Below are 144,179 nucleotides of genomic sequence, written 5' to 3'. Positions count from 1 at the left end.
TAGGACAGACCGGCTGGACTTAGGTTTAACTTACGCGGCGGTCCTGACCCGCAGCAGCGTGGTGGGCTCACAGGCTGCCTTGCCCTCACCCTGTGTGAGTGTGCAGGCGTCCGCGACGCCCAGGACGGCGGTGGTTGCTACCCCCGCGTCTTGCGTACTTTGTGTGCACACGCCGAGGAGGTCTGGCATCCCCCTGCCGACACGCTCCGCGACGTCAACCGCGTCACCACGAGTGCGGAGCTCAAGTTCGGGAGGCGAAGGCAGCACGCTGCCGACGCCTGCCGCCGAACGCGTCGCTCCGGCCAGAGGCGCAGTGTCCGGCAAAGGCCGCGGCTTGCCGCTGCCCGCGCCGGCCATTGCACCCAGTGGCGTACGCTGGCCACGTCGTGCGGCTGCGGCAGGCACCTCCCGCCCGCCATCTGTCGGGAGCGTAGATACCGGCTGGGACTGCCGCCCGCATTCGCTACACCGCCAACAGGTGGCTCTGCGATGCGGGTGGACAGTGGCAGGCAGGCTGCCTCGCTCGCCGCGACCGTTGGTGTTGTCATTCACGGCGGAACCGCGCCGTTGGTTGACGCACCAAAGGCCGCGCGCTCGGCGGATGCACCGGACGGTGTGACGCTTGTGCGGTCGCAGACGTATACGCGCCACGTTTCCTCTGCCCTGCCGGCGGCTACGTCGCTTGGCGCCAGTCACTCCGTCTCCGCTCAGGCAGGGAGTGCTATTAATCAAAAAGCTCCTGTTTCAGACAATGAGTGGCACGTAGGCACCCCACGGAGGGACAGACGCCGTGCTGCAGGACGCAGACCACCGCCTCCGGACCGAAGGCGCATTATACCGCCCAGTCCGCGTAACAGCAGCCCGGCGCGAGCTACACCTCGTGCGGGCCACCTGTTGGCGGCGCGGCGAACACCAGCCGCGGTGCGCCCGACCCGAGCGCTAGGCCGGCGCAAGGTACAAAGGCCTCTGCTGCTACCGCTGCGCCACCTGTCAACGGCGCGGCGATCGAAAGCGGCACTGCGCGGCCCACGCCAGATGGCAGCACGGCACCACCACCGACGCAGACGACGGAGCAGCGCGACGTGAACGGAGGGACTGCAACTGCATCTCCGAGACGTGGCAGCAAGAAGAGGCGATGCCGACGCCGTAACAAGCGTCCCAGTCCTGACCTTCCGCCGCAAAACTCCCGTCCTACACCAAACTTGACCAACCCTCCGAACAGGGCGCAACCGAGGCAGCTCGGCCCCCCCCCCCTCCCCCGGCCAACGCTCGGCTAACGGAGAGGCAGCGGCGCTGGCTGGCGGCCCTGGAGAGCGTCCACAATCAGCCGTGGGATGCATTCGTCGCGGCCGTCGAGGACTTCATCTCCGAGATCGCCGAGACGAAGCCACAACGCCAGGCAGCCGGAGATCGACAGGATGGGCCACCAGCAGCAGCGCACCGCGGCCAGGGCCGCGCCGACGCTGCTGCCAATCCCGCTCCCCCTGCCCCTACACGCGGCCGCGGTGGGCAGCGCGGTGGACGTGGCGCACGGCATGCAGCGGCCGCCGAGCGTCGGTACAACGCGAGTGCAGCGTCTGAGATTCAGAAGCTGTACCACACGGACCGGCGCAAGGCGATGCAGCGCGTCCTTGGCGAGACGTCGCCGTACTGCCAAATCGATGGCAACGTGCTCACGGAGCACTTCAAGAAAATATATGCTAAATCTGACTTTTCTGTTTCAGATGCACCAGCTGCTGTCCGGACTTTGCCGCCACCACGCCTCCTGATGTCAGCGAGGAGGTCCTGCCGCCGATCACCCCTTCAGAGGTGCAACAGCGGCTCCAGAAGGCGAGCAATACTGCTCCTGGGGTAGACGGAGTCACCTACTCGGACTTGCGACGTGAGGATCCTGGCTGCCATGTGCTAGCTAGGATCTTCTCGCGCTGCTGGAATGAGCGGAAGACTCCGGTGCAGTGGAAAGTATCCACTACCGTCCTCATCCACAAGAAAGGGGACGTCTCGGACGTGACGAACTAGCGGCCTTTAGCATTGAGCTCCACCATCTCTAAGCTCTTTGCTGCAATTGTGGCGGATCGTACTACCCTCTGGGCAGAGCGTTTGAACCTGCTCTCCCCAGAACAGAAGGGTTTCCGCACTTTTGAAGGCTGCTATGAGCACAACTTCATTGTACAGACGGCGATTGATGATGCAAGGCGCAGGGGAGGCCAAGCATGCTTTGCTTGGCTTGATCTGGCGAATGCTTTCGGCTCAGTGCCTCACGCTCACCTCCTTGGAGTACTGAGCAGGATGGGACTGCCAGAGCAATTGCACCACCTAATTACCGACATGTACAATGGTTGCTGCACCCGGACTAACGGAGGAGATTGAGATCCAGGCGGGGGTCAAGCAGGGCTGTCCACTGTCGCCCATCGTCTTTAACCTCGCGCTCGAGCCGGTACTTTGCGCCGCAACCTCGCTCAGAAATGAGTGTGGTATTCCGCTTAGCGGCGTCAGTGTGAGTGCACTGGCGTATGCGGACGATATCGTGCTTCTGGCGCGGGATTCAGAGGCGATGCAGACGCTCCTCAATGTTGTGGGTGAAGCGGCGACGTGGGCCGGGCTTACCTTCAAGCGGTCGAAGTGTGCCACGCTTCACATCCACCGTCGGCAGACACTAGGTTCGGCATTCGCCCTGCAAGGGGGAGAACCAGCCGTGCTCGGTGCGGGTGACGCCTACCTCCGTCTTGGCGTTCCCACTGGGTACAAAGTTTCGCAGACGCCAACGGATGCGATCGCGGCAATTCGACGAGACTTGCAGCACCTGGACGCCTCCCTGCTGGCACCCTGGCCGAAGATTGACGCTGTGCGTGTCTTCCTCCTCCCTAGGCTTGACTGTCATGCGGGGCGGAGCGGTACGCAAGGGGCCGCTATCTGCACTCGACAAGGCAGTGAAAGCGGCTGTCAAATCTTGGCTGTTCCTCCCACAGCGTGCGTCCACTGAACAGCTGTACCTCGCGCTGGGAGAGGGAGGATGCGGCCTGACGCCGCTCGCGGACATCTCGACGATCGTCCACGGCTTCCGCATGCTGCACTGCGACGACGCCACCGTCCGTGACATCGCCTGGGCCACTCTATCCACGGCCGCGCGCCGCCGGCTGGGGAGGGAACCGAGTCGACCCGACTTGGCCACCTACCTTAGCGGCAGCACTGTGGGTGACCTCGCACGTGACGGAGGTGACATCAAGTCACTGTGGACGCGCGTCAGGAACGCCACAAGGCGCCTAGCGCCGCGGGGCGTCACCTGGCGCTGGAGTGAACCCCTTTCTGAGTTGCAGGTGGAGGTCGACGGCCGACCCGCCATCGCTGACGACGCGGAACACGGCGGCATCGGAGGGGTGACGCAGCCGGCCACGGAGGGGACGGCGCCTGGGACTACACGACACCTCGAAGATGGCGGCGATGGACCGCAGCACGAAGATGACAGCGTGGGACGCACCGCCAACACTGGCGTCGAGCATGTCCGGGTGGGAGGGGGCGCCAAACGTATTCTCTCGCGGACGCTCCGCGAGTGTCTGAGGCAGCGCCTGCGCAACATCTTACTCAGGAAACCGGACCAGGGGAAGGTGTTCGAGTGCACCAGGGAGTCCACAGCGTCCAACCACTTCATGGCGGGAGGAAAATACACGCACTTCGCAGACTGGCGCTTCATACATCGCGCCAGGCTTGGAGTTGTGCCTCTCAACGGCTGCCGCCGTTTTGATGGGCGGGCAAACAACAACAAAGTCTGCTGACGCTGTGGCCACAACAACGAGACGCTCCCACACGTGATTAACGCATGTATGGTGCACTAAGCAGCCCTGCAGTATCGGCACAACGAGGTCCTCAACCGCCTCACGACAGCAGTTGCTGGGCGGCCAAGGAGAGGAAACACTGCTGTTCCTGACATCAGGATCAACCAAGCCGTCATAGGGGACAGCAGTGGGCTGCGTCCGGACCTCGTAATAACCGACGAGGTCGCGAAGACTGTGACCATCGTCGATGTGACGATCCCCTTCGAGAATAGGCGGATTGCGCTCGACAACGCTCGGCAACTGAAGAGGATAAAGTCTGGCGTGAGGTCAGTCGTTTGACGGCGCGTTTCGGAGCGGGCCCGCCCGCTGCCGGCGCGCCGTAGGGCACGGAGGCTCGCACTGGGGCGTATCGCTTCTCAGTCGGGTGTGCCGCGGCAGTCCTCACAGGGGAAGTGAAGCGTCTCTCATAGCCTCTCCTTCCCAAGTGGCTCTTTCCGCCTTCCCGTGGTGCCAGATGTTAAGCTTGGCGTTCTGCCTTGCGACAAAAGGGAGAGCTGCGACCCAACCCGATGCGAAAGCGAAGGGTGCGTGGCACAGGGGGAGCTGTGTCGAGGGACCGAACACCAGTTCCTTTCTGTTCGCAGGGCACAGACCAGCTGGTGCTCTGCATGCCGGCGACCTCGTTTGTCGGCGTGGGATCGCGGCGCGAGTCGACAAGGGTGCTTCACCGCGCCCCTGGGTAACCGGGGCGTGTTCTGCCAAACCCAGGAGGTGGTGACATCGCCTGGGCTAGGTTAGATGGGCCCAGACCGCCGGGACCAACCCACCACCTGAGTAGGAGTGGGTCCTCGGCCTTCAGGTGGAAACTCGGGCTAGTAGGCGGCGAAGGGCGAGGGGTGCATCCGCCTCTCCGGAGTGCAGGGTGCACTTGCCGAGGAGTGTCGAGTGAAATCGTAGACGACGAGGCCTTCGACGGGGACCAGTGCTCTGGAGTGCCCTTGACCTAGGGGCGAGGTCGGTGGGCGAGCTGCGAGAATCCCCCCCCCCCCCCCCCATGCCATAGGAGCCGGTCCGGGGCAAGAGACGGGCTCCCACTTCTTTTTTATCACTCGTATACAATGGCGACACCAGAAACGAGTGATATTAGTGTGCCTTCGAGAGTTTCTGTTGTGCCTGATCCCTCTCAACAGGACGAGCTGGGACAGGCTAGGGATGATTACACAGTAATGAGGAGACACTCAAAAATTACGTTGCTCCTGGAGCAAAGTATTAAAAATGGAAAAATAAGCCAGGCAGCAATATTGCAGATAAAGAACGAACTGGCTGCATGGGCAATTGCTCATGCCAAATTGGAAGGAAGAGTGGAAGAGTTGGAGAAAGAAAACACCCGGCTAAGACAACAGCAACAACAACAACCAAGCAAGACCTGGGCGGCGGTGGCTGCACAAGCCCCCACCAGACAAAATAACACAAAAGAAGCAATTGACAGGGCAACTAAGAAACAGGAGACGGCGGTCTTCCTTAGGACCTTGCCTGGGAAAGACACGAGTGTTAAAAGGATTCAGGAACTCCTGACTACCACAATTGACCCTGTCAAAGACAAGATTAAGATAAAACGTGTCAAACCAAGCCGCAACTCAGTGATAGTAGAAATTGCGTCTGAAGAAGACAAAACCAAATTGCTCGAAAATCCCAAATTAAATGCTGTTGTTAAATGTGAACCCCCCAAGAAAAGGAATCCCTTGGTCATATTATATGATGTCCCTACTATAATGACAAACGAGGAACTGTCTGAAGCAATAAGGAAACAAAATTTCGAGGATATTGATGAAAACGAATTCCAAAGCAGCTTCAAACTAAGATTTAAAACGGGTCCTCGGGACCGGGATGCCGTACATCACGTTGCCGAGGTCTCCGCAACAATGTGGAGGAAAATAACAGCACTGGGCAGACTATACGTGGGTTTCCACGCAATTAATACTGAAGACTACATTGTGGTACCTCGTTGCCATAACTGCGGCGACTTGGACCACATCCTGAGGCACTGCACCAGGGGGTCGGCCTGCTCCAAATGCGGTGATAATGGACATACCAGAAAAGACTGTAAGGCCACAGGTGTCTGCAACCCGTGTAAGAATCGTGGCAAGAAGTCTTGTGGAGCCACAGGACGGAACTGCCCTACCTACAGGATGCTCGAACAAAGATTGATCTCACGTATAGACTATGGCTGAAAATGGCATACCATGCAGGATGCCAAAGCATAAATCCCCGAGCAAAAGGAGGAGGGATGCAATGAGAGCAAGTAGGTTCAGGAACTTCCTGAAGTCGCTCATCAGCGCAGACATTCAAGCAGTTGACAAATCCATACAGAGTCCCCCACCAGGGACATTGGTACTCAAACTGAGCTCCCCTCAGAGGTCAGAGCACCCTCCTCCCAATGCCGGGGCACGCTGCCGATTAAAAATCCACAACGGCAAGAGCATCCTGTGGTAGTGGCGGATAAAATCACAAAATCCATCCAAGATAGCATAATAACAAGCTCCACCGCCAACTCTGACACCAAAGACAGTCCGGTGGTCAGGTTGCCACCCGTGGACCCGGTGAGGGTGTACCCTAATCTAGAGTACACCATGCAACTAGCAAGACTGGAGCAGCCGACTACCCTGACCACTGCCTTACGTCATGTGGTCCGGGTTGGACATGAGTACGGACGAAGGGTAACCTTCTCGGTGATGGAGGCTGTGGACAGGATACAATTAAAGTCGGTGAACCTCCCCACTGACTTCGGAGCACTGTGGGACTTACTTAAAAAAGTCTTTGAAAGACAAGGAGAGAAATTCAACCTGGATGACATTTACAATCAATCAGTAATAGCAAACGGCCGACTGGCTTATGACTGGAACAAAACCTGGCCGCATGACCATATACATACTTATTTTGCATGACGACTAGAATAAAAATCGGACAACTTAACACTCATAACAGTCGACTAGTAATGCAGGAGCTCCGAAAGGAAGTGGTGGAAAAGAGACTGGATGTACTCTGTTTACAGGAGCCGTACTCTCTGGCTGGAAAAATTGCGTTCACTGCCGCAACATGGCAAACTGTCAGCAGTGGGGATATCCCCAGAGCGGCTATTCTAATAACAAACACGGCACTGCGTGCAACCCCCTTGTCACAGTTCTCCAACAGTCACTGCAACGTCGTGGAGATACAATTTCCGGCTGGAATTGTTATCATTATTAATATGTACTTCCAGTACGGAGAGAGAAATGAACAATATATAGACCATCTAGTGAGTGTGGCCACGGCGTTGTGGGGACGCAAAATCATTATAACTGCCGACATAAATGCTAAATCCCCCCTGTGGTACAGTGGCACTAGGGACGAAAATGGAGCCAAAGCTGAAGAAATGATAATGGCTCTCCAACTAGTGGTGGCAAACAGACCAGGTAATCCCCCCACCTACGTGGCTGGAGGAGGACAGAGTACCAACATTGACGTGACGTTGGTCACGCCAAACACACTGAATATACTCCGAGAGTGGAAAGTGGAAGACAATGCCACCACTAGCGATCATAATCTAATTACCTTAACGGTTGGAGATAGAGAGTGCCGCTGGGCCATGGGGTGGGAGGTGCAAAGGAACTTCAGGAAAACAGACTGGGAACGTCTAGCCAGAGAGTGCGACATCCCTCCATTACCGGAAGGAGACGAAGGACAAGACATGAATGTGGACGACAGAGCAGAAGGACTGGTACGCGCAGTAACAAGAGCGATTGAGGTAGCTGTACCAACCAGGAGAAGGGCCGTGGCGGCCACACCGGCACCATGGTCAGCCGAACTGCAAGAACTACGTCAGTCAGTCAGGAGACTGAGGAAGCACTACCAGCGCAGTGTCGTCTGGTGGGAAAAGCAAAGATGGCTGCAGTTATACCGGGAGGCAAAAGAGAACTTTCAAAAAGAATTACAAAAGACAAGAACAACTAGTTGGGAAAATTTTGTAACCAGTCAGCTGGCCCTCGATCCTTGGGGTGTGCCATATAGACTGGTAAGGGAGAAGATTCGTTCCCCAACAATGATATCAACGCTCAGGCGCGGGGACGGGATGACGGAATCCTGGCAGGAAACTGCCGAGGTCCTCCTCCAGTCGCTGTTGCCTGACGATGATAGAAATGAAGACACTGAAGAGCAGCGTCAATTACGCGAAGAAGACCTTCATAGGTATGAAAATGACGTGGCGGTCCTCCCCTTCTCTGAAGAGGAAGTTGCTGCTCTTATTAAGTCCCTAAACAAGGGAAAAGCCCCCGGGCCAGACGGCATTGTGGCGGAGGTAGTGCAGTTCTTAGCCCCACAGTTAGTTGCGCCACTCACACACACTTTCAATGCATGCCTTAGGCAAAGCAAATTCCCAAAAATATGGAAAACTGCAAACGTGGTGATCATTAAAAAGGGCCCCGAGAAGGACCCTGCAGAGGCGAAATCCTACAGGCCCATTTGCCTGCTGGACGGCTTCGGCAAACTACTTGATAAGCTACTAGCGGACAGATTGACTGCTCACCGCATGCTGCACGGGGTGAGCGACAGGCAATTCGGTTTTAGGCCAGGCCGATCGGCATCTGATGCAATCGCCCTGGCGGCCGAGGTCTGTGGCTCAGCCCCGTGTAAGTATGTTGTTGGCATCATGGTGGATATCAGTGGCGCCTTTGAAAACCTGTGGTGGCCTTCGCTCTTCTCCTGCTTACGGGAGAAGGAGTGCCCAGAGCTGCTATATGGGTGTCTGAGGAGCTATTGTGAAGACCGGGAGGTATGGCTATCATCCCCTAGCGGGAAAGTCCGGAAAACTATCACTAAAGGTTGCCCCCAGGGCTCCGTGTTAGGTCCCTTTTTTGGGACATCCACATGGAGCCTCTTCTGGAAAGCTTACAACAGAGCAATGATGTGCTAGAGGTGATAGCTTACGCCGACGACCTCCTCCTGCTGGTTGGCGGCCGAAGTCGCGAGGACATAGAGCCAAAAATACAGAGAGCAATAGACATACTGCAACTATGGTGCCACAGGACCAAAATGACTATTTCACCAACCAAGTCGACTTACTTATTACTCAAAGGACAATTAATAAGAAACCCGACTGTGAGAATTGACGGTATACCTGTTCTTAGGAGACGAGAGACACGATACTTAGGAATCATCATCGATGAAAGGTGGAATTTCGCAAAGCACATAGAAACCGTGACCCAGAAAGCACTACAATCACTAAATAATCTGATTACCATAGGACACAAGAGATTTCACCTTCCGCCTCAATTAAACTCTATCACAACAGTATACTGACGTCAATAGTGGGTTACGGTTCAGGAGTCTGGGCTCACAGGCTCACGAGGGTGGTGCCTGCTATGACGGTGAGGAGAGTACAAAGAAATATGATATTAAGGTCCGTGGGAGCTTACAGAACATCCCCAGGAGGAGCCCTGTTAATCATAATGGGACTCTGTCCCCTAGACAAAGATTAGGGAACAGGCAGCTTGGTACTGGGTAAAAAAGGGGGTTATCACCAAGGTAGAAGAAATTATAGGAGCACCAGTCAGGGACAAAGGTGAGATTAGGGATAGAGGGGTAAACCTATGGCAGGAAATATGGGAATCGGATGAAACTGGTAGAAGAACCTTTCAGTTCCTACCAGATGTAAGGGAAAGATTGAAAATGAAGTACTTTAAGCCAACTCGGGGATTGTTTCACTCTCTCACCGGTCAGGGCCCCTATCCGACATATCTTTGTCGGTTTGGGAAAAAGGCTACGCCTGCGTGTGACTGTGGCGCACTGGAGGGTACTCCTGACCATGTGGTTTATGAGTGCCCCCTTTTCGATGATGTAGCCGGGACATTGAGACAACAATTACCTAGCACAAACACCTATGACCTTTTAAGACAGGAGGAGACATTTCACAGACTAAATACATTGGTAAATGAGGTATCACAGAAAGTTCTGACAACTTTCTTGAGAGACCTTCATGACTAAGTAAATAGACAACACTGAATGTGACCACCGCCCCAATCCCATACCGCCGGTTCGTGGACAGGTCGACTTTATAGTTGGAATCCGCCACGACCAGGACCAGGGGGACTGGGGCAAATCCTGATCAAGACAACGCACCGATTATGACATAGATTAGAAAGTAGATGTAGTTAATTAGAATAGAATAGTAAGTTAGGAACCTGCAGCGATAATTTAACCCTTGCCTGCCCTGTGCCAGGGGCTCGCTTATAGGGATTAGCTCTATGAGCAGGGCATCAAGTAGGTTTATATCAGTAACTGGCACAATGTAACGCTGCAGGCAGTATTAACTAGTAGTAGTAACTAGAAATTATGCTAGATAGTAAACTAAGAAGTAGTCTGCCTAGTTGAAATTGTAGAACTGTCTGTAGTTAAGTAAAGAAAAATGTATAGCTGCTATTGTAGATTTAGGAATGTAGGACCCACTAATCATTAAGGTGGTGGGTCATTATTGTGTAACTATTGTGAAAGGAAATAAAGACTTTTAAAAAAAGTACGCCGACGTTGCGCGCGGATTAGCCGCTCGCGGCTATTCTGTCACTGTCGACGCCCTGGTTGTCGGCAGTCTGGGGGCGTGGGACCGCCAGAACGATGCAGTGCTTCGGCACCTAGGCATCGCTAGTCGCTACTGCCAACTGATGCGGCGGCTGATGGTGTCTGACACCATCAAGTGGTCCCGCAACATTTACGTGGAACACATCACTGGCCACCGCCAGTATGTGTCCCCTAGACTGTGGCATGCTCTGACTTCAGGCTGCGCGACCCTCGAGACTGCAGTCGTCGGAGAACTTCGAGGCCGGTGCCTTCGTGACGTCGGTGTCTAGATTCTCCTCCACGACGCGGGACCTGCGGCGCTACACCATCTTCGCGCCGCACTGCAGCAGTGCCGAGTCAGTAGCGGTGCGTGCGGTGCTGCCCGGTGCCCCTCCCTCCGTGGTGTCCGCCGAATATGGCCCCCACCTCGGTTGGCGCGGTGCTAGGCGGCGCCAAACGTGTGCCTACTGCCCGGCAGTCTCCAGCCAGCGTGGGAAGCAACGCCCTCCTGCCACGACACCCCGGTGACGTCTGCCGCAAGGCGGACAGAGGGGAGAAGTCCGGCTGTGTGTGACCCGCCTGCGTGCGTGGCACACCAGCCGCTGGCAGCCGTGCATGTGCAGTGAGCTGTCAGGGCATGGAGATGAATGGAATAAACAAAATAGATCCTAAAACTAGCTCCAAACCTTTCCCGGCCTGAAATAACTAAGGCCGCGCCTATCGCGGGATTAATCTTAAGGTGACATACTTAAGAATCCGCACCTAACGCGGCCTTCCAATATTTAAGTAGTGGGCTTAACCCACGAGTTAGAATAAGATTCAATTACTTAAGTGCGGTTAGAACCGTTTTTCTAAATTTTATTTTATCTAAACTTAATAAATTTGTAAAACTCGCATTGTATAGAGTCATGGTTATTTTTTCTTAAATTTATACTTCGTAAAACTGTAACTAAGAATTATCTCTGAAAATAAAAATCTGTTCTTATCAGCTTAATATGAGCTGATATGGGCTGATTACTGCACCGGGAAGCGGTCGCTTTTATTCTCCTGTTTCAGGTCCACGACCTGAACAATGGAGCTCGTGGTGACGCTGCCGGCGGAGGTCTTCCGCTGCCGGATCTGCTTGGTCACCAAGGCTGCCGGGAGACCAACTTTTGGCGAGTACAAGGACCACTCGGCCCTTCTCCGCCACTACAGGAGGCTGCACGACCCGGAAACGGTCCCCGTTTTCGAGTGCCAGTTTTGCGGCCGACGCGACCCGCGGCTGAAGACGCTGCGGCTCTGCAATGGAGAGTCCCCATCCCCCGGCGCTGCCAGTCGGGGGAGAGTGGGTATGGGACACGATGCTGTGTCTGGCACTCTGGGGCACCCAGAGAGGTCGGCCGGCGGGAGGTCACAGGCAAGGGCCCCCGAAGCTAGTAGGACAGGCCCTTCGTCCTTAGTTAGTGCTGGGCGAAAGCCACAGCCGAAAGCGGCCCGGGAAGCTAGTACCACAGGCCGCCTAGCCTTAGATAATAGAGAGGGGCTATGGCCACAGCCCAGTCCGGTCCCCGAAGCTAGTAGGACAGACCGGCTGGATGTGGCGCGCGGCGGCCGTCGAGCGTCGGTACGACGCGAGTGCAGCGTCTGAGATCCAGAAGCTGTACCGCGCGGACCGGCGCAAGGCGATGCAGCGCATCCTTGGCGAGACGTCGCCGTACTGCCAAATCGATGGCAACGTGCTCACGGAGCACTTCAAGAAAATATATGCTAAATCTGACTTTTCTGTTTCAGATGCACCAGCTGCTGTCCCGGACTTTGCCGCCACCACGCCTCCTGATGTCAGCGAGGAGGTCCTGCCGCCGATCACTCCTTCAGAGGTGCAACAGCGGCTCCAGAAGGCGAGCAATACTGCTCCTGGGGCAGACGGAGTCACCTACTCGGACTTGCGACGTGAGGATCCTGGCTGCCACGTGCTAGCTAAGATCTTCTCGCGCTGCTGGAATGAGCGGAAGACTCCGGTGCAGTGGAAAATATCCACTACCGTCCTCATCCACAAGAAAGGGGACGTCTCGGACGTGACGAACTGGCGGCCTTTAGCATTGAGCTCTACCATCTCTAAGCTCTTTGCTGCAATCGTTGCGGACCGCACTTCTCTCTGGGCAGAGCGTTTGAACCTGCTCTCCCCAGAACAGAAGGGCTTCCGCACGTTTGAAGGCTGCTACGAGCACAACTTCATTGTGCAGACGGCAATTGATGATGCAAGGCGCAGGGGAGGCCAAGCATGCTTTGCTTGGCTTGACCTGGCGAATGCTTTCGGTTCAGTGCTTCACGCTCACCTCCTTGGAGTACTGAGCAGGATGGGACTGCCAGAGCAATTGCACCACCTAATTACCGACATGTACAGTGGTTGCTCCACCCGCGTCCGTACATCTGACGGACTAACGGAGGAGATTGAGATCCAGGCGGAGGTCAAGCAGGGCTGTCCACTGTCGCCCATCGTCTTTAACCTCGCGCTCGAGCCGGTACTTTGCGCCGCAACCTCGCTCAGAAATGAGTGTAGTATTCCGCTTAGCGGCGTCAGTGTGAGTGCACTGGCGTATGCGGACGATATCGTGCTTCTGGCGCGGGATTCAGAGGCGATGCAGACACTTCTCAATGTTGTGGGTGAGGCGGCGACGTGAGCCGGGCTTACCTTCAAGCCGTCGAAGTGTGCCACGCTTCACATCCGCCGTCGGCAGACACTAGGCTCGGTATTCGCCCTGCAAGGGGGAGAACCAACTGTGCTCGGTGCGGGTGACGCCTACCTCCATCTTGGTGTTCCCACCGGGTACAAAGTCTCACAGACTAGAAACTCGATTTATAGATTCTAGAAGTGATGGCGCTCACTCTTTGCAGTGGAACAGGATCTTCACTACACATTGCACGCGTTTCCTGAATTATTTATTTTTTTACTATCGTGACAACTATGGTGGGCTATTATTAACAAATGTTTTATTTTATAAATATGAACATTATTGAAAAACTGAAGCAATGTCACATTTTTAAAAAGTATTATTATTTTTGCAACTTACTTCTAGTAATACAGTACCGAAAAATAGGTCGTGTACTGGAATACTTGTGTTCAGTGTGAAGGCGGTCTATTCCACAGTTATCTGTTCTCGACATCATGCCGTTCAGAATGCCCTTATATCATGGATTTCTGCCAGGAAACGCTTCCTACACTTGAAACAAAATATTTACACCTAGAATGTCTCTCAAACTGTTTCCTTTGAGGCCTCCTCTTATAGTATTTTCTGCCTGAGTATCTTCAAGCCCTATAATTGACGCTGTATCCTCAACAATGTATTCATCTATATCCCTAACATAATTATGAAAAATAATGCAGGCTTTAACAATTTCATTGGCAAAATGGGGTTGGACATTTAATGGTCGATGGAGTATTCTCCATTTGTTTGTAAGAATGCCGAAAGCACATTCTATTTACCTCCTTAATAGGCACAATCGACAGTTAAAGATTCGTTTATTGATTGTTAAATGTGTTTCAGAATAAAGCCTTAGCAGATGTTTATGTAGCCCAAATGCTGCATCACCAACAAATAAATGTGGCACTTTCGGACTTTGTGCCTGGTATGCACTTCTCATCAGGTAGAATTTTTGAACTGCTTTCGAGAGATTTCCACAGCTGAGTGTTTAAAAATCGATGAGTCACAATCTTTTCCATAGCTACCAATATGCACATAAACAATTCGGTACTTCGTATCTACAATGCCCATTAACACAACTGTGTAGTTGTCTTTACAATTAAAACACACAGATCCATTTTCTATTGGTCTCACAATGCGGACATGTTTTCCATCTACTGCCCCAATGCAATGATGAAAGTTTGCTGCATGATCAAATCCATTTGCTACTGACTGCCACATTTCATTTGTAAGAGGAGGTATGCACTCGCTTTGCATAACATTCCACAGTGCTCGACAAACTTCTCTAATTATCACTCTCGCGGTTGAGATTCCTACTCAGAAGGAATAATGAAGGTCGGTGAAAATACATCCACTTGCTAGATATCTCAAAAAAATTATTTAAAATGTGAAGAGTTAACGAATTATTATTGACAATTTTTTTGTAATGTAAAATTACTATTGTGTATTTTCTCGTAGCTAATGTAGGCGTTAACTATTTTCATTTTTAGGTAAGGAAGTGATGAAAAAAGTGCAAAAGAAAGCAAAACTAGAGGGTCATAAGCTAAAAAAAGGAAGTATGTATTTCATATTTCATGGCGAAATTCAATTTTTTAAAAAAGTATACGAAACAACGGAGACTACAGAAAGTTTCAGCGTAGAAGAAAAGAACAAGGATGAAACTGATGCCCCTTCGCAACCTCAGAACACAGAACATGAAGTAAACGGAACAATTGGAACAAAGGAAAAACCTCTATCCGCCACTCAACTTCGAAAGAACTACAAGAAAATGGACGAAATAGATCGGAAGTTTTTAAAGGCACTGGAAAAAATAGAACCTGAGAAACCAAACTCCCAAATGTCCATCTATCACAGTCTGTTACCACATACCGAGAAGTTTGATAACAATGAATGGCTACAGTTTCAAATGGATGTTCATAGAGTGATTTCCAATATTAAGAATCAGAAGGTTGCGCCTCATCACTATCAAAGTCACACCACACAATCTGTTTCCCACATCCAGCAACAGAGCCAATCAACGCCATACCATCTCCAACAGACCAATCCACTGCCACCTCAACAACGTTTCACTGCTATCACGTCACAGTACTCACAACCACCACATGTCCCACATTATGCCTCACCAACGATTCCCTCAGTTTCAACTCAATGCGGTAGCGTTCTCGCTTCCCACGCCCGGGTTCGATTCCCAGCGGGGTCAGGGATTTTCTCTGCCTCGTGATGGCTGGGTGTTGTGTGCTGTCCTTAGGTTAGTTAGGTTAAAGTAGTTCTAAGTTCTAGGGGACTGATGACCATAGATGTTAAGTCCCATAGTGCTCAGAGCCATTTTTTTTTTCAACTCAAAATGCAATATGTACTGCAGTATCCCAGGCAGGGCGAACGCATTCTGCATTCGGAACTCTGCCTTTGTATCCCTCACAAGTTCTACATCTCCCAAATTACGACCCACCATCGATTCCCTCGGTGTCTACCGTAGATGAACTACCTACTCCACCTTCCCAACCCACAAAGGAAACAAAATCTGCAGCCGAACATTATGAAAATTTTCCTATGAGTGTTGAAGGAGATTTTGAAAGTAGTTCTTCAGTAAATTCGAATTCGTCGACTACAATGGACATCAATTTCTAATACTATATTGTGTACTAATGTGTGCTTGTGTGTTTATTTAAAGTTTTGGTAATGTAGGTTATCTTGTATCTATCTTCGGAATATTATCAATTAATACCGTTACTTTAAAACTAGTTTGAAAATGATCATCCCAAACTTACTTTAGTGTTATTGCCAGCATTTCTACAGGCTGAATACAATTCCTCATTTTGGTATTTTTCCACTGAATAGTCTCTTTCAACCGCCCATGGAGCCTGAGCCTGTCGAAGGCAGACACCGACATTCTGAAATAATTGAAGAATTTCGTTTCATCCTGCCTCAACTCTTCAAACAACGTGTAGAAAGCTCCAGCCTCCCTTCTTTCATTAATCGGATGAACTCAAATTAATTGATAATAACAATAAACTTATAATTAGCAATTTATTCATTTCAGATGATATCGTGTACTTAAAAGCAACAAATACTTCGACTAAAGTAGTAAACTTGTGTGAACTGGTTTGATCATGAACAAGCACTGCCAGTAAAAAACTGCCCGACTCGTTTAGATGCCCAAGCACACCACAAAGCGACACAGTAAGCTGCTGACGACGGAGATTTTACCACCGCGTGTGTAAATGCTAGAGTTCTGCGAGCGGCGACGGTCAACTCACTGCGGCGGAAAAAATCCGCTGTGTGCGCAACCGGCCTAACGTCTCAGAGTCGTCGGACTGCGACTCCCTGGCTGACTACTTGGACGACAGCGACATCACGGAGGGCCTGGAGGAACATCTCATTGCCCTCCGTGACGCTGCGGCGGAGGACGACTTACAGTCTGATCCCGTTTTGGTGCCTCGGCGGTTTCTCTACCCGCACGCCGCTGCCGCCGATGACGCAGGGGACGCCATGCAGGTGGAGCTGGAGTCTGCGCAAGAGGAAGCCTGCTGCAGCCTCTTCCGACACCGAGGCTGCCTCCACCGCCGCCGCAGAGGGGTTCACCGTCCCCGGGATGACGGCACAACGCTGCCGCATCACCGCGCCACCAGTCATCGCAGTGCAAAATCAGTTTGCACCACTCGCACCCCAAGCCTCCCTCACCCCCTCCTCTTATGATCGAATATCGAGAACCCTACAAGACCCTCCTTGACCACCTCTCCCATGTAACCGCCTCAGACTTCCGTGTGAATCCGGTGGGTGAGAATCTGTAGCGTCTTTACCTCAACCCCCAATGACCTCATCATTAAGGTCCTCCACGTCCTTGGAACCCACGCCATAAGTTACTCCCCCTCCCCCCCCCCCCCCCCCCCCCCAGGTCGAAGCAGATCTTGGTTGTCGTTTGCGGCCTCACATTCGAGTATGAGGACAACTACCTCCGGGACACATTACTCGCCCTTAACATTACCCCCAACGTCATTTCCCGCGTCGCCTCCCCCCGTACCAAACTCCCCACCCCCTTTCTCTTTGTTTTTGTTTCTGCCGATGACACCCCAGCCAATCGAGTCCTTCCGACTCTGACCTCCACAGTCCGCTGTTCGGTCACAATGGAAAAACCCCGATCCAGACGCCTCATCCTCATTTGCTTCTGGTGCCAGGACCTGGTGCACTTCACGAGTGGTTGCACTTGAGCAGTGTGCTGCGTGCTGCATCAAGTGCGCCAGCAGCCATGAGTCTTGCACCTGCTCCAAACCTCGTGAGGTTCCCTCCACCTTTGCTCACTGTGGTGATGTCCACACGGCCAATTACCTTGGATACCCAAAAATTAAGGCATTCCCCACTAGTCAGCACCATTTCGCCACCCCTTCCACTGTGGAGCGTCGCGGGATTGGTTACGTGGGTGCCCTTGGGTGGACTGGTCTGCCTGGCCCATCTCCTCCCCCCCCCCCCCCCCCCCCCCCCCGACCTACCCATCTCCCACGAGCACCCGACCCCACCCCTCCCCCCTGCTCTCCACCACCATTCCCCCTCCAGACACTCTTCCCCCTCCCCCTACCCCAGCAAGTCACGTGCGCCCCAGCTCCCCCCAACCCCCTCCTCTCCTGCCACATGCACATCCTGGTTCTTCCCCCACCCCCCCCTCCCTTACCCAGTCTCCCAGGTCTTTGGTGACCTTGTCTACATCGTCACAGATGCCTTGACCTCCGCAATCACTGGGGCCCTTGATACCCTCCTCCACTCTATTCCCCACCAGATTGCTGCTGCCCTTTCCGATTCCCTCTCCCCATCACCGCCACCCTTCCCACCCCCGTAATGGCTACCAGAATCCATGGCGTCACTGTCATCTGGAATGCCAAAAGCATCCACTGCCAACAAGGAGAATTCCGGCAGTTCCTCCTTGACAAGGGGGGTTGATACCTGCCTCATTGCTGAAACCCACCTTAAGCCTGGAGTGAGGGTCCGAGTCCTCAATTTCTGCTACTACCGGACCGATCAGCCCACCGCGTTCGGTGGCACGGCAGTGTATGCTGGCGCCTCCCTCCACCACCATCCCATTACCCTTCCCCCCCCTTGCCACCCTCAAAGCCACTGGAGTCGTGGTGCACACTGTGCGAGGCCCCATCACTTTCGTGGCCCTCTACCGGCGCCCCCGCAGCATCCTCCGTGCCCCCGACATCGCTGAGGTCCTGTCCGTAGGCGACACCCCACATCACGTAAGAAACAGATTGCCCGATCGCTCGGTCTAGCAGGCAACCCTTGTCAGGGAGCGGCCACCAGGGAGCGACAGCGTCACACCCTTACTTGTGGCACCAACCACTAGATGACACGCCGTTCTGTGAAATATGTGGCAACCTCATCCAAACACAGGCAGCTTTCCACCACCTGGCGTCTGAAGTACAGCTGTTTGACATACCAGTGGCGTTGCCACTTCGCTCTGCTGAGCTGACTGAGGCATTGCGCCAGTTATCCAGTCCTCAGCGAGCCGTTGTAGACGTGCGGGTGAGTGATTTGAGTGACTTGTAGCTTCGCGTGTTTACGATGTCTGATGGAAGCAGTCGCAAGAGAGGGAGGCCGAGGCTGCACACTCCTCGGAAGCCTCCAAAAAGTGGCGGACATGGCGTCGTTATATGCAGTCAGGCGCGTGAATAAGTGTGTTCCTTAAGGCAGAGAGAGAAGGATGCAGGAGAGCCTCTCGTTCCTTTGGATAAGGTGGTGGAGAGAACTGCAGCTGCTCTGCAAGTTAGCGAACAATCAGTAATAAGAATCTGCGAGGAGCAATTCACGAAAGAAGGCTCAAGCGAATAATCTAAATTGGAGACACCTGGGAAAAAGAGGTGACTAGAGAAGAGGGTCACAAAACTTTACTCTTTTCAGGAAGATGCCATTCGTCGTCAAATATACGCATTTTATTCGAGGAAGGAGTATCCGACACTCAAAAATCTACGTGCTACCCTCACAGCGGCTGACCTGTTTCAGGGTAGTAAATCGTCTTTGTTACGAGTCGTGAAAACGTTAGAATTCCGCTATAACTCCATCTCTGGCAGAAAGTTACTAATGGAACGCCAAGATATTGCAGCCTGGCGATGCCGCTTTCTTAGAGAATTAGTGGGGACAAAATTTGATGATATCGTTTGGCTTGATGAAACGTGGGTGAATGCAGGACACAGTTTAAAAAAAAGGCTGGACAGACGATACCATCAGCGGTAGTATGGCAGCTCCGATCAGCAGAGGAAAAAGGATAATTGTAGCACATGCCGGAAATTCAAAAGGTTTCATTCCAAATTGTATGCTGCTATTCAGTTCAAATAAGACCTCCGACTACCACGAAGAGATGAACCACAATCCTTTTGTGAAATGGTTTGAAGACTGTGTGCTCCAGAACTTAACAAAAAACTATCATTGTTATGGATAACGCTCCTTATCACTGAGTAATACAAGATAAAGCACCCACAAAAACAACGAGGAAAAACGACATTGTAAGCTGGTTACAGAAACATAAGGTACAGTTCGACAGTAATTTGACAAGGGCAGAATTATTAGAACTTGTATCGCAACACAAGCCAAAGAACCCGATTTACATTGTGGATGAAGTAGCAAAAACATACGGGCATAAAGTGCTCAGATTGCCTCCTTACCATTGCCATTTCAACGCAACAGAGATGATTTGGGCTCTGGTTAAACGGCATATTGCTGCAGAAAATAAGAAATTCACATAAACCGAAGTGGAACACCTTTTGAAAGAGGCAGTTGAAACTGTGACATCGGAAGACTGGCAGAAGATAGTGCATCACGTGAAAGGAGTGATACAGGACGCATGGAACAATGAAGGTACCTTGCAACAAAGTGTCGAAGACTTGATTATAACTGTCAATACGAGCAGTGACACGGAAAGTTCCACTGACTCTGAATTAAGAAATGTTTTCGCATTGTCTAATTCGTGTGTAGTGTACTTACTGCCATTAAATATAGTGTTTGTGAATTTATTTCGATTAATTCTTTTCTTGTTGTGAGACTAAGAAATACTGTTTGGCCAGCTCTCATCATCTCCTTACGGTGAGTTAGACTGAATTTTAATTCTATTTCATTTTGTATATACACCAAGATGTTATTCAATGTGTGTAATAATTTTCGAGATTTGCAATCTAAAGAAGAAAATTTTTCCGGACGCGAAAATTTCTCACACTTCAATAGTTAATGTAACAACGGCCCAAATTAAAATTAAGAAAGGATATTTGATATGCTTATAGATACCACTGAGACCGACACATTACGGAAATTTCAAAATATTTACATAATATTTATAGGAGATAGATATTTTAAGGGTGGTAGGACGTCAAACAGGCCGACTTGGAGCAGGAGAGGCACCACAGGACATTTTATTTTCTACTGTCTATACTTTTACATCATAAAATTTTGTCAGCATGACCAGGAAGGATTCAGGATTGACACCCATAGCAGTGAAGTGCAAAAACATAGCAAAATAATTTTTTTTAGATATGAAATTTCATCATTTTTTCCACTTACTGTTGGCTGCATTTGTTGCTATAGGTACATTTTTCTTCACAAGTAAGAGAGATTCTTTGATGAATTTTGCACAGCATACAAACCATACTTACAGGCGTATGAAAGTCTAGAATGTTCCAAATCTATTAAAAACTGTGGTAAAAATTGAGATAATTAAATACAAAATTTGATTTTTTCCTAAACAAAGTTTAAAACGCAACAGCTCATTCATTTTTTCGTAAATGAAATAGATTCTAGAGTTTCAGACACCTGTAAGTATGGTTTGTATGCTGTGCAAAATTCATCGAACAGTCTCTCTTACTTATGAAGAAAAGTGTACCTATAGCAACAAATGCAGCCAATAGAAAGTGAAAAAATGATGAAATTTCATATGTGAAAAAATTATTTTGTTATGTTTTTGAACTTCCGCTACTAGGAGTGTGAATCCTGAATCCTTCCTGGTCATGCTGACAAAGTTTTATGAATTTATTTGTAAAAGTATAGACAGTGGAAATTGAAATGTCCTCTGGTGCCTCTCCTGTTCCAAGTCGGCCCGTCTGACGTCCTACCCCCCCTTAAACGACATACTTGTTTGGAGTTCAGTACTGATAGGGTTGCTTAAAAACGCTGTTTTCAGAAATTTATATACACGAAACGTAATGCACTACGAAAACTTTTAAGGATTCGTTGCCAAGTGCATTATTTTGGTAATGAATGGAAAAAAATATTTTGCTGTGACACAAATAGTTTTTCAGTAATGACGTGATAAGTTAGAAGCTGCTCGCGAAATCGAGAATTTAAATGGTTTCAAACAAATTAACGTAACTCTTGTCCTAATTAAAATTAAGAATACATATTTGACAGACTGAAAGACATTGTAGAGATATACATCATATGTGGGTTTGAAATTGTTTACTTTCTTTTTGTAGAAGATACAGGCTTTAAGACGATTTTCAATCGCCGGGGGTAGCGATGCGCTGAGGCGGCTGCCTCCAGCCAGTGCTTGATGTGACAACGCCACAACTTCGCAGCGCAAACGTCAAGTGACAACTACTTTAAATTAGACTGTAAGCATTCAATCCTATCCAAATTTTGTCGCTCTGATATAACGTGGCAGCCCTTCCTGTACAAGAATCATATCATATAATTTTTAAATGAAATCACTGCTGCAATTTGGACTTTTTTAATACTGTTTATTCACTTCACTATCGTAATTTTGGCTGCAGAGGCATTTTTGTGTGTGCAATGTGAAAACTGAAAGCAATATAAGATATGGATAACAAAATGCAAAGCATGGTGTGATAACATTTGGTAAACGATTTAAGAAGCATTACTTTACAAGACCTTTCCCTTGATACGCCACAGTGAAATAAATGAATAATAGTAGTCTTCTAAATACTGGTTGGTTGGTTTGTTCATTTAAAGGGGGGAGGGGGGGAGAGGGGGGGGGGGGGGGGGGGGGGGGGAAGGGACCAAACTGCTACATCATCGGTCCCTCTAAATTCAGGTATATATTAGAGCGAATGAAGAGAACGAGTGTGAAACCTTGTTTACACCACTGCTAAGGAGTATTCATAGATAATTCGCCAGTGTTCACTGCCATTCCTTTATAACTGTGAACAAGCGTTTACACTGGAAGGAAGGGAGGAGAATAGAAGAGAACGAGCATAGCATGCCAACTATAGATGCTGCCGTATTCCGAGCCGACTTGATGGCCGTGCGCAGTGGAAACTCCTAACACCAATATGGTTGTTAGACAACAAGTACTAATAGTACTCTCGTGGAACGCTGAAGCCAAACTAATTCACCAAGCTGGCGAGTTCAGACAGTTCCTGCACGAAGAAAGGGTTGACATACTGAAAGGTACGTGCTAAGGTCTGATCAGGGTAGCTCCTGAAAATAGTCGGTAGTTGCCAATTGCAAGGTGGAATTAGTATAATATCTTTGAGTACGAGGATCTTTGATGGTTAAGAGAGCCAGGCGTGCGCAGTAAAAAACTCTGTAGTCGCAGCTAGGTGCCCGGAGGAAGCGGACGTGTGGCGACAGCTTTAAGGTAGGATTCGCGCTACGCACTTTTCAGGTTGTACACTGAGCAAACTTTAGTACGTTAATGAGAGAAGCTATAAAATGATTTCAAAAAGTTTTTTGTTAGATAATGTGTAACATCACAATAGATTTGCTGATAGACATTATCAGTGTAAATTCAATTACTTTACATAATTAATGAACAGTGAAATAATCTCAGCCCCACGTTACATGCATGTACAAACAATTATGGATCAAAGTCTTTTATTCTCATTACAATATGCACGTCCTGTGTCCCTATTTACATTTCCCCACCTCTCCTTAAAGTACGTAGTCAGGTGTGAATGTTTTGAGTGTGGTAGCAGACGAACCAGAGATGTAGTGGGTCTCAGAATCTTCTACCAACTTTGTCAGTGGAAGGCAAAGAGCAGTAACAGGAGGGTTCGACCAGAGGTGCGAAAGTCTAAAAAAAACGTTTTCTTAGCAGAGGTTGGTCATGGACTTCCCCCACCACATCGCGCTGCTCGGGAGAAAGAGTCGGGCAAAGGTTACGGGGAGTTTTTGGGAAGACAGGTAAGCGACCAGACTTTCCTTCAGAACGCTGCATCGATATCAGGACGCCGAGAGAAACTCAACAATCACATCATACATCTTTACGGGGAGGAGATGTACCGCAGCATGAAGAAATCTGAAAAGTTGCACCACCGTAGATGTCGTTTGCTAAGTACTCTTGTCTTTCTAAAGAGACGTCGTTCCGAGAAAGTTGTTCCAAATTTTGCTAAGGTTATGCATCAAATCGATTCTGCAGCAGCTAAGAGAATCAAGAAACGAGCCAGCCTCGCATTGGTATGTGAGAGAGCGCAATTCACCCGCCGGAGCCTCGAGTTTATCTCACAGGAATTACTCAAACTACATTTGCAACTGGCTAGTAAGTTTACTTCTTGTTCCTGGGATTGGATTGATGGTGTCACCTGGGTTGCAGCTGATTCCGCCCATAACAAGGCAACGGGACGTCAAACAGCTAAGTTCTCACGTCTCCTTGACAAACCATCTCTGCAGGTTCCGTGCAAGACTGTCATCAATTTGAGTGGCATGGTGTTGAGTGATGATGCGGTCTCGGTTTTGCAGAAAGGTCTCAACTTCGCTCCCACCCCCAAGTTCACTCCGGTCGCAGAAATTGTTAGTGCTGTTGAACAGGTTGCAGCTCGACTTCAGACTGAATCAGCTGAGGAAATACGTCGTGAAACTTGTTGTGCGTTGATGAAATCCAAGCCGATGAAGTGAAATATCGCCAGTAAAGAGAGGGCGGCCATTCGTGATCTGAGGGAGCGCTCTGAAATTGTTGTCTTACTGGCTGACAAAGGCAACGCTACAGTTGTCTCCCATAAGGACTACACTGATAAGATGCAGAGCCTACTAAATGACGATTCCTGCCGGAAGATCAGCGTTCACTCTACAAAGAAGGTGGAGAACAAGACGAGGTCACTTCTCAAGGACACAGATTTACCGGAGGGTGACGCTAAGATATTGTTGCCCCAAGGTCCGGTACCGTCTAGACTAGATGGACTCCCGAAGGTTCAGAAAGAAGGTGTACCATTACACCCCATTGTCAGCAACATCAGGGCACCTACATATTTGTTGGCCAAATACCTGACGGGAATATTAAGTCCTTATGTGGGTAAATGCCCTCATCACATCCGTAATTCCGTGGATTTTGTTAAACGCTTTGATAGCTTCAGGTTGGATGAGTCAGACATCATGGTGAGTTTTGACGTTGTTTCCTTGTTTACGAGGGTACTCCTGCGAGAGTCACTAGAATTGATTAGTCAGAAGTTTGACGAGAAGACCACTGAACTTTTTAGGCATGTCTTGACTTCCACGTATTTTCTTTTTAATGGAGAATACTACGAACAAACGGGGGGAGTCGCCATAGGTAGCCCACTCTCAACGGTGGTAGCGAATTTGTACATTGAGAACTTTGAGGAGGAAGCCCTGCCGTCATCCGAATGGAAACCTACTTGCTTTTTCCGTTACGTGGACGACACGTTCATCATCTGGCCACATGGTACGGATAAACTCCTTGACTTCCTTACACATCTAAACTCCTTGACTTCCTTACACATCTAAACTCCTTGACTTCCTTACACATCTAAACTCCTTGACTTCCTTACACATCTAAACTCCTTGACTTCCTTACACATCTAAACTCCTTGACTTCCTTACACATCTAAACTCCTTGACTTCCTTACACATCTAAACTCCTTGACTTCCTTACACATCTAAACTCCTTGACTTCCTTACACATCTAAACTCCATACACCCCAACATCAAATTCACTATGGAGACTGAAACAGAGGGTAAATTACCTTTCCTTGACGTCTTGGTCAAGAGAAGGGCTGACGGCACCCTAGGTCATGGGGTGTGCCTGAAGAGAACGCACACTGATCTGTATTTGCACGCAGACAGCTGCCACCACCCTTCACAGAGGAATGGGGTACTTAAAACTCTAGTACATAGGGCGCGCACTCTCTCTGACGCAGAGCGTCTACCCCAGGAATTGGAACATCAGAGAACTGTATTTAAAAAAAAATGGGTACTCAGAGAGGCAGATTCAACGTGCTCTCCGCCCAACCACTACAGCACAACCTGTGGAGATGGATGAAATCACGAGGGAGGAGGCAGGTACTGCGTTTATTCCATATACAGGCGCACTCTCGAGGAAAATCGACCGCATTTTGAAGAAACAGCGGGTCGGAACTGTGTTTTGTCCTCCGAATAAAATTCGTGCACTGGTGGGGAGCCCCAAAGATGACCTCGGTTTGAGGAAGACAGGCGTGTACCAGATTCCGTGTCAATGTGGCAAGTCGTATATTGGTCAGACGATGCCTACCATCGAGGATCGATGCCGTGAACACCAGAGGCACACTCAGACTGATGTAACCGAGCAAGTCGGCGGTAGCTGAACATTGTTTGTCGGAAAATCACGCTATGGAGTACGAACGCACGAGGATTCTGGTAGAGACGTCGAGATACTGGGACAGCGTTGTTAGAGAGGCCATCGAAATTCGCACCAATGACGACCTCATAAACCGTGACTGTGGCTATAATCTTAGCAAGGCTTGGGAACCAGCGATTGGGTTAATCAAGAGTAAATCGAGCAAACGTACAGTTGTGACGACCACGCTGGACAGAGCCATCACGCCGACGTCATCTCAGACGCCATCGCAATCTGTTCCACAACGCGACCGTGGTGCGGGGCGCGGACAGTGGAGGGGGCGCGCCGCGGGCGGAGGGTATTTGAATCTGCCGCCGCCGCGACCGAACCCACTCGCTGAGTAGCTTCTGGAGAGTGCGACGCGTGTGCAGGGCTGCGCTAGCACTCTACCTCTTAGTCGCTCGGTGACAGTCGTACTGTGCAGTGATCGCGTGCGGAGCTGCAGGAGCGCATACGATACTACACCGAGCGATAGGGACCTGCTTGCGGGTTACGTCTCGAGGGTGCGTAAAGCTTTGAAACTTACGCATACCAAGGACGCAGGAGTGGCCAACTGAGTTTTTGTTAAACAGTTTGGCGCTCAGCATCATCTGAGGGCAAAGCAACTTCAGGAAGTAATTAGAGCAGCATTGTCGTGCTTTTCGCCGCTGCGGAAATGTCTTGTGCAGGTAATGCCTTGGGGTCGAAGCGGTCTTCCGCTGTCGACAAAAGGCGCGTCTTGTTGTTGCCGCGGGCCGCGTCTCCGGCCGTTTCGAGCGCCCCAGCTGCCGCAGAGCCATGCTTTCCCCCCCCCCCCCCCCTCCCCCCCCCCCCAAGGTTAGGGAAAACGTGGGCCAGGACCTGGCAGCCGGCCGTGGAACCGCAGAGAAGGTTTCCGCCGCCGCCGATCAGACCTCCGCGTCCACTAGGAAAGTAGGGCCAGCAATGCAGCCGGGCCACCTAATGGTGTCAACGATGGCTGTAACTGGCACCCCCTTGGCAGCAGCCCCACTTCCCACTCCGGACATGGCGAGAAACACAGCAAACAATGCAGTCATACACAACACACCGACATCGAAATATATAGTCAGTACTTGCAATCCTGCCCCTCCTAACCTCGTCCTATCTCCGCTCCTGCTTGCCCACACCACCGGCACACTTCCCGAATATCTTACGTCTATGAAGAATGGCAAGCAGATGCCCCATCTGCCGACCAAAATCCTCCCCAAACCCACCCCCTCGTCTCAGTCTTCCACCCGCTCCAAATACCTTAAATCCCCCCACTCAAGTCCACCACATCAAAGCAACGGTGTGTAAGGAAAGACAAAAAGGAGAAGCTCTCCAAGGGGAAAAAGAACTCCACTACTCCCACCCCAACCACTTCCACACCCTCTGAGGAGCCAGCGCCCCCGACAGTACCTGTCGTCGCACTGGGAGGGGACCAGGAAACACCGACACTGGACGGGAACCACGTAACCGGGCAGGACTCTGATGGTTTCGTGCTGGCGAAGAAAACTTTTCGCCAGCCGAAGCTTCCGCCAGCCAGGGGAGTGGAACCCACCCCGAACAGATTTCAGGCGGTTGCTGACGAGCCAGAGACTGAAAACACAACACAAACACAGAACCAAGTCGCCCACCACCTCCCCCCCCCCCCCCCCCCCCCCGATAAAAGTGACAGTACACACACTCAAACACTACAACACAGTCAAAACACTATTCAAGACCAAAAACATACCTCACTACACGTTCCCCACAAGTAAGACAAGAAACAGGAACATAGTCATAAGATACCTACCAAGACGAGTGTCCCCCCAGGCAATCAAAACAGACTTGACTGCCTGGGGGTACGTCGTCAAGGTGGTACAGCAAATGGGCAGCATAGACAGTAAGTGGCTGCTGTACCAGGTAACACTCCCTGACATCCCCCAAAACAAGAGGGAGATTAAGATGGTCCCGGCTGTGCCTGTCACCACGGAGCCGCTGCGCCGTAAAAACAAGACGGTGCAGTGCTTCAGGTGTCAGGGCCTGAACCACATTGCTGCGCACTGCAACATGCCAGTGAGATGCAGGAAGTGCGCCGAGGCCCACGACACCAGGACATGCACACTCAAGCACACGGACCCACAAATAAGGTGCGCGCTGTGTGGCAAAAACCACACAGCGGGTTACCAAGGGTGTGAGGTCCACAAAAGACACTCACAGCAGGCAAAGGGCGCAAAGGCCGCCCCCCACACACGTAAACAAAACACGACAAACCCAACCAGCCACACAAGAACACAAAATACAACAACACACACAGACAAGGCCTGGGTAAAACCAAGGCCGGACACACTGAGGGCGACTTATGCGGAAGTGGTTTCTCCTCCGAGGAACCATGAAAGCGTAGCCCAATCATCACAACACCAGACACTACCACGAGAACAACACCGGGAAATACACAGCAACAACGACCAGGTCCTCCATGATGGAGGAAGCTCTAGGGAATCCCACACGCACACACACCCCCCATGGATCAGCTGTTAGGCGTAATGGTGCAGACCATGAACCTCGTCATGGAAATGATGAAGGAATTCAGGGAAGCCCAGAAGCAGAACACACAGATCCTCGTCGCCCTTCAGGCAACAGTCCAGCACTCACTCCCCTCTGCGACTTCCTCAGTAGTATCAAAACACCATCATGAATAGACGACCGAATATTCAAGGCCCGACAATGTGCGTCTTTAACGCAGATGGCATTGTTAATCAAGAGGTCGAGTTCCGAGAACTCATGAAGGAGTTCGCCATCGACATATGCATGATGGGGGAAACCCACCTAAAACCGGGAGTAAAAGCGACAGTTCCCAACTACGTTAGCTACCGTAAAGACAGGCCAACCCAAGGCGGAGGAGTGGCCATATATGTAAAAAGAGGGATCCCCACCACCAGGTATTCTTACCAGCTACCAACAAAATCGAAGCAGTGCCGGTGGAAGTAACCACTGCCACTGGATCCCTAACAATTGTTGCAGTCTACCGACCCCCACATGACCAGATAGATGAGGGAGACATAGCTGCTCTAGGGCAAATTGAAGGCAAACTCATAATAGGGGGAGACTTCAATGCCAAACGTCCAGATTGGAATTCTAGAGTAACCTCCAGAACAGGCGCCAAACTGCAACAACTAGCGCGCGCCCACCACTACGAAACATGGGGTCCAGTCGAGCCCACACATTTTCCAAAAAATGGAGGCAGGCCCGACGTGATAGATATAGCTCTCACTAGGAGGATCGCAGGGTTTGTGACCGCAAGGACAATCAACAGAATGTCCTCCGACCACAACCCAGTGATTCTGGAGGTCGATGTGGGAGAATGGGTAGCACTCCCACGGTACCAGACGTCGTACAAACGTACAGACTGGGAGCGATACCAAGAAACAGTCGCCTCTGATATCGCTTGCGCTCCGCCACCTACTGCCGAAACAGTAGAACAAGCGCTACAAGACCTAACAGGCACCATCTTGCAGGCAGCGGAAGAAGCCACCCCTCCACAAAGGGATGGCCCACCGCCGCAAATACAGCTCCCGGAACACTTGCTAGCTCAAATTCAACATAAGAACAGAGTAGAAAAAGAGTGGAAGATCACCAGAAATCAGGCCACCAGGAGGCTGCTCAATCGTCTACAGAGAGAACTGAAGGTAGCGCTCAATGAGCACAGAAACCAGCAATGGCAAAACCGCCTCACAGCTCTCAAAGTAGACGATCATACACTATGGCAAGTGACAAAACAGTTTACAAAACGACGCGCTAGGATGCCGCCACTGCATGGCGAGTGGGGACTGGTCTACAGCCATGCTGGAAAGGCCAACGCCCTCGCCGACTCCTTCGAGAAGCAGTTCCAAGCGGCAGAACCCCAGGATGAAGAGCATGAAGAGGTAGTCAGTCGTCAACTGGCCGTCTTCCTCAACGCCGAGGAGGACCCAGAGGACGAACCCATACTTTTTGCCCCCGAGGACGTGGCAAGAGTAATCAGGTCCCTCCCTACAAAAAAGGCGCCAGGGCACGACAGTGTCACAAACCAGTTAGTAAAAAAACTCCCACCCACAGCGATCACACACCTCGCGAACGTCCTCAACGAGATTACTCGATCCCGTGTTTTCCCAGCTTGCTGGAAACATGCGGAAGTGGTCGCGATACACAAACCAGGGAAAGACCCTCTATTCCCGCAGCACTACAGGCCGATTAGCCTCTTGCCAACTCTCAGCAAGATCTATGAGCGCCTCCTGCTAAGACCCATACAAGAACATATTACCAAAGAGCAAATTCTGCCGGATTTCCAATTTGGCTTCCGACAGAACCACTCTGCCCCACAACAGGTCATGAGAATGGTTGAAGCAGCCACAGAGGGCTTCAACCACAGAGGCTACTGCGGGATAGTGCTACTAGACGTAGCCAAAGCCTTTGATTCAGTATGGCATAGAGGGCTACTCTACAAGTTGTACACACAAGGGTTTCCTGGGAGCATAGTTCAGCTGATCAAGAGCTATCTCACGAATAGGACTTTCTCCGTCAAAGTAGAAACTGCTACCTCCACCAAGAGGTGTATTCGTGCTGGGGTGCCACAGGGATCGGTCCTGGGGCCCGTATTGTACAGTTTGTACACTGCGGACACTCCAACGGCCCCCCTGGTGCACACCGCACAGTACGCTGACGATACAGCCTTCTACACGAGAAACGCGAACAAGGACCTGGTCATCCGTAGGCTACAAAAGGTTTTAGATGACACAGAAACTTGGGCCCGTCGCTGGCGCGTCACCATCAACTCTGAGAAGACGCAGGCAATGCTGATTACCCGCAGGCTCGGAAGGCGCGATCCTCCTCAACGTCCCCCCCTCCACCTTCACCTAAATGGAACCCAACTCCCCTGGCGCAGAACCGCCAAGTACCTTGGCGTAACCTTGGACTCTCGTCTTACGTGGAAACCCCACATAGACGAGGTCCACAGGAAGGCCTGCGCCAGAATGTCCATCCTATATCCCATCCTGAACACAACCAGCTCCCTCCCCTGCCCAGTAGCAGTAAATGTGTACCAGGCCCTGATCCGGCCAGTAATGGAGTATGCGTGCCCTGTCTGGGGATACGCGGCAAAGCAGCACCTGGACAAACTCCAGAGGCTGCAGAACCGCGCCCTCAGAAGGGCACTGCACTTACCTCTTGGATTCCCTACAGGCGACTTGCACGCCGCAGCCGAAATCCCACTTCTGAGAGAGCGTTTCCAGGATCTGGCAAGGGCCTTCTATGGGGGTTCTTCCAGACCCGGAAACGCGCTCATCCACTCCCTAGGTCGTTATGACATGTCCCGCGATAAGCACAAGCGCCCTATGACGATCTTCGACGACTAAGTCGAAGAGAAAATCCCAACACCCAATCCATCATCCTGTTCCTTCCCATATCAGACCAAACTTCTCGCCTACCTCAGGCAAGTACCAGACACACTCACAACAATCATCACAAATCAGAGACACCAAAAAATATAGAAAGATCACACACACACGTTCACAGGGGAGTAAAAGCCGAAAGGCTACAGACTCCCCCTCACACTTCCCCAAAGAGGGGAAAGCAACAGATGAGAGCAGCAGACTCTACCTCTTCGTTGCTACTCAGCCATAGGAACCCGCTTGCGGGTTTAGTCGCTGATTGTCCTAGCGCATTAGCTGGACGGTTCGGCACTAAGGCTTCCGAGCTCCTGATTTTTTTCAAATTTGGAGCAGAGTTGCGAGAAGATTATGGCGCAGACGGCTGAGTTGACAGCTGCTTGTGAGCATAATTGACATTGCGGGTTGCGAGCTGTGGGTTGGCGCCCGTTGGAGCACGTCCTCTTGCTGCCGCTGGCCGCTTTTCCGGCTACGTCGAGCACTTCAGTCATCACAAGAACTCTTGCTGCCGCAGAGGCTAGCTCTGCCCCTCCTAGCCTAGGGAAATCTGCACGCAGGGCCTGGTCGCTGGCCAGTTACCAGCGCGTGATAGGCCGATTAGGGTCGGACTCGGCTGCTTGAGACGTAACGGAGCCAACCACGGCAGCGACTGACACTCCCTTCGCAGCCTCTCTCACTGTTCCCGACATGGCACTACCACCGGTCATACTCACGATCACGAGTCAAGAAAATTCCCCTGGCAGTTACCAGGTCCACAGGACTGACCAGACGAACCGCCAAGGTGAAATAAGCCCCAAATCTAGACTCCTACTCGCGAAGGCGATAGCGGGTTTAACAGGGAAAGACAGAAAGAAGTACGAGCGGCGTCTTGAGGGGGCACTCAAACCACGTCCAGCAAGCGAGACGACACCACCTCGTCCACGCCCACTAAAAGCAAGCTCCAAGACCAACAAAAAAAGTCTCCCAAGAAACAGTGAAAGTCACCGCTGATGGAAACAGCGTCAAAGACGAGAAAAACTCAGCACGCGAAAAGACCGGCAAGCCCGAGCGAGGCACAGCCGGCCGAGTCAGCGCTGGACGCGCCCAAGTGGACGAAGGCCGCCACGTGCCCCGGAAACGGAGCGGGCGGCCCCGCGCAGGTACAATGCGCCGAGGCGCGAGGCGAGCACAGTGGCCCGGCACGTCGCGGGAACAAAGGCGCGACGCAGGTACCACGCCGCACGAAAATGCAGCGGCGGGCGGGCTGCGGTGCACGGACGTGGCTGACGCCGAAGCTGAAAATTAAACACCACACAACACAAGCCTAGAAAAAGACGGTGACGGATTTCAGAGGCCAAAAAGAACCGCCGGCCGCTCCCCTGTGCTGCACACAGCCGCCCCTGTAGCAACAAGCAACAGGTTCTCCCCCATAGAAAAGCCCCCTCACACACAGCAAAACACAACACAGGCAACCAACACAGACGGAGACACAGAGGAGAGACGATATCGGATCCCTCTTGTCATCCACTACGAGAAATCTTACACCGAGTTGTACGATAACATAAATACAATCCTTGGAGAAAATAAATTCACAGCTAAAACAAACGGGGAGGACCAAGTCAAGGTCGCCTTAAAACCCGTTGATGACTACCAAACAGTAAAGGCAATGTTGAAAGAGAACAAAACCCACTTTTACACCTTCCCCATAGTGGCTAAAAAACAATAAAAATAGTATTCCGTGGGATGCCGCACAAAACAGACACGGGGGACATAAAAAATACTTGGAAAGGGAGGGATTCGAAGTCAGCTCGGTCCTCAAAAAAAACCCGAGAAGACCGTGGCCGCTACACACCGTCACCTTGCCAGACCCTGCCCAGAATAGGAAGACATGGGAAGTGTCAATGATAATGAGGGTATCAGTCACGCCGGAGAAGCTGAAGAAAAGATCGGGCCCAGGGCGATGCTTCAATTGCCAAAAAGTAGGGCACATGGCTAGGGATTGCGACACGTCCATGAGGTGTCAGGTGCGGTGAGAAGCACAAATACGAGGAATGCCCGGTACCGCAGGGGCAGGACAAGGAGAAGTGCTGCAATTGTGCAGCCGCGCGTCCTGCCAGCTACCTGGGGTGCCCGGAATACCGCAAGGCTAGGGACTGCCTAAGGGGAAGACAAACACCGACAGCAGGGGCAAAGCATCGCACTGCACCCCCACCACCACCAAGCCGATATCCAAGACCTACAGCCACAAGGGTATTCCAATCTAGGACATACTCTTCCACCGTCAGTGCCCCAACTCGTCCTCCTCCACACAACCACAACCAGGTTCCTGTCAACGGAGAATCGCCTAGGGAAGCCCCCGCCCCGCCCCCCTACTCACTAGAGCCCAGTCTGCGTGAAACGACACAGAATGTCTCAATGGAACAACACTTGCAGCGACCATAAAGGCCCTTCAGGTTCAGGTGAATTAACAGGCAAATATCTTGGCCACCACGACTTAACACCCCGCCGAACACTCATCGGCAGCAAAGCAGGCGTCCTCTTCGGCGGCGACATCAGGAAACCCCACCCCTCGACATGGATAGACGACCTAACATACAAGGTCTAAAAATGTGCGTCTTCAACGCAAACTGTCTATTCCAGCAAGCCCTGGAACTCAGAGAATTCATAAAAGAGGAAGACACTGACATATGCTTAGTGGCCGAAACACGCCTGAAGTCAGGTGTAAGAGCATCTGTAGCTAACTACAACTGCTACAGATGCAATCGGCTTACCGCAGGAGGCGGGCTTGCAGTATATGTCAAACGAGGTATTAGACACCACCAAGTGTACCCACCAGCAACTCGCCAAATTGAAACAGTCGCAATAGAAATTGCCACTGTAACAGGGCCCCTCACAGTCGTTGCAACCTACCGCCCTCCTTCCCAAACGTTAGAAGAAGAGGACATAGCTGCACTAGGTCGAATAAGAGGCAAGCTCCTAATAGGAGGAGACCTCAATGCCAAGCGCGCAGACTGGCACTCACAAGTAAGCAACAGAGCTGGTCGACACCCGCAATGACTCGCGCGCATCCACCAGTTTCAGGTGTGGGGCCCCAAGGAGCCTACCCACTTCCCAAACAATGGAAATAGGGCGGACGTCCTCGACATCGCACTCACGAAACACGTTACGGGTTTGTGTCTGCCAGTTCGATAAACAGGATGTCGTCGGACCACAATCCAGTTATCCTAGAGGTCAAGATGGGAGAATGGCTCTCTCTCCCACAGCGCACAACAACATACAAACGAACAAACTGGGAACAGTTCAGCAATGGAATAGCTGCTGAACTAGCCCAAGCCCCGCCTCCAACAGCAGAGACAGCTGAACAAGCGCTGGAAGACTTCACTAAAGCGATCCTGCAAGCAGCTGAGGAAGCCACGCCTGCGCCAGCGGGAGGCCCCCCGCTCCAGGCAGCTCCCCCACCACCTGCTTGCCCAAATCAGACACAAAAATAGGATCGCCAAAGAATGGAAACTTACTAGGATCAAAAACACAAGGAGGCTGCTCAACAGACTACAAAGACAGTTGAAAGTTGCACTCACTGAGTATCGCAACCAGCAATGGTCAGAACGACTATCAACTCTCAAACTAGATGACCACAGCTTGTGGCAAGCCACAAAGCAGTTCATGAGAAAAGATGCAAAAATGCCCCCTCTGCATGGTGAACGTGGACTGCAATTCAGCACTGAAGATAAAGCAAATGCGCTAGCAGACGTGTTCGAAAAACAATTTACGCCAGCAGAGGTACAGGACAGAGAACACGTCGCAACCGTCCACAGACAACTGGCCACCTTTTTAGAGGCAGACGACGACGAATACACGCTGCTCTTCAGTCCCGAAGACGTGGCGAGTGTCACCAAATCGCTGCCAACAAAAAAGGCACCAGGCCACGACCAGCTCACCAACGAACTATTAAAACATATCCCGCCCATTGCAATAACACACCTAGCAGATATCTTAAACGAAATTACCGCGATCGCTAAAATTCCCGACACAGTGGAAACACGCTGAAGTAGTCTCGATCGCAAAACCTGGAAAAGACCCGGTGTTTCCGCAGCACTACAGACCAATTAGTCTACTGCCCACCCTCAGTAAATTATACGAGCGCCTCCTCTTAGTACTGATACAGGATCACATCAGAAGAGAGCAAATCCTGCCCAAATTCCAGTTTGGGTTTCGCCCACAACATTTGGCCCCCCAACAAATAATGAGGGTGGTTGAAGCAGCCACAGAAAGCTTCAACCGCAAAGGCTACTGCGGAGTCGTCTTACTTGACATGGCAAAAGCCTTCGATTCAGTTTGGCACACCGGGCTACTCCACAAAATGTACACCCAGGGCTTCCCCAGAAAGATTGTGAAACTTACAAAAAGCTATCTCTCCAGTAGGGCATTCTCCGTGAAAGTAGAAACAACACTGTCAAGCAGGAGAAGAATGCAAGCAGGGGTACCACAGGGTTCGGTTCTTGGACCAACCCCGTACAGCCTCTACACCGCAGATATACCAACCACTCAACATGTACAAACAGCGCAGTATGCTGATGACACCGCATCTTCTCCTGCTCAACAAACAGGAACCTGGTCACGAGATGTCTACAAACCGCCCTAAACATGACAGACGAATGGGCCAAACAATGGCAAATCTCATTAAACTCTGAGAAGACCCAAGCCATGCTAATGACTAGACGTCTCGGTAAACACCGCCCCCCCCCCCCCCAGATGACCCTACCAAATGCTGCACCTGCAGGGTCAAAATCTCCCCTGGAGAAACACTGCGAGGTACCTCGGTGTGACACTAGACAAGCGCCTGACTTGGAAGTGCCACATCGAGGAGGTTCGAAAAAAGGCCCTAGGCAGGATGCAGATCCTTTATCCAGTACTAAACAGTGAAAGTTCCCTCGACCCGAGCACAGGAGTAGCCGTCTATTAAAGTCTAATTAGACCGATACTGGAGTATGCCTGCCCCGTATGGGGTTACGCTGCTAGATCGACGGTAGAACGGCTACAAAAGATTCAGAACAGAGCACTCAGAAGAGCTCTACACACACCGCCGCGCTTCCAGACGAAAGACTTACACATAGCGGCAGACATGAATAATTAAGCACGCGATTCCGTACCCTGGCGGAGCAGTTATACGCCAACGCGGAAAAATCACCAAACAATCTGATAAACACACTTGGTCGGTACAACAACGTACCAGACAGGTACAAAAGACCAAAATCATTACTCTTCGATTAAAACAAACAGAAACCGTTACTACTCAAGTGACAGAAAAGAACCCACAACACTCTACACGAACAGAACAAACAAAAAGAAAAGCACATCCAAAAACTCCACAAAAACAAAAATCGAAGGAAATGTCTGAACGGGACAAAAACTTTCGCCACCAACAACCTCTAAAGACAGAGGTAGAAATTAGAGTGACAGCCAGACCGAACCCATTCCGAGCTGGGATGCCGCGAGAGAAGGGCGTGCGCTCCGATGCGACGGGTGTGGCGGATCGCTGTCCGGCGGAGCTCGCTCCGTCGGCGGCCCCCCACCTACGACGACCACACTCACGACAACGGACGTGATTGGATCTGCAAAACAGACAAAGCCTGCTGCGACCGGCGACGCAACTGCATTGCCGATTCCCATCATATGCACAACCGTCACAACCACTGTCATCTACCTCACCCCTGCCACTCCCGGTCGCAGCTTCATTGATGCAGTCATCAATGAGGCTGCATCTAGGGCCAGGAATAGGGAACTTTGCGCACCAGGGGCCCCTTCACGTGGGACAAGCCCGCGTGTGCCGCGATCTAGATCACACTCCCCCCTTCCTCACCCCACCAGACCTACCCTAGACATGCCGGACATCCAGGACGCCGTTTGCATCCCACAACTGCTTCCTGCACCAGAAGAAGACCTTGTTGTGTCGTCTATGATGACCGACGCTGATATTCAAGAGGGGCTTCGAGAGCAATTAATTGCCCTCCGTGACGCCGCAGAAGAGGGGGGCCAGCATGTCAACAGTGTTCGGCTGCAGGCCCTCCTTTATCCCAACACGACTGCCACGGCCGACGACAGCGATGACGGGAGTGTGATGGAGTTTGACGACGACCATCGGCACCCGGTCGCTGAGCGTCGGAAGCGGCAGTTAGCCTCCTCCTCCTCAGACTCGGAGGCCACACAGCCTGCTGAACGCGGGCAGTCTAAAAAGAAGAAAGCCATTGTTGATGCGGAAGGCTTTCAGGTGCCGCGTAAAACGGCACCCCGCCAACAATTCACCACGTCAGTTACGGATGTGCCCATCTGCAACACATTTGCGGCCATTGATGGTGCCGCAGACACCCCACAATCAAATCCCCTTCCCCCCCCCCCCCACCTCAGCAACGCCCCCTGCCCCCCCACCCATCCTCATAGAATACAAGGGGCCCTACAAAGAGCTCGAAGATATTCTCATTGCTAACACCGAATACCCCTTCTGCGTCAAATCGTCTGGCGACGATAATTACAGACTGTTTGTCCAGTCCCCCACTGACTTCACTAAGACCATCTACATCCTCAACGAGCTCAAAATATGTTACTCTACCCCCCCTACCAAGTCCCGCTGCCTCCGGGTGGTCATCAGAGGTCTTCCCATAAAGTACTCTGATGGTGACCAGAGGACGGCCCTAACTTCACTGAACATTACCCCCACAGTCGTATCCAGAATCATTTCCCCCTCGAACCCGTCGCCCCACCACACTCCTCTTCATCCCCACCCCTGACACGCCGGAGATCCGACGCCTCCCAACCCTCACACTCCTTGATCACGTTAGCGTGACGATGGAGAAACCACGCTCCAGGAGGATGACTCTGGTATGCTATCGCTGCCAGGGACTGGCGCACTTTGCGGGTGACTGCACCCGTGAAGTGCGTTGCGTGAAGTGTGCCGGTGGTCACGCCTCCTCGGAGTGCTCCAAACCCTGAGACGCCCCCCCCCCACCTGCGCCCGCTGTGGCGGGAATCACACGGGCAGGTACATGGGCTGCCCAAAAATCAAGTCATTCAGGGCGAATCAGAAACGATTTGCAGGGCCCTCTGCTGCGGCTCGACCGAGCACCAGTTACTCTGGTGCCCTGGGGGGGTCGGTGCAGCGGGCTTACCCCCATCACGCGTCTCTCTCCCATCCCACCCCTCTGGGGTCCTACCCACCCCCCCTCCTCTCCATCCCTATCCCACCCCCCCACACCCAACAGCCTTCCCTCGCCTCCCCACCCAGCAGGCATCATGTGCTGCTTCCCCCTCTCCACAGCAGGTGCCACGCTCCGCTGTTCCTTCCCCACCCCTCTAGCAGGCGTTAAGCTCTGCTGCCCCCCCTTCCACCCCAGTACAATCTCAGCAACACCCTCTCCCCACCCCGTCCTCCATTCCCACCCCCTTTGGTGACCTGATCACCAATGTTGTCGAGGCCTTGACCTTGACAATCTCCTCCACATTCAACTCCCTCCTCCAAACCATTCCACTCCAACTTGCCTCCACCCTCTCCCAATCCATCTCCCCCACCACCACCACCCCTGTTCCAACCAGTCATGGCTGTTTGACACCATGGACTGACAGCCATGATCTGGAAGGCCAATGGTCTCTACAAACAGCAGGGCGAGTTCCGACAGTTCCTCCTTGATGAGGGGCTCGACATTTGCCTTGTTGCTGAGACGCACCTCAAACCTGGTTTTTTTGTACGTGTAGCGAACTACTCCTGCTACAGGACAGACAGAACCACCGCCTTTGGTGGCACGGCAGTGTACGTGCGTAATTCCCTCCACCACTACCCCATCCCCCTCCCCCAACTTAACACCATGGAAGCCACTGGCGTTGTTGTCCACACGGTGAGGAGTCCCATCACGTTCGTGGCTCTTTATAGACCACCACGAGGCCTTCTTGAAACACCAGACCATGAGGCATTGCTGTCACTCGGCAACGATGTCTTCGTTGGCGGTGACTTCAATGCCAAACGTGCTGCCTGGAACAGTAGATTAACCAACACATCTGGTCGTCGACTCCTCCGGGTCGCTGAGCGGCATCATGCCCACACCATCGGCCCTCACGACCCCACCATATATCCTACTGGAGGACATCCCCCAGATGTCTTAGACATCGCAGTGGTGAAAGGTCTACCCCACCCCATCACTGCAGCCACCCACATCGCTCTAGCCTCTGACCAGCGGCCGGTCATCTGTTCCATCGATCTCGTTGGAATCACGACCGCACCGAGTGAAGGCCTGAACATCAGCGGTATTGACTGGCAGTCCTACCAGTGACGGGTCGAAGCAGCCCTACCCACTATCCCTGCTGCCGAACAACGGACGCAGATCGCACCCTCATACACCTCACCACTATCGCCCTAGATGCTGCAGTGGCAGCAAGCCCTCACCGTCCACATCAACCCCCAGACCGTCTGTTTCCACTCCCCCCCCCCCCCCCCCCCCACATCCTTGCTCTCATCACAGAGAAAAACTGGACCATCCGAGAATGGCAGCTAACTCGGAACCCGGCAACCAAGCGCCTCATCAATAGACTACAGCGCCAAACCAAGGCACCGGTGCAAAACCACCGCAATCAGGCATGAGAGAACAAAATCTCTGCCATTGACCTGAGTGGCGGCTCACAAAAAGCATTCTGAGACGAGAGCAACGGATCACCCTCCTTCAGGTCGGCAATGACTGTGTCCGAACCAGATGCCAAGGCTAATGCCTTGGCCGATGTCTTCGTGCACAACTTCACCCCGGTCGATGACCCCGTCGACCCTGACCATATCCGCCTGGTAACGGCACGCCTCCCTCAATTCCTTGCCGTCCAGGACCCTGAGGATGAAATCACCCCAATCAATGAAAAAGAGGTTGAACTGCAACTGCGGTACCTCAAACCCAAGAAAGCTGGTGGCCCCAATAAGCTGACGAATGCCCTCCTCAAGCAGCTACCCCCAGCTTCTATTCCCATCCTTACAGTCACCTTCAACAACATCCTCACAACCAGGCAATACCCCACTGCCTGGAAACATGCCAAAGTGGTCGCCATTCCCAAGACTGGGAAGGATCTTTGTTCCCCTGCCAGCTACCGTCCCATCAGCCTCTTACCCGCCATCTCCAAGGTGTTCGAGAGGCTGTACCTTAAAACGACTGCTCATCCACATTGCCCGAGAACGAGTTCTCCCTGATGAGCAGTTTGGCTTCAGGCAGGGACACGCAACCACTCACCAACTCCTGCGCCTTGTAGAAGAGGCACTGGACGCCATAGAACGTAGGGAGTACTTTGGGGCCATACTCCTCGATGTGTCCAGGGCGTTTGACTCAGTCTGGCACGAAGGCCTGCTATACAAATTATTTTCACTCGGCTTTCCAGTGTCCCATGTACGGCTAATAGCCACATACCTGGAAGGTCGCACCTTCCATCTTAGGATCCCTGATGGGAAATCTACACGACGCCGCATCAGGGCAGGAGTACCACAAAGCAGTGTACTTGGACCGCTACTGCGCCGATGGTACATTTAGCTCTCTACGCAGATGACACTGCACTCTTCTCTTGTTCTCGGAGTGCGCAGGTCTCCAACAGCGGCTCCAGGGCGGCTAGAGATTCCATAACCAATTGGGCTAGGACCTGGCGTCTGGCATTTAATCCCTCCAAAACCCAAGCCCTTATCATCTGCCGACGCCATATTCCCATTTGGCTCCCACAGGTGATGGTTCTTGGTACCCCAGTCCCCTGGACTCTTACTGCGAAGTACTAGGGTGTTACCCTGGACCAACGCCTCACCTGGCGCCCCCATATCGATGCCGTGCGTCATAAGGCAATGGGGCGGCTATGCCTGCTCTACCCTCTCATCAATCCAACCTCTCCACTCCCTACACACCTTGCTGTCAGATTGTACACCTCCCTTGTTCGCCCCATCCTTGAACACGCAATGCTCCCCCACCCACCTCCGCCGACTCCAAAGCGTCCAGAACCAGGCTCTCCGGCGTGCCCTCCACCTCCCCTTCGACTTCCCTACCCAAGAGCTCCACATCCTGGCTGAGGTGCCGCTCCTTCGTACCCGCATCCTCTCCGCAGCCACTTCCTTTTACCATCAAACCCGTCACTCTCCCAATCCTTTAATCCTTTCCCTGGGAATCCGAGTCCAACTCTCTCTCTCTCTCTCTCTCTCTCTCTCTCTCTCTCACACACATCATCGATCATCTCCCCCACCATGTCATGCCATTCACACACACCCCCCTCCAGCAAACCATCCCCTTCTCCCCCACACCCTCCCCAATGCCCACCTAATCATGCCAGGCTCATCCTTTTTCCACTCTGACTTCTTTCTCCCCCCCACCCCACCTCAAGATTGTTTGCCACCACCATCAAGATGTTCCTCCTCCTCTCCTTTAATCTGCCATTTAACTGTAATTCCCAGCTAGCAAATGGCCTGTTCGTCTTCCTCACACTTCTACTGTCCCTTCTACTGTCCTCAAGATTGTTTGCCACCACCATCAAGATGTTCCTCCTCCTCTCCTTTAATCTGCCATTTAACTGTAATTCCCGGCTGGCAAATGGCCTGTTCGTCTTCCTCACACTTCTACTGTCCCTTCTACTGTCCTCAAGATTGTTTGCCACCACCATCAAGATGTTCCTCCTCCTCTCCTTTAATCTGCCATTTAACTGTAATTCCCGGCTAGCAAATGGCCTGTTCGTCTTCCTCACACTTCTACTGTCCCTTCTACAGTCCTCAAGCGTTTGCCACCACCATCAAGATGTTCCTCCTCCTCTCCTTTAATCTGCCATTTAACTGTAATTCCCGGCTAGCAAATGGCCTGTTCATCTTCCTCACACTACTTCTGTCCCTTCTACTGTCCTCAAGATTGTTTGCCACCACCATCAAGATGTTCCTCCTCCTCTCCTTTAATCTGCCATTTAACTGTAATTCCCGGCTGGCAAATGGCCTGTTCGTCTTCCTCACACTTCTACTGTCCCTTCTACTGTCCTCAAGATTGTTTGCCACCACCATCAAGATGTTCCTCCTCCTCTCCTTTAATCTGCCATTTAACTGTAATTCCCGGCTGGCAAATGGCCTGTTCGTCTTCCTCACACTTCTACTGTCCGTTCTACTGTCCTCAAGATTGTTTGCCACCACCATCAAGATGTTCCTCCTCCTCTCCTTTAATCTGCCATGTAACTGTAATTCCCGGCTAGCAAATGGCCTGTTCATCCTCCTCACACTTCTACTGTCCCTTCTACTGTCCTCAAGATTGTTTGCCACCACCATCAAGATGTTCCTCCTCCTCTCCTTTAATCTGCCATTTAACTGTAATTATACAATGTATAAAACCATAGAAGATGTTGAAATGACTACATCTGCAGCTGATAAAAAGAAGAATACTATAAAGTCTGTCGCTGCACACTCGCTACTTGATGGACCATCAGTCTTCTGTGGATGCAGATTGAACTTCAGCATTGACATTAATGATTCCTTCACACATGGCAACGGATGGTTGACAGTTGCTATTGTACGAGGTGGTTCTGGTGTTCCAAATGTAACTGGACTTGAGAGCTTTGTCGACCGTGATATCATCGCATATAGGACTTATCATGTTACTGAAAATGCTAATAAAGACTTTGGAAAATCTACCTATATGTCACCCTCCCAATCCTTTAATCCTTTCCCTGGGCATCCGAGTCCATCGTCTAGCCACCACTCGATGGCCTGACCACCTCTTCCGCCCCCCATGACTCCGCATACACTAGCCACCTCATCTCATGACAACTACTCTCTCTCTCTCTCTCTCTCTCTCTCTCTCTCTCTCACATCATCGATCATCTCCCCCACCATGTCATGCCATTCACACACCCCCCCCTCCAGCACACCATCCCCTTCTCCCCCACACACTCCCCAATGCCGGCCTAATCATGACAGGCTCTTCCTTTTTCCACTCTCTGACTTCTTTCTCCCCCCCCCCCCCACCTCAAGATTGTTTGCCACCACCATCAAGATGTTCCTCCTCCTCTCCTTTAATCTGCCATTTAACTGTAATTCCCGGCTAGCGAATGGCCCGTTCATCTTCCTCACACTTCTACTGTCCCTTCTACTGTCCTGTCTTCTTTCATTTAAAAATCACGCTGGCCAGTCAATTGGGCCGTTCGTTTTCCCATCTCTTCTACTATCACTCTGACTATCCTTTCAACCTTTTTTTAAAAAAAAATTAAAAAAAAAACAGCACAAAAGTCAGGAAATGACAACCATCATGTAATCCCATATCAACACACCACATAAGAAGGAGAAGAGCCTCAGTAGCGCTAGAACTTCGCCCCCAGCAGAGGGTACAACCCTCAGTCACGTGCGTCTGCGTCTGCGACCGAACCCAGTTTCCCCTGAGCAGCCATAGCGTACGGATCTCAGTGCCGGCACGTTCACAGGAGCTCAGTCCGTCAGTTCACCTGATGATGGCGACATGTATGATCGCCGAAATATTGTGCCCATTGGACACTGTAGACTGGCAGTACACCCGTGGATATTTTGATTATCAGGACAAAGGTATTTGAATGTTTAAATATGTTTAACGTTAACAATTTATTTATCAGAGGCTTTTTCGCGATTGATTAATTAAGAACCATTTATTGATTTTTGTTCAATTTATCCGATAAAAAAATAATAATCTCCGTTCGAGATTTCAGTTACGACCCGCCACGTGGCGCGCAGTTTCAAACTGCAACCGCCGAGAAAGTTAATAAAGGGAGTTGTAGCCAGTTTTTGCGATTGCTGAACATTTATGCTAGCGTGTGTCAACGTTTAATAACTTATTGAAAATTTAGTAATGAGTGTAGCTTTTCTAAGACGAATCTTTTCTTATTTAAGCACTTCGCGCTGGAGATACCAGCCAAGAGTCCTGCTCGATGCCAGCCACTGTACATAGAAAGTCTGCATAGAGAAATAGTTATGATATTTGCATTTCCGTGATAACTTAGTGTATGTGTATGTATCAGCATAATAGTATAGTGGCCACGTGCTCTCCAAAGATTTTCCTTCCTCCTCCCCCCCCCCCCCCCCCCCCCCCCCCGCTCCGCCCCGACAGGACGACCCAAATCAAAGGCAACACGGCTTGTAATTCAAAGGAGAAATAATCTATGTGCATAGTTAAATAAGCGTTGTCCGTAGTTAAATAAAAATTTAAAGCAGAATTAGTGAAATGTGCATTCAAAAGATTGTTAAAGAGTAACTTCACAGCAGGCTTCTACAAAAATGAATAAAAGTAATCCCTGCTGATAAAATGAAGCAAACTCCCTTCTCAGCCTGCCACAGACAGGGAGAATTAACGACATTTACGATCTAGAGTACCAGTCGTTCGGAGCTTGCACAAGATATCCCACATCCACCCAAAATAATTGCCTACAAAACCGCTACTGCTTCTCACACGCATCATAAACAGCTGCATGATGCAGAGTCATTTGTTATCCAGAATAGAGCGCGGTAGCTGACGCGAGAAGAATCGTTGCCCTTGGCGACGTCTCGGTGTGGCTTCATCTGCTGCTCTGAGTATTCTTTGGGTGAAGAATGCTTGGGCGGCGTCTCCCCTACCTCTGTCCTCCGACCACTTTCAGGTCATCTTTGGCCGCGACATGGTCGGAGCTTCTCTTCCAGAGAGCCGTCCGAGCTATCGCAGGACGTGTGGAAAGAGACAAAAATTATGACAATACCCAAAGCCGGAAAAGGCCAAAAAATACCACCAACCACAGACCCCTAAGTCTGCTCAAAACAATGGACAAAAGCTATGAGCGAATACTACTGCAGAGAATAGAAAGATCATTCCACGAAGACCGCACCATTAGAACAGAACGATTCGGCTTGCAAAAAAGGCAGTGAAACGGGCCATGCAAGATGCAATGCATGTAAGTACAAGTGGGGTCTATGCAACTCAGCCTGTGGAGCACCAGAACAGAACGTCCACCATATTATTGAGGAATGCCCCTTAAGACGATATGCCGAACCTGTCTCTGAGTTTATATGTGTGAAACCCTCTGCTTTGGATTGGCTGTGCAATCTAGATATTGAGCTTTAAATATATGAGAGTTTCTAGTCAGGCTTGCCAAGCTTTTAATGTGTAGTTATTTTGTCTTGAGTGTTTGTACTTTATCCTTTCGTGCTCTTGCTTGTTTTTTTACACATGTACTATTTACACATTGTTTTGTTTTATACTTTTTGTTTACATATTGTTGTGCTTACATAAAATATTGTCGCTGTATTGCCATAGGCAAAATAAAATAAACAAATAAATAAATAAATGTGGAACTACAAGTGCTGCGACTGACAGAACACATCGCGAAAAACATGAGTATCTCAAATTTGACGGCAACAGTTTTTATCGACTGGGAGAAGACATACGAGAAAGTGTGGCACAGAAAAACTGGTCCACAAACTAAAAGAACAAATCAACATTGTCAGACAGATATGTCAAGATAGTCGACAATTTCCTGACATGGCATAATTTCATAGTAGTAGTGGACGAAAGAAAGAGTCATCAAAGATGGTAACGCAAGCTGGTATTTCCCAGGGGTCATTCATCTCCCCGACACTATTTCACATACATGCCAACGACATACCACTTGCACCATACGTAGACATAGTACAGTTTGCAGACTATACTGGTTCCTTCAGCAGCAGAAGGAGGCACGAAACAAACATTAGGCATGTACAGAGGCAACTGGATGTAGTTGAAAAGTGGTGCAAAGGCAACAAAATGAAACTGAACAGCACAAAAACCTCGGCACTGAACTTCACGAGAAAACGGCCAACCCTGGAATGACTATTAACCCTAAATGCACACGAGCTGCCATGGAGAGGAAGTTAAGTATCTAGGAGGGCACCTAGACACCAAACTACTTTTCGGCCTCGACATAAACTAAAAATGAAACAAAGGGCTCGCAGTAGCCAAAGCATTGACCCCCTTCTTCATCAGTAAAGACCTGGTCACAGAAACGGAAAGGACACTGTATAAAACTACGGTTTTACCAGTGGTGACCTAAGGATGCAGATTGTGGGGTACCGCAACTAAGAAAGCCACACGAAGGAACTACAGGTCACACAAAATAAAGTCCCGAGATGGATACCAGATGCACAGCCATGGACACGCATAGCGGAGCTACATGAAACCCTACAGATGGACACCATTCACGAAACTATAAAATTCACCACCACGACAGACCAAGCACGATCTTTTAGAGAAAATATCAGACACCTAACAAATGTAGAAACCACACATCCACAAACATGGCACAAATGGAAGGTGCCAAGACCACTAATAGAAGACCCAGAGTAGGCAGCAGAACAATGAACAAGGAAGCAGGAATCAACAGGTAGCAAATCAATTCAAGAAAAGCAAAGACCTAGTGCGAAACCAAGGGGATAACACCAAAGGAGGATGATTGGGAACCACAGAGTTCAAATGAAATAAGATCCTGTCCTTCAAAGTGAAATAGAGCCATAACAGGGGGGGGGGGGGGGGGGGGGGACAAAAAAAATCCCTCTGCCCCCCCCCCCATCTCTCTCTCTCTCTCTCTCTCTCTCTCTCTCTCTCTCTCTCTCTCTCTCTCTCTCTCTCTCTCTCTCTCACACACACACACACACACACACACACACACACACACACACACACACACTGGCAAATAAGCCAGTGGCGCTTTCAAAACCACTGATGATAAAAAAAAGTGCCGGCCAAAATCATTAACACACTGATCGTGCTGTGTGCTAGCAGTACGTAAACATGTTTTCGTAGCGTGTTTACTAGAAATTGACGACCCCATTCGATGGTACTGCCCTGGCGATTAATGTTCTGTTTCATCCAAGCTTCCATCTTACCATCCAGTCGATCCTGGATTTACCAGATCTAGAGTGTTAGCTAGGGGACATGCAATGCATGGTCCCGTTCATTTTGACTATAAAGGAGGAAGTGCTGTTGGTATGGTTAATGGTGAATGTTTGACAGCAAATTCAGCATATGTTTTCATGATAATGAGTAATTTTAAAGATGTTTATACTTTACCAGTCAAGAAATTAACAGGTGATAATTTGCATCAATGGATCAAAAGAATTATATTGGGTCTTGAAGATAGCGGTTTCAAAGTACTGTCTGTAATTTCAGATAATTCTATTAATAGAAGGGCAATGTCGTCATTTTCAAACCACTCTTCAGTCTCTTATGTATATAACCATCCTATATAACCATCCTAGAGAATGAATGAGACCATTGTTTTTTGTAATTGATTCTTTACACATTATGAAGTACATCTGGCATAAACGGTTAAAGCAAAAAAAAGTATAATTTATCCCACATTTCAAAACAATGACTCTTGCATACATTATGCCTATTTTGATACCTTAGGCTATATGACCTTGAACATGAAAACCTGGCAAAATATTGTTATGGTCTGACTTTGAAAGCTACGAGACCAAATAACGTTGAAAAACAAAATGCTAAACTAGCTCTGCAAATTTTCAGCTATGTCATAGCTAATGCCCTTCGAACACTGGGTCCAAAACACTCCTTAGATCACTGTGTGGAAACAGCAAATTACATTAGTTTCTTAATCAAATGGTGGAAAACAGCTAATGTGAAAACACCATTTAAAGGTAATAGGTTAAATGATGAATTCATGAGCCCTTTAAAACAATGTACAATAGATGACCCAAGTATGCATATCTTACAGTAATGTTAGAATGTTTAAGCAGATGGGAAAAAATAAACATCCGATATCCTGATGGTTCACTAACAAAACAAACATGTTCAGCATTGATGCAGACAACACAGGCCTTTATAAAATCGTCTGAATATTGTATTAATGAGTTGCAGTTTTCCTCCTTTTTACCTGGAAAATTTCAAATTGATTTGCTCGAAGAGAGATTTGGAAAGTACAGGATCGGAACGTGGAATGTCAGATCCCTTAATCGAGCAGGTAGGTTAGAAAATTTAAAAAGGGAAATGGATAGGTTAAAGTTAGATACAGAGTTAATTAGTGAAGTTCGGTGGGAGGAGGAACAAGACTTTTGGTCAGGTGAATACAGGATTATAAATACAAAATCAAATATGGGTAAAGCAGGAGTAGGTTTAATAATAAATAAAAAATAGGAGTGTGGGTAAACTACTACAAACAGCATTGTGAACGCATTATTGTGGCCAAGATAGACACGAAGCCCACGCCTACTACAGTACTACAAGTTTATATGCCAACTGCTCTGCAGATGACAAAGAAATTAATGACATGTATGATGAGACAAAAGAAATTATTCAGATAGTGAAGGGAGACGAAAATTTAATAGTCATGGGTGACTTGAATTCGATAGTAGGAAAAGGAAGAGAAGGAAATGTAGTAGGTGAATATGGAAAGGGGGTAGGAATGAAAGAGGTAGCCACCAGGTAGAATGTTGTACAGAGCGTAACTTAATCATAGCTAACACTTGATTCAAGAATCATAAAAGAAGGTTGTATACATGGAAGAGGCCTAGAGACACTGGAAGGTTACAGACAGACTACATAATGGTAAGACAGAGATTAAGGAACTACGTTTTAAACTGTAAGACATTTCCAGAAGCAGATGTGGACTCTGAATACAATCTATTTTGTTATGAACTGTAGATTAAAACTAAAGAAACTGCAGAAAAGTGGGAATTTAAGGTGGTGGGACCTGGATAAACTGACAGAACCAAGGGTTGTAGAGAGTTTCAGAGAACATTAGAGAACGGTTGTCAAGAACAGGGGAAAAGAAAACAGTAGAAGAAGAATAGGGAAATAATGAAGGCAGCAGAGGACCAAATAGGTAAAAAGACAAGGGCTAGTAGAAATCCTTAGGTAACAGAAGATATATTGAATTTAATTGAGGAAAGGAGAAAGTAAAAAATGCAGTAAATGAAGGGGGGCAAGAATGAATACAAACGTCTCATAAATGAGATCGACAGGAAGTGCAAAATGGCTAAAATGTAAGCATGAGGGCAAATGTAAGCATGTCGAGGCATTTATCACTAGGAGTAAGATAGATACTGCCGACAGGAAAATTAAAGAGACCTTTGGAGGAAACAGAACCACTTTTATGAATATCAAGAGCTCAGATGGAAACCCAGTTCTAAGCAAAGAAGGGAAAGCAGAAAGGTGGAAGGAGTATATGGAGGGTCTATACAAGGGCGATGTTCTTGAGGACAATATTATGGAAATGGCAGAGGATGTAGATGAAAATGAAATGGGAGATATGATACTGCATGAAGAGTTTGACAGAGCACCGAAACACCTGAGTCGAAACAAGGCCCCGGGAGTAGACAACATTGAATTAGAACTACTGACAGCCTTGGGAGAGCCAGTCCTGACGAAACTCTACCATCTGGTAAGCAAGAAGTATGATGACAGGTGAAATAACCTGAGACTTCAAGAAGAATATAACTATTCCAATCCCAATGAAAGCAGGTTTCAACAGATGTGTAAATTACCAAACAATGGAATGTAGTCTAAATCAGGTGATGCTGAGGGAATTAGGTTATGAAACGAGATACTTAATGTAGAAGATGAGTTTTGCTATTTGGGGAGAAAAATAACTGATGGTGGTCGAAGTAGAGAGGATATAAAATGTAGACTGTCAGTGACAAGGAAAGTGTTTCTGATCCCATGGATGATAAATAGTTTAGACAAGAAGAGAATAGAAGCTTTTGAAATGTGGTGCTACAGAAGAATGCTGATGATTAGATGGGTAAACCACATAACTAATGAGGAGGTATTGAATAGAATTGGGGAGAAGAGAAATTTGTGGCGCAACTTGACTAGAAGAAGATCAGTTGGTAGGACATGTTCTGAGGCATCAAGGGATCACGAATTTAGTACTGGAGGGCAGCTTGGAGGGTAAAAATCATAGAGGGAGACCAAGAGATGAATACACCAAGCAGATTCATAAGAATGTAGGTTGCAGCAGGTACTGGCAGATGGAGCTTGCACAGGATATAGTAGCATGGAGAGCTGCATCAAACCAGTCTCTGGACTGAAGACCACAACAACAGGCAGTTATGTGGAGGTCAGTACATTGTCAGTATCAAGCAGGTGTATGAGGTAGAAAAGATGCTTTGTTTGCAGTCCATAATTAGGCTAAATTTAAAATAAACTGTTTTTGGTTAGAAGTATACAGTCCATACAGGATATTTTCTCTGATGACCCAAATAATGACATTGAGATTCCTTCCATATATGATGAAATAGTAGTCAATCCATCAAATCTTACTGAAAACTACAGTGAAGATTTGCCTGTTCTTACATACAGGGCGTTACAAAAAGATGCGGCCAAACTTTCAGGAAACATTCCTCACACACAAATAAAGAAAAGATGTTACGTGGACATGTGTCCGGAAACGCTTAATTTCCATGTTAGAGCTCATTTTAGTTTCGTCAGTATGTACTGTACTGCCTCGATTCACTGCCACTTGGCCCAATTGAAGGAAGGTAATGTTGACTTCGGTGCTTGTGTTGACATGCGACACATTGCTCTACAGTACTAGCATCAAGCACATCAGTACATAGCATCAACAAGTTAGTGTTCATCACGAACGTGGTTTTGCAGTCAGTGCAATGTTTACAAATGCGGAGTTGGCACATGCCCATTTGATGTACGGATTAGCACGGGGCAATAGCCGTGGCGCGGTACGTTTCTATCGAGACAGATTTCCAGAACGAAGGTGTCCCGACAGGAAGACGTTCGAAGCAATTGATTGGCGTCTTAGGGTGCACGGAACATTCCAGCCTATGACTCGCGACTGGGGAAGACCTAGAACAACGACGACACCTGCAATGGACAAGACAATTCTTCGTGCAGTTGACGATAACCCTAATGTCAGCGTCAGAGAAGTTGCTGCTGTACAAGGTAACGTTGACCACGTCACTGCATGGAGAGTGCTACGGGAGAACCAGTTGTTTCCGTACCATGTACAGCGTGCGCAGGCACTATCAGCAGCTGACTGGCCTCCACGGGTCCACTTCTGCGAATGGTTCATCCAACAAGTGTTTGAAGTCACGCTGGTACGTTCTGTTGCTGTGTGTTTATTCCATGATTAATGTGATTTGAAGAGAAGTAACATTTTTCTTTCTTTGTGTGTGAGGAATGTTTCCTGAAAGTTTGGCCGTACCTTTTTGTAACACCCTGTATATAGCAGGGTATTGTTGCTACTCTGTTTTGAAAAATACAAAATGTGAATTTCGTGAAGATATTCTGGCGTTGGATAACATTTTAAATGATCAAGAAATGTATTCATTAATACAGACTGTAAGTGGAGGAAAACTACTCATTCCTTGCTCTCAAATTGTCAGTGTGGTTGTCACTGCATACCTGACTTATGAAAGTGTCAAATTAGAAACTGAGTTCCTTAAAGTACCAAACCAAAGAGAACTGGTTTCACACCTGGCTTGGAATTCAGTTTTAATGAATGAACTGCTTCGGAAAAGAGAATGTGGTAGTCACAGAGCTCAAGATACTTGCAAAAAAAGCAATATGGATTTCAACCAATGGATTCTTAATAATTTCACCAAAATGAAAAATGAAAGCATTGTGAAGGACGCTGTCCCTAGAAAGCAAACCATACTCAACAGAAGTGAAGCCTGAATTTAACTTTAATTGTAAACAGTATGTTTAACTTATGCGGTTTGAATACATACTGTACACACAAGTTGGAAGAATATTTTTATTCATTACTACCCTATATTTCTCAGAACTATTGTGATTAATGAAGCTAGTACTTAAAAAAGAAGACTGACTTCACATGCACTGACCAATTAATCAATCATTGGTCTGGTTCTTGAAACCATAGATTTACATAAATTTTTTGTACACTGTGTTCACAAATTTGCTCCAGTTATCAGTAATTTCCATTTTGATGATTTGTACAAATGCAAACAGTAAGTATCCCACTAGCTCCAGCTGTAATACAATTTTTTGGCCTTAATACTACAAATTTTGATAATCCAATTTGATCTGAAAAGTTTGTACACTTCTCTTAGGTTTCCTAAAATTAATTTGTTTTGAACATACATAGGCTTGCTGTCACCTTTTCCCATAGAAATGTGATCATGTTCATCAGGCATTCCCTGCTAGTATTATCATTACAATAAAACTCTTTCACTAACATAACAGTTTTAGCAGAAAAGGACTGTTCTGGTTTAGGGTCAGAAGTAAAGAGTATGCCTTTTCTTCAACTTTTTTCTTTTTTCTTTTTTTCGTACCCTGTAGTTACTTACTCTGAACTCTTTATGTAAGTTGGGTAGGAAAGTCAACACTGAAAATTTTTAACTTTTTGCTAGTAGTCTTTAAACTTGTCAATAATTTCTGCTTGTGTATCATCACGCCCAAATATTTCCTGATTTTCACTGGTTTCTTCCAGAAAGAAGGTTTCACTTAATTTCAATGTAATTTTGTCAGTTTATCTTTACAATACGTTTTTGAGTTGATTCATTTCTTTATTACTGAGGATTTCTGTAATGACAGCACAGGCTTTCAAAAAATACAAGCCGCCTTCAGCATCCACAAACTCAGGGCCATTAGACATGCTTCAACTCAGTTGTACCTTTTCACAAGGTTTTTGCTTTCAGTTATCAGTAGTTCAGGTTTTCTTTCATTAGATAATTTCACTCTACATGAAGTGCAGATTTTGAATCTTTCTCAAATACCCAAGTTCAGATCAATCATCCATAAGTTACATTTCCAAGACATTTACTCATGCATTGCAAGTCTTTAAGGGATTACAACAAAATTTTAACCACTTTTTATCCATAGCTTGTCTTCTTAAGAAATTGTAGAAGGATAAATTACAATTATCAAAATGATGCTGATAAGAGATACAAAAATTTAAAAGTCATTACTTTAAAGCAGCATTTTTTCGATATACCATTATTCAAACATGGTAATGCCTGCCAGTGAAGTTTGGTGCTGGAGTCTTCAGAATGTACTGAATCTTATTGCATTCTGTGTAAAATGCCACTGCTACTATTTTAAAAAGGCTGCTATATGTATGCTTCACCCGTGCATTACATGTGTTGCATTTCTGAAACCTGCCCCTTTTCTCCCACCAATGCTTTGTTGATTTTCTTTCAACAATTTATTTCTCCTGAAGCTCATTATTGTGCCAATAAAATTGAATGGTTCTGTTTTATTATTATTTATTTATAGTATTTGCTTTCTGTTGTGTTAGTTATAATTTTTAAGCCGAACAGCTTTAGACACCAGTCTGACACCCACTGAAGACACATTGTAAATAAGGCAAAAAGGGTTTGTATGCACAAGATAAAAGAAAAACACTGAATGTGCAGCTTGCAAAATGCCTTTTTCTTTTAAACTACTATTTATACACACCCTCTGCAAAAACTGGTACCACCAGTAACTTGTTTGTTTTATTTTAACTCTCATGAACCAGTCAGCAAAAGTTGTAACACAGTTGGCAATGCAAATTGCAGTAAAATACAATTTATTTCAATAAGTTCCCACTGGAATACCCTCATGAGATTTAGCGCATACATTAAAAAGTGTGCAAGTAACAGTTTCAGAAACTATAATTTACAGATTTTAAGAATTAAAAAAAATGGGTTTGGAAGAATTCATCATTTTTTTATCTACTAATATATAGCACACATTTTTAAACCTTAGAATAAACTGAATAAAGTGGCACAAATTTCAGGTCTGTAAGTCAAATGGTTTTGGGATTGTGACCTTTTCAAGGTTTCAAAGCATGAAAAATTGCAGAATTTTGGTTGTCTTAAAATTTACGAACTCTAAAATAAAAAGCCAAAAAATATTCAATCTTGGGTTTTTCATCATTTTGATAGAATAAAATGAAATATGCAAAATTTCAAATCATCAATGTTCAAATTAAATTTTGTATTGATGGATTTCACAAATAAAGAACCTGACATTTTCATTATTAAACATGATAATTTGTGTGTAGTTGAAAACATGTGTATAAGTCTAATGAAGCCATCAATCTCATTGTAAGCTTTTGATTTGCAGTGTAAAAACAGGTAAGTTTTAATGTATTAGCGTGTGAACTAATTGAGAAGAGAAATTTTGTCAAAATAGCAATGTACAGCACAAGAAATATAATATGTAGCCAGAGAAAAGTGTTTCTAGAAGTGCCTACCAGTAGAAGCTGGTCTTGGATGGACATAACTTTACTCTTGGCAGACGAGCTACTCAGCACACAGGCCTTCTCTCTAGGTGGCGTTGTCATAACCCTGTCGTCCTCTCCCTGGGCGCTAACGCCCAGCAGCAAGAGCCTTGGCATACCATCACATCCTCAAACAAACCAGGACCACTACAACACCTTCCTTACCAACAATACTACAGATATCCCCAACCTAAACTGCAAAGCAGCAATAAACCAGGCTATCCAATCCTTCACAGAGGTCATCGGAAAAAAAAAGAAAGAGAAAGAGAGAGAGAGAGAGAGAGAGAGAGAGAGAGAGAGAGAGAGAGAGGGGGGGGGGGGGGGCACAACCACTATCACCCACCACACTTATGTAACAATTGCAAGACTTTCTAGCAGACAAATGTTACTTCAGGAAGAGGTGGAAAGAATTCCACCACCGGGCGATTGTCAACATGTGGACCAACTAAGCCCTTCAAATGAGGAGGGAACTCCAACAAAACAAAAGCCAAAGGTCAGAGGAAACACTACACGATGCAGAGGGAAATGCGGAGAAATTTTGGTGCATAACAAGAGCCAGAAAAGACGACAGAGGACGACAAATGTCTGCGACCACACTTTCTTCTGTTCACAGGAGGCAGCAAAAGAAGCAGCCAAATGCACCAGAGGGCATAAAAGCGGACACTGAGGCCAACCACAAAGAAGGGGAGAGGTTTGTCGTCCCTAAGCGGAGAGACAGCTCAGGTAAAGACGTTCGAAACCGTGTCGTCACTGCAGATGACCAACTCCTTTGCCACCGAAACAAAGCTGAGGCCACGAAGATGGTGCAGGCGCCAACAAAGCGCGTGCCTGCACCACCTCCGATCACCATACAATGGAAAGGTGACTATAATTCTTTCTTGCAGCTTTTCCAGGATGTCCCATGCCTTGCCGTGAAGATCCGAGGGCACGACCTCCTGAAAACCTCTGCTCGCTCGATGGATGACTCTTCAGGCGGTGAAAGTAGTTGAGCAGGAGAAGCTGAAATACTTGACACACAATGCTGACCCACAGAAGCAGCTCAAAGTGGTCTTAGGTCAACTCCCAACGCAGATGACGACTGATCACCTTAAGGAGGAACTGGTGACCATGGGCTACCCAGTTCTGTAACCTTAATGAAGTCACCCAGAATGAAGCACGACATGCCACTATTCCTGGCTGTCCTCCCAGACAACCTGGATAACGAGAAAATATTCCAGATCGAGAGGGTAGCCCAGACGACGGTGGCTGTCGGGCCACTACGATCAAAGCACTGAAGAGCCCAGTGCTATTCCTGCCAGGGCCCGGACCACGTAGCTTACTACTGGCCGGCACGGTAGCTCAGCGTGTTCGGTCAGAGGGCTAGCTGTCCTCTGTAATAAAAACAAAACAGTTAGTAGATCGACAATGAACTGAAACAGGTGTCTTTCGACATCCGCCCAGGGCAGATACAACGAACGAAAATGAACAAAATTAGATTAAAAAACAAAAACAAAAAACTGCAGCATGCCATCGCACTGCGTGAAGTGCACCGGCCAGCACCATAGCCACGAATGCACCAGGACCGAGGAAACCCCGCTGTGCTGCAACTGTGGTGAGTCCCACGTGCCAATACAGGGGCTGCACTGTGTTTAAGCGCCCAACCAGTCATAAAGGGAAGGCTGCACCCCCACGCAAGGTGCAACTTTGCACGAACTGTGATACCGCCGCCAAGGAGGCTGGCCACCCCCTCCCCTTGTTGACCCAGGAACACTGGCAACCTCCTCGGCCGACAGCACAGCACAGCACTCAAGCTCACCCTGTGCCTCCCACAATACTCCTTCACTCTGTTGCACGAGCAGACTGGCATCCTGCAGCTGTGGGACCGATTCAAACAGTCAGCACGACTGTTCTACACTAACGCAGGATGACCCACAAACTGGCTCATCCAGGGACTGGGCCCCACCGTAGGCCAACTAATTGGTGGCACGACCTGCTGCGGGACTAACATACCGCAACAGGAAGGACGCAACAGCATACCGGAAGGCCACATCACACGGTGACCTGAGAGGTTAAGCAGGAATAACAAAATTATGTTCAAGCTGCGCCCACACGAGCGTTCGTAAGGAAGTATCGTAGCGTAGCATAGCCAACTTCAGATTCGAGGCTCTCCCTCAAAATTCAACAGGAGACGAAACAGTAAGGAAAGCCACTGCTCCCCCCAAACTGAAAGCCCTGCCAATAGTTGTTTACAATACGATGGACTACATCAAAATATTACAGACGATGAGGCCTGTAATGAAAGGCAGCCTCCGCTCCAGATCAGCAAACGATAGGGTCACGTTCAACTTCACAGAACCTGAAGGCGACACAAAAAATGCGTCAACTCCTGGACAACAAGAAAATTCCGTACTCCTCCCACGAACTCGACCCTGTAAAGCCTCTGAAGGTCATCGACGGTCTTCTGATCGACACGGCTCCGGAAATTATACAGGAATGCCTGATAGAAATGATACAGGAATGCCAGATAGTCCTGGACTTTGTGATATTCGCTATTTTTGTCTTCATTAAAACAGCAAATAGTTAATACTTACAGCCAGAAGGCAAATACTTGTTTACAAAGAATGATTAATGTATAATAAGGCGTCGCATAGCGACGGTGGAATTTCCTACATAATGTAATTCGTGGTCTTTGGGCAGCAATATAAACAGAAGAATACGGATAAATATGCGACCCTTCACTATTTTGTTCGCTGGAGAACAAATGAAGCGTTGAGCGTTAAAACACTTTTACTGTTTTTCTTAAGACAGACGCAGATTTGTGGCAGTCTGATCTAACTTTTAATAAATGTACAAAAACTCTTGTTATGTCTAAGTTTGAGTGAAGCGTAAAAAAAAAAAAAAAAAAAAAAAAAAAAAAAAAAAAAAAAAAGAAGAGAGAGAGAGAGAGAGAGAGAACTGTTATAACTTATCATGACGACGCAAGGGTGACTCAAAAGGACGATGGCTATATACAAGAGCGCTCAATGGACATCAAACGGACATAAAAATCTACTGTCATTGTAGTATTAAGCATAAGGTACGATATATGTTTTAGTTATAATAAATATTTGTTCTGGAAATACTGAATCATTTAGCAGTGCTCATTCCTATCAGCTCTTCAGTATTATTTTCATTTTAATTATGCATTTTGCTAAGGTTACAGACACCAAGATCAGCAGTCCAATGTGCGTGTTACATTGACAAACAGAAATCTGTTTTATCGTCTTCTTGCATCAGCTTTAATATTGAATTTCCCTTTTGTGTGATGTTACAGTTGTTTTTGCGCTCTTAAGAACTTTCTGGTCCCTTAGGAAATTGTTTTGTCATAACAATAACTTCACAACTAGGTATGATCGTATCTACGATCATGAAGTAATTAGAAAGACAATAATGCAATTTCTTAATCAATAGCACGCTAGCTGTGACTGCTTCAAGCCACGAGAAACTGCAAGTAAAGACTATTCACATTTCATAATGCAATATTTTATGACAATGGTCAATCCATGAGTCTTACACCAATTGTGATTGATAAAACAGTAAGCGAAATCTCAAATTCCAACTTTTCCATTGAATAACAACATCACTTATTTTGTTACATCACAACTAACTTGTACATTGCACATTTTCCAGTTGGTAGTCATCACTTAAACAATTAGAACTCGTTTAAAGCAATGCTTTGTTGTCCCTTTCAACAAAATAAAGTTTGTTTTACAGTAAATTTTTATTGATTTCCATCTGCTGGTAACAGACAACATACTGATTAGTTGGATTATGAACTGAAGGGTTTACTCACAACTGCAGTGGATACAGCTGGTGTCTTGCAGCTGCTCGTATTCTATGTACGGTACCTGACACGTGTCGCAGTAGGGAAGTACCTCGTTGTGCAGGTGATTTTCAGGCTCAGAAGGAGGATAACGTATCACAGCAAGTACACAATCTCGGATCCACTAGACATCACTTGCTCAGATGAACAGTTGCCCACCTGTAACAAATAGTGCAAAGGCAAATTACATAAAGTTTAAAAGTGTCAATAAATTTAAATATCTTCGTGGGGTAACACAGAAGCACGACTATGAGTGGGAGGCTAATAAACTCAGGTCAAGAAAGATGGAAATGGCCTTTCAGCCAACTAAATAAGTGACTTAACAGGATGTATTGCTGACAAGAAAAATTTCCGTATTTCCCATTATAAATATGCTTTTTCCTGAGTGAAAATACATTTTTCACCAGGTGAAGGTACACTACACCCCAGATGACACTACATTTTTTTACTAGTTATGTGGCAACACACTTTCCCTTGGAGCTGTAAAACTCATCAGTCCTTTTACTGTAACGGTTTTATACAGCGGAACTGAACTTCCTGGCACTTTAGGTTTAAATTAATACACACATAGTATAGCTGCAAGAAAAGCTAAGTTTTCTTATAGAATATTAGTTGTCAAAAACAAATGCATATACATTTATTTACTTTTTTTCCTTACAAGACCTCATTTAGGCAAGATCCTTAGGGCATAGCTTAAATTGCAGCTGCTGAATATTTCTGAGAAGCACGATTATAATTTTCACTGCTGTGCACCAAACATTTTGTCAGTTACCTGGCTGAATACAAGTTCCATACAGAAAAGCCAGTCATGAGTGAATTCTTCAACAGCTCACCTCTCACTTTTTTTAAGGATAATTGTACTTTTCGCCATCGTTATTTCATAACTCAAACAATGAAAGGACTAGAATAAATGTGATAAACTAACCTTGAAGCTTAGTCTTTTTTAGTGTGTGTTACCCTTTAAGCCATATAAAACAAATGTGCCTGTCAAATTTTAAATAATGGCATAAATAGTTGGTTTCTGGTCCCAAAACTTTTCAAAGTGCCCGGTCCTCCACATGTTAAGTTTTGATAGAGCAAAATGCTCCACAATTTAAGGAATGCGTTGCCCATTTTCACATGTAACATAATTCATATTGCATTAAGGAAAATTTACTTCGAAGGTAACACTTATCAAACCACCAATCACAATATTTTTCCTCAACCTGTTAGAAATATAAACTGCTGTAAAAACATTCTCACCAAAAGCAGTCTTGTTATGAAGTCCAACATTGCATAGTCTTTGTCCTGAAGCTTTTGAAAGATTTTGCTGTCAGCAGACACTTGTTTATGCTTTATGTTAAGTTGCAAAGAAAATGTGCCATTTACAACAACGAAAGTTTTATTGTGATATTATTCTTGCACTTATATTTTACTGCTGCAGTACTACTCTGCAGTAGTGGTCAAAAAAAAAATTCTTTGTAAGCGAATCAATTCTATCTGGACAAATTTGAAAAACTAAAACAATTAAAATCTTTGGAATTTTGAAAAATCAAAGGCTTTTTGCAGATGAACAAATTACTTCAGTTTTTCTGGATTTCCCATGGCATATACACCTTACATAAGAGATCTAGGCCTATCTGTTCTCTAGCAAAGTTACTGCACTATACAGTATCTCAGGTAATTAGTTACATTTCCTGTCTTACACATTTGTGTAATCCGTGCAGCTTACCGATCTTTAAGTACAGATGTTCCATCACCATACTCTGAAAGGAATCTATCTGGCTCACAATATGGACCAGAGGCCTACTGCCATATCATCATGTCTACACACAGCCTAATGCTTGAATCTGATCAGGACAGGAGAAATAGAAAACAGGGAATGAGAAGAAAGTTCTAAAACAATACTGGGCCTGACAAAACACTCTGATGAATGGCGGAATAGGAGGAATGAAGATCTGTACAAGCAAATTTAACAACTAAATCTCACAATGAGAGAATGTAGAATGTAAACAGGACACGTTAAGAGAATTTTTGGACATGTCAACCACAAAAATTCCTCTGATTTAAGTCACTCCAAGAAATCTGGTGTTACCCGAAAGAGACGAAGCGTGAAGAACATGAAATTTTGACTGAAGATACATTTGAAAAGAGAGATAGAAAACTGAAGTGATGTGGTCAGAAGTTAGGAAATAAAAGAACCGAAGCAAGCAAAAATTATTGGAAGAACTGAAAGTTAAACTGGAGGAAGTGTAGAGATAATGAAATGCAAGGGGCTCAGCACGGAACCTGCAAGTACCACCATCAATCTTATTCTAGATATAGGTGCAGACAGAACACACATATATGATGTGACACACAGATTTCACCACCATAGTGGTCCTACACAGATATGCTTGCTGAAAGAGTATGAATCTTTCACATTTGTCAAAACTGAATGAGGAAAGATCTAAAAATGCATTTCAAATGCTAACATTTCCACACACTGTCAAGTGAACGTAATGTCAGTATGTATCACGAAGAAAGTTCTGATGTTGACATTTGTGTGTGGGAAGAGCAATCTGTCAACATACTTTTAGCGCACTCGTTAGTATTGTAACATGGGTACCTAAGAGTATTCTTCCACAAAAAGACGCTAAATATCTGTGAAGTTATACAATAATTAGACAAAAAAAACTCAACACTGTACACAAATAAGAACAGATGAAACAATTTCCACTAAAAATTTTTATCAGTAGATGCGGATGTTTGAACATAAGGTAAAAAAGCCTCAATGCATTCTAAGGTCAGTTCATTGCATTTGTACTGGTAGGTATACATTTGCTCTAGCAAAACAATGATGTTTTGATATGTATGGAGGACACTTCTGCTATTCTTTATTTCTCAGAAGTGCAGGAAAATTACCATACAACACGTCAAGAACATTATCATGAATGCTACATTGGCCAATAATAAGCTCTAACACTGCTAGTCCCTTAGCTCTATACTATAGCCAAATTTCTGGGTTAACGGAAATGTCCAATTTCACCAGTCTGCTTTGACCAATGACGTCACCAATATGGCGGAAATGACCATTCACAACAACTCCCATATTGCAACTGTTGTTGTTGTTGTTGTCTTCAGTCCTGAGACTGGTTTGATGCAGCTCTCCATGCTACTCTATCCTGTGCAAGCTTCTTCATCTCCCAGTACCTACTGCAACCTACATCCTTCTGAATCTGCTTAGTGTATTCATCTCTTGGTCTCCCTCTACGATTTTTACCCTCCACGCTGCCCTCCAATGCTAAATTTGTGATCCCTTGATGCCTCAAAACATGTCCTACCAACCGATCCCTTCTTCTAGTCAAGTTGTGCCACAAACTTCTCTTCTCCCCAATCCTATTCAATACCTCCTCATTAGTTACATGATCTACCCACCATATTGCAACTATGGCGTCATAACGTAAACATGACAACAAACACAAAAATAGATCGAAAAATCATCAAATACATATTCCTCCAAAAATATAATGAAACTAACGGGACAAGCGAGGGAAACAGGGAGTTTTTGAGTGTTGACAAACTAAGAATAAACACACACCACTAAACCAAATGACAAAAATGATAAAATAAAATGACCACAACCTTCCCAAAATCAACTAAAAACAATATCCACCGGAATCTAACACTTCCCTTGACCTATATAGGTCAACAGCAGCTACCGATACCACACTATAAGTTTCAAAACTTTCACCACCACCACCACACTTAATCCTACAAAAAAAAAACACCTAGAAAATCAAAATTAGAATCAAACACTTCCCTTGACCTGTTATCCTCACGGCATCTCCAGTCCCTGAACCGAGACGCCAGAACTTTAGTAAGCCTCATTTCTTCACGACACACTGAACACTTCACTACTTCAGCCAAGAGGCCAAATAGCTGAAGAAATTTTATTAGAGACAACACACTGTCCCCCATCATTGCCAACAACCGAAAACTGTTGACCTTGTCAGTCATATCCACACCTACCAAAGACATAAAGCAATTTACCAAAATGCACACACGCCAAACAGAAAAAAAAAACTACAATAATGTCGACATAATAAAACCAAAATTGTTAACTCACTGAAAAATATTCCACTGAAAGCACAGTCACCACTGATACCACACACGTGCAATGCTACCACGCAAGTGAACCCCATATGCGACATAACACGCTAACCATAAACACACCACCAGAGAGAACCAACGACCCCAACAATACGCCACCTGTAAACACGCCACACACACGAACTAAACCAAAAACATCACCTGACACACAACAAAAACACACCGCCAGAGAGCACCACCGATCATATCAAAACGATACCTACAAACATGCCACTCACTAACTCCACGCCATCATGACGTCACACACAACAATTGCCTTACATTACGGGTCAAAGCTGACGGGTGGAATCAGACACTTCGGTTAACCCCAATTTCTTGTATCACAGTATCTCAAAATATCAATTTCATTGTTTGGTACCAGCCTGAGCAAAGTTAACATGTCTAGTGTGGGAAACACCATCATCTGAGGTAGAGAGTGACATCTCTCTCCATTCCACTGACATCCAATGACAACTGACCTTAATAACGCAAAAATGGTACCGTCTATTTAGCGAAACACTTCACATGACACATAAAATACAACGGGTGTCCAATCAGCAATACAACCCCCCCTCCCTTTTTTTTCCCCCTGAAAGCAGGTTGGTTTTAATCGGGATTCCAACAGACCATATTATTCCGCAAAAATATTTTGGTTACGAAACCCTATTTTTCAACATAATCTCTGTTCAATGAGACAGCCTTGTACTACCTTACTGAAAAGGCCTGCTGTATCAATAACCTCCGAATCATACATCTGCTTCCCACAGAGTGCATCCCTCATCAGGCCAAACAGATGGAACTCCGAAGGTTCAATGCCCAAAGAAGGAAGACTAGGTTTCATGTCTTGTCTACACGGAGGTCATTGGAGACAGAGAACAAGCTCGGATTGTGTCACGGATGGGGAACGAAATCGCCTGTGCCTTTTCAAAGGAACAAAACTGGTATTTGCCTGGAGTGATTTAGGAATATCATGGAAAATCTTAATCGATGTCAGGATGCACATTGCAACGGCGGTCCTTTGGAATGCAAGTGCAGTGTACTGTAATACCTTGCTCAACTGCAACATCCGGGCTGTAGGGTGAGCGGCCGAGTGGTTCTAGGTGCTACAGTCTGGAACCGCGCGACCGCTACGGTCGCAGGTTTGAATCCTGCCTAGTGCATGGATGTTTGTGATGTCCTTAGGTTAGTTAGGCTTAAGTTGTTCTAAGTTCTAGGGGACTGATGACCACAGCTGTTAAGTCCCATAGTGCTCAGAGCCATTTGAGATGAATAGTCAATTAAGTTTTGTGAGCTCTTCTTGGGTGCACAGACTTATGTGAGGCCTTGCAATGTCATGCTCCTACACTGATCACCTCAAATGAGTCTGCACATTCCAACATTGCAGCAGTCACAGCTGCGTATGGCTGGCACGCGCAAGTTCGAACAAGTTGGCACGACCTTGCTGCGATGATGACAGACACCTCACTCACCGAGTCCGTGGTATTGTTCACTGTCAGATCTCCGTAGACATTCTGCAAGTTATGAATACCAATCACATACAGGTTTTAAAGAAAAGCAAATTCAATGACAACTCTCTGCTTGGAGTGCATCTCTGTTACAGACATTATTTTGAAGGCTAAGTATAGTGCCACTACATAGTGGAACTTCATGAAACTATAGGGGCTGAAGTAGGAATATCACATGATGTTCCACAACAAATTTCACATTTTTTTCAACTCAAATTGGCCAAGGAAAGAAAAAGTTACACCACTGAATGCCCCTCATATTCAATTATAAAGAGAGAATGACTTGCCACTACTCACTTTAAGGAGGCAAAATTCCAAGTACTACTGATACATCCACAAAAACACAAGGTACTAGATAGCTATTTAAGTGTCATTTTCTTCCTCCGAGTGAAAGACTGGGAAGAAGGAAGCACTCACTCAGAGGAAACCACCTCTTGTTCGGTTGGGTGGAAAGTGAGGCGGAGGGAGGAAGAAAATCAATTTTTCCCCACAGGCCCAGAATTTTGAAGCTTCCAATTGCTTGATGCATTAATAACAAGGACGCCTGGTCTGAAACCCACATATTCCCGCAGGTCTGACAATACTCTTAGTTGAAATATGTGTCACTGAGTGATGACTGTCACCACACTCTTGAAGTAATGCGAATGAGTGCAACTTTGACGTACCAGTCAAAGCTGATGACTAGTATCTTAGAGTCGACAGAAGCGTCCGATCCAACACGTTGGCTTTGACCCGTGACTTAAGGGTGTTGTCGTGTGTGACGTCATGACGGCGCGGAGTTTGGTTTGAGTGTGGCTGTCTCCAGTTTCGTTTTATCTTATTTTATTTACTTTTCTGACCTGTTCGTTCTATCTCGTGAGATTTTTTTTTAAATTTAAAAACACTTATTACTTATTTTAATTATCTGTTTCCTCGAATTTCTGTTTTAGTTTATTATATTTATCTTTCTGATCTGTTCGTTCTATCCCGTGAGATTTTTTTTTTTTAAAAGACAAAAAACACTTATCAGCTACTGAAGCATCTTTATCTTTTATGGGTTGCAGGGGTTACGACCCCTGGGGAGGTGGGTGGGTATTCATGCATGGCTGTCTTCACTTACATGTTGTAGCTACGCAAGGCGTCTAAATTTGTTTATATTTAGTTTGCCCCCCACCCAAAACACCCCATTTCCCGCACTGTCCCGTTAGTGTCATTAGGCTTCTTGTGGAAACTGTTTATGTTTGTTTTTGTTTCCGCCATATTTGTGACGTCATGGGTCAAAGCAGACGGGTGGGATCGGACGCTTCCGTATTTCCGTATCTTATTCTTCATTACTCTATGTAGGTTCCACTAATGAAATTTGCACAATCACTGAAGAGAAAAAATGCCATTTATGCTACTTGGAGAATGGAAGGCAAATGATTCTGGCCAAATTTAATTTTAGTTAATGAGCTAAGAAATCACTGTGTATAGAACACAAGAAATGGCAGACAAGTCTGGTTATTTGCATGTTCAGAGGATCATAACTACAGCCTATTGCTAGGCGTCAAGCTGATATGATTTAAGTTTGTGTGGGAAGTTAATTTTATTAACCATTAAATTCTTCACTTCACTGAGTAGCTGGTTATAGGTTTTTATAGCTGAATATCTCAATCCATTGTGCCCCACTAAGGCTAAATGCTGGACAGAGTCAATCATTTCTTCCTCTAGTATTATATTTATGAATGTTACTGATCTTTTCAAAATTGTGATTGGCTGTTGATAAATTTCATTAAACAACAAAAGTACTATGAGGCTATAATTAGTATGCCTAACTATTTAAATAGCTGTCAACAGGACGTTTTACAGTGGACACCACATTTAATACACAGCACATGCTTCCCCTCAACAAACATCCATTATCTCAGATTATTATAATGCTCAAAGACATTGAATAAAAACAGGAAGAGCAAGTCAACTTTGACATTTTGAACTTCAAAAACTGATACTACCTGTAACACAAACAGAGCTTAAACAATTAAGAAGATGTGTCTTATTGTTCATGTTCTTACCAGTAGCAGCAGCATCATGGTTTAGCATGATACATGAACCACACCACAGTAGAAAGGGGATAGATGAAGTTCACCTCTTTAACGTTGTTGGTCTGTTTACATCTGTTGCTAGCTACATTATATTATTAACCTTTTGGCTTATGTATGTGCAACTAAATATTCACAATTTTGGGTTTGACAGGTGATTCTTCATTTATTGCAACATATTCGGAAACACACACTGCCACTAAAGATGTCCTAAAAAACCAGGAGGAAATTAGACCAGCTCAAACGAAAATTGCACCTATTCAGATAACTACAGCAACAAAATTTATTATAACCCAATATCTTTTGCAGTGACCAGCTAATGAATACAGCTGCCAGTTTTTCACGCTGCACAACTACTTCACATTTCTTAATGAAACAGTCACAACTGATAACAGAAGTCTTACTTCCTTAAGGTCACACTATCTCCACTATTACCTGCATAGGCTACCTGTCTTATCCCCATAAAGCATGTTGTCTATGTTGTGTTGTATATTTTGGACTACTGATTTGTATTTTAAGTACCTTGACAAATCATATAAAATTGTGAAACGAAACAAATGAATAAAGATAAATAAAAACAAATGCTGAAAGAAAAGTCAAAACAGCAGAAATGAAGAAAGGATGACAAAACAGGGGTGAAAGTTTGGACTCTGCTACACAGAAATAACATTTCAAACTTCTGTCATTCTCCACATCCTCAAGGAACTACTCACTATGAGTCTAAACAACAATTGTTTAATGCAATCATTGGTATCAGTTCGTGGAAGTGAAGCTTATACCACCCTCGCAAACTACTTCCCATATATCTTTACAAGAAAGCCCATGTTAATAATAAGACACCTTTTCTTTAAAAAATTTATTGTGCATACAGGGCTCAGCTTAGTGCTGTACAAGATTTACATGTAAGGGATACGCGTTCACATTAAGAAGTGCTTTATTTTCTATATCCATAGCTACACATCTTCATATCGACCTTGAGCATTCCAAATCTTAAAATATTACACTGAATTTTATTCCAGCTTTAATACACGAACAGTTACGATTCAGAAATTGCCAGCATATTTGCTGCGCAAATCAAAATCTACTAATTTTAGCAAATACGGTTAAAATTGGAAAAAATACATAAAAACAGTTTCCCCAGGTTAGACAAACATTAGGATTTGGAAGATAGCCTAGTACTGCAATAACAATATGCACCAGCATCTACAGCTCTCGCAAATAGCGCCAACGCCTTACGTGCACTTTTACTAGCAAATTTCCAGTTGACCATTTTAATTTATTCAACCAAGTCTCACCAGATTCATCTGGTCAGGCAAACATGTACTTGTCCAACAAATACATTTGATGTTACAAATCTGTATTACTTTCCATGTGCATGTTAACCCAATAAATGACGGGTCCAGAATACAGGCTAATAAAAGTTTCATTTACGGGATGGCCGATCTCCCTATCTTGCTAAGTTTTACTACCGCAATCTGAAGTATCTCGAGGATGTAGTCTATGTGTAATAAGGCTGAAGCTCCAAGTTTTTTCTGGTAACTTCTTACATCAGGGAATTTTTATTTTAATAGCCATACAACATTAAACGGTAGCTATTTGGGTACAGCACACTACCACAATGACAAAACAAAGGCATCCGTCCAGTGCTGCTGAAGGTAACAACTGGATAACATCAAAATTAAACATGTATGACATCACAATAAGCTACCAGTATGAAGTGTAACTGCTAAACCCACCTACGACAAAGCGCGAGTGAAAACCTAGAATCCCGTAATTCAAAATGAACACACACGCCGCCACAGAACTCATGTTGACACCACGTGACCGCTGGTACAGGCGCTTCCAAACCAGTGAAGTGAAATAACTGAACATCGGTAACAGAAGAAAAGCGATGGTGCCAAATTGTGACCATATTAAATTACACCCTCAGATCTTCTAAAGAGCCCACTAATTATATAAGAAACTTTTGATTTCGTATTAGTATAAAGATGTTTCATAGTTCAAACGAAACAAATATCTCAGTAAGTCAGCATCACTGAAGAGAACCCAAGAAGGGAAAATACACGCCTTGTAACTACTGCTGTCTGCAAAGCAAAGAATATTTAACATCGCATTGCTGAAACAAGAAAGTACCGCCACTCGCAAAATGCTGATGCTGGAATCTTTCGACCTGTAAATGCAGAATAGAATCCCCATAATACCGCGAACACAGGAAAATGGGATTTCGAAGGCACTACGTACAGTGAGTAACAAATAATCTGGAAACAGCTAGAATATAATTAACTCCAAGAAGTGCAACGAAAATTACACGGAGAAACAGATGAGAGTCAGTAAAAATGATTACAGATAAAACAGAAATTGCCAACATCCTGAGCAATAACTATACATCCATAGTAGAATCCTAAAGCGTGCATGTAATAACCAAGGAAGTAAGCAGACTACGTGACAGATAAGACAAACCACTTCATGTTCCTGAAACTGGTAACTACAGAGGAAGTCACTAACGTTATAAAAAAGCTTAAGGTACGAATGTCTGCTGGACATGATGAAGTGTCAAGCTACCTATTCAAGCAGATGACAGCAGAAATAATTGTACGCTATGGGATATTGTCAACTGCTCATTCCAAGGAGTACTTTCTCATCAACTTAAATTTATTAAAATGCTATCTGCATACAAAAAGAGAAAGGATGATGATTCTGACAATTATAGACAGTACCCTCAGTATCAGGCTTCTCCAAAATATTAGAAGTGATTACACTCAACAGATCAATTGCTTAACCGGACAAGCATAATACGGTAACTCCAGAACGGAAGACCAATGGAACCAGCTACTGACTCATTAACATAATTTATAGTACACACCTTCGATAACATAATGGCAGTGTCTCGAGTCTTTCTTTACTTATCCAGGGCGATGGACACAACTATTCATGCAGTCCTAGTAGAGAAACTGGAAAATACTGATATTCGTGGACAAGCTTCAAACTGGATAATACGATATATCAGCAACAGGAGGCAATATACAACGGTCAACAAGTTATACAGATCAGATGTTAGAAGTATGGAGTACCTCAAGGATCTGTAATGGGACCTATCCACATCAGTTTATTTGTAAATAATGAACAAACATATGAAAATGAAAATAAGATTTTGTATACAAATGATATTACATGACTTGTAAAATGACAGGTCTTGCAGCGCTGGCCTCATAAAGAATTTCTCGTCATTGCCATCAGTACAAGTGTTTAGTGGGAAACCCGAGGAATACATAGTAGTATTCTTTCAGAAACTCGAAAGGGTTGCCTTTTTGAGTCCGTGGACTGATTCAGACAGATTAGCAGCTGCTAAATTAAGAATTCAGGAAGCCGCACAAAATTTCATTATCACAGAGCCCATTAGTGTGAAATCGAAAGATTAAAATGGATTCAAAGTGACTGTTGATCAGGGATTCAAACGCATAAATATTGTCACATTCTGGTCATTGATTGGATGTGAACAGTGGGCGCTATACATCTCCGGAAAGCTATATTGTACTCTTATCACACATAGCCAATGTTTTAAGGTAGTAGTTTTTTCGTTTTACGGTTCGATAACATAGTTTATCATAGAGAAACCGGGAAGAAGGATGTACGTCCTGCACTTGAAATATCTTTCTTACATTGGAATATTAACAGTGCTAATTCAATACGACCGATATGTTGGAAACGCAAGCAATCTAACATTATAGCCCGTTTTAAGTTCAGAACGTTGTAGCCTTAAGAGTGCGTGTGTTTATGTTCTCTCTTACCAATACCTTCTAGGTACCGATCCTAGACTCTAGAACAATACTTTAGAATTGATAACTTGGTTGATTTACGTAAAAATGCGTCGAACTCTATGCGTCTGGAGCTCCATCATGCAAAAAAAATCATTCGTTTCTTGTTCTTCTCTACCGTCTGCTATTACATCACGACACTTTGAAATCAGTTACTATACATCGATAAGGAATGCTTAACTCCTCGACATGGACACATCTCGAGAAATCTCGTGCACTTGAATGGGTGAGGAGGCGGCAGGAGTGGCCGAGTGGTTCTAGGTGCTACAGTCTGGAACCGCGTGACCGCTACAGTCGCAGGTTCGAATCCTGCCTCGGGCATGGATGTGTGTGATGTCCTTAGGTTAGTTAGGTTTAAGTAGTTCTAAGTTCTAGGGGACTGATGACCTGAGAAGTTAACCATTCATTCACGAGGCGTGGAGTGTAGCGGTCTTCTTCTAATTGGTTAAAGATTAATTCTTTAACGGTGCTGCAGGGGGGGTTGGTCAATGAGAGTGTGATGAGGGCCTTTCACTCTCTAATTTTACCCTTAGACAGAGAGAATTCTCTGTAACTCTCATACGCAGAGAGATAGATCGTAAATTAAGCACTGTGCTTGAGGTGTTAGAAATATGTAGAGCGCTATCTGCTATATTTTGATGATTTATGTGTTCGAGAATTAACACTGAATGGACGTACTGAGCAGTCATCTATCTACATTCGCAATGATACTCGCAAAGTAGATAAGGAGCAGTTTAGCTATGATACTGAAATTGCGGAAACATGCTGGCACATCATTGACTAGTGTTGAAGCTGCTGCAAAATTGCTAAAATTGTTCGCACTATCAACTGTGATGCTTATTATTGCAGTACATCCGCAGTGTCTTTTCCATACCATCCGTGCATTGGCGCGCTGTTCATTAGCACATAATGACTGACTGACGTTGCTTGTTTGAATTGGGGAATGAGTTTTGTGGATGGGTGACATCTTCTTGGGGTTGCTAGCAGTGAAACAGTGATCATGTACATGAATACAATAAGAGGAATCAGTCGAAATGGGACGCTGAGCCGTCGTCTATTCCATCACTGTAACCGATGAGTTTAAATGTAGAGGTCATTAATCGCTTTCGGACATCAGTTTGGAAACTCTCCACAACACAACCAAACTCTTCAAATTTCCTTATGTTGTAACTGTCTTTTATTTACAATTATCCAGTGTTATGGTGGCAGCGGTAATAATATGGTTTACACAGTGTGAGGTCTAGAGGTAGCCCAGTTGACCTATCTCCACTATAGAATTCAAACTTCCTGCCGTGAGGGGCTTGGCAGTGACTGTGTGGCACTTTCCAGCCACCTTCAGTAGCAGTACTCGCATCATCAGCTGACGTCATGGCAGTCTTCTCGAATGACATAAATCGCGCCATCAGCTGATGTCTTGGATAACGGTACTCTGTGGTGATGTCCTTGTTGCCTGCGAGAGGCCACGGATTAGAATGTCTTAATGAATGACATAAATCGCGTCATCAGCCGACATCACAGCAGCTATCTTGAATGACGTCAGTCGTGTCACAGTGCGATGTCTTGGATAATGGTACTTTGGGATGATGTCCTTGCTGTAAGAGGCAGTGGAACACAGCGTCTTAATGAATGAGGAAAATCGCGTCATCAGCCGACATCACAGCAGCTATCTCGAATGATGTCAATTGCATCACAGTGCGACGTCTTGGGTAACGGTACTTTGGGGTGATGTTCTTGATGTCTCTATGAGGCAGTAGATCAGAATGTCTTAATGTCAGTTTATAACCTGACGGAGACCTCGAAGTCATGGTAGAAAAACAAAATGTTTGGCAGTGTACCAAGCGTGTTAGAGCAGAAAAAATAATGTTTCAAACAACGAGACAGGGTCACAGGGAACGTCTCTTGTGGCTTACAGTATGGTCTGTGGGATACAGTCATCCTCCTACAGTACAGGTGATGTAACTTTAAACTGGTCTGTGCAGTTGATCAATACCTGCATATTCAATAGGATCAGATCGTCACATGTGATCGGTGCCTGCACGCATGTGGTATTTGTTTTCGATATATGGGAGGGAGATGCGGTAAAAATCTTATCTAGTTATCTATCGGATGAAGTTAGTTGAGCTTTTATAGGTCGTAATTTTTCTCTCATGGATAGTACAGAATAACGAAGGTAGCATGTTGGGGGGGATAGATGCAAATGGACGTGGATCTGTAGTATTTGTATGTAGTGTGGAGAAGCACCACAATGCAGTAGCAAAATCCACGTCCCTCCCCCAGTGCCAGTACTGTCTTTTATACTACTTCGTGTTGCAGGAGCAGGCTTCGTTTTCATTGAATGGTCAAAACACAGTTCGCAGTAACTCAGCTTCGCCTGTTTCTGCATGGGTTGCAGGAGGTGATAGGCAGTTTTCTCTGACCCCTACTCTGTTCCGACTTACACTGGAACGATCACGTGCGCAAAGGTGCAGGGATGGTAGCGTAGAGTCTGAGGAGGCATTTGCAGGATGCATAGGGGCTACCTAAAACGAGGCGGTAATTTTGCTGTAGTAGATAGATTCGAGAAAGGTAGTGGTTTTAATCATTAAAGGACCCATTGCAGATATGTGCTTGAATGGAAAGACTTGATTCCAAATCCCAGACAGCATTTCTACCGGAAGTGTAGCACTAGAGACGTGAAAAGGTTGTATACATTTCTCACAGCCCCAATCATCACACCACCTACTACTGCTGTTTGTGATCCTTCCCAATCAGTTATCGCCTATAACTCAGTAGGTACACTACTGTCCATTAAAATTGCTACACCAAGAAGAAATGCAGATGATAAATGGGTATCCATTGGACAAATATATTGTACTAGAACTGACATGTGATTACATTTTCACACAGTTTGGGTGCATAGATCCTGAGAAATCAGTACCCAGAGCAACCACCTCTGGCCGTAATAATGGCCTTGATACGCCTTGTCATTGAGTCAAGCAGAGCTTGGATAGCGTGTACAGGTACAGCTGCCCATGCAGCTTCAGCATGATACCACAGTTCATCAAGAGTAGTGACTGGCGTATTGTGACGAGCCAGCTGCTCAGCCACCATTGACCAGACGTTTTCAATTGGTGAGGGATCTGGAGAATGTGCTGGCCAGGGCAGCAGTCGAACATTTTCTATATCCAGAAATCGACCTGCAAAATGCGGTCGTGCATTATTCTTCTGAAATGTAGAGTTTCGCAGGGATCGAATGAAGGGTAGGGCCACATATCGTAACACACCTGAAATGTAACGTCCACTGTTCAAAGTGCTATCAATGCGAACAAGAGGTGACCGAGACGTGTAACCAATGGCACCCCATACCACACGCCGGGTGATACGCCAATATGGTGGTGACGAATACATGCTTCCAATGTGTGTTTACCGCGATGTCGCCAAACAAAGATGCGACCATCATGATGCTGTAAACAGAACCTGGATTCATCCGAAAAAAATGGCGTTTTGCCATTCGTGCACCCAGGTTCGACATTGAGTACACCATCACAGGTGCTCCTGTCTGTGATGCAGCATCAAGGGTAACCGCAGCCATGGTCCCCGAGTTGAAAGTCCGTGCTGCTGCAAATGTCGTTGAACTGTTCGTGCAGATGGTTGTTGTCATGCAAACGTCCTCATCTGTTGACTCAGGGATCGAGACGTGGCTGCACGATCCGTTACAGCTACGTGGATAAGATGCCTGTCATCTCGACTGCTAGTGATACGAGGCCATTGGGATCCAGGATGGCGTTCTGTATTACCCTCCTGAACCCGCCGATTCCGTATTCTGCTAACAGTCATTGGATCTCGACCAACGCGAGCAGCAATGTCGCGATACGATAAACCGCAATCGCGATAGGCTACAAACCGCCCTTTACCAAAATCGGAAACGTGATGGTACGCATTTCTCCTCTTTACACGAGACCTAACAACAACGTTTCATCAGGTAACGCCGGTCAACTGCTGTTTGTGTATGAAAAATCAGTTGGAAACTTTCCTCATGTCAGCATATTGTAGGTGTCGCCAACGGCGCCAACCTTGTGTGAATGCTCTGAAAAGCTAATCATTTGCATATCGCAGCATCTTCTTCATGTCAGTTAAATTTCGCGTCTGTAGCACATAATCTTCGTGTTGTAGCAATTTTAATGGCCAGTAGTTTATATCGCAGAACCTCTGACATGGTATCGAGACAGAATACATTACACATACAAGAGAAATGTCTAGCGGCGTGAGGGAGTCGCAAATACCGCTTACATACAACGCTCCTAAGCGAAATCACTTTCAAAATTGAGCGATGTTATCATGAGGTTGCACTGTCGACGACGTGTTGGTCTGATACTATACGCTCCTACGATCACCGTCTCGGTATTTGTCTGGAAAACGACGTGATTCGTAGGTAATGCCATACCTCGATTTATAAAGCCAGTATAGCTTTTAACATGGATGCTTGTGTGCACATGTAGAACCACGACCGCTTGTGACAATAACATACATTAGTTGTAGCGATCGTTTTTTTTTTTTTTTTTTTACATCTGACAGATTATGCCTCTCTTTCTAAGACACAGTGGTAGCACTCCCAGGAAAAACGTATGAGACATGTCCAAACATCGTTGATTTTCGGTCAGTATTACCTTGGATCGCCAGCGATCAGTTATACTTAGTAGCAGGGGGTGCGTGATAGGTTCACCTTGAGCATCAGGCTTATAAAGTATGTGTTTGTGTTCATACATGTGCAAAGGAAGGTATGGATTTGACATCGAGTACCGTGATACCAAAGGGAAGAGTATGTCAAGTCATAATGGTACTGATATTTCTATTTACAGAGCCCTAGCCGTAAAGAGGGTGTATTTCCGATACTTCGCTCATTGTCGAAAGTCTTTCAACTGAGACCGCGATCGTAACATTTATAAGTAAGAACCGGGATAAAATATATACGTGTCCAATTTCTTTGGATGATGATTCTACCTGTCCTTGTTCAGCGCCGGTGACTTATGCAGGGGTGATTCACGTTTCCCATTAGCGGTGGGATCTGTCAGACTGGAGTGGCCTGTTGGAGTGTATGAATGTAGATGAATTAACCGTGTTGTCCTCTAGACGATCGAATAGCGAGCAAATACTTAGTATGTGTTGGATAGCTTTCGTGATCGGGTGGAAATTTGAGAAGATTGAATATGGAAATGCGTTTGCGCTGGACCGCTATTCCCTCCCATTAAATCGTTCGGTTGAGTGCTTCTACACATTTCGCATCTTTATTTGGTCAAGAGAACATCGATTGTGGCGTGTGCATGTAGCATGTGGAATACACTTCTGCTAGTTCTCTAGATATGAGAAACACGTTATTTGACTTCGTAAATTATAGGGATGACAATATTTTAAACATTGCGTTTAATAGTGGGTGCAATCAGAATATGATTGATTACTTGTTCAGTAAGAAAACTTCCCAAAACCGTTCCACTTTGAGCAACAACCTCCCCACTGATAGCAAAGAAGCTCAAAAATTTATTTCTATTCCTTTCTTGGGCAATATATCATATAGGATAAAACGTCTTCTAATGAAAAAATGTAACTGTAACTTCTCCTTCTCTACAGATAACAGTTTAAAGAGAAATCTTGTACACTCAGTAGAGATCGCCGGCGATTGGTTTTCCAATTCAGGGGTTTACAAACTAACCTGCAACGACTGTCGTTCATATTATATTGGTCAAACAGGCAGAGCTGTGAAAACAAGATATAAAGAACACCTATTAAGCAAAAAAAAAAAAAAAAGAGGAGCGAATATACACAATTCTACTTTTGCTGAACACCTCCTGATAGCCAGCCATACGCCAAAACGTTTAGAAGACACTGTTATCCTACACAGAGAAGACAAAGGGCGTACATTATATCTGTGAGAAGAGTTACAAATTTTCAAACATCTTGAGCTGAAGGACGGTCATATACTGAACGACCAGTTGAACCTTGCTTGTAGATAATTTTTCGAAGGCTTTAAACCTGTACTGTTTACGGTACAACATTAATGCTCGTAGCCGCTCAGGGTTAGCTTAGCGGTCTCGGGCGGTGCAGTCATGGACTGTGCGGCTGGTCCCGGCGGAGGTTCGAGTCCTCCCTCGGGCATGGGTGTGTGTGTGTTTGTCCTTAGGATAATTTAGGTTAAGTAGTGTGTAAGCTTAGGGACTGATGACCTTAGCAGTCAAGTTCCATATGATTTCACACACATTTGAACATTAATGCTCGTAACCTTAGTGGTTTATTTCCTCAGGAAGCTATGACGCACCTTCAGTGTTTTAAGCTCACTACCCCTTATGTAATGGAGGTTTTGTCACGATGTATGTTTGCTACTACATAGGCCCTTATGTGATTTTGCCTGGCTCTAAAATTTTGTTTCTCCTGTGAATGTATATTAACAGGATCGTGTACCAGTGTTTGTAATTCTTTCTTGACAGAACCATTATTGTCAATTTTAAAGTTCTAACATGTATACTGTTTGTGGGCTTCACTAATATAGTAATACAATTTTTATATATTTTGGCTGTATATGCCACTGGGCGTAAGTTTCTCAGCATAATCGCCACCTGCCTTTTTTGGTGTATAACTACATTATTTGTACCAATGCTCCCATACTGTTATAACGGGAGTGTTAATTTCCTTCCTTTTTTTATTGTTACTCTACCTAAGGATGTTATTAATACTGACAATTTACACATTGCCTTTGTACGCCAATTGGCACATGTGTCTCGGCATGAGCACCACCTGCACTGTTTTCAGAGCAACTACGCTCACCGATTACACTCAGTCGGTTGTGAGCTCTGCAAGATCCATGAACTATTTTATATTAACGTGACAAACCCTAATTCTAGGGCTATATTTTATTTTTGACACATGGATCTATGCCGACAATTGTAAAAACGGCGATGGTACATTAGTCCTTACTAATGTAAAATTGTAAGTACCAGTCGTCGTCATCATACTTCTGTAATGGAAGAGTTCTCTAATTTGTCTTAAAATTTAGTCTTGGTTTATAAATTTCATACTTTTCTAATGTAAGCTATCATGTTCACTGCTAAGGTTACCTGCTGAAGAAGACAAATTTATATTTGTCGAAACCTAGGTAAAGAATTTCTTTATCCATTGCAACTGGTCGGATGATTTGTAATCTGTTACATAACCGACATTGGTATTAGCGAGTGGAAATATCTATTTCCGCTATTTGTTTCGAGTTTTATTCACATAAAGGTCTTGGCAGATGCGATAAGCGCTAAAGTTTTGGGTTTGTAGAGAGATAATTTCCAGTTTACATGTTCGGAATTACGTTGCGTGAGCGATTGATAGGCTACTGCTGTGTGCTTGGTATCCAGAAGTAGCGCGAAATGGTATAATATTGTGGTGACCCATGCGAAAATACATGTGTTCTTGTAATCCCAGAGTCTGGAGATGGGTGTAGAAAAGCAAGGAAGCAAGCAGGTCTGGGCCGGAAACAGTAAAGCATTTGTGCCGAGGGGAAGCGAGCCCAAATTTGTAGAACAGTTCTGAGAGTGACTTTGGTCCGCTGAGGTGCTGTGGCCACCTGTCGGGCGTGGATGCCTTAGTGCCATGAGTATATGCACTGTTCTGTCTGTATTCGTGCTGTTATGTATGAATGTTGTAAAAGGGCTGACTTTGTATGGAGCCGGATACGAATTGCATGTTTACTAGATCGATACGGTACGCGGCAATATATTGATGGGTCAGAGATTGGTTTCACATTCTAATATTCAAGCTCCTGTCCTCGGTATGAGAGCGGTGTAATTGAGTAGGAGTCTTTCTGTATATGTAGGGCACATTGCAGGGTTTAATTGTTGGTGCAATATGGTGGTGTGTGTAAAAGAGTTTTTTTGCCACTGAAAGCCTTGGCTGCAGAAAGAAGGAAAAAAGGCAGACAGTGCTTTCACACTGGTGGCATCAGTAATTCGGTGGGTAAATTCGATAACAGCCAATTGCAATGCTAGATTCATTTGCAAGACAGCCTTTGTGCCAGGATGTAGGAGCATCTACAAATTGATTTGAACAAGATGGAGGCAAGGTATGTACACAAGCCCGCTCGGTTGGCCGTGTGGTCTAACGCCTGGCTTTCCAGGCGGAAAGGAGCACCTGGTCCCCAGCACGAATCCGCCTGGCGGATTTTTTGTCGAGGTCCAGTGAACTGGCCAGTTTGTGGATGGTTTTTAGGCGGTTTTCCATCTGCCTCGGCGAAATTGGACATGGTGGGTGGCGTGCTACGATAATCCATGCAGCTGCGATGACCCTTGTGTCTGGACGGCATTAGAGTCTTCATTTGTTATGGCTGCGGGATCGAAATGTGTCTCTTCTTTCGAACAATTCCGAAAGAACAGGCAGCACATATACAACTGTAATTTCGTTTGAGACATCACTGAACATCGTCTCAGATACTACTAGTAACTCCCAGTAGATGGTAGCACTATAGCCAATCTTCGAAATGGCGATTTTTAAAAAGTGATGCCTAACGAAATTTCGCTCTTTTAGAACGCACATCCGAGCACTAAATAAAGTTTTAAGTTTTTCCATTTTTATAATTATGTCAAATTTTTGCTTTTTCTCTGTGCTATCCTACATATTCTGGTCACAGACGGTTTCCAAGGGTCAGTCCTATAAACAGACAGCTTTGAACGAAACTTGTTCCTGGAACAAAAAAATCGTACAGGAATTTGGCTCTGCTAATTGCGTGTATTTTCTGCAGGCTGACGTTTCCACGCACATAAAAAAGCCACCATATACGATCTCTGTGTAGGTTCGTGACTCACAGAGTAAGTACGAGACTGCACCTTGTGAGGTCAGTCTCGGGATTTCTTCTTTCTCTAATTGTTTCTTTTGCCTCTGGCAACGATTGGTTAAGGAGAAAACTGTCAAGCTGCCCTGTGGCCTGGGGTCCACACTAAACTGTAGGCCTTCCTAAACTGGTTGAATGCTTCAATGGGGGATACATTCACCAATACAACTCCTAATAAACCAATGTGGTATTGAGACCAGCCTTCAGGATGATGACATCTGCACTTCATTAATTGTTTAAGCAAATGGCAGCTTGCATTAATGTAGAAAAACGTAAGTTAATGCAGATGAGTAGGAGAAACAATCCCATAACGTTCGAAAACATAATTAGCCCCGTTTCACACTGGGACACTGGTGACAGTCAACGGTAATTGTGATGAACACTCCCGGATCACCAGTGTCCGACATCGCAGGTATTGCCAACTGATTAGTTAGTGAAATGGGCTCGAGTGAGGAGGAACTTTTATTAGTACTTCCAAGCAAGAGGAGGAGGAAGAGCAGAATGCAGACAAAACGTTCATTACACTTACAACCACTGCTACCTGATCGGCTGGAGAAAATATTGTTTTATATTCTTTATGTCGATCTGTGACAACATGAGAAGAAACTTCCTGGCAGATTAAAACTGTGTGCTGGACCGAGACTCGAACTCGGGACCTTTGCGTCCCGAGTTCGAGTCTCGATACGGCACACAGTTTTAATCTGCCAGGAAGTTTCATATCAGCGCACACTCTGCTGCAGAGTGAATATTTCATTCTGGAAACACGAGAAGAAGTTTTTTCAGTATTTTCGAATGTCGAAAACTTCATCTGAAGTGCTAGGAGAAGAGAAAGAAGAAATCACAGGAATGGACAATAGTATTTGAACTGTATTTTTCGGACCATAAGGTGGACAGCCATAACACGACGATTAGGCGCACACTTAATTTTGTTTTAAAATTTTGAAATGCAAGTATTTTTTAGAGTTCTTCTTCATTCGCACTGTAGGGGTGAGTTCATGGTTTCCACGCTCATCCATTTTGTCCCTTCTTATCGCATTAAGACTGCGCAAAAGCACACTTAACACTAGTAAATGCAAAAGAAAAGGGGTGAGGGATGCAAATGTGCTTAAATGTTACCCTTCTAGCCTACAGATGTAGCTACTCTTTTATGGTCTGAAAAAATTAGGTATTAAATTTGAAAAAAGAACATACAACTTACCAATTTTTATTTTTTTCATCCATGCTTCTCATTGAAATCAGGCACGAACTTCGTTATAATTTCTTGCCAAGCATTCGTTTTCACCACTTTGTTGCTATAGTCATCGCTTTTGACATGCCAAATAGCAGGACGACTTTCTACTTCACTTATAAAGTCTGCCGTGTTAATCAGATCTAAACTCATGGCTACAACGTGTATAGTATAATGTACAATGAAAGTTTCGCGTCACTGTCTCAAAAATGAATGCCGTCTGTTGGCAAATCTGCAGCACTGTGTCTGTGATCTGTGTCCCAGTGCGAACACTCCAATTCAAACCAATGCATGTCCGGCGGTGACTGCTGTGAACACAGTGATCTTGTCCATCACATGTGGCGAGGGTGAGTCACTGCTGCGTCACAGTGGCTCGGTGAGCTAGTGTAGTGTCCCGGTGTGAATGCTTCAGTTCAGACCAATGTATGTCTGTCGGTGACTGTCGCTGGTGACCGTCACCATTGGCCCAGTGTGTCCTTAGTGTTGATTAAAGACCTAAGCGTTGGAAAGTGATACGAGACAGAGCGAGCGTGAGATTGCTCATAAAGAAAGCTAAGGATAGATTTATTTATTTTTTACTACGAAAATTCTAGGACATCATGTTGTTGTGGTCTTCAGTCCTGAGACTGATTTGATGCAGCTCTTCATGATACTCTATCCTGTGCAAGCTTCTTCATCTCCCAGTGCATACTGCAACCTACATCCTTTTGAATCTGCTTGGTGTATTCATCTCTTGGTCTCCCTCTGCGATTTTTACCCTCCATGCTCCCCTCCAATACTAAATTGGTGGTCCCTTGATGCCTCAAAACATGTCCTACCAACCGATTCCTTCTTCTAGTCAAGTTGTGCCACAAACTTCTCTCCTCTCCAACTCTATTCAATACCTCCTCATTAGTTATGTGATCTTCCCATCTAATCTTCAGCATTCTTCTGTAGCACCACATTTCGAAACCTTATACTCTCTTCTTGTCCAAACTATTTATCGTCCATGTTTCACTTCCATACATGGCTACACTCCATACAAATAGTATCAGAAATGACTTCCTGACACTTAAATCCATATTCGATGTTAACAAATTCCTCTTCTTCAGAAACGCTCTCCTTGCCATTGCCAGTCTACATTTTATATCCTCTCTACTTCGACCATCATCAGTTACTTTGTTCCCCAAATAGCAAAACTACTTCACTACTTTAAGTGTCTCATTTCCTAATCTAATTCCCTCAGCATCACCCGACTTAATTCGACTACATTCCATTATCCTCATTTTGATTTTGTTGATGTTCATCTTATACCTTCCTTTCAAGACACTGTCCATTCCGTTCAACTGCTCTTCCAAGTCCCTTGCTGTCTCTGACAGAATTACAATGTCATCAGCAAACCTCAAACTTTTTATTACTTCTCCATGGATTTTAATATCTACTCTGAATGTTTCTTTCGTTTCCTTTACTGCTTGCTCAATATAAAGATTGAATAACATCGGGGAAAGGCTACAACCATGTCTCACTCCCTTCTCAACCACTGCTTTGCTTTCATGTCCCTCGACTCTTATAACTGCCATCTGGTTTCTGTACAAATCGTAAATAGCCTTTCGCTCCCTGTATTTTACCCCTGCCATCTTCAGAATTTGAAAGAGAGTATTCCAGTTAACATTGTCAAAAGCTTTCTCTAAGTCTACAAATGCTACAAACGTAGGTTTGCCTTTTCTTAATCTTTCTTCTGAGATAAGTCGTAGGGTCAGTATTGCCTCACGTGTTCAACATTTCTACGGAATCCAAACTGATCTTCCCCGAGGTCAGCTTCTACCAGTTTTTCCATTCGTCTGTAAAGAATTCGCGTTAGTATTTTGCAGCTGTGACTTATTAAACTGATAGTTCGGTAATTTTCACATCTGTCAACACCTGCTTTCTTTCGGATTGGAATTATTATATTCTTCTTGAACTCTGAGGGTACTTCGCCTGTCTCATACATCTTGCTCACCAGATGGTAGAGTTTTGTCATGACTGGCTCTCCCAAGGTCATCAGTAGTTCTAATGGAATGTTGTCTACTCCCGGGGCCTTGTTTCGACTCAGGTCTTTCAGTGCTCTGTCAAACTCTTCACGCAGTATCTTATCTCCCATTTCGCCTTCATCTACATCCTCTTCCATTTCCATAATATTGTCCTCAAGCACATCGCCCTTGTATAGACCCTCTATATACTCCTTCCGCCTTTCTGCTTTCCCTTCTTTGCTTAGAACTGGGTTTCCATCTGAGCTCTTGATATTCATACATGTGGTTCTCTTCTCTCCAAAGGTCTCTTTAATTTTCCTGTAGGCAGTATCTATCTTACCCCTACTGAGACAAGCCTCTACATCCTTACATTTGTCCTCTAGCCATCCCTGCTTAGCCATTTTGCACTTCCTGTCGATCTCATTTTTGAGACGTTTGTATTCCTTTTTGCCTAGTTCATTTACTGCATTTTTATATTTTCTCCTTTCATCAATTAAATTCAATATTTCTTGTGTTACCCAAGGATTTCTATTAGCCCTCGTCTTTTTACCCACTTGATCGTCTGCTGCCTTCACTACTTCATCCCTCAGAGCTACCCATTCTTCTTCTACTGTATTTCTTTCCCCCATTCCTGTCAATTGATCCCTTATGCTCTCCCTGAAACTCTGTACAACCTCTGGTTCTTTAAGTTCATCCAGGCCCCATCTCCTTAAATTCCCACCTTTTTGCAGTTTCTTCAGTTTCAATCTGCAGTTCATAACCAATAGATTGTGGTCAGAATCCACATCTGCCCCTGGGAATGACTTACAGTTTAAAACCTGGTTCCTAAATCTCTGTCTTACCATTATATAATCTATCTGATACCTTTTAGTATCTCCAGGATTCTTCCAGGTATACAACCTTCTTTTATGATTCTTGAACCAAGTGTTAGCTATGATTAAGTTATGCTCTGTGCAAAATTCTACAAGGCAGCTTCCTCTTTCATTTCTTCCCCCCCAATCCATATTCACCTACTATGTTTCCTTCTCTCCCTTTTCCTACTGACGAATTCCAGTCACCCATGACTATTAAATTTTCGTCTCCCTTCACTACCTGAATAATTTCTTTTATCTCGTCATACATTTCATCTATTTCTTCATCATCTGCAGAGCTAGTTGGCATATAAACTTGTACTACTGTAGTAGGCATGGGCTTTGTGTCTATCTTGGCCACAATAATGCGTTCACTATGCATATCATGTGAGAAAAGGGAAAACTGAGCCTCGTACGAGCGATGCTTTCTAAAACCGTGCTGATTCGTGGACATAAGAAAGTTTGTTATATTCGAACTGAGGATGTGTTCAAGGATTCTGCAGCAAAGAGTTAGGGATATTAGTCAGTAATTTTGCGGGTACGTTCTTTCTTATATACTGAAGTCAGGTACGGCTGTTTCCAGTAGCTTGGGACTTTGTGCAGGGCGAGAGATTCACGACAAATGCAAGCTAATCAAGTGACCAGTGCATTAGAGTACTGCGTCTTTCTTCCTCTTAAAAGGCCTTTAAAATACTTCTCCCACTCTGCCAGACTGGTAATCGGCAAGTTTGGTGTTTCTTTCACTTCTTTCCTCAGCGCTGCAATCATTTTCCAAGTTGCCGCCACTTTTGCGCCCCCGATCCATAGATCGACTCCTTCGCGGGTTCCATTTTTTTTCTTTTGCACATGTGCTTTTTTACTTCTCTATTCAGTCTAAAATACGAAGCTCTATCATTTTTGTCCGTGGTTTAGACCACTGTCACTTCGTGTACTTCCTGTTCCAGTCGCGATTGCTACGAGGAGGCAACGCTTGTCGGTAAGCCTCCGTGCGAGGTTTTAAAACGTGTCAAATTTTCCTGTTTCGATATTAACTCCAAGGAAGTCGCCCAACCTTCCTTGTTGAATTTACCCCCACCAGTATCGGTCCATTTCGTGTTCACATCTCTTGCGCACGCGTCTTCCTTGCAAAAGACGCATTTTCTTCAAATGGAAACCTGAGGTACACATTTGTGAATGCTCAATCTTTTCACCATGCGCTGGTGCTGCCAACTGTTGTGCATCACTATTAAAACACACCATATGATCAAAAGTATCCAGACACCCCCAAAACCATACGTTTTTCATGTTAGGTGCATTGTGCTGCCACCTACTGCCAGGTACTGCATATCAGCGACCTCGGTAGTCATCAGACATCGTGAGAGAGCAGAATGGGGCGCTCCGCAGAACTCGTGGACTTCGAACGTGGTCAGGTGATTGAGTGTCACTTGTGTCATATGTCTGTACGCGAGATTTCCACACTCTGACGGGACGAAGTTCTCCTCACTCGGCTTCGAATAGGCCACAGCCCTATGACGCATGGCTTCCTGCTCCGGCGAGAGGACCCTCCAATGTGTGGTGCTTGCGGCGTCCAGGTCACTCTGCGCCATGTTTTATTGGATTGCGTTTTATTTTCTGACCAGCGGGCCGCGGCTGACTTGCCAGCGGACCTGCCAACTCTTTTAGGCAACACTCGGACGAATGTGGTTAAAGTTTTAAAGTTCTGTGCCATGTCAAATGTTTTTACAAAGATTTTAGGGAGGGGATTTTAATTTGCTCACTGTGTGACATGTTCGCCCATATTTTATGTCAGTAGCCAGCCAGTGACAATTTCAGCGGCATTCTTGTTGCTATGTTTTCCCTTTCCTTCGGTTTTACTTTCTTATATAGCATTTTCTTTCTTTTCCTGCTTTCTTTGCGTGTGTGCTTTGGTTTTCTTCGGTCTGTCCACATTTGTTCCTTTTAATGCGTGTCAGGGCGCTGATGACCTCGATGTTGAGCGCCCATAAACCCCAACACACGCACACTCCACACTCTGAAACATCCCTGGGTCCACTGTTTCCGATGTGATAGTGAAGTGGTAACGTGAAGGGACACGTACAGCACAAAAGCATGCAGGTCGACCTCGTCTGGTGACTGACAGACACCGCCGACAGTTGAAGAGAGTCGTAATGTGTAATAGGCAGACACGTATCCAGACCATCACACAGGAATTCCGAACTGCATCAGGATCCATTGCAAGTGCTATGGCAGTCAGGCGGTAGGTCAGAAAACTTAGATTTCATGGTGGAGCGGCTGCTCATAAGCCACACATCACGCCGGTAAATGCTAAAATGATGCCTCACTTGTGTAAGGAGCTTAACAATTGGACGACTGAACAGTGGAAAAACATTGTGTGGAGTGACGAATCACGGTACACAGTGTGGCGATCCGACGGCAGGGTGAGCGTATGGCGAATGCCGGGTGAACGTCATGTGCCAGTGTGTGTAGTGCTAACAGCACAATTCAGAGGCGGTGGTGTTATGGTGTTGTCGTGTTTCTCATGGAGCGGGATTGCACCTCTTGTTGTTTTGTGTGGCACTATCACAGCACAGGCCTACGTTGATGTTTTAAGGACCTTCTCGCTTCCCACTGTTGAAGAGCAATTCGGGGATGGCAATTGCATCTTTCAACACGATCGAGCACCAGTTCATAGTGGACGGCCTGTGGCGGAGTGGTTACACGACAATAACATCCTTGTAATGGACTGGCCTGCACAGAGTCCTGACCTGAATCCTACAGCAGATCTTTGGCTGACATGAAGTTCGCGTTACCTTTACGGTCGACTCCATGGGCCAAACTGCACACTAGCTGACTGGGGGATGCTGTGTTGGGCTGGCCGGAGTGGCCGTGCGGTTCTAGGCGCTAAAGTCTGGAACCGAGCGACCGCTCCGGTTGCAGGATCGAATCCTGTCTCGGGTGTGGATGTGTGTGATGTACTTAGGTTAGTTACATTTAATCAGTTCTACGTTCTAGGTGACTGATGACCTTAGAAGTTAAGTCGCATAGTGCTCAGAGCCATTTGAACCATTTGATGCTGTGTTGCTCAACGAGTGCGGATTTTGCACGTTTGCAAACGATACGAGACTTCGAGAGCACCGACAGCCCAGTGAGATGTTGAAGGCGCAGTGTGTGGAGGGCGAAATTCAGGCCGGAGGACGTTCTGTGATGTTGCGATGGTGTTCTTCATGCCGTGAGCAACATACATACATATGTACACACAGGGTGTTTACGTAAGAGCCTGCCGCCCCGATAGCTGAGTGGTAAGCATTACGGATTGCCGTCCTACGGGACCGGGTCCAATTCTCGGCTGGGTCGGGGATTTTCTCCGCTCAGGGACTGGTTGTTGTGTTGTCTTCATCATCATTGCATCCCCATCCGGCTTGCAGATTGCCCAATGTGGCGTCGAATGCAATGAGACCTGCACCAAGACGGCTGGACTTGCCCCGCAAGGGGCCTCCCGGCCAATAACGCCAAACTCTCATTTCCATTTCCACGTAAGAGTGTGAAAAAATGTAACAGGGCATAAAAAATAAAAATCATGAAAAGTTCAATTTTTACTTTTTTGCGTTTTCTGAATCTGCAGACTATTACCTTTTAATAGATATATAATTTATTCAATTCCGAAGACTACAACTATTTTTAAATTTTTTTTGAAATGTGTTCTACATGGGCGTGACCCACTGTGGCGCTGTTAAACTGCTGTCAAATGGTGTTATTATTAACGTCCGTGTTCATCAGGTACATTTTAGTGATGTGAGATAAAGTATGTGTTGTGGCTAACCTGTGATGGTTCAATATATATCGCTGGTATGATTTCGATTGTTTCATGTTTATTTACTCTGTCGTTATCTCGAAAATATTCGTAAATAATTCTGTTTCTTGAGTCTCTGTTTTGTTGAAGTATAATAATGAGTAAAAGTAAAGTTATTAGAAATCCTCTGGAGGCTTTTAAGAAAAGGAGAAATGTTGGAAAGCCAAAGGTATGTGTTATTACTGTAAACAATAAAGACGATAACCAAGTGAGTGAACCTAACCTCTCAAGTACACCTGCCCATAGCAGTCGAAGTGGGAAAGAAAATACTTCACAGAAGAAGCTTGGTTCAATGAGTGAAAACTATGAATGTTTTATGGGCGAATCGGATGTGAATGAAATATTTGATATGTCGGTTCTCAAAGGAATTTTTTCAAACTGTGTAAGATGTATTCATTGTAGTGAAATTGGTCTGGAACTCTCCATAATAAAGCACGTAGGACTTGCTAGTGAAATACAACTGAAATGTGGTAAGTGTTCATACATGACCACCTTTTGGAACAGTGTTGCAGTAACTGCAACTGAAGAAAATGGTAGCAAAATCTACGAACACAACATTAGATTTGTTTGTTCCTTGCGTTCAGTTGGTAAGGGTGCTACTGCAGGTACAATTTTCTGTGGCATCATGAATCTTCCAAATCCCCCAACCAAGTTTACGACCTATAATAAATTAATAGGGTCTAAGGTAGAAGATGTCTGTATAGAATCTATGAAGAACGCTGTGTAAGAGGCAGTAATGGAAAATAATGGTAACAGAGATTTGACTGCAGCGTTCGATGGTACCTGGCATAAACGGAGACACACATCTCTTCATGGTGTAGTATCTGCCACCAGTATGTATACAGGGAAAGTTTTAGATGTAGCAGTAATATCAAAGTATTGTAGATGTCCACAAAAATATAAAGGTACACATGAAAATAATTGCAAAGCTAACTATAGTGGCAGTAGTGGAGGAATGGAAGTGGCTGGTGTTGCCAGTATATTCCAGCATTCTGAGGCGTGTGATAAAGTGCGATATGTTAATTACCTTGGTGACGGTGATTCTAAAAGTTTCAAACATGTTCAAGGACTGAAGCCCTATGGTTATGATGTTGTAGTGCAGAAATTTGAGTGTATTGGACACGTACAGAAGCGAATGGGAACAAGACTTCGGCGACTGAAAGCTTCGTACAAAAAACAAAAACTCAGTGATGGTAAAGGGTTGGATGGGAAGGGAAGGTTAACTGACAGTGTAATTGACAAAATACAGAACTATTATGGAATGGCTATTAGGCAAAATACACAAAGTGTCGACGAAATGAAGAAGGCTGTTTGGGCTCTTTTTTTTGATACTTCTTCAACCGACGAAAATCCCCAACATAGCTTGTGTTCCAAAGAAGAAGACAGTTGGTGTAAATATAACAAAGGATTGCTAACTGGTGAAGTGTACACTCATAAGCATAGTCTGCCTCATGCAATAATGGAGGTGATAAAACCTATTTTCAGAGACTTAGCAGCACCTGAACTGTTGAAAAAGTGTATTCACGGAAAAACTCAAAACCCCAATGAAAGTTTAAACAGTGTTATATGGTCGAGAATCCCCAAGACTGTATTTGTTGGAATAGAAACACTTCACTTTGGTGTGTATGATGCTGTTGCGACTTTCAATGATGGCAACATTGTAAGGTTCAAGGTATTTAGAAATATGGGAATGAAGATAGGTTCTAACATGGTACGAGCGATGCTTGCTTTAGACAAGGAACGCCTTCGGGCTGCAGACAGGGCTGTAAAGAGTCTAGAAATACAAGCAAGAGTAAACAGGAGGAGGAACAAGAGGAAGCTGGAGGAGGAGTTTTCAGAGGATGAAGATAATCCATCCTATGGACCTGGAATGCACTAAAAAGTTAATCCAATCTTTGTCGCTCGATTCATACTAATTATATGTTTTCTAAGGATCTTCCAAACATATTTGTTTCAAACTTTCAGTAAATGTTACACAGTACCTTCTACATAATTTAACACAGCCTTTTTCCAAAAAACTGTATATTTTTGAATGTATAAATAAAAAATTGCAAAAAAAATGTTGTGAATTTTCATTACAATTGAAAAAAAATCATCTTTAATAACTGAACTAAAATTTTGTAAAATCCCTGTGTTAAGTTGTAGCCCATATTCCAATAAATAATCTGTAAAAAGTTCAACTTCCTACCTCAAATACTTTGTGAGGAAAGATGTAATTTATAAGCGTTATTTTAACATTGCAAGTATAGGGCGTTCCGGAGCCCCTTAACGTCCCTCCTTCCCAAGACTGTAGTCCCCAAGACAGGTTTAATTGTAGGCATGTAAGAGTATGGTAGTCGGCACCTGAAACGTATTTCCTGTGGAAATATTCTGAATAAGTCGTTACTAGACAGCGGATTATATACATTTGCATGTTGCATTTATATTTGCAAACCTGACTCCTTTTCACCCGTTATTGCACATTTTAACTAAAAACGAGGTTTTATGCATATTTTAGTTCTATGCTTACAAAATTTTAAAAATCTAGACGGACATGTTCTTGCACAATAATTTTTAACATTTTTATGCAGCACAATATCTTTTTGATATCGCACAGGCTGACCGCTAACTACAACTGAGTGCCATTGCTAACCGAGAGGCTACTGGCTAGGGAACAGATTGTCGAACAGGAACGGGCAGGCAGAGTCAATACGCCTACCGCTCACGCCCCCACTTAATCCCCACTGTCATAACGCATGTGCAGGCAACGATTAAATTAAATTACGCAAGCTGTTAGTCACATGTTCATTGTTTCAGTGTTTTTTTTTATTTGTACAAAGTTTAAGGTGTTTACCTATAGTGTGCAAAAAAAAAAAAAAAAAAAAAAAAAAAAAAAAAAAAAAAAAAAATTTCGTGGATAGCTGACCATCCTCGAACTTTTACAGGGTGACAATTATTGAACGATAGGAAGTAAAATCCTCATAACTTCTGAATGGTTCGCGTTAGGACGTTCAAACTGCACGTTGACCGCGGTGCATGACGGTAATCAGTACGCGCTCTTTGGTTTGGTTTACCGACGAAGCCCACTTTCAATTGGGTGGGTTCAACAATAAGCTAAACTAGCGCATTTGGGGGACTGGGAATCCGCATTTCGCCATCGGTAAGTCTCTTCACCCACACTAGGTGATTGTGTGGTGTGCAATGTCCAGACACGGAAAATCGGTGCAATGTTTCTTAATGCCACGGTGACTTACGAACAGTACGTGAAGGTTTTCAAAGATGATTTCATCCCCATTATCCAAAGTGACCCTGATTTCGACATGCATGTAGTTAATGCAAGACGGAGCTCGACTCCGTCGAATCAGGAGAGTGAGTGATTTCCTGGAGGAGCATTTTGGGGACTGCGTTCTGGCTCTGGGGAACCCAAAGGCAAATGGCAGGGGACTCGATTAGCCGCCATTTTTTCTGGATCTGAACACATGCGACTCCTTTTTGTGGGGCTATATTAAAGAATTGGTTCAAGAATCATGAAAGAAGGTTGTATACATGGAAGAACCCTGGAAATACTAAAAGGTATCAGATAGATTATATAATGGTAAGACAGAGATTTAGGAACCAGATTTTAAATTGTAAGACGTTTCCAGGGGCAGACGTGGACTCTGACCGCAATCTATTGGTTATTAACTGTAGATTAAAACTGAAGAAACTGCAAAAAGGTGGGAATTTAAGGAGATGGGACCTGGATAAACTGAAAGAACCAAAGGTTGTACAGAGTTTCAGGGAGAGCATAAGGGAACAATTGACAGGAATGGGGAAAAGAAATACAGTAGTAGAAGAATGGGTAGCTTTGAGGGATGAAATAGTGAAGGCAGCAGAGGATCAAATAGGTAAAAAGATGAGGGTTACTAGAAACCCTTGGGTAACAGAAGAAATATTGAAAATAATTGATGAAAGGAGAAAATACAAAAATGGAGTAAATGAAGCAGGGAACAAGGAATACAAATGACTCAAAAATGACATCGACAGGAAGTGCAAAATGGCTAAGCAGGGATGGCTAGAAGACAAATGTAAGGATGTAGAATCTTATCTCACTAGGGGTGAGATAGATACTGCCTACAGGAAAATTAAAGAGACCTTTGGAGAAATGAGAACCACTTGCATGAATATCAAGAGCTTTGATGGAAATCCAGTTCTAAGCAAAGAAGAGAAAGCAGAAAGGTGGACGGAGTATATAGAGGGTCTATACAAGGGTGACGTACTTGAGGACAATATTATGGAAATGGAAGAGGGGGTAGATGAAGATGAAATGGGAGATACGATACTGCGTGAAGAGTTTAACAGAGCACTGAAAGATCTGAGTCGAAACAAGGCCCCGAGAGTAGACAACATTCCATTAGAACTACTGACGGCCTTGGGAGAGCCAGTCCTGACAAAACTCTACCATCTGGTGAGGAAGATGTATGAGACAGGCGAAATACCCTCAGACTTCAAGAAGAGTATAATAATTCCAATCCGAAAGAAAGCAGGTGTTGACAGATGTGAAAATTACCGAACTATCAGTTTAATAAGTCACAGCTGCAAAATACTAACGTGAATTCTTTACTGATATATGGAAAAACTGGTAGAAGCCGACCTTGGGAAAGATCAGTTTGGATTCCGTAGAAATTTTGGAACACGTGAGGCAATACTGACCCTACGACTTATCTTAGAAGAAACATTAAGGAAAGGCAAACCTACAGTTCAAGCATCTGTAGGCTTAGAAAAAGCTTTTGACAATGTTGACTGGAGCTCTCTCTTTCAAATTCTGAAGGTGGCAGGCGTAATATACAGGGAGCGAAAGGCTATTTACAATTTGTATAGAAACCAAATGGCAGTTATAAGAGTTGAGGGACGTGAAAGGGAAGCAGTGGTTGGGAAGGGAGTGAGACAGGGTTGTAGCCTCTCTCCGATGTTATTCAATCTGTATATTGAGCACGAAGTAAAAGAAACAAAAGAAACATTCGGAGTAGGTATTAAAATCCATGGAGACATTGTAATTCTGTGAGAGACAGCAAAGGACTTGGAAGAGCAGTTGAACGGAATGGACAGTGTCTTGAAAGGAGGATATAAGATGAACATCAACAAAAGTAAAACGAGGATAATTGAATGTAGTCGAATTAAGTTGGGTGATGCTGAGGGAATTAAATTAGGAAATGAGACACTTAAAGTAGTAAAGGAGTTTTGCTATTTGGGGAGCAAAATAACTAATGATGGTCGGATTAGAGAGGATATAAAATGTAGACTGGCAATGGCAAAGAAAGCTTTTCTGAAGAAGAAAAATTTGTTAACATCGAGTATAGGTTTAAATGTCAGGAAGTCATTTCGGATAGTATTTGTATGGAGTGTAGCCATGTATGGAAGTGAAACATGGACGATAAATAGTTTGGACAAGAAGGGAATAGAAGCTTTCAAAATGTGGTGCTACAGAAGAATGGTGAAGATTAGATGGGTAGATCACATAACTAATGAGGAGGTATTGAATAGGATTGGGGAGAAGAGGAGTTTGTGGCACAACTTGACTAGAAGAAGAGATCGTTTGGTAGGACAAGTTCTGAGACATCGAGGGATCACCAATTTAGTACTGGAGGGCAGCATGGAGGGTAAAAATCGTAGAGGGAGACCAAGAGATGAATACACTAAGCAGATTCAGAAGGATGTAGGCTGCAGTAGGTACTGGGAGATGAAGAAGCTTGCACAGGATAGAGTAGCATGGAGAGCTGCATCAAACTAGTCTCAGGACTGAAGACCACAACAACAACAACAACAACATATTAAAGAAAGGTGTACAGCAACAACCCCAAAAACGATTGCTGAGCTGAAAACAGCTATTCACGAGGTCACCGACAGCATTGACGTTCCGACACTTCAGCGAGTCGTTCAGAATTTCGCTATTCGTCTGCGCCACATCATCGCCAATGATGTCAGGCATATTGAATGTCATAATCTAAACCCGAATATCTGTACTGATGTTTACATGTTGAATAGTGTGCGCATGCCGTAGTTTGTTATATAATTCAATAATTGTCACCCTTGCACATATGATATGACGGAAATGTTTTTTATTGTAGAGTTTGCAAATAAAGCGTTTCGTGCAAAATGAGTTTCAAATAGACCAGCACGACAAGACAGGTCTTCATATAGCAGGAATTCAAAAGAAAGGCCCACGACAACTTTTCGCTGAGGCAAGCAGCAGTAGCACGCATCTAACCTCCAAAGCCAACCAAAAAAACTGCTTCAACATGGATATATGTGCAGCATTCATTGGAAGAAAACTCCTCTTCACGAACTTACAGACCCTTCCTAAAAAGTGTTCTGCTCCAATACTACTTGAATCAAAATAAGCCAGATGAATCAACATTGTGTAAAAATTAGATACTGGCCATTTGCCTACGAGCTCTGAAAGAAATAGGCAATCAACTCAAGGGCAACATTATTCGGATTTCAGCTGACGAAAATATTGACACTTGTGGCCACTACAATGGAAATTTAGTGATTGGTGCTTTAAAACAAGATCCGTTTCTCCGTACTTAGTGGTTCAAATGGCTCTGAGCACTATGCGACTTAACTTCTGAGGTCATCAGTCGCCTAGAACTTAGAACTAATTAAACTAACTAACACACATCTATGCCCGAGGCAGGATTCGAACCTGCGACGTAGCGGTCGCTCGGTTCCAGACTGTAGCGCCTAGAACCGCACGGCCACTCCTGCCAGTCGTATTTAGTGGTGTACAAAGAACTGAAACTGAAAAATCATCCTACGATTGCCATATTTTTGAATAAGGGTAATAGAAAAATATTTCCAGAATCTTCTGCAGATGAAAGGGTGTTTGTGATTTTCTGAGATGCTGCTCCCTATATTATCAAAGTAGTAAGCCCTCCAAGTATTTCATTCCAATTTGATTCATGAGCCGTGCTTTGCTCACGGAGTACATCGCCTTGCTGAAGTAGAACATTCCATGTTTGGGAATTTAAATAAATTGCATTCACCCACAAAGAAAGCCTTCCTTAATGCACATCCTTGCATCAAGACCTACAAAGAAAAACTACGAAACTTGCCTTTAGTTCCAGAACTAATGCTAGCTCGTTAGGGTGCATCGACCAAAGCTGTGTTGTTTCAAAATCATTATTTCGTGGCCATCAGAGGCGTAGTAAACGACTTTGATAGCGTGGCCGACGTTCTTCCTCGCAATCCATATACTCAGGTTTAGCTTCATGGTATATCGAACGCAGAAGGTACCATGCTTTTTTATTAGTTGATCTCGCATGTTTGACACTTTCCAAGCATATTTTAAATGTTTTCATACATATTTTGAGATTTTTATATCGCATTCAATCTGGTCTCTGGTCATTGCTTATGATTGTGTTGTATAAAACTATTATTACCATTGCCGACTGAGAAGCATGTTTCACTGTTAACAACTGACAATTATCTTAATTTATTTTTGCTTTTACAAAAAAATGATGTAGCATAGACTGATTTAAAAATACATGTTACACTGCAGTCGCATTACATTTCTTTACCTCGTGTTGACATGCCACTCCTTTAACACCCCAAAACCACAAATATTCAAAATGAAGATCTTGACTTACGTATATTGCCGATTTTCATTTTTTTCCTTTGTTATAATGAAATGCGATCCTCTGTCTGTGTAGGACAAAACACAAGGCCCATAAGAATGAAAACTTATTTAAATTATTTGTAACACTGCAACAAGTATGGCATGCTTCTGATTTTAGGTACATTTTTCACTCTGTGACCACACAGATAACGAACGCCCAGAGTGTACTAACATTTAAAAAAAACATAGCAAAGACCACGAACTGTGGACATTAATAATGTTGTATTTTCAGTACAGTTACTAAAATTATTTAAAGCTATCCCATATCACGGCTTGCAATGTTCTGCTTGTCTTTATAATATGTATGTATTGATTTACACTTGTGTCCCCATGTTACATAGTATTTTGTTACCGATCTTATATAAAAACAAAACATTGATTTATATACTTATTAATCTATGTGGAAGAAAAATTGTAGCCAGCAAGAACATAAAAAACCAGTACTGCCAACAGGGAAACAAAAGTCTCCCAAGCATTTAGACCTGAAAGTTTCTTTTCCGCAGAGCAGAGAGAGAGAGAGAGAGAGAGAGAGAGAGAGAGAGAGAGAGAGAGAGAGGTTGGGTATAGCTAAAAAGGAAGGGCAGAAGCATCCACATATTGTGATGATGGGGAGACCAATCTAAAACTACTCATTCATTTTGTTGTTGTGGTCTTCAGTCCTGAGACTGGTTTGATGCAGCTCTCCATGCTACTCTATCCTGTGCAAGCTTCTTCATCTCCCAGTACCTACTGCAGCCTACATCCTTCTGAATCTGCTTAGTGTATTCATCTCTTGGTCTCCCTCTACGATTTTTACCCTCCACGCTGCCCTCCAGTACTAAATTGGTGATCCCTTGATGCCTCAGAACATGTCCTACCAACCGATCCTTTCTTCTAGTCAAGTTGTGCCGCAAACTCCCCTTCTCCCCAATTCTGTTCAATACCGTCTCATTAGTTATGTGATCTACCCATCTAATCTTCAGCATTCTTCTGTAGCACAACATTTTGAAAGCTTCTATTCTCTTCTTGTCCAAACTATTTATCATCCATGTTTCACTTCCATACATGGCTACACTCCATACAAATACTTTCAGAAACGACTTCCTGACACATAAATCAATTCTCAATGTTAACAAATTTCTCTTCTTCAGAAACGCTTTCCTTGCCATTGCCGGTCTACATTTTATATCCTCTCTACTTCGATCATCATCAGTTACTTTTCTCCCCAAATAGCAAAGTTGCTTTACTACTTTAAGTGTCTCATTTCCTAATCTAATTCCTTCAGCATCACCCAACTTAATTCGACTACATTCCATTATCCTTGTTTTACTTTTGTTGATGATCCTTTCAAGACACTGTCCATTCCGTTCAACTTCTAGTCAAGTTTACATCAAAATTTTAAACTGTTCATTTATTTGTTCCATTCATTATAGATGGAATTTTCAGTGCACTATAATGAAGCAAAAACATATCATCAGAATTAAGATTGTCTCCCATAAATACCAAATGGTCAAACAATATGTAATATACAAAATAGTAAAAGGCACCTCACTTTGTTTCCATTAAGTACAAACGTAAAATTTTCTATTAGCAATCTCAAACATGATGAGAAATACTCTTTCGAGAGCATTTATACAGATGTGGCAAAAACAAGTCACATTAACAGACTCTTCCAAGTGGTGATAATTGTGTACAGTATTCTATCAGAACAATTTATGATATTTTAGACTGAAGAAAGATGTATGCCTTACATGAGTTGCATTTGCTTTACTTAAAGATGGCAGGAAGCTAATGAAAAAAGAACAATTTGACAAAATTTGCACAGAAGAGATAAAATGCCAAAGAAGACTAATGAAGATGAACTGGTAACTTACCTTTTTTAAAATTCTTATTTCAATCTACGAGCTGTGATGGATAGTCTAAAAGTAACCCTGTGGTCTTATCATGTGGTGATTAGCCATTTAAAATTGAAATAAAACCAGTATTTCATGCAAATCAAGTGAGATGGATGTCGAATGAGTCAGTCATCACGTATGTTTACGAGTATATGACTGTGTTATCTGACATTTCACAAGTGAGGACGATGTCAGATGGATGCAGAAGTCAGCACAATTATACCTTGTATTATATGCTTATCACCCTGTGCAAGAACTGTATAGTTGATGTGTACTGGTAACATTTTTTGGTATAGAGAATGACTATTCATTTCAAGAGAGGAAAGAGAAGAATATCTGTGTACCTCCTGAAGGATGGACACAAAACTTCAATTATGCTGGAAGGCATCCCTGTCTTTCCAGTGCATGCAGTAAGCTGCATAATAGCTTTCAAAAGATTAAATGTAACCAACAGGACATACCCAAATTTCAGAGCAAATGTTTGTGTACCCCATAAGCAAAGAAACAATCTTATCCAGTTCTTTTATGACAATATGATATCAGACTTCTGGCATGTGTCAGTTCCCTGGTTGGGGGAAAAAAAAACTCAATTGCAGCATCAAATTTTATAGATGTATTCAAAAGATAAGAGACAGAAGGTTACTACAGATCACCATGAGCACCACTGTAGTTTGTTGTGCAATGGAACTATGCATAGCACATTGCCTAAACCACAAACACGTAAGACAGCTCCCATGCAGAATTAGGATTTTGTTTACACTGAATGACGACTGAATCTTTCGTTTGTCATCTTTCTCTACATCCTGTTTGTATAATAAGTACTTTGAATCAATAAAATTGAAACTGGCACCAGTATGTTTGATTTACCTGTAGCATTGTGAAAAATTCAATAGATCTTTCTAATTGCAGATCAGTGAATGTTAAATGGCAATCAGTCTCTCACTCTAGCGTTCATGTGTTGGCGTAAATGAAAATATAAGCCTTGCTCTAATGATCTGATTCACTGTGAAACATTTACTTTCAGAGAGAGGACAGTGAGGACAGCATTAAGAATGGGAGTTTATACCTTCCTGTTTTCCAATATCGTGCAAGGAATCCATGAAGTAGATCAGAGGCACCTCGTGTTCTGTTTCCAATAGCCACACAATTCCACATACAGCTCAGAGCTTCAGAAATAATATGCTGCACTTACCTGGAGAGAGAGAGAGAGAGAGAGAGAGAGAGAGAGAGAGAGAGAGAGAGAATCCTACACCAATGTGGTACCTAGCCTAGCCTCAACATGAGCATCTGTTTATTTACCACATCACAGCTTCTGTGTCTTGTCACTGTAGATCCAATTGTTGCTCCATGACAACCACAACAAAATGATCAGATGATCAGGAAATTCTTACATAATGTTTTTCAGGTTTACTTGCCCTTTTGAGTTTTGGGAAAAAATCAAATTTTCTAAAACTTCTGCCATTGCTGGGAGCTGCCTGTTAGACCCCACCACCTATGTTCTTTATATTTAGCAGTCATATGTAAAATAATGTGACAGTATTACTTAAGACAGTTAGTTCCTAACAAAGACTATGGAAGACCCGCTGAATGGCTAAGTGTCCTGACATGGGAATATCTAGAAATTTCTGTTTCAGAATGTTGTCATAAAAGAAATTTTGCTTACTGGAAAATTATTTTAATGTAGGGTATAACCATACAAATACAACTACTTCAGTGTTGTGGATCTGATGACAGTAATACCCCAAACAGCCTTCTCCTGAATTTTATGGACAAAAATACTGTAAGTGTTTCACATTTTGAAGTTGCTTCCCGATGCCACGTCAAATTAACAAACACTGCCTGATATGAAACAAGTTGAAAGTGACAGATATTCAGAGGGAGATGGATTAAAACAGCTGTACATGTCAAACAGTATTTTATTTCATTCTAAATGATAGAACAACTACTTCCAACTTACACCACCACTGGGTAACACAGAAAGCATCCACAAGGATGCCTGTTTCTGACAGAAATAGACAATAAATATATAAAAATAGATTAATGATATGGTTATAATAGAGGGAAACATTCCACGTAGGAAAAATATATCTAAAAACAAAGATGATGTGACTTACCAAATGAAAGTGCTGGCAGGTCGACAGACACACAAACAAACACAACCATACCCACAAATTTTGTATGTATGTTTGTGTTTGTTTGTGTGTCTGTCAATCTGCCAGCACTTTCATTTTGTAAGTCACATCATCTTTGTTTTTAGATATAAAAATAGATTAATAAGTATATAAATCAATGTTTTGTTTTTATATAAGATCGGTAACAAAATAATATGTAACATGGGGACACAAGTGTAAATCAATACATACATATTATAAAGACAAGCAGAACATTGCAAGCCATGATATGGGATACCTTTAAATAATTTTAGTAACTGTACTGAAAATACAACATTATTAATGTCCAGAGTGTACTAACATTCAAAAAAAAAACATAGCAAACACCAACGAACTGTGAATTCTTTACAAGTAGAGCTTTGACAAGTGATTTACAAACAAATATTAGGCAATACTATAAGCAAATTTGAGATAAAAATTGTTAAAGTGACTAGTATTGACACAAGATATTAAAGAGATGGTACAGTGATGTACTGAACATCTAAATGGCTACACCAGTCTATTAAGTGGACAATTCACTTATGTAATTTAAATTTGCTTAATCGCTCATCAAGAATTAATTTAAAATAATTCGCTTGTTTATTCACATTTTCTCACGTGGTAAGGAAGGCACTGCTACATTTAACAATCAACTTGACAGACGGAATACATAAATAATTATCAATTTACCATCTAATGACTGGACTATTATTATTATTATTATTATTATTATTATTGTTTTTATTGTTGTCATTAATACTGATCAATATATGTAATGCAATTACATGTTCCATAACTGGATGAAAGAATGGTTGATGATGACACGTTCGTTGCTGTGCAGTTACCTGTTCTGAAGGCCGTGATGGATGTTCTCATATCCACTTATGCACAGGCTACACCACCACCACTTTCGAAGCAGTACTGTAGAAAAGGTGGTAAGCTCTCGAGTCGTCGTTTACAGTGCCGCAAAATTATGTAGGTTAGCCACGTCTTGTGCCCTGCGAGAACGGCTCTGATGCACATTCAGATTCATATCCACTGGTTCAGAAGTCCTCAAGTTTTAATGGTCTGTAGAATGTCATTTTCCCCTGTAAATGATGTCACATTCGAAATAAAGAACTGTAATTTGTGGATGGGGTCAGGATAGATCTTCATAGCACAGCTCCTCTCTTAGTAAAAAAGCTGAAGCATCTTCTTTAGTGTCTTATACCCAATGCGCCTGCAAGGGGAGGCACGGAGGGTAGGATGTAGCTGATACCAAGGTAGAACAAACTGATCCATGAACTTAGGAAAACTGCAATGCCCAGTAAAGCTAGGAACAGAGCGTCATCCTGGTGGCAGCTAACAGAAGAAATTCTTGCATCTTAGCAACACTCATCCACTGCAGACGGTTTTCATCACTGTACCAGTCTCATTGTTGCACCAGCCCCGTTGCCGCATTAGTTCCACTATTACATCCAGTAACATTGTAGAAAAGAAATGACTTTTCTGGTGATCACAGGCTATCAGCAGTGCAGGTCCACAATGGCTCTGGAAGTTGTGAAGTGATGCTTAGGGCTACCACATTTATACATCTGGTTCCCACAACAACCACTGGTTGGCCAACTGAGGCTATCTCAGTGGTCTCCAGCACTGCAGAGGAAGGTCTTGTAATAAAGACATTCTAAAGTTTTTCACACTAGCCCTACCACATCTTTTGGTCATGAGGTCCTCACATAAGTGTGGCAGCACCGCTCCTCTACGGCGTATTCCAGGCCTCGAGCATCACATCGTCTCCCAAAAGTACAAGGCTTGGTGACATACCTTCCGACGGCTCACTTCAGTTCTGATGATAATACTTCCTGCTGAAATTCTGTAACACAGTCCTGTATTACTGATGCATACACTCACAGACTCTCACCACATGCATTACTTTCATTAGGACCAGTATGAATGCAAATAGATTGCATGCTGTAGGCACTGGAGATGGAATCTTGGTGGTGGAGATCATTGCTCAAACTGGTTGTCGTGATTACACTTGTTGACAAGACAAATACATGAAATAGTACTCAGCTTCACTGTCCATTCCTCTGGCTTCATTTCTCATAAATACATCCTGTGGTAAGAAGGAGGAATTGCAAGAACATTAACTGCACAGCATCATCATCATCATCATCATCATCATCATCATCGAGAGCAATAAGTTATTGTTCCAAGAAGTAGCTTATATGAAAACAATATAATCATGACAACAAGACAACTGCATGAAAATGTCAATTTCCACATTGAAATTGCATTAACACACACAGTATTTCGAAATTAACTTTCACTATGCATATATAGAACATCTATATGAGAACTAATAACCATAAAGTGTTCCAATCAAAGTTAATATTTTCTAATTGAAATTTTAAAGGGGACAAACAGAAAGAATCCACTGATGTACTATAATGAAGTATATAAAAGCTAGACGTATGAGGTAATCCTTGCAGTACTAATGTGTGTAAGGATTGTACTGGATTTCAACACAACAATGAAAAATTACACATTTACAATGACAAATAATGCCATTTCACCGTAACACCGATTAAAATTCTTATGTCATTCAGTACTAATACTACTGTTAACTTCCTGATAGAGATCATTTGACACCAAAATTGTATTTTTATGATTTGATTCATTCCACATTATGCACATGCATATAAAGTAAAAAATAAAACTGAACCTAACAAAGATAATATTTACAACACCAAGAACCATTAAGGCATCTTTATTTTTTAAAAGTTCCTTTAAGAGAAATGTCCAATTGAATAAGTCACTATACAGTAAGAAAAGTGAGTGTGTCATTGAGCATTAACTGGAATGTTATTTGCATAACATGTAATTTTGGATATTTTTCAGATAATTGTGTAAAAACTGATACTGGGAATTCTGTTCACTCCAACTTAGCTTTCTGGCAAATGACAAATATACACATACAAAACGTACTCACAGGTTATCATATAACAAGAATAAACTACATGTGTAACCATAAGACTTTACAGATTATAGAATAATCTATTACCAGCAGTGTAGCTGTAGATTTAGATAAGGATATCTATTATGTATAGAACATAAATCACCACAGGTTATTTTAAGTTAAATGCAAATAATTCATTTTCGATACTTGATAAGTACATGTAAGAAACTTCAGTGAATCATTTCACTTGACATTTGAGCAGTGTACAATTTCTTTAAATTATAGAGTTTGAAAGCAGTCCTAAAACAGCTGTAAGTCATAAGCCTGTTGTACAATGAAAATGTTCATGATCACAAGTTCATTTATTGCTGAGCAGTCTAAATAAATCTACACACAGTGTAAACTTCACATCATCTCCAGCAAGACATTCATTTTACATTGCTGTTTGAACAGCAACATACTAATCTCTAGCAGCTACCTCTCCCAAATAATTACCCCACAAACCACATAGTGTTGGCAGTTACATAATATTACATCAAATCTCAATTTTAGTGGCTTACACGGAACATACAGCAGTTATATCAAACAATATTCATGATCATAGACAAAACTTACAGTTACAGAGAGAGAGAGAGAGAGAGAGAGAGAGAGAGAGAGAGAGAGAGAGAGAGAGAGAGAGAATGCAGAACAGCACTTTCTACCAGAGAATAAAATTGTACAATAAATTTTCGTAACATTAAAAAGGTTGTTAAATTCCATTTTTTCCTAAGAAAAAAAGCATATCTCTTAAGTAATCTGTACTACTAAGTCAAGGATTATTTATGTAGCATGGAGCAGTGACTGGTGAAAGACATCATTTAATTAGAAACAACGGTCATCATCCTGTGAAATCCTGTGCCCAGGACCTGTGATGGATTCTGTTTTCCTGATCTCAACATTGTGGTGAGGTGAAGACTTAGCTTTTTTAGGTGGATTAACGAGATGACACAAAAAATGTAACAGAATGGTAAAAGTATCGTCAAGGTAATGGAGACAGCTGGAAGTGATTGACTACATTACAAACATTTACTCATCCAGTCACTACTTATGCCATACAAATTGTGTAACGAAATCCATGCAATGTAAATTGTCTCTGGATGAATAAACTACTACTACTACTACTACTACTACTACTACTTATTTTACCTTAATTGTGAACTTGTTTAATATGTACCAAAAATACTGTACCCAATGTATCAAAATTAACACAATATAATATAAAACTGTATGAGATGTTATAGCTGTAGGCATGGATAAGTTAATTTCTTAAAAATTTTTTTCATCTTTCCATTAAGACGACACATCTGATAGTTCATAAACAATTAAGACGACACATCTGATAGTTCATAAACAATGTACGGAGGAATAAACTAACTAACTAATATTTTCTGCACATTACTGCCAAGACAACAATGTCAACTTTAATGTGTTTACACACAGGACTATGCAACATAACACAGTACACAAAACGAAAACCATCAAGCTAGGTCTTGGAAAAATCAGGAATATACATTACTGTTTCAGATAACTGCCCTAAATTTCTTTTTCCCTGGCAGAAAATTTAATACAGTATAAGAGTCTGAATGTGTTGACACTTTTAGAATACAAAATTCAAATAAAACTGCTGTTGCCACTAATATGGATCAAAAGAACACACCATTTTAAACATTAAAGGTAATGTACAAATACAAAATATAGCTAACATATGCAAGAAGATGTACTGGCATGAAGTGATGGTGTGAATGGAGATACATTGTAAATGGAAGTCTTGAGCTAGCTGACAAACAATTCCAGCAGATGTTCCTCGGGCTTTCCACCCAAATTAAACACAATTGGTCCCTTTAGCCAGAACTGTGAACAACAATACCCTTATTCCAATAGAAAACAACTGCACTACTTAACATCCTAACAATACCACTGAAGAAAATGGGCAAAGGCCAAAATCAAAACACTTGTGATTGAGGCTCTTGACAATAGCCTAATAATTATACATTTTAATTTCTCCTATGACATGCTACAGTTATTGATGTATCAGAAGTTCACTCTTATGGACAAAGAATTTTTTCTGTCCTTTAGATTTTCACATCTGCTGCACATATCCTTTGCTTAACTACAGTAGATGAAATCTCTTCTTGAGAAATGAGTGATATATTTGATTAGCAGATAAACCAGAACATTACAAGTAAAGTGCATGTCTGAGGCTGCAACTGATGAGTAATACTATGAAGCGTGAATGTGACAATAGTATGTTTAGACTATGTGCACTAATTACATTTTTCAACATTTTGTGCTTTGAACTGAGAAGGTGTAAGAACCAAAACAAGGTGAAACAACAGCCAGTAAAAAAATGAATGTAAAATTATTTCATTTTGTATTTTATCAAATGTTGGCATATTAGCATGTTTTTGCTATCCACACAACTTATTGACATTAAATGCTGAAGTATTCTTATGAAGTGCACAGGTGAATGGAAGGCTGCTGATGAATATATTACTGTAAAAAAAAAAAAAAAAAAAGCCATCTGAAGATGGGCATGATAGCTACAAACCAGTAATGGCACTCGCAGCTTTTCAGAAGCAGTTGTGGCTGGTTGCATTCTTCACTAACAGTACTTCATAGCTGTGGAGTTAAACAAGATCCAACATGGATAAATTAACAATAAAATTATATACTAAGCCAACAATAGCCGTTTGAGTGACACTGCATATTAATAAAAAAAGTTCAGTCAGCTGAGAAATTTTGAAGTCTACAAAACATGATAAACTGAACAGAGCATTGGAGTATGTGGGCCTTAATGTTATGGAGGGCCAAGCTGTGTACCCAGTAACTCAAGATTCGGAAGGCAATACATCACATGGCCCACAACTGTCTACTTACTATAAATAATGATGGTGTATCATAATTTTTGCAGATCATAAAATTTTTTTCATATCTATTTGTCATCTTTCATATTACTTATGCTCAGAAACACTTGACTAATTATGTGTACAAATTTGCATCTTGAACTGATGAAGTATTTGCTATGTTTATTAGACTGTATTCAAGCCTGTGAGAGATTCTTAATTGGCAATGTTATACGAAGCTTCCATTGGTAGAAACATCTACATCTATATACTGTAAACAACATTGCTGTTAAAGTAATATTCATAACCTTCATAGTTTTTCAGATGCAGTTCCCACTCCATATACCTATCAGCTGCACATATCTGACTACATCATGATTTACAAGAGAACCCCTGGAAATCATAGGCCATGCTTTGAGAACTCACGGCTTTGAAGAGTTGTAACTGAATGTACAAGCATTCAAACCAAGAATGATAAAGAAATGAGAAATACCCAGTGGATGGCTACTTCAAAATAAAGTAAATGGCACTTGTCTTTTTTTTGTAAAGCCGTTTCATACTCCAAAACTTTCTGTCATGTACTTACTGACAATGTGTTAAAAGTTTACATGCAGGTGAAAGGAAGTGTTGACAATTTAAATAGGTTATGAACAATACTTCAAGAGACACTACTGCAGTTTAGCTATATGGATGGTTGTAACATTTGAGAAAATATCTGCCAAAATAGTGAAATGCCGGATGTTAGGGTCCAATGCGCAAAATACTTTGGCAAACGAACACATTGCCATCATCAGATGCGCGCTGATGAACTGACTGATCCATGAACTACTGTGACATGAAATACGCCAGGAAAATCTGAAGAATTACAAGAATTTATTTGTCTTGTGAATATGCTACTGTGAAACATTTCACTGTAGCTAACAGGTATTACGGGAAGTGTAAAATTTTTTTAAGAGGATATTGGCTTGTTGAATATTACCAAAATAAGAGCAAGCTATATACATCAAAGAGGCATATCTGTTCTTGTTGGCGCGTTTGGTGACTGCCTTGTAGCCCACAATAACCCCTCAACTACAAGAGAAACAGACTTAAGAATTCTAAAACCCAGCCACAGCCTACACAGCAAACTGACTATTGAGGAAAACTTCCACAAACATAAGGCAATAGCAGAAGGAAAACACGTCATAAATGAATACACTACACTCTGCAAAGGCACACTATTTAACACATGAAAGGGACTTTACAAAAAAGACAAACAGATAAAGTTTAACCCCCCCCCCCCCCCCCACACACACACACACATGCACACATGAAGATAAAATGTAAACAAAATTCAAATTTGGCACTAAACACTCTGGTTAACAAATGAACACAGATTGGGCTGGGACACACAACCACCACAATTACACTGGGTTTTGCCGAAGTGAAAAGTGCTTTTACGACCTTATTTGTGGAAAATACGTGTTACATTTACGTGTGCATTATGACACCTCACCACGATGTGGAGAATAAAAGGGCTTGCCACATGAAAACGCAAGTAAAAATGAATACAGGCGTGAAATATCATGACAAACTGAATTACATTTTAGATGGTAGGTTAACTCCCAGCAAAATTTCTCATCAACATCGTTTGGTTGCAGATGACAAGCTACCTGTAGTAAATATACACATGTGACCCGGAAAACTCATGCACACCAAGTGTAAAGGTATTAAAAAAAAGAAACGAACTATTGTTTGAACAAAACATCCATAAAATTTTGTAATCATTTAATAAAAATGTTAACATTACAGAATAAATAAAACGGAAACCCACTGATGGCACAGTGGTGCTGAAACATGCTTGGGTACTTGGAAAAAAATGGTGTTTTGCATAACTGGCAGACCTCACATCCTACAATTGTCAACAACAGGATCTGCAAATACAAATGATGAATATAGGATCCAAGCCGCTGGCCCCAAGCTGCAATGTCATTGTAACACTCTAAAATATCAGAAAGGCATCAGGTTCCAACAATTAAAACAGAACGCAAATAAATTTAAGATTTGCTCTGTGTAGGATGTACAACCATCACAAACAAAACATAACCTGAGAAATGTATTGTCATGTAGTCTTAAGTTTAAGCATTTTTTTAAAAAACAAAATATTTTTCAATGTTTTTTCCGACATAAAGGCAAACTGTTTATTAACTAACAGCTCACAAACCCAGTATTACCCAGGTACTCATTTTGCAGTTTTCTATTATAAATGAACTGTGTTTATAGTGAAATATGAAAAAAGAAATTCATTTCAAAGTTCTGTGTGCCTGTAGCTGTTTTGGAGAATTGTGCATTATCCAGGAGATAGAGTGAAGGTTGCTGCAGGACTGGAGGCATTTAATAATAGTAGAGGTGCCTCACACAGACAGCCTCCCTGGCTGCCCTGAGAGCTGCAACACCAAGAAGAATCGCTTCGGTCTACTGACCGTGTTCTAGACCGTGAAGCAGACGTGTTTGAGAAATTGATAAGGCTGACACTGAAGGAGTGATATCTTTGCAGCGAGGGCAACATCTATGGGTTTTGCAAGATGGAAGAAGAGATCCCCCAACTTCTGAGTAAGCTAAGCGTCCATGGATATGCCTACTCTGTAAGAAGAAACGCGTATTACTGCCAGTCTGCTTCAGGTGTTGCTAAACATAAGTGAAAATGTCCCTGAATTCGTTTTTATGCTACTGATATTAGGTATTTGTAGTAAATAATGTTGTTTGTAAATAAGATTTTTACATATCTGGAGTTAAACATGTCTTGCATATTTTCATTCTCTCAACACATTACAGTTTTAATTATCGTACCATGTGCTGTTCACTCGTGTAAGTCAATCATTGTAGGATGGGGAAGGCAGCAAGCCATGTACACACACAAAACAAACCCTAAATAAAATTAATGTCTATGTAGCCAAAGAAATAAATTTGCTACTCAGAGTGGATAATTAAGAATGAACTTACTTACATGTACAATTTACAAATAAGATTTGCTACTGTAGTGTGGAGGAATCAATTTTTTTTTTGCTCTCTATACACCAGTAGCAAGAAACTCGCAGAAATAAGACGCACACAAAAGCAGATGGCCAGAATTCAATGACCATAAGCTTCTGGGAATCCAAGAAATAAATGAATGACGTATTGGGAACATTTAATCCTCTGACTGCTGGGGATGTGTTAACTCATCATGCCTGATGTGTTAAAGCGTGGCCATCGGGTTTTCCCTACAGCGCTAAGGACATGTTGATGCGTACAGTGCCACTGGCCTTTTCACTGCTATGGACGAGTTTAGGCGCACAGAGTCACAGCTAACTGAGTGCAGCAGATGTTTAAACACGCAGAGCTGTCTTTCCACCTCGTCTTCCGGTAGCTGTTCCGTGGTCTGACTGTATAGCTCAAGAGTGCGTAGACGTTTGTTGCTGTGTTCCCCCTTTGCAGAAATCAACTTCGCTTCCCGTGTTTTCATCAGTTTTCTTGCAGTTAGCTGCAGCACTACAATATATGTAGCTCAGCTTCCCAGAAGGACTATGAAGATCTTTCAGCTTCAGTTCCTTAGAAGAGTTGGTGCTATGTACCAATGAAGTGGAACTGCCCTATGAGCGGAGTGTAATTGAAAAAAAAAGTGATTTTGTGTGTTTTTTGAAGATAACAAGAAAACCAGCACCATTCATTACACATTCCGTTATTATAGATAGTAATTTAAATGTCTCATTTAAGAAAGACATGCACATTAAGACATTAGGAAGAACATCTTTTCCTCTGATTTTAACTAATATCCATGACATTGTCAGTGTACTGCAAGAGTTTTCAGAGACAGATTGTGGGCACTCAGAAACTTGTATAGACAAGCATTGTAGAGACAGTGAAAGACAGTCTAGGAGTACTGAAAGACAGTGTACAGGAGTGTGAAAAGGAGATAGTAGACTTTATATATGAACAATTTGGTCTTATAAATGTCAAGAAATTTAATCGTATGTTTAGTTTCATATTTATGATACTATGTTGTTTACTATTTTCGATTTCCTCTCATGCATATAAATTTTTACATAGCAATTCATTAATGAAAATGCCACATCCAATCACTCTGCACACAACCTGCAGCAGATTTAATGTGAATTCATCTCATGAAAGGCTTGGGGGGAAGTATATTTCCTGTCATGTGCAAGACAAAAATTTCAGTACTTTAAAAATGATTATGTCAGTGTTGTTTTGAGTGTAGATGAAATTCACCTAAACTCTTATTTGGAATATAGAGGAGGCAGCGTTTTGGGCATGTCATAACTCAGAACATGCTGCAAATTCAGCATTTGTATTTATGTTTCAGAGTGTCAAGTCTGCATACAGGGATGTTGTTCATATTTCACCAGTGAAAACAACCATTTCAGCTAATTTACTATAAGATGTGCTATTGGCCATAATAAATGTCCATGAACTAATAGGTTATAGGGTTTTGGAAAAGAGCACACTATCATGGAATGGCTAACGAGACTGTCATTAAAACAAGTTGTGACAATCCCCATTAAAGCAACTTTAAAACAAAATAAACTATAATCAAATTGGTCCACTCATTTGGGAGTTCTGATGCCTCAGATAGTGAAAATTATTACAGCCACTTTTTACGTCAGGGCTAAAAAGTAAACAGAAATAAGTTACACACAAATGAACTGAGTCATTTAAGAAAGGAAATCTTGTAGCTCATGAGAGACATATATCAGATTTCTTTACGAATTTCCAACATCCGGATCACTTTATATTCTATTGCTGTAGCCAAACAGACTACAGGAACTGGCACCAGAATCTGTGTGTGAAGTGATCATGGACACAAGGAAAGAAAATTGCCCAGCAACACATGACATTAAATGTGTCAGAGTATTCCTTGATTACAGAATAGTCAGCAACACATAGTGAGTATCCAATTGAATAATGCATGACAAAATATTGGTCTGAATAGTGAAGTGTATGTCAATTAACTAACTTTTGTATATAAATACTCTTCCAAGTTATCCATTCAGACGAGCGTAACTCTTCTATCGTGCTGGATTCGAGACTACACGTTGCAACCAACAGCATCAGAAACTGAGTTATCTGCAAATACTGTGTGTGACTATTTTGAGTTTTGCCGAGAAGTCTTGTTACATGGTAGTGACAAATGATAGTGTACCAATTGGTGGAGCGAATGAAGTTGTAGAAGTAAGACGAATCTCATATAGCTAGACAGAAGAACCAGAGAGGACAACCTTCAAAAAGTGAAATCGATCATATTTGGGTATTCGGTGGAATAGTGTGTCCCAGAAGTGTTTCGTTGTGAGAGTATTTTCCTGAGACAAGGTCACTTTAGTGGGTCTCATAAAACACTTCATTCTGCCTGGTACTAAAGTCATTACAGACGGGTTTCAGTCATACTAGACTCTGAAAGCTGAAGGGTTTGACCACGAATTCGTGGATCATTCTGTGGAATTCGTGTCTTCGGATGACCCCAGTGTCCACATGCAGAATATTGAGCGGCTGTGGAAATCAGTGAAGTCTTCCATAAAAAGAGAAGGGAGTCCAGGACAAAGACACGAACTGTACTTGTTTCAGTACCTCTACTTCCAGAACTTGCGTTTACAGGGAAAAGTTAACGCATGCGGCACTCTGCCAATATTCTTGCGTGATATTAGCAGAGTTTACCCTGGCTACGGGAAAAAGGGAATTGTCCCTGTAGCGTATACATCACATGGACTTTCACATGACGATATCACCAATGACAGTATTGGGACTAGGCCGGTTTCAGGAGAATCTGTATTGTTGCCAGATGTATCCAAGATGGTGGCGATGACGTCATCAAAAATGGCGGCATGTAGACTTGGCAACAGTGCATGACGTCATCCAAGCTGGTGGCCATGACGTTATTCAAGATAGGGGGAAGGAGGTCAATTGGGCTACCTCCACTAACCTAACCTCCTCCCCAGAAAAATGGCGCGAAGTTCAAATTCCGGCAGGATAATGCACCACATCCCGATTATCTCTACTAAACAAAGAAAATGGCAGGAAGAAAGGTCACTTGGGCTAACCTAAGTCACCCTACCGCCACTTCATCCTAAGAACTGGCGCCAAGTTTGAATTTTGGTGGGAAGATAGGTCACTTGGGTTTTCGCTGCTGGTGTGAAAGAAAGGACACTTGTACTAACCTCAGTCGACTCCTCCACCTAAGGATTCATGGGAAATAAGGACTTGTCTTTATTATTTAACCAATTTTAAGCAGGTGTGTTCACCACTGGGTCTGGACTCCAACTGGCTTAGTTAAGATCGTCACCAGCAGAGGGCGCTCTGCCGCTCTCATGTCATCAGGTGATGATGCAAGTACCGTTACCCAAGAAGGCAGAACCCAGTGTGTCCATCAAGAGGTCCAGAGCCCAACTGGCTTAGTTCATATAGTCGCCACCAGAGTGTGCTACCATGATGTCAGGTGATGACGCAAGTAGGGGAGTGTCAGGTAAGTTGAAAAGGAGTCTAAGATGATGAATTTTCAATTTCTCCATTAACTCAACAGATAGTGCTATGTGCACTATTGTATTGCTTCCTTAGTGTGCTCTGCAGGAATGCCTGTGTAACAAGAACCACTTTGTCATTTAGTTTTGTTGACAACAGAGGCTTGGCAGTGGACGCTGTTTTCGTAACAATTTTTCCTTCAGTTTAAATCATTTTCGTGTAAGTAATACTTTTATTTTAATGAATAATAGTTGATTCCTCTTAAGCCTTATGGATTTACTGATGCTTTAATAATGGTTTAATGAATGTATTCTGTGAGACTTTGTCCATGTTAAAGTTTGTATCCAAAATGTCGACTGCGGTTCGTCATCTTACCCGCCTCTCTCTGTCGCCATGCTTCTATTCCCTTTGTTATTGTATAGTCGTGTACTGCAAACGGCTGAAAGCACAGGGAAACCACAGCCGTAGTTTTTCCAGAGACCATGCATCTTTACTGTATGATTAACTGATGATGGCGTCCTCTTGGGTAAAATATTCCAGAGGTAAAACAGTCCCCCATTCGGATCCCCGGGCGGGGACTACTCAGGAGGACATTGTTATCAGGAGGAAGAAAACTGGCATGGAATGTCAGATCCCTTAATCGGGCAGGTAGGTTAGAAAATTTAAAAAGGGAAATGGATAGGTTAAAGTTAGATATAGTGGGAATTAGTGAAGTTCACTGGCAGGAGGAACAAGCCTTTTGGTCAGGTGATTACAGGGTTATAAATACAAAATCAAATAGGGGTAAAGCAAGAGTAGGTTTAATAATGAATCAAAAAATAGGAATGCGGGTAAGCTACTACAAACAGCCTAGTGAATGCATTATTGTGGCCAAGATAGATACGAAGCCCACCTCTACCACAATAGTACAGGTTTATATGCCAACTAGCTCCGCAGATGATGAAGAGATTGATGAAATGTATGATGAGATAAAAGAAATTATTCAGATAGTGAAGGGAGACGAAAATTTAATAGTCGTGGGTGACTGGAACTCGATACTAGGAAAAGGAAGAGAAGGAAACTTATTGGGTAAATATGAGATGGGAGTAAGGAATGAAAGAGGAAGCCGCCTGGTGGAATTTTGCACAGAGTATAACGTACTCATAGCTAACACTTGGCTCAAGGATCATAAAAGAAGGTTGTATACATGGAAGAATCCTGGAGATACTGGAAGGTCTCAGATTATATAATGGTAAGACAGAGATTCATGAACCAGGTTTTAAATTGTAAGACATTTCCAGGGGCAGATGTGGACTCTGACCACAATCTATTGGTTATGAACTGTGGATTAAAACTGAAGAAACTGCAAAAAGGTGGGAATTTAAGGAGATGGGACCTGGATAAACTGAAAGAACCAGAGGTTGTAGAGAGTTTCAGGAAGAGTATTAGGGAACAATTGACAAGAATAGACGAAAGAAATACAGTAGGAGAAGAATGGGTAGCTTTGAGAGATGAAATAGTGAAGGCAGCAGAGGATCAAGTAGGTAAAAAGACGAGGGCTAATAGAAATCCTTGGGTAACAGAAGAGATATCAAATTCAATGAAACAGGCAAAACGGAATACAAACGTCGCAAAAATGAGATCGACAGAAAGTGCAGAATGGCTAGAGGACAAATGTAAGGATGTAGAGGCATATATCACTAGGGGTAAGATAGATACTGCATACAAGAAAATTAAAGAGAGATTTGGAGAAAAGAGGGCCACTTGTATGAATATTAAGAGCTCAGATGGAAAACTAGTTCTAAGCAAAGAAAGGAAAGCAGAAAGGTGGAAGGAGTATATAGAGGGCCTACACAAGAGCGATGTTCTTGGGAACAATATTATAGAAATGGAAGAGAATGTAGATGAAGCTGAAATGGGAGATATGATACTGCGTGAAGAGTTTGACAGAGCACTGAAAGACCTAAGTCGAAACAAGGCCCCAGGAGTAGACAACATTCCATTAGAACTACTGACAGCCTTGGGAGAGCCAGGTGAAATACTCTCAGACTTCAAGAAGAATATAACAATTCCAATCCCAAAGAACGCAGGTGTTGACAGATGTGAAAATTACTGAACTATCAGTTTAATAAGCCACAGCTGCTAAATACTAACATGAATTCTTTACAGACGAATGGAAAAACTGGTAGAAGCTGACCTTGGGCAAGATCAGTTTGGATTCTGTAGAAATGTTGGAACACGTGAGGCAATACTGAGCCTACAACTTATCTTAGAAAATAGATTAAGGAAAGGCAAAGCTACATTTCTAGCATTTGTAGACTTAGAGAAAGCTTTTGACAATGTTTACTGGAATACTCTCTTTCAAATTCTGAAGCTCGTAGGGGTAAAATACAGGGAGCAGAAGGCTGTTTACAATTTGTACAGAAATCAGATGGCAGTTATAAAAGTCGAGGGGCACGAAAGGGAAGCAGTGGGTGGGAAGGGGCACAACAACAACAACAACAACAACAACAACAACAACATATAATCACTTTCCAAGTGACTAAGTTGAGCTTTCTTAGACATATTCTTTTCTTTTCTTTCTAGATGATGATCATTCCACGCATAGGGAGGGGTGCACCGAGGACGGCAAGCAATGTGGGGGTGAAATGGCGGCCGCTGCAGAAAACCACCAAATTATGGAGCTTTTAGAGGAGGAGCTCGATCTACCCGAGTGGGTGGGAGACATGACAATGTGACAATGTGTTGCTCAAACCATGGAGCCACAGTGGAGCAGGTGAATAGGTGGCGTCACTGTCCCAACGAGATAATTTGTCCTTTTAGGACAATTATCTGAGCAAATGAGATAAAGTGTGCCAGCAAAAGGTTGCCCGACACGTGTTGATAACAGGATTTGTTTTAACCGGCTGTACCCGAATTTTAGTATATAAGGAGGGTGATTTGGAGCACAGCACATCATGTCCTCTGAACCGATAACGTCGACATCTACGAGCAGCAGCAGCAACACCACATTTGTAAGTACATTTCTGAATAATGGAGACGCTATATAATTTGGCCAAAGTAGCAGTATGTGGTCAACTGCAAAATGCATTAGATGCTTTAAAATTAGAATTGCCATCTACTGTTGAAGATGACATACTGTTAACATACAGAGTATCTAAAATGAATTACCAATTATAGATTGCCAGAATGTTATATTTTTGCTAGTAATATAAATGTTCCAATGATACCTGATATTGTAGCCGACGCTATTGAAGCAGCTGGTAAAATTAAAAATGGTGTACCAATTCCATGGTCTACATTATGCTTAATGACACTTGCCAACTTTGGTAAATGCAATGTCTGGCAATCAAGATTTAAAATTAAAGTGTGTTTTTATGAAATAGAATACAAACACTTAATATTTCATATTTGTGAAAATTGTTTTAACGTCAATGATGTGTAGATGGAGAACATCAAAACTGTCTGATATTATTGCAAACATGGAAATTCATTTAGTTACTAACAGACCACATTTTGTAAATGGGGTAGTTTGCCCACCGCATATAACTATGTATGGCCATTGGTGTATGTTTTGCGTTAATACGCCATTATTCAGAAGTGTACGTTGTGGTGGAGCATTAGATGCTGTAAGTGATTCAGAGGAGGAAGATGTTGATTTCGCTGATATGTTGCTTGCAGACCTCTGATGGAGACCCTGGCCGACATCTTCCAAATGATCTCCACCCTGGTTCAAGCACACGTGACGAGTCCAACGCTGAAAATCTTCATCTGGATCACTACGAGATTACACTGCCAGTTGGGAGCCACCGATGGACCCTTAGGGACATACATATTCACCATTTTGAATTGTTTGACGAACTTCGAAGATTCCTGTTCACAATTATCGTTTGGTTGCCAGAACTTTTGCGATTATCTGAAATCTCAGAAAGATGGTATTACACTGATGTCATTGTCGTCAGAGGACCGGAAGAGGTTGATGAATTTAGTAGACGAATTGCTTCTATCGCATCAATCTACCCTGGAGAAATTATCCTATGGAAACATGATGACGACCACATCCACCTCGTCCACGATTGCATCTATTCCTCTAGACGATGTAGATGCCGATTTAGGGTTGACCCCTTTATTGCCAGCAGAATTAAGAAATGTCCCCGACGAAGGTGAGCAATCACAGCCGTGTCGGACCTCGACTGGTTCAATATACTCATATATTTCTTCCTGCAAAAAAGGCCAAGTCGGGGACAAGTTTGGATTAGAGGAACCCATAAGAGAGTGCCTGGTGAGTCTGAAATTATACAATGGGTCAGTTTCATTGAGGGATCCCTGTCAGTATTGGAAAGGGAAAACCCTCGAATTAATGATCAGTTGCAACAAGACCTCACCAGAGATGGCTCACGTAAATGGCCTCATACAAAGCGCAAGCCAATCTCTGACTACCAGAGGTGCAACCCTGAAACGACGGCAAAAAAGGTACTTTCATATTAATGTCATACAATTGCATAACCCCAGAAAATATAGTCAGTGTAATACCATCTGGACATCATTATTATATTAATTTCATTGATCCTAAATTCAAGGGCTTTTTTGACATGGGTCTTGAGTTATACAAAAAAACTATAAATGAATTAGAACTCAAAGGTTTGGAGAATCTTTTATGTTCCGGCTCAGAAGACAGTATATTTTACAGCCACTCTACCAATGTTTTTGAATATTATTATAATTTAGCAGATTCTCTTGCATGGCTAAATAAACTTTCGTTATTTCAATTTAATGATGACACAGATGAAGTGTCTAAATTTTTGTTAAATTTGGTATCATGGTTTAATAGACAGGGCCTTTACCAACGGCAGGATAATAATCATGTACAAAATAAAAAATTAAACACTCTTTGTATTGTTGGCCCACCAAACTCTGGAAAGAATTGGTTTTTTGATTGTTTCATGTCACTTCGACTTAATGTAGGCCACATTGGCCGATGCAATAATAAGACGAATCAATTTGCTCTTCAAGACGCCGTAAATAGGCGTATAATCATTGGAAATGAAATTTCATTAGAAGAAGGTGCTATAGAAGATTTCAAAAAAGTTTGTGAAGGAATTGCATGCAACATTCGTGTAAAATATAAAGGAGATGCTATTTTAAGACGTACTCCATTACTGTTAATTTCTAATTCTCAGCCAATTGTATGTAGTCATCCAGATTTCAACAATGTCCGTGTGAGAACTATTAAGTGGAAAAAGTTTGATGAATTGAAAAATGCAATAAAAAAGCCTTATCCTTTAGCTTTCTTTTCATTATTGCAAATGTATAATATTCCTTATTAAATAAAAGACAAGAATTTGTACAATGTATAATTTTTATTCTCAATTAGTACAACAAATAAAAATAAATTACAATTGTTACATTTCAATTACAATTGTTTAATTTCATATTGCCCCTTATAAACAGATGATTCCTCATTCCTTTTTACATTAGACATATAAATCATATCTGATACTTGAACATTTGATACAGTTGCTCTAGGGTAATGTGTCTCTAGACCATCTGCATACACTGAACATTCTGCAATAACTTCAAACAACATTTGAGTATCAGTATATTTTGTAACATCACTATTTAAACTGCTTGTGCTTAAAGCATATGTAGGATTAATACCTACATGAAGGCTCGGTTGAACATTTGTACCATGAAGTCTAATATTATACCCCGCAGAAGCAATATCAGCTTTTTCTATTAAATTATTATATCCAGATGCTTCTGCATTTGTCACTGGAGTAACAGCTCCTACTAATTGTTCTTCAATTCTTGCTGGTTCAAAAGGGGTTAAAGAAAAACTATCACATGACATAAAAGGATTACAGTGCTTATCAGCATTAATATTATACCTTTGAATTACATTTTGAGCAGTATTTGTAATAGGAAAAATATCAACATTGGCTACTTTTGGAATTTTGAGAAAACCCAATGTTGGTGTATAAGTATAGTCAACAATAACACTTCCTGTTCGTGCATCTGCATCTACTTCAGAAACACAAGACTGTACACATTTCCAACCCCAATTATGTAAACCCTTATCTTTTGAGCTAGAAACACACGCATAATAATATTTCAAATTAATGGGTTGTCCAAATTGATGTGCAGGCACTTTAGTAAGAAACTCTGCTTCATCATTTCTATAACCATACCATGACTTCCAAATGGAATCAAACTTTCGTTTGTGATCTATGGCAGTTGTTTCCATAGGTGCATTTGCAGTAAATGCTGTAGGCTTTACATTAATACCCGGTATTTTCAAATTAATCCCTACACTTGTAATCATATTCTTATTTTGATTTAATGTTGCAAGTTCTGTATCACTTGAATTAGTGGGAAAAGCAATTCTAGGATTTCGTGCAATTACTTTTACAGAACAATGAATAATTCTACTACCATCAGGTAATAAATCGAATTCAGAAGGTGTCATATACAAAAATGGCCTATCAACGGGAATTTCTGCCAAAGGAGTAACCATGCATACTACACTTTCATGTTCAATCACTTTATATGCTAAACCATATGTGAAAAATCTATGTACTTTGTAATATCTTGTAATATTACCCGTATGTAATATAGAAGGAGCAGGTAACGGATCAACACGAGTATTAGGAGAATCACCCAGTAAGTTAGAAGTTAGCATATGGTGCTCCAGTCCCTGTTAATGTTGTTTTTTTTTTTTACTTTCTTAGATCCACCAGATTGAGCTGCTGCAGCCTGACGTTTACCTGAATCTACCTGCATTGGCGAACTCATACCTTCGTCACTATCAGAATATGGAGCTAAACGTTGTGGTTCAGAATGTTGTTGTGTTTCTTCTGGTCCTTGTTTGTCTTTGTCTTCTTCGCTGTCTGATACCTCGTGGTTGACGTGATGTTCGTTTACAGAACTTGTTCCAGTGGCTGAAACAGATGTTGATGGGCGGTCATGATCTATAGGCAAACCACGGCGAACACGAGACATTAGCCATTGTTTGTAGGCATAGCGTTTCTGGCCTTCGTGCATGAACTCCCAATTAGACCGTTTCCACGGTGGAATATCATAATTCTGAAGGCAAGAAACGTTAAAATCAAATACTGAAAACCAAAAATATATGATACACAACAAAAATTGTATTTACATACCTGTTTTTTTGGCATTTGGTTGTTTCGGGTACAAAGTTTTTCCAATACGTTGTTCAACAGCTGTCTTCAATTTCAAGCCGTATTTTCCCACAAATGAATGCCAGTTTCATGTATGACTCCAGTCAATAGCGAAATCAATTGTAGCTTTTGCATCCAATTGTTGAACTCGTTGTCTAAACTCTTCTTCTGTAAATGGTCGTTCTCTTGCTTCCTTTAGCAGAGTATTGTATCCTACGTCGTGCTCTTTAGCAATGGCATCTGCTCCACTGTGCGGTGCATCTATATTTATAGGATTTCCCGGTCCTACGTAATCACTGCCAGGTAAAGTATATCCTTTGTTCTGTACACATTCAACTACTTTTTTAACGCCGTAAGCAGCACCTGCAGCAGCAGCAGTTGTCGCGCCAGCCACTATCGTTATCTGCCCTGAAGTTGTAACACCAGCTGTGCTAATTGCGGCCCCGTCCGTGACACTCTCAGATAACAAGGGCACTGTTTCGCTAGCAGTTTCTATACCTGAACTCTGGTGACCTCAGCCACGATTTCGTAGTCTATTTGGGTGGCACTGTCACACGCCAAGATTACTTTCTTCTGGCCTTGGTTCTGGCACCCATTCAAATTCAACTGTTTCGCCACTCGTATCCAAATCGTCGAATGTTGGATTATTTCCATACCGTATACGAGTAGCAGCATCCTCTCTTTGCACTGTTCAAATATCATTACTGCTACGTGAACGATTAAAATTTGTTAATGGAATTCTTTCCGCCATTTCAATGTCTTCCTCAGGTCCCGGACACCTCCATCGTATTGTATTGAGCCATGGTTGCCCGTGCTTAAATACTGATTTACCCAAGACATTTTGCTGACTACACTAAATAAATTATTACCACCTTTTATATACATTACGTTATCAAACAGCATGTGTCGGGAAACCTTTTGCTGGCGTGGGTGTTTGCTCAGATAATTGTCCTAAAAGGACAAATTATCTCGGCACGACAGTGACACCGCCATCGCGACCTTGGGACCCTGGGGAGCCCCATTTTTTTTATCAGTTGCTGACCCTTGAATCATGAAATGACGCAGTCATGTTTTCGATTCATGATTTCAGATAATCGCAAAAGTTCTGGCAACCAAACGATAATTGTGAACAGGAACCTTCGAAGTTCGTCAAACAATTCAAAATGGTGAATATGTATGTCCCTAAGGGTCCATCGGTGGCTCCCATAAAATGTCTGTGATCCAATAAATGGAGGGTCCAGTTATATTAAACTCCCTATAGATATTGAGAAGAAGTGGGCATGCATTAATGTCCAAAATACAAAGCTTGTTTTGCATGGTCATTCCTGGCTTGTCTGAGAAATTACAAGACTCTGGTGCATCGTCTGAGCAGTTACAAAGTCAATGATATTAAGACATATTATAACTTTGATGGTATAGAGTTCCCTGTAAGGATCCAGGACATAGGTATCAGAATACTGGAATACTGGTTCACGTTTATGGCCTCGAGAAGGAGGACAAGTCAGATGAGCGAGACAAGCACAGCGTAGTCGGCCCCTCCATTTCTCAAAATTTGAAGGTGAGCGAGAGCTGCATGTAAACATGCTGCTCTTCTCTCAAGGTGACAATTACCACTATGCCTGCATCACAGACATGTCCCGACTCCTTCCCTTCCAACTAAATAAACATGGTCGTAAAGAACATATTTGTTGCAGCAGCGATGCCCTTTTGTAGTGTACGCTGACTTTGAATGCCTGCTGGCTCCTTTACTCGCTGTGAAGTGAATCCCTTAGCCTCACATACAAACTTCACACAAAACACGTACCTTATGCGGCAGCGTTCCAAGTTGTATGTGGATATGATTCTAAACTTAACTGCTATCAGTCTTATGTAGGGAACGATCCCGTGGTTTGGCTTCTCACTGAGCTTGAAAAACTTTCGTGGGAAGTTGATAGGCTCTACAGCACCAACATTCCCATCACTAAATCAAAGGAAGATGATGAAATGTATGAAAAGGCAGTTAATTATCATATTTGTGGGCTAGCCTTAGGTAGAAAAGCAGAAACTCCTCGTAGAGACCACTGTCATCTTACGGGTAAATTCCGCGGTGCAGCTAACAACACATACAACTTGAAGTATCAGTTACCTAAACACATACAAGTCTTTTTTCATAATTTGAGTGGCTATGATGCTCATTTTCTTGATGAGAACTTGGCTAATTTTGGTATGAAGAAAGTTCAGATCAGTGTCCTCCATGAAATTGTTGACAAGTACATTTCTTTATCAAAATGAATAACACAAAAAATTATGTTCTGCTTCCTTGACTCTTTATGCTTTATGCAGACTTCACCCCAGAAAGTGGTTGAAACTTTACCTTGGAATGATATGCATATCACTCAATCTGCATTTCCCGATGAGGAAAAGTTCCAAGACTAGGAAAGGAGTTTTACCATATGAGTATGTTGATAGTACAGCAAAACTCAATGAAACCAGTATTCTCACAGGCAATGCCGTGACTACGGCAGATTATGAGCATGCCATGACTCACTGGCGGGAATTCAACATCCCCAATCTGGGAGAATATGCAAGGTTATACACGGACACGGACGTGCGTTTGCTTGCAGATGTTTTCGAAAAGTTTCAGAGTGTATGTATGACCACGTACTCTCTGGACCCCGCCTTTTGTTACGCAGCACCTGGGTTGTCCTGGGACGCAATGCTCAAAAAAACGGGGCGTAGAATTGAACTTTTGACTGATGCTGCAATGCTTCTATTTTTTGAGCGAGGGATCCGTGGGGGAATTTGTCGATGTGTACACAGGCACGCCAAGGTAAATAACCTGCAGATGGGTGTCGAGTTCAATGCATCCCTTAATTCTAGTTACATTTTGTTCTTACATGTTAACAACTTAGACGGGCACGCCATGATGCAGTCACTGCCAGTTGCTGGGTTTCGATGGCTGCCCGAAAACAAATTGAAGGGATTAGCTGGACAAATAATAGGTCTTGCACCCGATTCCGATGTAGGGTTTGCGCTTGAGGCAGACATCGCATATCCTAATAATTTGCATGGAGAGACAAGCGACTTGCCGTAATATCCAGAGCAACAAATTCCACGAGGAAGCACTATCCCTAAACTATTGGCTACTGTTGGAGATGAGCAGAGGTACATTGTTCATTATCGTAACCTCCAGCAGTGCCTCAGATTAGGGATGAAGCTTGTTAGAATAACCTGGGCAATCTTCTTCAAGCAATCCCCCTGGTTGAATGAGTGTATTGAACTAAATACTGAAAAGAGGGCATTTTTATAAATTAATCAATAATGTAATTTTCGGGAAAACTGTGCAGAATGTATGAAATGAATGCGATATTTTGATTAGAACCAAATGGGAAGGGCATTATGGCGTGAGAAAGTGAATAGCCAGACCAAATTATAAGCGGGCCAACATCTTCAACGAAAACTTTGTTGCTTTGGAGATGTCTAAGACTGCAGTAGAGTTTATGAAGCCTATCTATTTGGGGATGTGCATACTGGATATCTCTAAATTCTACTACGTGTCTGCAAAACCTCATTTCGTAGAACCAAAGCTGCTTTATACAGATACAGACAGCTTTATCAACAGGATCAAGAACTGCAATCCATATGAAATTATTATGGTGCAACGGTGAAGAATCCGACACGTCTTCTTACGGGACCGATAATCCTTATGGTATTGTTCCTCAGAAGAAGAAGGTTATTGGTCTCCTGAAAGACGAGTCTAATGGTTTACCGATTGTAGAGTTTGTGGGATTGAGGTCCAAAATGTATGTATATCATACAATAGACGGGAGCACTCAGAGGCGGGCAAAGGGTGTTAGACGCGCAGCGTCTTGTGCTCTTACGGTTGAAGACTATTTGCAGTGTCTGTATGGTCGCAGCATTTAAGGCGCTCATCCACACGATTCAGCAAACTAGCATTCGATCATGAGGTGTACACTGTACTGCAGTCTAAAGTCCGCTTGTCTCCTCAGGATGATAAAAGTGTCATTTGTGAGGATGGGGTGGAAACCCTCCCATACTCACACTATTTACTTGAAACAAAAGCTGGGGTGGAGGGCTCTGGTTGATTGATAGAGAGAGAATGAGCATGCAAATGCAGTGATGAGTGGTTATGCATCGAATAGTATGGCTCTCTTATCATATTGTAAATATTGGATGAGTGTGTTGTGTGGTGTTTATCAGTCTGCATGCTTCCGTGTATGTCTGAGTGTGCGAATGAGTGTGGGAGCCTGTGTTAAGTGTATGTTTGTGTAAATATATATTTGTTATTTTGACAAAGAAAAAAAGAAAATTATAAAATCGAAAAAAAAGAACTGAAAAAGTATTTAGAAAAAGTCTCTGTATGTAAATATTTTTCATTGTTATTACTACTTAATATATTCAGAAAAAATAAAGGTTTTCACACTTGACATGCGCTTGTGTGTGAGTGGTTATAGATTAGGTTTGTGGAGGTAGGCCTAGTGTCCCATCTTCCCACAATTTTCTTTGCTTAGTAGAAATAACCGGGGTGTGGTGCATTATCCTGCTGGAATTTGAACTTCGCGCCATTTTTCTGGGGAGGGGGTTAGGTTAGGGGAGGTAGCCCAACTGACCTCCTTCCCACCAAAATTCAAGCTTCCCACCATCTTGAATGACGTCACGGCCGCCAGCTTGGATGATGTCATCGCCACCATCTTCGATACTTCTGGCAACAATTCCCGACTGTCCTGAAACCGGCGTTGTTCCAATACTGATGACAAGTAAGGTAAGTCGTCTCCTTTGAAATTACAAGTATTTTTGAAATTTTATGAGCTTTCAGGCTACCATTTGGAGAAAAGTAGACTACAGACACCAGCTTACTATCACCAGGAGGAAAAATATACCCTTATTAATTATAAAAAAATTATCTTATTTTGACTGCCTAATTTTTGTCGTTGCTGTAGTGACTATCTTAAACATACTCATAACGCCTGCCACGAGACTACCATGATCAATATGTATCGTTTGGACCCTGCGACTTTGATAGGCAATCATTCTTGGAAATTAGCGAAAGCAGTATGAGCTACCTTTTTCCATAAAGCTTCTAAGGATGACCATCCACAGCATGCTCTCTGCAACAGTGGTGTAGACACACAGTATGGATACAAAAAAAGCAATAGCAAATGGTGAGACATATGCAGACCATCACTCCTGGCCATTTGAGGTACTGGAAGCAATTAATCCCGTATACAGGGATCTAAGTGACACTAAACTATTGTCACAGTGCTTACATGAAAAGACACAGTGTTCATTAATGTTTCAACCATGTGATATGGGAATGCCTGCCTAAAACTGTGTTTGTTGGTTTCAATACCATGAGATTAGGTGTATTAGATGCAGTTATTTGCTTTAATGATGGGGCAGTTAGCAGATGTGCTGTTTTAGAGTTGTTGGGACTAACTCCTGGTTTCAATATGAGATAAGCACTGGTGACAATTGATTCCTTGAGAGTGGCCAAAGTAAAAAAATGGGTTCTTGAGGCAACTAAAGAGGCCAGAATAGCAAAGAGGAGCAAGAAAGGGAAGAGAGAAGATGAGGAACACACAAACCAAGAATATTATGCAACTGGAGGGTTTTAAGAACAACAGAGGTGAGCAACACATGAAGTGTACCTTTAAACTGAATTTCTCAAGAATCAAATTTTCTGACATGTTTATTTTGTGGAAAAAAAGCTACTTGAGGTAGAGGTCTGAAATTTTATGAGCTTTCAGGCTACCATTTGGAGAAAAGTAGACTACAGACACCAGCTTACTATCACCAGGAGGAAAAAATACCCTTATTAATTATAAAAAAATTATCTTATTTTGACTGCCTAATTTTTGTATTTATAGTATAAAAACAATTTATTGAAATCTTTTGATTGTAGGCTACTTTTTAGGTTACAATGTCACAAATGTGTGCCTAAAGTTTTAAGCATCCAAGAAAAGTAGTTATTAAGTCTAGAGACGTCAAAAAGACTGGCAGGAAAAATTTAAAATTACTGACCGACATAAATGTTTATATAATAAAGTTTACATCAAGGCTATTCCGATTATTCTTATACCAAAATCTTTATTCTTAAAACACTTGCCATAAAATTTCTTTGTATTCAGAATTCACATTATGTAGTTAGACCCTCAAAGAGTAAGAATTTTCTTACTGTTTTTCCAGCTGTTCACTGGTAAGTTACCTTAAGCAAATGGGGCATGATATGAATCGCTGATACATTCATATTAGGAAAGCCTATGCGGTCATTACAAGTGATGTTGGGTCAACACCAGCCGATATTTCACACTATAAATACTCTAGCATTTGGGTTCAGAAGGGAGTTGGTCAGAAGGATCGACAGTGTACAGTACGCGTGTACTCTATTCTCTGACATGGTATTAATGCTCCACACTGCCAACAGCTGCCAGAGATGTCTTCCTCTCCGTAAGCACCAGTCACGAGATCGGCGCTGCTGGGTCTTCTGTGTCGACTTTATGCCTTAACAGCAAAGAAAACACTGTGGATATGGAACGAGGTTGCTGGTCATGAATTCAATTCGCTTAAACAGGCCCTTGTGGAGGCACCTATCCTAGACTACCCCAACTTAACAGCGGATTTTTGCATGTGGACTTACACAGCGAAAAAAGGTCTTGGCACAGTGATATTCCAACAAATTAAGGAAGAGAGCACATTAGTACACAATACCATAGCATTTGGGAGCCGGGTCCTTACAAAGTGCAAAAGCAATTAATCAGTAACTAAGTTGGAGGTATTGGGCTTACAAAAATTCTAATATTTCCCACTCGGAAACAAGACGCATGTCTATACAGGTTATAGAGCTTTGGAATTTCTTCAGTCAGCAAAATTGGGACACAATAGGCTGACACTGTGGGCTTTATTCCTCCAGCAATTCGACTTCAGCAACATGTGGTCAGATAAACAAATGTAATTGCAGATGCACTTTCACGTTCGCCGATTGGGAGACCAGATGCAATGGGAGAAGATGCGGAGGATAGTCACTTTGGTCTATTCTATTTGCGAGGAGATCCTTTCGAGAACTTCATGACTGCATCATTATGGGATTTAAGAAGAGAGCAGGATAAAGATCCGGAATTGAAGCAGCTGAAAGAACGTTTTAAGAACCACCAGGTAGTCTAATTACGAATGTTCCACCTTGTAAGGAAGGGGATCTTATTCCACTGACGAAATGCCACCAGCACGATACGGAGCCTTTGTATACCCGACGAGTTAGTTAATGTTGAGCCCCAGCTTGTGACTGGCTTGTGCTAAAGTGGGTGCGGTCTAAGCATGCAAATGTGCTGTGCTACAGAGTTGTGGAGGAAAGCTAGAAAAGAACGGCAGGAATTTACCTAGACGGTGAGACTTGTGCCTTTTGCTAGAATCCCACTTAGGGCCTGTGCCAGCCACAATCTGAACCGTCAGAGGTGCATCATGCACACAAGAATTGTGTGTGGATGTACTTATTTGTTCTGAGTCGGTTGTCTAAACGTTTGACATATTCTGTCACGTATCGTCATGCCACGAATCAAATTGGTTTGGGAGACCAGAAAACAGGTCCACCTGCAGACTGGAATCCACCGAGATTTCAGACGCTCTTAGGGAAGTACCTGCGGTCCGAATCAGCTGAATGCGAGACCACGTATTTGCATATTTCTGGGGGCGCGCAGTTAATAACAGACTGGTGTTGTCCGCGTGTGCACTCTGCGAGCGCGTCGTACTGTGCCGCCCTCACCTGCACAAGGGTAAAGTATTCACTGCTACGGCGTATGGCTCCAATATATGCTACTCACCACCCTGTTCTTTGGATCCATATTTTTCTTTGTGCAATAGCTGAGTATAGATGCTAGATAGTAGCATAGTTTTTGGGCCATACTACAGATTGACATTTACGAATTCAGATAAAGCGATTATTTCTGGTTAGTGTGGGTGCGTTGATCCCCAGCTGATCACTTTGTTAACCACAGACCGCATATTATTGAAAGCGATTGTCAGATAAAACTCCTGTGTGGCATTTCTTTGGCCACCATTTGTCATTTGATACTAAGAAAGAATAAATCTTTATTTACATCACAACTCCTCCCAGTGTTACATTACCTTTGCCATTCTATTAAAGTCAGGGATTTGTTAAAAAACAAGGTTCAATCACAATGAAATTGAATATACTCTCTAATATTTTTTTTTAATATGCAAGAATATTATTTTTATTCAAGGTATTAATTTTCAATGGAACCCTATCAGTCAGATCCTTTTCTTTTACACACCAAGCAACAGCTTGCAATTGTTGACGAAAACAACCATCATCTTACAACTGGCAACCACTGCCAGAATTTTGTAACTGAGCAGCTCGGGGGAACACAATGGTAAGAACCATCGCCGCGTATTTTGCGATAGACGGCTACTGATGCCACCTATGAGATCAGTAGTTCTAAATTCACTCAACAGGCAGGGCGAAGCTTATTGATAAGCGCCAGTGTCCCCCTGTTGCGGAAACCTGATGGTAAGCGACAGAGAAAATGGCGGCTAGTAAAAACAACTCGTGTACTGCTTCTGAGATTATGGCAAAATTGAACGTGACGAGTATACTTCCAGTTATACTGATATTTCCCAGAAGGATCCAGAATACATTCCTGATGACTCAGCTGTATGTTAATTTGTAAATATATTGTATTTAGTACATTTCACGAACATAATGGTAAGTGAATGTACAAAGGGCATTCAAAAAGTTTTGAACAGTGACGTTAAAGTGATGTAGACCAGCGTTCGCAACATATATCGATCGCTGACTACAAATCGAGCTGACATCGAAGTGGTGGGAGAAAATCGAGCTGCGTAAAGACCGCACCGAGGGCTTGGGAGCAGCACACAAGATAATACAAGTAGTAGCCCTTCTGCTGAAGGCGCCACCCCAGCTTGCCCGGCACCTGCCCGGCCAACCGGCTGTGCCACAGATCTGGTAGCAGTTGCAGTGACCTACGCCTGCAGCGAGTGCCACCGCACATTCACAACCGAGAATGGCCTCGGAGTCCACCGCCGCCGCCAACACCCAGCGGCCACCAATGCGGAGATTGTCACGGAGAGACATAGCGCGAGATGGACGGAGGAGGAGGTCTTATTGCTCGCCGAAGCGGAGGCCGAACTGTTTCGAGAGAGAGACGCACGGTTCTTCTTTGTCAACCGAGAACTGACACGAATGTTCCCCGACCGAACACTCGAGGCGATCGAGTGCCAGCGGCGGAAGGCTGCCCACGAGCTACTTGTCCTTGAGTTTATGGAGGCGCTCGAGATCGGTCGTGGGGAAGAGCCGCCATCCCCCACCGGGGAGGGGAGACATCGCCGCCCGACGCGGGCAACGTAGCTGCGCCAGCTGATGAAGCAGCTGAGGGCTTCGCGGCCGACACCACCAGGCTGCCGCCAGAGGGGCCGACTGACGCCGCCATCTGGGAGCATCTAGCGGGGCTACCCACCTCCGCTCAGCACTTCTCGGCCCTGGGCGGAGTCATCAGTCTGTGGTCGAGGACGCCGCCTGAGATCGTCCTCAGCATGCTCCCACGAAGCGGCCGTGTGCAGGTCTGCCACAGCGTAGGTGGAAATGGTGTCGTTGGGACTACGCAAAGACGCAGGATGCCTTCTGAAGGTCGTGCGTGCAGCGTGTGTGACCTCTTGGATGGCACCCTGCTGCAGCCGCCACCCGACGTCCCCTGTCTGCTGGACTTCTGGGCGGATCTCATCACGAAGAAGCCCATCTCCTTTGTGGGCTTCATCCGTGACCACCTCCTGCCGCACTCTGAGCCTGTTCCTCTCAAGTGCCTGTGGGGACCGGTAACCGCCAAGGACGTCGCGGCCACCTTGCCGCCCAGGGGACCAGCAGCGGGTCCGGACGGCCCGACTCCCGCCAAGCTGCGTCGCCTGCCGCATGAGGTCCTTGTTAAGCTTATGAGACTCTTCCTTCAGGCCAGAGCCATTCCCGAGCATCTGCTTTGTGCGCGCACATCCATTCTCCCCAAAACGGCTGCACCAACATCCCCCGCTGACTTTCGCCCCATTACTGTTTGCTCGGTACCGCCGAGGACCTTCCACAAGGTTTTCGCGTCGCGCCTGATATGTGAATGTACTGTGGACAAACATCAGCGGGCATTCATCCCTCGGGATGGGATGTTGGAGAACTGCTTCATCCCAGACACTGCTCTCACCAATGCAGTCCGCTCCTGCCGCTCTGTCTTTGTGGCGTCGATCGATATTTCTACGGCGATCGATTCAGTGGATCGTGCCGCCCTTTCTCCTGTGCTGAGGGCGCATGGCCTGCCAGACTGCTTTATTGAATATGTCGAACAGTGCTACGAGGGCAGTGGGATGGTGATAGCGGGCGGCGCGGGCATGGGCGTGTCTGTTCAGAATCACGGGGCGTCCGCCACGGCGATCCCCTCTCCCCCCTCCTGTTCAACTTTATGGTGGACTATGTTTCAGGTCAACTCCACTCCCACATCGGAGCTCAGATTCTCGACCGCAGAGACAACGCTGCGGCCTTTGCAGATGACATCCTATTGTTCGCATCGACTCTGAGGGGCCTGCAGTCCCTCATAGATGCAGCTGTCGCAGCCCTCGCACACCTGGGGCTGCCAATCAACGCCCGGAAGTGTTTCACCCTCGCCGTGGTCGTGTCAGGGCGCAAAAAGAAGGTGAAGGTGGACGGCGGCGTCACCTTGAAGACAGGCAACACCACCGTGCCTGCCCTGCGTCTTCAACCCTGACACCACCTGGGGGAACAGCTGAATGTCATCTCCTGAGCTCCGCTTAAGCCGGAACAGCGCCTCTACGCTCTCGTCAATGTGCTTCTCCCTGGCCTGTACCATGGGTTGGCCCTCAGCCACACCCAAGTAGTTGCCCTGAAGTCAGCGGACATCACTATCAGGGCCACCGTCAGGAGATGGTTCCACCTCCCAGCAGACACTCCCCTGGGCTACTTCCAAGCTCCTGTTGCTCAGGGGGGTCTCGGCATTCCATCGTGCACCTGGACGGGACCAACCCTCCGGTGTTCCCGTCTCCTGGCGCCGATAGGGCCGGCCTTCGATGGTGCAGGCCTGGACGAGGTGCAGCGCGAGATCGAGGTGGTGGAGCGGCACCTGATGTGGGAGGGTCACCTCCTCAAATCGTCGATGCAGGTTGGAGAGATGTGGGCCGCGCGCCTGCACATCGCCATCGATGGTGCGGCACTGTCTTCATCCGGCGCTGTCTTCATCTGCCGCAGTCCGAGGGCAGCATCAGTGGGTCGCCGACACCAGTCGACTACTATCTGGGCACGACTACATCAACGCCCTCCGCACCCACATCAATTCCTTCCCAACGAGGGCGCGGCGCAGTCGGGGGAGTGAGGCGGACACCAGATGTCGCGCGGGCTGCCAGTCCATCGAGACCACCAACCACATCCTACAGGCTTGCTACAGGATGCAGTCCCGAGTCAAGCGACACGACGCTGTCATGCGGTATGTCGCTCGTGGGCTCGTGCAGAGGGACTTCAATGTCTCTGTGGAGCCCCACCTCTGAACGCCTGAGGGACTACGCAAGCCTGACATGGTGGCGGTAAAAGACGGCATCGCCCGCGTGATAGACGCCCAGGTAGTCGGCGACCATCTTTGGCTCGACTGGTGTCACACACAGAAGGCGACCTTCTACGAAACGCCGTCCATCTGGTGTGCAGTCTCCAACCTGCACCAAGATGTCCAGGAGCTGACAATGTCCACCACAACGTTGAACTGGAGGGGGACGTGGTCTCCTGCGTCGGCGAGGGACCAAATCAGCCTGGGGTTCTTAGTGCCAGAGTCCTACAGAGCTGCTACATCAGCTACTGTATCTTCGAGCGGATGACGGCGAATAGGCTGATGCCACGTGCCGGCGTCAGATAGTGTGCTGGATATCCATAATTCCCTGACTCCTGGGGACTTTCACAGGAGGAATATTGTCTTTATTCTGCTTTTTCTTCTTTCAAATTTGGTGTATCGCCCATGAAAGTCCCCACTTCGGTGGTGGACATGGCGAGGTATTGAACACTTATGTATACCATATTTACCACTCCGTATATATATGTATTGTTATTCTTTGGATAGGGGAAGAGTCATGTGTTTACTATTTATTACTTAGTGCTGTAGAGTTATGTGGCTGCAGTATGTCAAGAACTTTTGTTTCGGGAACTTCTTCGAATATGTCTACTGACCGTGTTGCACACCGGGAAGTAGACATGTTTGAGAAGTTAATAAGCCTGTATGCACTCGTCAACGTGCTTCTGCCTGGTCTGTACCATTGGCTGGCACTCAGTCGCACCTGCGTCGCTGCCGTCTGAGCTGCCGTCAGGAGACGGTTCTGCCTCCCGGCAGACACCCCCCCCCCCCCCTCCCGACCCTGGGCTACATCCATTCTCCTGTTGCCCAGGGATGTCTCTGCATTCCACTGTGCCACCGGCTGGGGGCAAATCTCTGGCGTTCTCGTCCTCGTCTCCTGGCGCTAAGGAAGATGGGGCCAGCCATCGACAGTGCAGGCCTGGACGATATGCAAAGCGAGATCGCGGCACCTGATGTGGGAGGGTCACCTCCTAAAGACATCGACCCAAGTCGGAAAGATGCGGGCAGCACGCCTGCACATCGCCATTGACGGAGCGGCTCTCTCCTCGTCCGCCGCCATCCAGGAGCAGCACCAGTGGGTTGCCGACAACAGTCGGCTGCTATCTGGGTGGCCGGACACGAACTGAGCAACATAGGTGGGGTCCATATGAGGCCTCACGAATCCCCACGCACGAACTGAGCAACTTTCCCTTCAGGTAGAAGAGCACAGACCTGGGGCTTCCCACCTAAAAGATGCAACCGGCAGCACCTCCCTACACACAGTACGCTCGTTTCTGCTGCTTTGTTCGTTTCCGCCTGTGAAGAGCACGTAGTGGTGAGTTTCAGCATATAGTTTTGTTAAATGCGTAGGAGAGTTATACTGAACAACGGAGGACAGTGTAAAGACAATGTTTAGTGAAAGGGGTCAGGTATTCCTCGTTTACAAAAATTTCACATTTAGACACTATAGGGAGGAGAAATCGACTGGTGTGCAGGGCTAGAGATGCTCTACGAATAACTGCAATACAAAAATTTTTACAATATGGAACGATCAGGTTTTGTCGAGGTGCGACAGAAATCATAGTCACGATCCATATTTAGTGCAAGACTTAGGAAGAAAATCACTGTCGAATTCAATAAAATCGAAAGTTACATGTGATATTGATGAGCGACTGGCAAAACTCATTAATGAGGTGGTGAAGTAGCAGAGCCATTTGGTCAACATCTTGACTCATCGAGATGTAACATATGTAAGAAACAATATTGTCAGTACAAGGGTTAAGTGCCATCCGAAATTGCCAAAATCGACAGAGGAGGTGCACTTGGCAGTCAATTCTATTAACACAAAGTCAGTAAAAGATGAGGAATTTGCATTGAAAAATGATCCTGACTCAGGTTTGATAATTTTTTCAACAGAGTCAAATCTTCGTTATTTATGTGAAAAGGTTGTAGTTCTGACGGGTGGCACATTTGATTACGCTCCAAAATTTTTCTTGCAATTATTTATTATTCATGGTTACAGCTGTGGGATGTATATTCCATTGGTTTTCTGTCTTTTGAAAGATAAAAAGACGGCAACGTATGTAAGTGCTCTGGATTGTGTTAAACAGGAATGTTTAAACGGAGGAATGTGTTTTGAACCAAAAGTTTTCGTGGTTGATTTTGAGGCAGCAATCCATAGAGCTGTTAATTCAGTTTTTCCCGAGAGTGAAATAGTTGGCTGTTAGTTTCATCTGTCCCAAACTTGGTAAATTTTCTTTCCTTTTCCACCTTTTTTATCTTATACTAACACAGTATAGTTTCGCTTGGGGCTCTATGCAGCGTTGACTGTTTTTCTTCCTGAATAGACCACAGATTCTTTTCAGATGTTAAGGTCTACATATAGTTTTCTACAGTGTGTTATCAAATAATTATTCAAGGCTATTTACCAAATTGCAAATAACTGGATGAAAGTTTATTTCTTTGTTAACTGTCCACCACCGAATTGTAGTAACAAATCTGAAAAACGCGCCCATTCATCTTATTAAAAACTACTGCATAATATTGCATTTACATTTGACTTTAGTTACATGACACTAATAAAAACCATTAGTTCTACATCTGTTTTCAAATACGGATTGTCTGCGTCAGTAAATGTTATAATATACTGACTAGAAAATATTATGAGAAGTTTGTTAGTATTTACAGATGGCATTAAGTACTTAACTTTCATCTGTTTTCAAATGAATACTGTCTAGTGATAAATTGTAACAGCCTGCATTTTCCATACAAATTCTTTGCTCACGAAATTATGTGTATGAGTAAAAGTTGCATACTGGAACAGGCATTCACTGGTGCTAATTACTAGCGAACCAGTTGTTCGAATTTTTTCCCCTCATTTGTATGGAAATTAGTAGGTATTGAAATCTTTTTTTTTCTTCTTTCTTTAACAGGGGGTGTAAAATTCAGACACTTTGACTTGGTACAGTTTACAAGGATAAAGATTGTGAGAAAGGGAAATGGCTTAAGTATTGCTTCTCTTTAAAGCACGTAAAACATGAGGTAGGAAATGCGTTTTGTGATCTTATGAGTATCCTGCCAGAAGATTCATTACTGATGCAATTCTTCGACTACCTATTGGAAAATTATATTGACGAGGAAAATTCATCTTTCTTGCCTTCTATTTGGGCAGACGAATCCTCTGCACTTTGAAGAATGACGAACGCATGCGAGAGCTTTCATTCTTGTTTTAATTCACATTTTTAATCAACTCTTCTTAACATTTGTAATTTTGTGGACACTTTAACCCTTTGAGTAGTGCAGATGTGATATGCCACGGCGCTCCACATTGCCATGGGGCCTGCGGCGTCCTTTGCCACTGAAGTGGGCTTTCCCGTGGGCCCTGCAGACAGCATTCGCCGAGCAGCCTGTGCGGTACTCGAGTCCTAATGACGGCTTCTACTGCAGCCAGTTCCACTGCCTGTGGGCCTGTGGATGTCAATAGCCACTAAGGGCTGCATGCCGGCCCATCGCACGTTCTTTTGTCCCACGCACTTCCTGGGATGGATGTACCCTATTTATTGTTCTGTGCCGTTGTCCCTGCTATATGGGAAACACTCAGTTACATATTTCGCAGTTGTTGTTCGACATTCATTCTAGCTGGTTCGTGCGATGATCTGCATCCTGCTTGTGTGGTGTCTTTTAGCTACCTGCTGTTTCATCAGGATTTTTTGAATACTGTCACTTTTGAGTTCCACAGACAAACTGCACTGACGAAGAGATACTGGGCATACTGACAAGGAGTAACAGTGAGTGTGGCATCTTCAATGTATGTAGTGATAATGAAGATTCATCACAAGAATCTCGTAGTAATACACCTCCACGTACTTCACCTAGTAGGGCTCGCCAGGAGAGTTGTTCTTCAGATTCTGAAAGTGAAGACGAATCGATCCATACAAGGCCACGCCATAGTGAGAATGAGAAATTTGATTGGCAAAAATGTGATTTCAGTCCAGCACTTCAAGCATTTGATGACTCACCTTCAGGACATAATTGCCAACTAATGCCTGATTCAAGCGTTCTGTCCTTTTTCATGCTATTTCAATCAGAAGATCTGTTGAAATTTATAGTACTCTAAATGAACCGATTTTTCACTTTCAACATGGAAAATACATCAGAATCAGTTCATTCTACACTATCCACCTGGAAAGATACAGGTTTTGAGGAAATGTATAGCTTCATTGGTATTTGGCTTCTCATGGCTCATGTTGAAACGTTGAGAATAAAGGAATATTGGTCCAGAGATGTACTTCTGAGTACTCCAATTTTTGGCGAAGTTATGTCCCGTGACCGTTTTATGCTAGTTTTGCAAATGTTGCATTTTAGTGACAACTCAGGCAATCATGGAGATGACAGTTTGTTTAAAATTAGGAAAATAATTGATACAGTTCGTGTGGCGTTCCGCAGTGCATTTAATCCATACAGAAAACTCTGTGTCGATGAAAGCCTATTACAGTTCAAAGGTCACGTATGTTTAAACCAAAACATTCCTTCAAAACAAAGTAGATTTGAAATCAAAACATTTGTGTTGTGTATCTCATTCAACACTGAAGGACTGTCACATGCAAAACAAGGTCTTATTTCAAATGGATGCAACAGGGTGTATACAGGGCCGAGGAAAAAAAATTTCCGAGTTTTTCCCAGATATCCCGTTTAAAAAATATGCTTTGTCCCATGTGAAAATACACTTTTTCCGTTCCAAGTGGCAACAGGTTTTCCGTAGATTTTCCCTCGGAACTGTAAACTTATCAGTCCTTTGAATGGTTAACGTTTTATACACTCATGTAGTACTTCCAGGAAAAAAAGAAAAGAAAAGACAGGGGAAGAGAAGTTTCGGAAAGACTTTTAATGAAAAAAATGAAAGAAGTTTTGGAAAGACGTTTGATTTGCAGCCACATATACACTTCATATTTTCATATTACGAAAGTATAAATTGAAATTGCACCAAACACAGCGCAATAGTTTGCGAAATCTTGGAACCGAGGTTGCGATCTCCTATTCTAAGCCAATCATATCTCATGCCACGCGAACTCACCAGCTGATAACAGCAGATATTCAGAGCACAGGACACACGTTACAGTCAGCAAACAGCAAGATCACTGGTTACGTAGTGCGAACACACAAAGAGGAAAAGTTAAAGGCTTACATTTATATACATAGTTATCGCTACATGAAAAGCTAAGCTTTCACATATAATATTGGTCTCTACGATTAACATGAACCATGTAACTTGCCATTGGTGGAGAGGCTTGCATGCCATACCGTAGGTGCAACCGCAACGGAGGGGTATCTGTTGAGAGGCCAGACAAACGTGTCGTTCCTGAAGAGGGGCAGCAGCCTTTTCAGTAGTTGCAAGGGCAACAGTCTGGATGATCGACTGATCTGGCCTTGTAACAATAACCAAAACGGCCTTGCTGTGCTGGTACTGTGAACGGCTGAAAGCAAGGGGAAACTACGGCCGTAATTTTTCCCGAGGGCATGCAGCTTTACTGTATGATTAAATGATGATGGCGTCCTCTTGGATAAAATATTCCGGAGGTAAAATAGTCCCCCATTCGGAACTCCGGGCGGGGACTACTCAAGAGGATGTCGTTATCAGGAGAAAGAAAACTGGCGTTCTACAGATCAGAGCGTGGAATGTCAGATCCCTTAATCGGGCAGGTAGGTTAGAAAATTTAAAAAGGCAAATGGATAGGTTAAAGTTAGATATAGTGGGAATTAGTGAAGTTCGGTGGCAGGAGGAACAAGACTTCTGGTCAGGTGACTACAGGGTTATAAACACAAAGTCAAATAGGGGTAATGCAGGAGTAGGTTTAATAATGAATAGGAAAATAGGAATGCGGGTAAGCTACTACAAACAGCATAGTGAACGCATTCTTGTGGCCAAGATAGACACAAAGCCCATGCCTACTACAGTAGTACAAGTTTATATGCCAACTAGCTCTGCAGATGATGAAGAAATTGAAGAAATGTATGATGAAATAAAAGAAATTATTCAGATAGTGAAGGGAGACGAAAATTTAATAGTCATGGGGGACTGGAATTCGAGTGTAGGAAAAGGGAGAGAAGGAAACATAGTAGGTGAATATGGATTGGGGCTAAGAAATGAAAGAGGAAGCCACCTGGTAGAATTTTGTACAGAGCACAACTTAATCATAGCTAACACTTGGTTTAAGAATCATGATAGAAGGTTGTATACATGGAAGAACCCTGGAGATACTAAAAGGTATCAGATAGATTATATAATGGTAAGACAGAGATTTAGGAACCAGGTTTTAAATTGTAAGACATTTACAGGGGCAGATGTGGACTCTGACCACAATCTATTGGTTATGACCTGTAGATTAAAACTGAAGAAACTGCAAAAAGGTGGGAATTTAAGGAGATGGGACCTGGATAAACTGACTAAACCAGAGGTTGCACAGAGTTTCAGGGAGAGCATAAGGGAACAATTGACAGGAATGGGGGAAAGAAATACAGTAGAAGAAGAATGGGTAGCTTTGAGGGATGAAGTAGTGAAGGCAGCAGAGGATCAAGTAGGTAAAAAGACGAGGGCTAGTAGAAATCCTTGGGTAACAGAAGAGATACTGAACTTAATTGATGAAAGGAGAAAATACAAAAATGTAGCAAGTGAAGCAGGCAAAAAGGAATACAAACGTCTCATAAATGAGATCAACAGGAAGTGCAAAATGGCTAAGCATGGATGGCTAGAGGACAAATGTAAGGATGTAGAGGCTTATCCCACTAGGGGTTAGATATATACTGTCTACAGGAAAATTAAAGAGAACTTTGGAGAAAAGAGAGCCACTTGTACGAATATCAAGAGCTCAGATGGAAACCCAGTTCTCAGCAAAGAAGGGAAAGCAGAAAGGTGGAAGGAGTATATACGAGGGCTATCCACAAAGTACATTACGTTTTCGTTTGTGTCCGTTAGGTGCGGGGCTAGCACGGTCATCTTGGTGTCATGGCATTCCGCTGCTCAGTCAGCATCCTGCAGTGCTAGTGAGAGGTTCGTGCTGTACTCCGTTGAGTTACTGTGACTGTTTGAAATCTCAGCGTCAATTGAAAATGCCGCGAAGTGTGAAGTGCGTGCCGTAGTAAGGTTTCTGACTGCAAAAAACTGTACACCGATAGAAATCTATCGGCAGCTTTGTGAAGTGTATGGGGACAACAGAATCACTGAAGGTGGAGTGCGTCAATGGGTCATAAAATTTAAAAATGGCCAAACTAACGTTCACAACGAAGAGCTAAGTGGAAGACCCAGCATAGTGACTGCCAAACTTGTCGAAAAAGTCGATGCAGTGGTCCGTGAAAACCATAATTTCACAATAACGGAACTCTCTATGAGTGTTCCACAAATTTCACGAAGTTTGTTGCACGAAATCATTACCAAAAAGCTTGGTTACCACAAGTTTTGTGCAAGATGGATACCAAAAATCTTGACAGAGATTCACAAAAATCAGCGAATGGCTGCAGCGTTAACGTTTTTGGACGCTTACGAGAAAGATGGCGACTCATTACTCGATCACATCGTTACTGGTGACAAAACATGGGTTAAGCATGTGAACTGTGAGACAAAATTGCAGTCAATGCAGTGGAGGCACACAAATTCCCCCCAAAAACCCAAGAAATGCATGCAGACAATGCCGGCAAGGAAGGTGATGGTGACTGTCTTTTTGGGACAGAAAAGGTGTGATTTTTGTGGATTTCCTGGAAAGAGGCACTACAATAAACTCTCAAAGGTATTGCCAAACTCTGCACAACCTCAGAAGAGCAATACAAAACAAGGGCAGGGGAAAGTTGGGCTCAAAGATCTTGCTGATTCACGACAACGCCCGGGCCCACACAGCAAATGCCACTTGTGAAGTTCTCGAATCTTTTAAGTGAGAGTTGTTTCCTCATCCGCCATACAGTACTGTCCCGACCTGGCACCGAGCGACTTCCACTTATTCCCAGCAATGAAGAAGTGGTTGGCTATGCAGCGTATTGATGACGACGCACAGCTTCAAGAAGAGGTAACCACGTGGTTGAAGGTGCAGGCGGCCGAATTTTACGACGAAGGAATTTCCAAGCTCGTCCATCGCTATGATAAGTGCCTTAATTTAAATGGCAACTATGTAGAAAAGTAGTATTTAAGTGTGGCTTTCATCTGTATATAATTAAAAAAAATTTCCAATACTTTAGTTATTTTTAATTCCAAAACGTAATGTACTTTGTGGATAGCCCTCGTAGATGGTCTATACAGGGGTGGTGTTCTTGAGGACAATATTATGGAAATGGAAGAGGAGGCAGATGAAGATGAAATGGGAGATATGACACTGCATGAAGAGTTTGACAGAGCACTGAAAGACCTGAGTCAAAACAAGGCCCTGGGAGTAGACGACATTCCATTACAACTACTTACAGCCTTGGGAGAGCCAGTCCTGACAACCCTCTCCCCTCTGGTGAGCAAGATGTATGAGACAGGCGAAATTCCCTCAGACTTCAAGAAGAATATAATAATTCCAATCCCAAAGAAAGCGGGTGTTGATGTGAAAATTACTGAACTATCAGTTTAATGAGTCACAGCTGCAAAATACTAACACAAATTCTTTACAGACGAATGGAAAAACTGATAGAAGCCGACCTCAGGGGAAGATCAGTTTGGATTCCGTAGAAATGTTGGAACAAGTGAGGCAATACTGAGCCTACGACTTATCTTAGAAGAAAGATTAAGGAAAGGCAAACCTACGTTTCTAGCATTTGTAGACTTAGAGAAAGCTTTTGACAATGTTGACTGGAATACTCTTTCAAAGTCTGATAGTGGCAGGGGTAAAATACAGGGAGGAAAAGGTTATTTACAATTCGTACAGAAAGCAGATGGCAGTTATAAGAGTCGAGGGACATGAAAGGGAAGCAGTGGTTGGGAAGGGAGTGAGACTGGGTTGTAGCCTCTCCCTGATGCTATTCAATCTGTATATTGAGCAAGCAGTAAAGGAAACAAAAGAAATATTCGGAGTAGGTATTAAAATCCATGGAGAAGAAATAAAAAATTTGAGGTTCGCCGATGACATTGTAATTCTAACAGAGACAGCAAAGGACTTGGAAGAGCAGTTGAACGGAATGGATAGTGTCCCGAAAGGAGGAATTAAGATGAACATTAACAAAAGCAAAACAAGGATAATGGAATGTAGTCGAATTAAGTCAGGTGATGCTGCGGGAATTAGATTAGGAAATGAGACACTTAAAATAGTAAAGGAGTTTTGCTATTTGTGGAGCAAAATAACTGATGATGGTCGAAGTAGAGAGGATATAAAATGTAGACTGGCAATGGCAAGGAAAGAGTTTCTGAAGAAGAGAAATTTGTTAACATCCAGTATTGATTTAAGTGTCAGGAAATCGTTTCTGAAAGTATTTGTATGGAGTGTAGCCATGTATGGAACTGAAACGTGGACGATAAATAGTTTAGACAAGAAGATAATAGAAGCTTTTGAAATGTGGTGCTACAGAAGAATGCTGAAGATTAGATGGGTAGATCACATAACTAATGAGGAGGTATTGAATAGAATTGGGGAGAAGACGAGTTTGTGGCACAACTTGACTAGAAGAAGGGATCGGTTGGTAGGACATGTTCTGAGGCATCAAGGGATCACTAATTTAGTACTGGAAGGCATTGTGGAGGGTAAAAATCGTAGAGAGAGACCAAGAGATGAATACCCTAAGCAGATCCAGAAGGATGTAGGCTGCTGTAGGTACTGGGAGATGAAGAGGCTTGCACAGGATAGAGTAGCATGGAGAGCTGCATCAAACCAGTCTCAGGACTGAAGACAACAACAACAACAACAACAACAACAACAACAACAACGATTAACAAGCTACAACAGACGCTAAGCTTTCACATGTAATATTCATTTTTTTTTGCGTGTCTTGTGCTTTAAGGTACATCACACAAATGTGCCAGTAAATTTAGAATTATGACATAAATGTCTGGGCTCAAAAATCTTGTAAGTGGCTGGTCCTCAAAGTGGTCAGTTTTAAACGCTCTGTGATTTAGACATTCGTCCCACTTTCTCACACGTAATATAATTCATCTTTCGTAAAAAGAAATTTATCTTGAAAGTAACGCTTTTGAAACCACCGTTCGCAATACTATCCGGAGACTGTTAAAAATAGGTTCGATTTACCAGTTGCCAGAGTGTGCCAGAAAACAGGCACTATTGCGCGTGTGCAGCTGCAGTGGTGTAGGAAGCCCACATGATCATATGTATAAAGCACTAAGAGAGCTTACATTACAAAAAAAATGGTTCAAATGGCTCTGAGCACTATGGGACTTAACATCTGAGGTCATCAGCCCCCTAGGACTTACAACTACTTATACCTAACTAACCTAAGAACATCACACACATCCATGCCCGAGGTAGGATTCGAACCTGCGACCGTAGCAGCAGCGTGGTACCGGAATGAAGCACTTAGAACCACTCGGCCATAGCGGCCGGCTGGTTACATTACACCAAAAAAGAAACAGGGCATCAGAGGAGACTCCCACGAGCATCGAAATATCGTAAACCATACTAAAATGTATAATTCTGGTTTAAGTGCACAATGGTTTTTTCCAGATTCACAATGAAGAAGGTCCCATCTGATATTAAGCTTTTCAGTGTAGTTTTTGGGATGTTAATTTTCTTGGAGTACCAGAACTCTACGATTTCAGTTTTGGTTCTTTATTATGGCATAATGCCATACACGGCAGAAGATAATAAAGTGCACTTGAAATTCAGTGAACAGTTGGAACGAACCAATACTGTGAAATGAAACACTTCATTTCAAATAAAATGATTGCCTCAGCAGAAAGATTAATAAAGCCAAATTTCTTTAGCAAACTTGCAAAAATGACTTCATTGTTCTGCAAGGCGATTAATGCTTGACTGGAAATAAAATCAAATCACAAAACTGAAAGTAATAATATATATGTTTGCCCTCCGTAATTATGTGAATGTATTTTAATTCACTTGATAGCTCCAGGCCACAGAAATCTGTTTTGTTTTCATTTGACATGGGAGCTGTAAATGAAGAAGAAACAGTGAAATCACTTAAAGCAAACACAGGTCACGTGGAGACTACTCCCCACTACAACTGACAACTGTGTGCAAGTGCAAATCTGGCAGCTGGTAGCAACTGGCTGCTTGCTGCTTAATAGCCACACTTCAAGTAGAGGGAAGCGGCAGAGGGTACTGCTCATACGCGAGTCAACTGTGCATGCGCATCAGTCTGCTGGCAGCTGGTCAAACGAACCTGATGTGAACAGTTGTGACATCATGCTCATAGCAAGAAGTTTATTGTTACGAAGAATTACATAGTCTTTGCCCTATGGCCTTTGACATATTTCTGCTATTTGCAGACCCTTGTGTTGCACGGCGTTCTGTTGTTGTAAATTGCGCATTTCCTTTGCCACTCAAGTTTTATTTTTTTCCCTCTCGTTTATATTTTATTGCTGCAGTGTCATTCTCCAGTAGCAGTATATATTCTTTGCTACAGAATCAATTCTTACCAGTCAAAATTACAAAAATTTAACTGAAAGCCATAACAAAGAAAAATTCCCGGAACTCCGAAAAATTCCCCAGTTTTTCCCGGTTTTCTCCCGGATGAAAAATTCCCAGGTTTTCCCCGGATATCCTGAGTTGTATACACCCTGTGCAAGGATTATAGATGCGATGTTCTGTGCCTCCAGGAAACACACATAGTACCAGACTCCACAAGGCCAAGAATACCTGGCATGCAGATAATCAAGCAAGATTCCCCACAACCAATACGGAAGTGCAATTTTTGTCAAAAACGATCTCAAAATCACAGAAGGTAGAACTAGTGATCAGAATAGTGTAGAAAGAGTCTCTGTAAGTCTGGGTAACAAACGTCCACTCTTGTATATAAGTCGCCCAACAAACCATATCAGTACAGTACACCCTGAGGAAGAACGGTGTGCGGACATTTGCCACACTGGACATTTACCACGATTTTACCTGCTCCGAAGGGTTGGGCCCTTGTCTCCCTCTCCCTCTCCCCCTCCTACTCCTCCTCACCTGCCACCCGACCCCTGTAATTCCCGTGGACTGTGTCCAGGCACCGAACCTCCACACTACAATGGTTACACGTACCTTAAACAGAGGGAATCTAAAGAAGGTGTTGTTACACGGATGTGCTTACGCCAAAAAGTGGATCATTGCAAGGGAAAGCTGCTTTCAAAGAATGGAGAAGTGTTGAACCTATTAGAACGTCTCTGTGGACCACCTGACGGTGCGGCTCTGGAAGTGAGAAAGCAAGTGGAAATGGCGAAGAGAAGGTCTCGACAAGAAACTACACTGTTATCTGAGATATATACAGATGAAATGGGAAATCTACATAATAAAGGTTATGACTTTGTTACAGTGATGCCTAATTCAGAATTTATGAAGATAACTGTGGATCGTCGATGGAGTCAAGTGCGGGGGAACCAACAAGAGTCAACAAACTCTTATGAGATTGATCTTCATGAAGATCTATTAAAAATGGGAGATGGCAGTAGTTTTCTTCTAGAAGACAACAAATTACAGGAGAGAATAATGATTTTTAGTGGAAGCAAAGGAAAAGAAAGTTTAGAAACATGTTCCCATTTTTTTTTATGGATGGTACATTTAAGAGCTGCAGCAAGCAGTTTGCACAAATATACACCATACACATAGACTTAGGAGGCCTGATTAAAGAAACAAACATTCTTCCTACTGTGCACTTTGCACTGCTTGAAAAATCATCAAATAAAATTAATGGCTATGTAGCTAAAGATATATATTTTCTACAATGGAATTTTTTAAAAAAAAAAGGCCTGCCATTATCAGAGTTATACACTGTACAAATAGGATTTGTTACTTTAGTGTTACGGAAACAGTTAGTTTTCTTCTCCCTATACATCAGTAGTGGGGGGGGGGCAAAAAAAAAAAAAAAAAAAAAATCAGGCACACATTAGCAGGTTGCCAGAATGCAGCCAACAAAGGGCTTGTGGGAATGGATGAAATAAAAGAACTTTATTTTGGAAACATTTAAGCCAATTAGGGATTAAAATGTAACTCAAGTGTAGATACTGATACACTTTTAATTAATTGTAACAACAGCGTACATACACGAAATGCTTGTCTTCCTGCCTCTACTCTGGCAAGATTCTTTACAGTGTATCCTAATCCCCATTGACTACAGACGACTCTGTATTGTATATCTATCGGTCATTTGGTACACCGTTCCTGTACAGTTACAACTGCTAAATTCACAAAACTATCTACACCTTAGTGTGTGAAAATCCTACAAGGAAGTGCTGACATCACTTCCATGCTCTTTGCTTCAATGGTCAAAGACAACTATTTTTATCAAATACTAAACTACAGGGTGACACATGGGAGACTTGGTTTTGAACTGTGTAGTACTGAGGGCGCGGTGGTGGGAGGTGGTCGTGGTAGGGAAAGTTCTGATCCACACAAGATGCCATTTCATTTACTCAGTAACTATGGAGCAGTGGGACTTGCAACATCGAGTGTTTGTCTATGACAGTTCCGTGAAAAGTGGTGAGTCTATTACCGCTATGCAGTGATTGTTTCATGCGCAGTTTAATGTCGGTCGACATGGAGCTGTTCTGAGCTGTAACACAATCCTCAGGTGGGTGCAAAACTTCAGATGAACTGGAAACATACTGGATAAGAAGCATCCTGGCCCGAGACACAGAGTAACGACGCCAGAAAATGTTGAAAGGGTAAGGCAAGCGGCAGTCAGAAGCCCAGGATGGTCAGCTAGATGTCATGCGAGTGAGTTACGAATCAATCGTGAATCGGTTAGACGAATTTTGCATAAAGAATTAAAACTCCACCACTACAAAATCCTTAAGGAAACTGATTTTGCTGTACGAGAACACTTCACTTACAGAATGTGAGTGATTTTGGGATCGAATGAAAATGAAATTTTATTGATGAGAGATGAAGTTCATTTTCATTTAAACGGGACCGTGAATAAGCAAAACCTACGTTACTGGGCTCCAGAGCATCCTCACCTTATCCACCAGTGTCCTCTACACTCAGAAAAAGTAACAGTCTGGTGTGCTCTTGGCTCTGTTGGCATTATTGGACCTTATTTTTTTGAAGAGAACAGTGCCACAGTTACTGTTAATTCGGTTCGTTACATTCATAAGCTTGAAACATTCTTGAAACCAGAACTAAGAAGATGACGAATCCCTTTAAAATGCATTTGGTTCCAGCAGGATGGGGCAAAATTGCACACCGCGAACGCTTCAATGACAGTTCTTAGACCCTTGTTTCCTGGCCGGATTATCTCACGTTTTGGCAATGTCCCTTGGCCTCCCAGGTCTCCCGACTTGTCAGTATGTGACTTTTTTCTTTGGGGGTACCTCAAGAACTGTGTCTATAGCCACAAACCATGAAATTTGGACGAGTTGAAGAATGCAGTCATTCAAGAAACTGCTGCCATCCCTAAAGAGATTTTAGTCCGTGTGATGGAGGATTTTGAGAAGAGACTCGAGTCCTGCATTTGAAATGATGGATATCACCTTGACGGCATTATTTTTCACAAATAACTTTGTTAACTAAAATGGCAAATAATGAGCTTTGATTTTGGGTAAGTAAACATGCATTAATTTTAAAGTTGGCTCAGTATTATTTCAGTAAAAACCGCCTGTCTCCCGTGTCACCCTGTATATCAATTCATGCATGAATAAATTGATCTTGGCTGTGCTAGTGTATGACCTGTTGTGACAAGGTAATTGATTATTGCACTTAATTATGTTGGTTTTTCATAATGCTATCACTCATATTTTACATAGGCCAGCTACATAATAGTTTCCATGTACATCAGTGGCCAACCCCAGTTTCACGTATGTGCAATGACAGGATTGTAGATTTTATTAAAATTCTGCTTTTACCAGGTGAGATAGGCTTCTACTTCAGCCACACAATAGGGAACATTCATGTACCATTTCTTGGCCCTGTTCTCTGTGTAGAAACCCTGGTAAAAAGAGGATGTACCCTTGGCCCATTGCATCATTGTAAAAAGGAGATTGTTGTTGCAGATCATCTGGTAAGTAAAATTAAGCTCTACGTAGAAATTATCTAGATTTCAAATCACAAAGTAATAGTTACAGGCAAGGACATATTAAATTTTGTTCATTTTATACATTAAGG

This window comes from Schistocerca piceifrons, chromosome 10, assembly GCF_021461385.2.
Source record: "Schistocerca piceifrons isolate TAMUIC-IGC-003096 chromosome 10, iqSchPice1.1, whole genome shotgun sequence".
Taxonomy (NCBI): Eukaryota; Metazoa; Arthropoda; class Insecta; order Orthoptera; family Acrididae; genus Schistocerca; species Schistocerca piceifrons.
The sequence above is the reverse complement of the archived record's forward strand: the minus strand, read 5'-3'. Positions refer to the sequence as shown.